The sequence below is a fragment of the Anguilla anguilla genome, chromosome 17 (genome assembly GCF_013347855.1).
Source record: "Anguilla anguilla isolate fAngAng1 chromosome 17, fAngAng1.pri, whole genome shotgun sequence".
In the NCBI taxonomy this organism is placed as follows: Eukaryota; Metazoa; Chordata; class Actinopteri; order Anguilliformes; family Anguillidae; genus Anguilla; species Anguilla anguilla.
The window spans coordinates 12,715,804-12,839,095 of record NC_049217.1 but is presented as its reverse complement, the minus strand read 5'-3'; the positions used below and the strand labels follow the sequence as shown (position 1 = coordinate 12,839,095).

The 123,292-nt window shown below is 45.6% G+C and overlaps 6 protein-coding genes across 12 annotated transcripts; all 6 read left to right on the top strand.

Annotated features, from left to right (window-relative positions):
- Window positions 1–1,618: 1,618 nt before the first annotated feature.
- Window positions 1,619–5,549, top strand: mgp (matrix Gla protein). 2 transcript variants are annotated; one of them, XM_035397300.1, is made up of 5 exons: window positions 1,619–1,766; window positions 3,435–3,503; window positions 3,629–3,658; window positions 4,322–4,400; window positions 4,955–5,549. In XM_035397300.1, exons 2-5 carry the CDS (start codon window positions 3,443–3,445, stop codon window positions 5,085–5,087), a joined length of 303 nt encoding a protein of 100 aa, XP_035253191.1. In that variant the 5' UTR covers window positions 1,619–1,766; window positions 3,435–3,442; the 3' UTR covers window positions 5,088–5,549. The 2 variants fall into 2 exon arrangements, with proteins under 2 accessions (XP_035253191.1, XP_035253190.1); XM_035397299.1 differs by lacking the exon at window positions 1,619–1,766 and adding an exon at window positions 2,698–2,740.
- A 4,278-nt stretch (window positions 5,550–9,827) lies between these two features.
- bglap (bone gamma-carboxyglutamate (gla) protein) lies at window positions 9,828–13,215 on the top strand. Its single transcript, XM_035399028.1, has 4 exons — window positions 9,828–9,970; window positions 10,260–10,295; window positions 11,108–11,213; window positions 12,473–13,215. The coding sequence occupies exons 1-4, from the start codon at window positions 9,907–9,909 to the stop codon at window positions 12,573–12,575; spliced, it is 309 nt and encodes a 102-aa protein (XP_035254919.1). The 5' UTR covers window positions 9,828–9,906; the 3' UTR covers window positions 12,576–13,215.
- Window positions 13,216–14,724: 1,509 nt separating this feature from the next.
- LOC118215955 (WW domain-binding protein 11) lies at window positions 14,725–22,335 on the top strand. Its single transcript, XM_035396940.1, has 12 exons — window positions 14,725–14,940; window positions 15,476–15,562; window positions 15,689–15,720; window positions 16,078–16,171; window positions 16,565–16,761; window positions 16,945–17,078; window positions 17,551–17,717; window positions 18,053–18,289; window positions 18,636–18,761; window positions 19,928–20,218; window positions 20,505–20,690; window positions 21,179–22,335. The coding sequence occupies exons 2-12, from the start codon at window positions 15,499–15,501 to the stop codon at window positions 21,805–21,807; spliced, it is 2,157 nt and encodes a 718-aa protein (XP_035252831.1). The 5' UTR covers window positions 14,725–14,940; window positions 15,476–15,498; the 3' UTR covers window positions 21,808–22,335.
- A 776-nt stretch (window positions 22,336–23,111) lies between these two features.
- ddx47 (DEAD (Asp-Glu-Ala-Asp) box polypeptide 47) lies at window positions 23,112–29,427 on the top strand. Its single transcript, XM_035397194.1, has 12 exons — window positions 23,112–23,268; window positions 23,766–23,859; window positions 24,746–24,934; window positions 25,184–25,255; window positions 25,649–25,767; window positions 25,978–26,049; window positions 26,276–26,392; window positions 26,488–26,634; window positions 26,914–27,051; window positions 27,418–27,488; window positions 28,218–28,347; window positions 29,127–29,427. The coding sequence occupies exons 1-12, from the start codon at window positions 23,131–23,133 to the stop codon at window positions 29,319–29,321; spliced, it is 1,482 nt and encodes a 493-aa protein (XP_035253085.1). The 5' UTR covers window positions 23,112–23,130; the 3' UTR covers window positions 29,322–29,427.
- A 1,551-nt stretch (window positions 29,428–30,978) lies between these two features.
- tom1 (target of myb1 membrane trafficking protein) lies at window positions 30,979–44,463 on the top strand. 6 transcript variants are annotated; one of them, XM_035398897.1, is made up of 16 exons: window positions 30,979–31,294; window positions 33,901–33,985; window positions 34,133–34,211; window positions 34,503–34,652; window positions 35,186–35,316; window positions 35,492–35,597; window positions 36,402–36,518; window positions 36,936–37,069; window positions 37,606–37,645; window positions 37,880–38,030; window positions 38,519–38,591; window positions 38,971–39,043; window positions 39,181–39,249; window positions 40,693–40,752; window positions 41,177–41,210; window positions 42,172–44,463. In XM_035398897.1, exons 1-16 carry the CDS (start codon window positions 31,243–31,245, stop codon window positions 42,312–42,314), a joined length of 1,497 nt encoding a protein of 498 aa, XP_035254788.1. In that variant the 5' UTR covers window positions 30,979–31,242; the 3' UTR covers window positions 42,315–44,463. The 6 variants fall into 6 exon arrangements, with proteins under 6 accessions (XP_035254788.1, XP_035254790.1, XP_035254789.1 ...); XM_035398899.1 differs by having other exon boundaries at window positions 35,186–35,317; window positions 35,499–35,597; XM_035398898.1 differs by having other exon boundaries at window positions 30,980–31,294; window positions 35,492–35,591.
- Window positions 44,464–63,978: 19,515 nt separating this feature from the next.
- On the top strand, window positions 63,979–92,025 carry LOC118216039 (xylosyltransferase 1-like). The gene is made up of 11 exons (XM_035397044.1): window positions 63,979–64,500; window positions 73,083–73,569; window positions 74,521–74,693; window positions 76,172–76,374; window positions 78,604–78,684; window positions 79,671–79,887; window positions 80,413–80,589; window positions 83,036–83,301; window positions 85,057–85,252; window positions 85,379–85,712; window positions 88,191–92,025. Exons 1-11 carry the CDS (start codon window positions 64,225–64,227, stop codon window positions 88,511–88,513), a joined length of 2,733 nt encoding a protein of 910 aa, XP_035252935.1. The 5' UTR covers window positions 63,979–64,224; the 3' UTR covers window positions 88,514–92,025.
- Window positions 92,026–123,292: the final 31,267 nt, after the last annotated feature.

Below are 123,292 nucleotides of genomic sequence, written 5' to 3'. Positions count from 1 at the left end.
CAATCTGCATTTAGGGTGAAGATTCATGTTCTAACAGGACAACAAATCAAAGCACGTGGCAAAAACTACAAAGGAATGGCTTAAAACAAAAAGATCAGTATTATGGAGTGGGCAAAGCATAGACTTAAATCCCATTTAAAATTAGTGGTATTTTTTCCAATACATTGAAATGATATGGTACACTGGACCGAAATAGAAAAAAGGTCAGGTGTTTCTTTGGTTTGTGTTGGGTTTGTGGGTTTCTAGTAACAGGCTGTGTTGTGACAGCTTCAAGACTGATAAGAGAACAATGTTACCCTGAACTAATGAAGAAATCAAGCTGCATTTTAAAAGTCAAGTAGAAGTCTCTCCCGCCTCCTGTTTCGCTGCTCTGTTAGTGGCATCCATATCAAGGAGAACATCTTGGGACCGCAGAAAAAATTACTGAATGCCAAAGCAATTATTATAGCTAAACAACATTTAACACGCAATGGGAATAACAAGCACATGCCAATTCTCTCTCTCCCTTCCTCCCTCCTTTCTTTAATTTCGGGAAGAAAACTTTCAATAATTTGCATTAGCCAGCGACGCCTGGACCACAGGTTTTCAGCATTTGTACCCCGAAATGACCACGTCTTCACCTCAGTCTGGCTCACAGAGCGGACTGTTGGGGTGTGTGACAGCTTGTTTCCCGATTTAATTTTTTCACCTCTCTAAATAACCGTCTCTCTCCATGAATATCTTCTTTTCTGGCCTCAGGACTAGCAGTGGTTCTCTCTGTTTTTGGTCTGTCTGGATCCTCTGTAATTTGTCCATTTCTGTTTGTTTCTGTTGTCAGGTGTTGCTCAGAGTTTGTTATTCTGAGGATTTTCCAATCTTATCTCAGAACGAATGGTCCCCTGGGCTGCAATGGAGCCGTGCAGAGACCAATGCTGTTTTACGCAGTCATGGAGGGCCAGCGTGCTAATGCAGCTCGTGTGCATTGCTGTGGCTCCAGTGCAGGGGTGGGCAGTTCCGGTACTGGAGGGCCGGGGTGTGTGCTGGTTTTTATTTCCAACAATTACCCAGGCTAAATGAGGTCAATGCTTCATATGGGGCTCAGGGACACAAGAATAGTCCTTGGCTATCATTCGTGTGCTTATTGAGAAAAGTAGCTAAAATGTCAGATCCAAGAAATGTTAGGTATTTATGTAATTAAGGCCAGAAGTTGACATGAAAACCAGAAACAGATGTGGCCCTCGTTGCCGATCTCTGCTCCAGGGCGTTAATGCAGTGTCAGAGTGCTAACACAGTTTCAGTGCATTAGTTCAGCAGCAGCAGTTTGTTAACATACTTCCAGTGCGTTAGTGCAACTGCAGTGTGTTAACGCTGCTCCAGTGCATTAGTGTAACTGCAGTGTGTTAACACAGCTTCGGTGCATGATCGTGGGCGCCAGACTGTTATCACAGGTCAGAGAAGTGGGGCCCTCCCTTTCTGTGTTTACTTTGCCTGCTCCCCCCGTTCCCCTCCCTCCTGTCTCTAGCGACTCGGGGAGGGAGAACGCCAGAGACTTAATTGCTCCGTCTGATGGAGTAGGTGGAAAGGGGTGAAAGAGGAAGGGAGGAGAGAGGAAAAGGAGAGATACGAGAGCAGGGGAGAGAGGAGGGTGGAGGGGGCAGGGGGAGGTAGGTATAAAAACTTGGGCAGTTGGATTAAAATTGATTCACTGTGATAGGCAGAGAAAGAAAGGAAAGAGGTGAGAAGAACACATCCGTGAAAACTATAAAACATCAGCTCTATCCCTTTGGGTGAGTACGGCAGACTCATCTGGTTATTGGCTGGGTTTGTGATGCCTTCAGAATGCACAGGGCATGTATGATGTGAATTTTGATAGCTTATGAAACTGACAAGCTGGTGGTGGCTTGCTTTGAGTGCTATTGGGAGTTTGACTGAGATGAGGAGGGTACAGTATTAGTATACTATGTTTATTGTATTGTGCATTAGTATTGGTATAGTGTAGCATGGCATTCATGAAATACGTGTTTTAGGTAGCATCTCCGTTTTAGCGGAGTACAGCATAGTTTTAATACAGTACTTAAGGTAGTGTGCTATCATTAAGTGCTATCATTAAGAGTGAGGTAGTGTGTCATTAGTAGTGTGTGGCAGTAGCATATTGTCAGTGTTGTGGTCATTGGGTAATGTGTAAGTGTTAGCGTAGTGTGACCTTAGTGTAGTGTGTTTTCGTTAGCAGACTGTAGCATAGGGTTAGTGTAGTGAGTGTGTAAGGTACTGTGTTAGCATGGTGGTGTGTATCATAACATTTGTGTAGTGTGTGTATTAGCACTGGTTTCCTGCTTATGGATTTCTCACCAATAACACCCCAGATAACAATTATCTCTAAAGAGAGCCTCTAGGGTTGTTTTGCTGATTTTATACTTACGACTTTGAAATCTGAGAACAGGAGCCTCAGGGAAGGTTTTAAGGTGGACACCATGCAAACTTCATGGCCATTACAAGGCTGTCCAACCAAAAGCTTTCCATGGGTTGACTTTCCCCAGGATAACTGCCCTGTGCTTTATTTACAAACCACACCCTCCAGCTGGACTAATGGTATTGCTCCTGCTGACTGTGTGTGTAGGCTCGCTGGTGTGTTTATGAATGATAGCGGTTATTTCATGCCCCAGAAAGGGGTTTATGTTTCATTTTATGCATTATTGCTTCCCATGTTTTGCTTCTTGTTTGCTGTCAAGGATCATGCATGCGTCTGGTGATATTTTTAGAGGTGGGCACATAAATTGCCTTCTCTTTCTCTCTCCCTCTCTCTAGCCCCTCGCCCTCTCAGTCTCATTTTTGGTATTTCCGTCTCTCTCCCCTTTCCTTTCCTTGGCAGTTGTCTTGTTTTAAGGCAATGTTTACTTCAAACACATTCCCTCTTGTCACGGCATTGGTAGCAGGACAGGGTTGCCAGATGTGCGGAATTTACTTCCCCACAGTCCCTCAGATGGAAGTGACCTCAATACGATTTTTTTTTTACAGAAATTGCCATGTAACTTCTATTAAAACCCTGTATCTACCATTGACTAACAGTCATTTTAACTCAATGTATTCCCCACATTTGGGTAGAAAATACCCCACTCTGACAAGGCTCAGTGGGACAGGTCACATGGTCTCATCTGTGAAGGTGCAGGGGACAACGAGAATCAAATGTCTCTCCAATTTCTCTTACCTTCTCCTTAGCAACCAGACAATACATCCGCTGAGAAATTAAAAGATTTAATTAATCTTAATTAATTATTTAAATTAATTTAATTAATCGTTCTCTCTCTATCAGTCTCTCTTTCACTCTCTTTCTCGTTCTCTCTCTCCCCCCCAAATTTGCTCTGCTGTTTTGTGTTTTTGTTTTTCATGTGGTACATTTGACTGTAGCAGTTTAGCCAGTGGTGAGTATTGATCTCTATCTCCTACTCTCTCTACAGATAGTAAGATGAAGGTCTCTCTGCTGTGTGTGATGCTGGGTGCTCTTGTCGCTCTGGGCCTGTGTTACGGTGTGTATCTCCCAGTTCAGTGTTTACTGCTAAATTCTCTCAAAATCTTATTGTTCTTGTTCTCTGATGTGAAGATCAGTAAACAGTCTGACATAAACTCATCCTTTTTTTTTTTTTTTTTACAGATTCCTCTGAGAGTAATGAATCATCTGAGGGTAAATAGGTTTATAGTGTTATGAATTTTGTATGTTGTGATGACTGAATGATTCTGGGGGTTTTTCTATGAGACTGATAACCCAGGAAAGGTGACTGGTTGGCTGTACTGAGTGTGCGTAGAGTAAGCGTGTAGAAATAGATCATGTACAGGCCAAGAAAGTTAAGGTCATGAAGTTGAGTCCCTGGAACATCAATTAAAACATTTTTTCTGAGGTTCATTGCAAAATCCATTCAGAATTTTTGCCAGAAAAAACCTCAAATTTGTCTCCAGATCCTAAAGATACACATATTAAATTCAGTTTACATGTGTTCATTTGGTGGTTCTGCCCAAAATGCTCATTAGCGAATGACACTAAATGCAAATAATCATGATAGCTACAAGTGCCAGAATAGAGCAGAGACTTAACACCAACTGCAAAGCTTCAATAATAGAATTAAAGGAAACCACTGATTTTGACTTTAAATTTGTTCATTAAATTTTCATAGAATAAAGCTTTGCTTTTTAAATGTTAAACCACACCATAACGCCTAAATAATATGACAGTCATGTGCTATGATGAATAGCTGGCCTTTTTGGGAGTCAGTTACAAGGAGCCTTTTCAGACTGCTTTGTCTCTGCTCATAATTTCCTGAATTTATTTTTATCGGTATCAAAATTGCAGCCGTGTTTATGAATCCGCGGCAAGCCAGCGCCTTCATCAAACGCCCAAGAGTGGACAACTACAACAACAACTATAGGAGGTACTGTCACTCTGTGCACCGTTGCATACACATACACACACACACACACACACACACACACGTGAACATCCACACACATGCAGGCATACATACTCACACATGCCCACAAACCCACTTTCTCAAACATGTGTATTCACACACTCATGCACAGAAGATTCACACAGACTCACATGCACAAATTTACACACACACACACACACACACACACACACACACAGACACACACACCCACTTTTTCATGCATGTGCATTCACACATTATGCACAAAACATTCACACACACTCACACACACATACATACACACACACTCTCTCTCACACACAGAACATTCACACACACTCACACACAAATTCACACATTCACACACACAAACACACACATTAACTTGATAAACTTGTGTCAACCATTATCCTATCTTCTGTCCACTTCTCTCTCTCTTCCTGGCTCCCTCCCTGTCTCTCCCCTACTCGTCCTCTCCCTCTTTCCCTCCCTCCCTCTCTCCCTGTCTGTCTCCCTCTGCCTTCTTGCCCTCTTTCCCTCCCTCTCTCTCTCAGGATGAGGAAGTCACCTGCAGAACAACGCGCAGAGCTTTGTGAAGATCACTATGCCTGCCGCAGCTATGCACATCGCTATGGCTCGCAGTCGGCCTATCAGAGATACTTTGCAGCGCGGAATCGGAGAACCTGAACCATGCAAGAATCGATTAGACGCAGAGCATGTTGGTCAACCGATGCATCGATACCGGCACCCTTTCAAATATAGCATTCTATCTGAGACCCATTCACTTACAAGTGGTACCCTATACATTACCATGGAAATAACACTGTGCTCTTTGGCATAACAGCTGTGATTGTGAAGCTACTTTTGCACACAAGGCTCATATTGTACATGTCACTGAGAGTCTGTACTTCATATAGCATTATATACCCAGTTGCCTCTCTCTCCTTCTCACACTGTGAAACCATTTCAGCATGAAAACAGTGCTTAGGGAGACCAAGCAGTCAAAACATTAGTCACCATAGGTGTTATTCGCTATTCTGTTTTTATCACACTACATACTTCCTTTATCATTCATCTCACAATTGACATGTCTGCTGTTTTCTGTCCATGCATTTTGAAAAATTAAAATAGGTTTTTAAAAAACGAAAACGCACAGGAGTCGGAAGTGCAGTTCTTTGACGGGGCGCGTTCGAAGGGCGGCGCTCTGGATGATCTCGGATAAACACACCACACTCACGTTTACCAAACATCTTATCATTTAGCACACATTTTGTCATTTGACATGCCTGTAATGTGTTAGTCAAATTAGAAGGAGCTAAACAAACATTCGTCACGAGTTATTTACTTCTCAGCAGATGTGAGCGGAGCTCGCTTAGGCCGAAGATAAATCCATCTTTGGGCCCTCTGTAATTTTAATATTGACACTGGAGCGAGATGTGAAGAGCTAAACACATGCTGGCTCAGCGGCGGCCCTCGTGAGTCTGGCAGTCGCCGGGACAGCGTGGCATAGTTGCTTATGGTGCTCGGCTCCGCACCGGGAGGTTGCTGGGTTAAGTCCCATGCCGGGTGCCCTTGCCGTACTTGCGTAGGAGGGTGTGAGCAAGCAACCAGCTGTGTAAACTGAGGTGTGTGTACCTGGCTAACTCCCAGGGTAAGGGTACCTGGCAGGCAGGCAGGCATGCAGAATCGCACTCTAGCGAGTCTAGCAAGACACTCCGCCAACATTTATGTTTACACTATGAACCTCCTGTGGCTCCTATTACAGAGACATCTTTTTAATATGATGGTCAGCGTTATACGGAGTGATTTAGAGTGATTTAGAGCTATAGAGTTATACAGAGTGATAGAAATATACAGAATGGTTCACAGTGGAAGTTATACATGTGCTGAATGCTTCTCCACAAACCCTTTGGAGCCCGGGAGATCCATCTACAAAACAAAAGCCCTGTAAAAACTGAACAAGCTGTGTGTGTGTGTGTGTGTGTAAAAGTGTATATGTAATATACTGAAAGGATTTCTGTTAATTACCATTTTATACCTGGAATATCATCCATGCATTATAAATATGTTATAAAGGTTAAATCCTGAACAATGTAAAAAAAATCTTCTGCAACACACACACAAAATTGCATACATTTTTGACAGTGCAAATTCTTTGCTATGCCATATGTTTTGACATAAATTACTTTTAAAATAAGATGCATAATCACAGTGCTGTGCATAATATGGTATTTATGTACAGTGGAGGAGTTTGTGTAGGAATATATAGGTCAGAGTCTGGCTCTGACCGACTTTAACCACAGACCCTGGCACCGCATGCTACTCAGCGTACTGTATTTATATGTTTGATTGCACCTGGCTGTGCATATACTTGCAATAGGAAGTTAGATGTGGTCAAAAGGGATGAATCCATCTGTTATCCTTTCTTGAACCTCAGCAGAGGCCCCGGTGCGAATGGATTCCTATGTGTTCCCCAAGTGGTAACACATAAACGACACAGACGCTGAACCAGAGTAATTATAGCCCATTCCACCAAGGCAACATAAATAAGGGAGAGAGTGAGTGAGTCAGAGAGAGAAAGAGAGAGAGAGAGAGAGAGAGAGAGAGAGAGAGAGAGAGAGAGAGAGAGAGAGAGAGAGAGAGAGAGAGAGAGAGAGAGAGAGAGAGAGAGAGAGAGAGAGTTTTGGGGAATACATTTATTTTTGAATTCACAAGTTATCTACAGTGTGAATGTGTATTACATATAAAATACTTTAAATGCATTTATATACCTGCATATACACGCACATGTGTGCTTTGAATATATCTGTGTAATAAATAAATGAACAAATGAATAAATAAAATTAAATGCCCACGTGTATGCACAGAAATACATAGAGCACTTGAACCGATCAGGAACGTATCCGGCATTGTTCCGAATCTCATTTCCTAATATAGGCAAGGGTTGCGGTTCACTGGAAAATCTTTCATTAAAACTCTGGCGCATGCCTGGCGGTGCTTGCTTGCTTTATCGGTAACACATGGCCTTCTGTTCTGTCCTCGGCTTGTGGTCCGCATAGGCAAAGCTCACTGGCTGAGAAATCCTCACACCTCAAGCCAGATTCAAGTAAATACATGTTATGTCCCTCGGGGGAAATATGGAAAGATATTTTAGTTTATTTCTTAACTTTTACTGATGTCTAATTACATCTCTTATGGTGCTGCTCAGATCTTGGAATTTCTGACAGATGTCAGTTTTAAATAGTTTCATTTTGGAAAAATACATTTTCAATGGTCTTAATTTTATGTCCTCCATTTATGTCTGCAAACACATACACATTGCAAGGATTGTTTTTATAATACTTGGGAAGTTTTAGGGTAGTTGACTTTGTTCGTGTTTTGATGACATGTTGTGTTGACAGGTCATCAAAAATACCTAATATAGAGTGCACGTTAACAATGGTCAGTTTCAGGACATTCGAGGAATTGTAGTCTAAAGTCAGAAAATACATATTAAGCATTTCCTAAGCAGCTAGAAACTATAACATTATGTCTCCAGGGGTTGTACAGTGCAGTCCCCTATGTATCTGGACAGTGACACAATTTTGTTGTTTTGGTTCTTTACTCCAGAACATTGGATTTCAAATGAAACAATGAATATGAGGTTAAAGTGCAGACTGCCAGCTTTAATTTGTGCTTTAATTTGCATCATGAGCAGTTCATTTATTTCTCCACTATTTTCTCATACCATCTCTTTGGTACAGGTTAGTACTTAATCTCATCTCCATAAGAGTTTGTTCCATAACTTTTTTTTAATATATCAAACTCTAACCTGGCTGTTCCCAAGGCTTACCTGAGGTTTGCATCTTGTGGTGAACCCTCTGAGGTTATACTGGTATAGTCTTCTCTTTATGGTAGTCCTTGACACATCTATGCCTACGTCCTGGACGGTGTTCCTGATCTGTTTGACAGTTAAAAAGGGGTTTAACTTCAGAAGTGAAAGTATTCTTTGGTCATCCACTACAGTGACCTTTTGTGGTCTACCAGTTTGTTTTGTCTACCAAAGAGTTGATTTTGGCACACTGACACTTCTTTGGTTCTCATCTGGAGGGACAACAGCAATAGACTCCAAATGCAGATACACTTTGACTCTTGGCCTTTTGTTAGCTTTCTTGTGCATGACCTAATGATGCAACAACACACAGCTGGCTAAAAAACAGCTGAGGAGCCAATTGTCCAATTATTTTATGTATTTTACAGGGGGACATTGTTTCATTTCTGTGCTGGAGTACAGAGCCAAAACAAAAAAAAACATTGTGCCAAATTCGTACAGACTACACTTCATGTGCATATACATATTACTATACTGAACAAAAATATAAATGCATCATATATAAATATAAACGTATATAAATAATACCTCAAAGATTTGTTCTATGTGCACAAATATCTTATTTATCTCAAATTTTACCCACAAATTTGTTTATATCACTGTTAGCTAGCATTTCTCCTTTGTCAAGATAATCCATCTCATGCACAGGTGTGGCATATCAAAATGCTGATTAAAAGCCATGATCACTACACAGGTGTTCATTACGATGGGGTCAATAAAAGGCCACCCTAAAATATTGAGTTTTTTGTTGTTCAACACCATGTCACAGGTGCCTCAAGAGTTAAGAGATCATGCAATTGGCATGCTGACTGCAGGAATGTCCTATAGAGCTGTTGCCATATTAATGGGTGTTCATTTCTCCACCATAAGCCGCCTCCAGCGTCATTTCAGAGATTTTGGAAGTTCGTCCAACAGGCCTCACAACCGCAGACCACGTGTAACCACACCAGCCCAGGATTGCCACATCCCACTTCTTCACCTTCGGGATCGTCTGAGGCCAGCCACACGGACAGTTAATGAAACAGTTGGTTTACACAACCGTAGAATTTCTGCACAAACTGTCAGAAATCGCCTCAGGGAAGCTCATCTGCATGCTCAACGTCCTCACCAGGGTCTTTATTTGTTGGCAGTTCGTCGTCACAATAGACGTGTGTGAGCAAGACCTCACCTTCGATGGCCACTGGCATGTTGGAGAATGGTCCTCTTCACTGATATGAAAAAATCTAATAGTAATGAAAGTACATTAAAGAAAAATGATCTGTATTACTGTTTGTCATCTAAAATTAACCAAATAAATCATGTACACCAATATTCTGTATTTGTATGTGTTTACTTGTATTGGTGTGTGTTTGTGTGTGTACATGCATATGTAGGATGCATATGTACGTGTTTATAGGTGCATGTGTAAGTCTGTGTGCATATGTGTCTATGGGCATGTACTGTATATGTGTCTGTATTGATATGTCTGCATGTGAGTGTGTGTGGGTGTATGTCATATGATTCCCTAACCAATCACACACTCAAGGCATTGTTGGGGTAGAACTATAAACTCAGTGTGTGTGCGGGAGTGACAGAGAAGATCAGTGGTCAGACTTGTTTCATCATACAGAGAGAGAGAGAGAGAAGACAGAAGAAATGATGAAGACTTTTGCTCTCCTTGTTCTTTGTGCTGTGGTGTCCATCTGTCTGTCTGCTGAAGGTAAGGGGTGAACTGGTGCATGGCTTTGTATGTTTCTGTGTGTGTGTGTGTGGGACTTTACCAGGTGAGTTCATCTCTTTTTGTGGTGATGGGGATTGTGGTGAGGGCAAGATGTATGAATCTGTCTAAGTAACCAAATGGACTAATAAAATATATTAATGTGATCTGACTAACGGTAATTGTGAGAATTAAGTATGTCAGTATTAATGTGAAAGTGATGTAGGAATTAATTAATCAGGGTTTATTAAATATGAGAATAAATTTCTCTGTATTTCACTTCTGTGTACAGGGCCATCCTCCAAATCTGACACCGCAAATAATGAGGGTAAGGTACCTCCATATTTACTCAGATATGAAATTGTGTGTATGTGTATGTGTATGTGTGTTCAGTGTGATTTAACCACAGATTTTTTACACTCACCAGATGCTCAGCGCCTGTGTTCTTTATATCTATTCTGCTTAGCTACAGGAGGTTACAGTTGGTAACAGGAGTTCACTGTGCTGTGTTCAAGCATAGAATAGATATGGTCACAATATTGCACTTGGCCATGCCTATTCATGAATGTGGCAAATCCATTTGGAATGTTTTCGGCTCAATGCAAGCCAGGACTTTTAGTTTTAAGAATATGGACCTTAGTGTCTGGATGATTGATAGAAACTGTGATTAAACCATTTAATCTGGTTGATTGATAGAAACTGTGATTAAACCATTTAATCTGGTTGATAAATATGAAGTGCTGAATATTGGAAGGGTGCTGTAGAATATGTGAAACTTTTCAGTAACAATCTGCTTGGGGATGCATGTGTCTTGTGTGCACATGGTGTGTATCTGCGTGTGTGTATTGTGCATGTTTGTCTGTGTGTATACTGTGTGTTTGTGTGTGTGTTTATGTATGTGTGTGTGCGCTTGTTTGTATACATTGTGTGTGCTTGTATGTTCTGTGTATATATATGCTGTGTGTGTCTATGTATAACTTCTGTTTCTGTGTCTGTGTACACTGTGTGTGTATGGTGTGTGTGTGTGTGTGTGTGTGTGTGTGTGTGTGTATGTGTGTTGTATGCCCTGTGTGTATGATGTGTGTGTGTGTGTTGTGTGTGTGTGTGTGTGTGTGTGTGTGTGCACGCTGTGTGTTTCAGTGTTTGTGGAGAAGGAGCTGGCCTCAGGGCTCATGAAGCAGAGGCAGAAAAGAGCCCTTGGCATCACCCCTGTTGACGCTGACCTGACCCTCACCCAGCTGGAGAGGTACAGACCACACCCATCCTGCACAGGCCTCGCCCAGTCTATTACAGACCACACCCATCCTGCACAGGCCTCGCCCAGTCTATTACAGACCACACCCATCCTGCACAGGCCTCGCCCAGTCTATTACAGACCACACCCATCCTGCACAGGCCTCGCCCCGTCTATTACAGACCACACCCATCCTGCACAGGCCTCGCCCCGTCTATTACAGACCACACCCATCCTACACAGGCCTCGCCCAGTCTATTACAGAGCACGCCTGTCCCATATAGACCACACCCATCCATAACAGGCCATTACATTCATTACATTACATTCAGTAATACAACGGTCTTATCAAGAGCAACTTACAGTGTCAGAGACATAAGTGCATTCACCTAATTAATAAAAGCAATACTACCAGACCTGGCTGGCAGAATTCCCAGGCTAGCAAGTATTAATACAAAGTCACTAGTGCAAATGAATATGCTAACCTGAAAACATGCAGGTTACATCCGTAACAAACTGTATGTGACCACATTAGAAGGAAATAGCCAGTTGATGCTAGGTTATGGAAAAAAGAGTTCTGGTTGGGGTGTGTGGTTTAAAGGTCGATTGGAGGTATGGTCAGGTTGCTCCATTCACTGCCTTGTTGGCTAGTACAAAGGTTGTAATCTGAAACAGCTATATTTTAAGAAGTTTGGGTAATTAAAAGATAATAGGTTACATAATGCCATTGCTGCTGTTAAAGATTCAATGAAACAAGTTCAATTGGTAAACCAGTAAAATTAGTTAAATTGCCAAAAATTGACTTATATTATGACTCTCGGTTGGCATGAGTTGCTTTTTAGTGCTTTCTTCATATTGCACTTAGCAAGAGAGATGAGGCCATTATGTGGCTTTTTAAAGTTTTTTAAATTTCTCTCAGACCTGCTTTTGGTACTCAAAGCTTATTTAGTGTGTTGCTTTTGAAATGCTGATGACTATGCACATAAGCACAAACTGGTCTGGGGTGTCAAACCCTATTTTGGTTGGGTAATGCAAAATATTTTTGCGTTGAGATGTTTACTGTTTCAGATATAAGTTTATTTAAGACAACTACACCAATGATACACAATCACTGCACACCTGCGCATGTACAATGTTCTAATGTATTTTTAAGCACGCTGTGTCCTATGGGTGTGTGCAAATTCTAACTGTAAATCATATTCCTCTTTCTCCCCCTTGCTCTCTCTCTTCTTTCGCTCCTCTTACTATCTCCCGCTCCTGCTCATGCTCAGTCTGAGAGAGGTGTGCGAGGTGGACCTGGCTTGTGAACACATGGCAGAGACGGCCGGGATTGTGGCAGCCTACACAGCCCATTATGGTCCACTGCCCTTCTAAAGCCCACAACCTTCAACCAATCACCTTCAGCTTCACCCTGCTTGACCAATCACCTTCACCATCTCCCTGCTCAGGAGTTCCAAAAGGAATCCTTTCCAAAAGGGAAATACACCACCCTCCCCTCACCCAAAACATAGTATTTTATCAAAAGCATTCCTTTTTACTTTTCCCATCTTTCTTTTTTCCATTTTGTTCAATTCTATTAATCAATAAGTAAGCTAAATCTCTTCAACTTGTGATATGACTTAATAAATGTAATAGCAGTCACAACTGAAATCAGTTTTTGTCATCTTAAAGCATGGAATCAAGAACATGGCTACAGCAGAAGAAAAGTATTTTCACAGAGAGAAGAAGAGAGAGGGAGGGAGAGTGAGATAGATTGGTTGGTAGATAGAGATTGAGAGAAAGAGCACTAGAAAGAAAAAGACAAAAGGCAAAAGAGAGCATTGAAAACTCATAAAATGTAATTTGTTCAGAATTTTGGGATTTCCATACATTTCTTTTGCTTTTACATTTTTGGTGGATGCTTTTCCCTCTCTGAGTAAATTTAGTTTGTAGTAGATTTTAATATTGCATATTTTGTATCCTTAATCCTTAGTTTAGCATCAGTAGGGCAATAAAGTTCCCATCATTCACAACATTGTGTCTCATGTTTCTGCCTGGTGTCTGTGTTACTGTCCCTGGTATGATTACCCCTTACTGTTAGAATGCCATTTAAAACAATGCAAAGTATATCTTTTAAAAAATGCACACCATCCACATTTCCTTGCATTTCCACAGCCGAAATGTACTGAATTGTGGACCCATGACCTGGCACACATTCAAACCTTAACGAATGCTGTTTAGCACAGAATTGAAAATGGACATTTGCACAATAGATGAGTGATAAGTGCCCATGTTCTCTCTAAGGTCACTGCTGAAATGGTATGAAATAGGGGGCCTGTTCATAAACCTTTATTTTCCACGGTGCGAAAGAGGGAGGAAATTGGAAATATTGTGCCATGGGCATCGAGACATTTTTGGGCGGAAATTCTCTGCATTTCTTCCGATTTGCACAGATGGTGGCAGGAAAAGGAGGAAAAGGAGGGTCAGGAATGATCGTGCCTTTTGTGAAGCAATAGTATTTAAGGGGCTGTCAGATTTGTCTGTCTACACAGCGGAAATAGTGGGCATCATTTTAGCATTACAGTGGGTCAGAGAGGTTGGGCTGGACCAGGTGGTAATAGATTGAGACTCTATTTGTTCACTGCGACACCATGCAGAGAGGACCTGCTCACTGAGGTCCATGCAGCACTGTACCGACTTCACTTGATTGGTATAATACTTAAGTTTTGTCAGGTATCAGCAACACGTGGGGTGTAGGGCAATGAAATGGCCGATGTTTTAACAAAATGGACATTGAAGGTAGAGAGGGTGATTTGTAAATAGCCTTAGGGTAAGACCAAGGCCAAAGCTCTCAAAAGAGCAGTAGTCACTTTAGGGTGGTGGAAGTGTCGGGAGGGGAAACACTATTGTACAGTCATCAATTGTGGCGAGGGCAATCAGGGCCGCGCATAAAAGTGGATAGGGGGAGTGTGGGGTTGGCAACTGAGACACTATGTCCTGGGTGCGGGCCCAAGGGGGGCCCAGGATAAGGGGTGTAACTATTTGTAATTAGTTCCCAGGCCTGAGAATTCATAGTTACGGCCCAGAGGGCAATCAAAGGGAAATGCAGATGGGATGAGGTAATAATGAGATAAGGATAAGATTAGGTCGCTTGAGGCTTAACTATTTCTTATTCGAGATAGGGAAACAAGAGACGGGCAATTGTGCACACTGTGTGGTGTCAGGAACAGCAGAAGTACTGATGTACTGTATGCATTATGTGAGGGAAAGAGAGGACATGTAGGACAATATGAGATTTGTATTAATGAATGATGATTACTTTTACACTGTGGGCTGTTATATAACAATAGCGGGGTATGGAACTGCAAAATTTTAATTTTAAAATTTGTATACTCACCAGTTTGGAAAGAGGGATGTGACTTCCTCGCATCAGCCTAGCACTTGTCCTAGACATGAACCCTCCGCACTCCGTTGCAGTAGGTGGCGGTATGCACCTATGAAGCTATACTATACCCACCCCATCAAATCAACCGAAGAAGAAGAAAGTGTAGCCCATTTTCGGATGTGATGTAAAATATGGCGGACAGCATCGGACTGTAGCGTTTTTTGGATTAACCTCGTTATCACTAAACCTTAGAAAAGGTTGAGACCTACTGTATTAGAGCAGTAAGATTAGCTAAAAACTGTAGAGAGGAGGTTAAATGAGAAGCTCAGAAATAGGCCGCTAACGACATTACTAACGACTTTCTTCTGGAGAAAGGTAAACGATTGCTAGCCAACGCATAGCTAGCATGATTTATTTCAAGTAGCTTACGTTAATGTTAGTTAAGTATATGCACTCGCATTTGTTGTGGATTGCTGTAACCAGTTAGCCTTTTATTTATCTTGAAGCAACGTTTTAGCTGGTTACATAGTTAGCTCATTAACGTGTCTGCTGCAATGTTAGCTGCAATTTTAGTTTGTGGGTGAGTATAAGAGAGCGGCCGAAGCAGAGAGATGCGTGGTCCAGGTAGCTTACCATGTTTATAGCGCTTAATTGTTTCGCTTTTGGGTGGAAAATTACATTTGTAAGCTTGTGTTTTGTGTATAGAATGTGTTGTATGTTTGCAGAAAAACGTCAGACTTAGTATTTAATTCAAGTTTGTTTCCTAGGAAACGTGCAGCAACCTGTAAGGAAGCTTGCACTACGCAATCAGACAGTACAGTGGGTCGTAGTGTGTTCTATGTCAGTGTTATTGTGATTTAGTTTGGCTGTTTCAGAGCTCTATGGTAATGACCGCTACCTTTCCCCTCAGGGTGACACAAACTCGGCGCAACCATGGGGAGGCGCTCCACCTCTTCCACCAAGAGTGGGAAGTTCATGAACCCCACAGACCAGGCCAGTGAGTCACGCGCTGCTAATTATGATGACGGAGATCCGTGACAGTAAACTAGAATTACAGTTCGACTTATTACGGTTTTATGTGAACCAATCTGATTCACCCAACTCTGTCTTTCTGCTTCTCCAGGGAAAGAGGCTCGTAAGAGGGAGCTTAAGAAGGTAAGAGTTGCCGCCACCATGGCTGGCCTTGAGAAGTGCATGACACATCCGCACCATTCTGACCTATACCACATCACGGCTTAGGTCACCGCTGGCGTGTCTTGTGATTGGCAGCATAACACACCGGTGTGGTTGTGCTTTCCATTTAACCCTTTAAGGTGTAAGATCGCAAATATGTGATTAGGATGTTCTTCACTGAACGTTCTAATGCTGATGTAACAATCACTGCTGGTAATCTAAAGCAATGGAGTTCTAGATCTCTGACTTAGAATTTTGAAGAAAAAAAGACTCCAGAAAGATCTACTCTTCTGAGAACTAACGTGGTGGCATGGCTGTGATTGGCCGTTTAACCCTCAGAACAAGAAGCAGCGGATGATGGTGCGCACGGCAGTGCTCAAGATGAAGGACCCCCGGCAGATCATCCGCGACATGGAGAAGCTGGACGAGATGGGTGAGAATGAAAGCCCAGTTCTTAGTCTGGGTTTAATTTGGGTTTGGTCTAGGTTTAGCTCAGGCTTAACTGTTATTTGTAAGTGATGTCATGGATGAACCAGCAGGTTGTTTCAGCAGCGTTCAAGCTAGACACAAATGTTGAATGTCCTGGCTGTGTAGTTAGTTGGGCAAATTAAGCCAGAAAGATTCGACAGAAACTAAAGGTCTCGTCCTGCTTGTATTGTTATTTTTGTTATTGTTATTATGGTAATTATTATGGGGACAGTAATACTGGTAGTGAAAAGATTTGCATGCCGCACATGTTGAGTGCGTATATATGTGCACGCTCGCGCATGTGCACGTGTGTCTGTATGTGTACGTGTGCTGACCCGGCTCCGCCCCTCGGGGTCAGAGTTCAACCCGGTGCAGGTGCCGCTGCTGAACGAGAAGGTCCTGCGCGACAAGCGCAAGAAGCTGCGGGAGACGTTTGAGCGAATCGTGCGGCTGTACGAGCGGGAGAACCCCGAAATGTACAAGGAGCTGCGCAAACTGGAGCTGGACTACGAGAGCAAGCGCGGCCAGCTGGCGCTCTACTTCAACTCCGTCAAGGTGAGTGGAACCTGTCACTGACGCTCTACTTCCACTCTCTCATGGTGAGTTTACCTGTCTCTGACGCTTTACTCTCACTCTGTAAAAGTGACTTAAGCTCATCCGTTTCACCCACTTCAGGCTTGTTTTGACTGCAGCATATTCACACTCTCCCCCCCTCTCTCTCTCTGTTCTCTCTGCCAGAATGCTGAGCTGGTGGAAGTGGACAGTATCCCCCTCCCTGAAATGCCTCATGCTCCCTCCAGCATCCTCATTCAGGACATCCCCCTGCCTGGAGCCCAGCCCCCATCCATTCTGAAGAAGACCAGCGCGTTTGGGTCAGTAATTACACTATACCAAAGAGTAGTGTGTTTGGGTCAGTAATTACACTCTGCTGAAGAGCAGTGTGTTTGGATCAGTAATTACACTCTGCTGAAGAGTAGTGTGTTTGGGTCAGTAATTACACTCTGTCAAAAGAACAGCGTGTTTGGATCAGTAATTGTACTATGCCAAAGAGCAGTGTGTCTGGTATTACACTCTGCTGAAGAGCAGGGCGTTTGGGTGAGTTATTACACTCTGTCGAAAGAGCAGTGTGTTTGTGTCAGTAATTACACTCTGCTGAAGAACAGTGTGTTTGGGTCAGTAATTACACTCTGCTGAAGAGCAGTGTGTTTGGGTCAGTAATTACGCTCTGCTGAAGAGCAGTGTGTTTGGGTCAGTAATTACGCTCTGCTGAAGAGCAGTGCGTTTGTGTCAGTGCTGTCAGAGGGCTTGTGCTGTGGTCTGTAAGCTCCTGTTTCTCTTCCACAGGAAGGGCTCCTTTATTTCGCCTTCCGTGCCCACAGCAGCAGATGTGGCGGGGGTTCCCCGGTTACCCCCAGGCAAAAAGCCCCCCGGACCCCCCCCAGGACCCCCACCCCCCCAGGTCCTGCAGCTGTACGGGTCCCGCAGAATCCAGCACTACAGCACAGACACAGGTACAGCTCACGTGTTCACTGAGCCAGTTCAGTACGGAGCAGCTGCCTCTTTGAATGAGGGTATGAGGGTGCGTGCTAACCCAGTTAGCCTTGTCATTGGAAGAGTGTATAAGGTGCGTGTGACCCCAGTTAGCCACATCTTTGGATGAGTTTATAAGGGTGCATGTTTGCTCATTTAGCCATAATATTAGATTATTGTATTAGAGCACATGCTAACCCAGTTAGTACATTGTTGGATGAGTGTATTAGAGCACATGCTAACCCAGTTAGCCACATCATTGTATGAGTGTATAAGGGTGCATGCTAATCAGTTTAGCCATCTTTTGTTCCTCCAGGCCTGGCGGACACTGCTGACCTCACTGCGGACATTGACACCCCAATGGAGATGAGAGACAGCGGGAGCGAGAGCGAGGGAGAAGGGGAGGAGGGAGAGGACGATGACACTGACTCTGAGGACGACAGCGATGGAGAGAGGGAGGAGGGCGGAGAGGAAGAGAGGAGGAGAGACCGAGCAGAGGAACGAGGGAGAGAGAGGGAGGAAGAGAGGGACATGCAATTGGACAAACCCATCGGTGAGAATGAGAGGGCCAGAAATCTCATAGCGTGTCAATAAATCCCATAGTGTGTTAATCAACCTCTTAGTATGTTCATCCATTGTGTTTATAAACAAAGGCCTCAACCTTTTTAAACACAAATAATAATAAAGTCAGTCTTGAAACTGGAACCGAATAAGATATTCTTAAATGATCTTTCTCTGATTTTCGGTCTGTTTTTTCTAGCTGGAGTTCCCTTGATGATTTAAAAAGTATTTGATGTAATACTAATACGGTCATTCCTAATAATAACAGATATGAACTGAGCACACAGTGTTATTCTCATGTATGAAATACAAATGTCTGCACATACTCACTGTTTCAGGAGCAGGGCGCAGTGTGCGCTTTGCTGATATGGCGCCCCCTCCGGCCAGAGAGAGGAGGAAGAAGAGGGTGGTGAAGAAGACCAAAGCCATCACACCGCTGCAGGCCATGATGCTGAGGATGGCAGGTAAATACTGGCTGCTACACCAGAAATATCCCACTTACCATTAGGTCTTGTATACTGTTGCACTATGGAAGCGCTACAGAGCTGAAAACTGTGCATTCATATACACCATTACAACTTACACACCATCACAACAACATAAACTCGTACACACCATTACAACTTACATTCGTACACACCATTACAACTTACACTCGTACACACCATTACAACTTACACTCATATGCACCATTACAACTTACATTCGTACACACCATTACAACTTACACTCATATACACCATTACAACTTACATTCGTACACACCATTACAACTTACATTCGTACACACCATTACAACATAAACTCGTACACACCATTACAACTTACATTCGTACACACCATTACAACTTACATTCGTACACACCATTACAACATAAACTCGTACACACCATTACAACTTACATTCGTACACACCATTACAACTTACACTCGTACACACCATTACAACTTACACTCGTACACACCATTACAACTTACACTCGTACACACCATTACAACTTACACTCATATGCACCATTACAACTTACACTCGTACACACCATTACAACTTACACTCGTACACACCATTACAACTTACACTCATATGCACCATTACAACTTACACTCGTACACACCATTACAACTTACACTCATATGCACCATTACAACTTACATTCGTACACACCATTACAACTTACACTCATATACACCATTACAACTTACACTCATATGCACCATTACAACTTACACTCATATGCACCATTACAACTTACACTCATATGCACCATTACAATTTACACTCATATACACCATTACAACTTACACACCATCACAACAACATAAACTCGTACACACCATTACAACTTACATTCGTACACACCATTACAACATAAACTCGTACACACCATTACAACTTACATTCGTACACACCATTACAACTTACACTCATACACACCATTACAACTTACATTCGTACACACCATTACAACTTACACTCATACACACCATTACAACTTACATTCGTACACACCATTACAACTTACACTCGTACACACCATTACAGCATCACAACACTTGACTGCAGCATGTCTGGCATTTTAACAGCAGGAGGATGAACTGTCATTTTGATCCCCCCTCTCTCTCTTCAAAGGCCAGTCTGTGCCGGAAGAGGAGGAGGAGGAAGAAGAGGAGGAGGAGGAAGAGTACACGGACGCCTCGGATGAGTCGGACTCCGACGACAAGCCGCCTGCCGAGAGCCAGCCTCCCCCCGCAGTGGCCAGCGCCCGCCTGCTTCCTCAGATTCCGCCAATGGGAACGCAGCAGCCCGCCGCTCACATGCAAGCTCCACCAATCACAGGCCCCCCTCCGTTAGGACCACCTCCAGGTCCTCCAATGAGGCCGCCGGGCCCACCCTCAGGCCTACCCCCTGGACCCCCTCCTGGTCAGTTCCAGAGAGAGAGAGAGACACAAAAGCGTCATAACTCGTATATACTGCAGATTTATTTGTCTGCATGCAGTGTGTGATATTTAGTGACAGTTTTTCTCTGTTCCCTTACATTACAGTTTGATTGCATTGGTATTAGAATGTGCCTCATACTCTATGGAGTTACATTCTGCTGTTAGTTACTGGACCTTATGAACCTTTAAAAGCTGCATTATACATATGAGAGTGTGTAAGGTCTGCTGGAGCTGTAGAAAAGCTGTGCTATTTCCTGTTTGGCCCCCAGGAGCCCCGCCATTCCTGAGGCCCATGGGTATCCCGGCAGGCCTGCGGGGGCCCCTGCCCCGCCTGCTTCCCCCCGGACCCCCCCCAGGGCGCCCCCCTGGCCCACCGCCCGGCCCTCCCCCCGGCCTACCTCCCGGGCCCCCGCCCAGGGGCCCCCCACCACGCCTACCCCCTCCAGCTCCCCCAGGTAAGGCCTCACCCCCCCGAGCCCTCTCTCTAACTGCACTCATGACACCTCAGCACCGCCATTTTAACTGGGCTCACGGAACATTCCAGAAGCTCATGACAGTTTATACTATTTATTACACAGGACATTAATTACATTACAGGTCTGTTAACTGAAACTAAAGGTCTTGCAGGGAAGTGGGAAGTGTGTGTGGGAGATATTCTATTTTTCTCTGTCAGTGTGTGTCAGGGTCACAATGATTTGTTGGATAGCTGGATGACTCTTCTTGGTGTTAAGTCATGTTGGCTACACTGACAGTGAGTTATGTTAGGTTTTCTGGATGAGAAACAAGGAACTACTATCAGAAATTAAAATTATGAATTACTCGCCACAGCAAAACACAATGAAACACAAATTGGTTCACATCAGTCAGCATATGATGGCTGCTCCCATTTTGGATTTTGAGAGGGCCTATTGGCTGAAATCTGTCTCATTCTCTCTCTTTGCAGGCATCCCACCCCCACCCCCCCGTGCCGGCCCCCCACGGCCCCTGGCCCCGCCTCTCTCCATCTTCCCCCCACCGCTGAACCCCAACGTGCTGAGTGCGCCCCCCAGCATCGTCCCCCGCCAGAAACCGGTGGGCCCCTCGGAAGGCCTGCAGAACCCCCCCGGCACCTCTACCATTCTGGCTCCGCCCTCCCTCCCCCTCCCCATGCGTCCCCCCCCGCCTCCGGGGACCGGCCCCGCCGCCAACCCCCCCGCCCTCCACCACGCCCCCACCATCGAGAAACGCGCCAACATCACCTCCGTCGCCGGGGGCAACCCCGCGGCCGGCCCGGCCACAGGCGGGGCCACCATCTCGGCCAAGCCCCAGATCATAAACCCCAAAACCGAGGTGACCCGCTTCGTCCCCACCGCCCTGAGGGTGCGCCGCGAGCGGGGGGGGGGCGCCGGGGCCGAGAGGGGGGGCCGAAGGGGGGGGGATGAAGGGCCGGGGCAGAAGCAGCAGGCCCTGGGCGTGTCCATCTCCGCGGCTAACCCCGCCCACGTGGGCGTGGCCTCCACGCCGCAGCCCAGCATGAAGACCAAGGACCAGATGTACGAGGCCTTCATGCGCGAGATGGAGGGCCTGCTTTGAGAGCAGGGGCGGAGCCACGCTGGAGAAACATTCATTAAGCAGGGCTGGGTGGGGAAAAGCAGGAAGTGAGGGGTGGGAGAAACAGGAAGTGGGGGGAGGGGGGAGATATGGCTTTGGGAGAGGGATTTTTGTGCAAGTGATCTGTCCACACACTTTTAGGGATGTATAGAGGAAGAACGATATTCAGTTAATGAGATATGCTAAGCCCTGAAATAACAGGGGACTTTCACACCCAAAATTAAAATGATAGCAAAGTTATGAGGATAGACCCAGAAAGAGCTGTAGTATTTCCCCCTGCTGGGACAAGCTTTTTATTACAGGTGTAGCTGTCAAGCCTGCTTATTCCTGAAGAGTGTGATACAGTGCACATTTGTTTGTCCTCTTATTTAATCGCTGAAGTGAGAAAAATGGGGAGAGGAGTTTTCTTTCGTGTTTTTTTAAGAGAATAAGATTGGAAAGGAAATCTGTGAAAACAGTGTTTGTTTGTGTAAAAAAGTTTTGATCCTTCAAATAAATCATTTGAAACCAGCTGGGTATACTGTTTTTCTCCCAAGAGAGATTGGGGTCTGAGTTCAATCAAAATATTTTCTGAACTATGACATAAATGCAAGTGTTGCATTGTTTTTTTTCCCTGACTTGCTGTTTGGCAACTTCAGGGATCACTTCAATTAGTGTTTATGAAGTAAAACTATTGATTGAATTGAATCCAGGCAGGAGAGCAGGTCCTAAGAGTGTATGAATGGTAGCAGAAGTCTGAACAGGTTACACCGTGTAAATGATTTTGTGGTCTACCTGTGCACCTGTCTGTGACAACACCCACTTTCACCCATCCATTATCTAACCTGCTTATCCTGGTCAGGGTCGCGGGGCGTGCTGGAGCCTATCCCTATCCCAGCATGCATTGGGTGAGAGGCAGGAATACACACTGGACAGGTTGCAAGTCCATCGCCGGGCAGGTGTTTGGTGATTATAATGGAGCTGACACTACTTAGAGAGATGGACGAGAGAAACATACACATTTGGATAATGCTGTAGCACCATCCAAGATGGGACTGGAAATAACAGGGAAAAAATGATGTTAGGATTAATTCCAGCAGTTGCATATATTCCTGATTAAATATTTAAGTGGATCTATTTGAATATATGTACTCGATTTCCTATATGTATATAAAGCACTGTACTCCTTGTTAAAGGTTTTTAAAAATACTGTAAGTATTTGACCTGATGCCTAGGCTCAGACGGAAAACAACAACACCCAGAAGGAATTGCAGGTTCCATTAATCCACTTCCGTACATGCGCTTTACTCACGTAGTCACACGTTGATGATAACCAGCATGGCGGACGAGCAGGACAGGAATGGTGATGGTGAAACAAACACAGAGAAAACAGTCGCCACTGACAGTGGAGGAGAAGATGCTGGGGAAATTGAGAAGGAGATCCCAAAGAGCTTCAAGGATTTGGTGAGTGAGAAAAACAAAAAAGTCACAAAGAAGGGGGAGAGAATTTTTGCGTCTTCGACCATCAACAAACTCGCATCACATGAAGCTTGCTATTAGCTACCGGTAGCTAGTAGCTATCTACCAGCTGAACTGTATTCGTTACCGACTTTCACTTTTCTAACTTCGATGAACGATACAGCAATAGACAGGCTTAATGAAAAGACATCGTAACATTAATGTTTCCTGACCATCTAGCAAATAAGTGGGTAGCCTTTAAAATCAGTACAATTAGTGTCAGCAAGGTAGGTACAGTTGTGACTGGGAAACTCTGGTTTCACAAACAAGCACACACTCTCCTTATCCGTAGAGAACGAAAGAATATCTGTTACTGTATTTGTCAAGTTAGGCGATGGTTCATTTTAGCAGTCTTATTAGAATAGATATCAAACAGCTAGGACGTTTCGTTAACCCACTCTTCCTAAATCTGCGCTTTACCGGCCTGTTTGTGGCGTTTTCAGGGGGTAACGGAGGTGCTGTGCGAGGCCTGTGAGCAGCTGGGGTGGAAAACCCCCACCAAGATCCAGGTGGAGGCCATACCTGTGGCCCTGCAAGGTTAGTGTGGAGGGATGGCGGATGGAGGGATGCAGCTGGCCTCCTAATGTGTGTGCAGTGCAGCCTGTACTCTTCAGCTGCGTGTTTTAAATCTCATAACTCTTTCCTTGAATGCTTCAGGGCAGAGGAGTGATTAGACCAATAGATGTTATGGTGACCCTGGGATATTCATTACCTCTCTTAATGCCATTGCATTATGTTTAATGATAATGTTTATTAAAGTATGTTTGATTGACTGTGTCATTGCCCACACATTTTTATGAAAACGTTTTAATCTGGCAATTTGAAATTTTTGTTTTTTTGTATTTTTAGATTATATGACAGCATATGCTAGGCTTTTTCAGCTTTGGTTACATTGCTTGTTGACAGCTCACACAAATGGCTGTTGTTGCTAGGGGTGATGTTGTAACAGGCAGGGGAGGCAGGAGGGCATAGCAATGACAAAGCTAACCTGCTAGCCTGTTAAGGTCAGTTGACCTATCAACTGAGTGCAGACACATGATCACATATTGTTCCTAATGTAAGGATTGGTTCTGGTAGTCTGAGGCTGCCTGGTTCCTGCTAAGGTTGAGCCCTTTATTGTGTGTCTGCAGTCTGTCTCTGGCAGCTGCAAATGAAATGTTCTCCTTCAACATACTGACTGCACAGCTCAGCTGGAAGAGTGTGTGTCTGGGCTTGAGCTCTCCTGAATTTACTGAGGAAACTGCAGGCATGACAGCTGTGAGAACAGTATAGAGATGCATGTGCACACACAGGCATATGCATACATCCACATTTACAAACACACACAGAAATATACCTACATATCTATTTGCATGCACAGATCTATAAAGCAGGTCATTTTTGGTCAGGTGGTGGATCTCAGGTGTGTCCCGTTTCCCCTCAGGGCGTGATGTCATCGGCCTGGCAGAGACGGGTTCGGGGAAGACGGGAGCCTTTGCCCTCCCCATCCTGCAGTCTCTCCTGTCTTCCGCCCAGCGGCTGCACACCCTCGTTCTCACCCCCACCCGTGAGCTGGCCTTCCAGATCGCGGAGCAGTTCGACGCCTTGGGGTCCAGCATTGGCGTCAAAACAGGTCAGTCCAGGAGGTATGGAAGTAAATGCTCCTGATGGACAGTGGATTGAGCCAGTCCTGGTTTTACGAGGAGCCGGTTGATGCACTGAGTGGAAATTGTCTGTTGATGGCAGGAATTGGACTGGCTCTAAGCGCTACGTGTTAGGAGTGCTGTTAACATTTCTGTCATTAAGCAGAGCTGGAGGGCTGAAAGAATCTGTTTTTTCTTCCTCTCTCTCCCTCCCTCTATCTTTCTCCCTCTCTCTTCAGCTGTGATAGTTGGGGGGATTGACATGATGTCTCAGTCCCTGGCCCTGGCCAAGAAGCCCCACATTGTCATCGGTGAGTCTCTAATGAAGGACAATCCACAGGACCCTATGTCTCCTGTGTGTGTGTGTGTGTACCATATAGTGCTTTTGACACTAGCTTACTGCTGGGTTTCTTCATGTTTATCCAATCAGAGCCTGAATTTTTCCAGGGGAGACTAATTGAGATAAAACATTGCTCTCACAGGATGAGTTGAGGTGGGTGTACCCTACTAGAGGTCTCGTTGAGGTGCTAATTAATAGAGTCGGGTATGCCAAATTAGGATTGAATTAAAAACCTACAGGAAGGTCGATCTCCAGGAACAGGGCTGGGCAGCCCTGGTGTCGGGACTGTGTGCAGGGTTGACTGAGCAGATGCAGGCTATGGGTTTTTTCCCTGTTTATGATGTGGCACCGCTCCTGTGTGCAGCCACGCCCGGCAGGTTAATCGATCACCTGGAGAACACCAAGGGCTTCACGCTCCGCGCTCTGCGTTTCCTGGTGATGGACGAAGCCGACAGGATCCTCAACATGGACTTTGAGACCGAGGTGTGCTCACGTGCCCGCACGCACACACGCGCACACACACACACACACACACACACACACACACACACACACACATATGCACCCCCAATCTCTGGGACTGCCTCATGGCCTTACATTATGCATTTGCTCAGCATTTACCTTTGATTTCATTGAGTAAACACCCTGTCTCTCTCTCTCTCCCTTCCCCTTCCCCTTCCCCCTCCCTCCCAGGTGGATAAGATTCTGAAAGTGATCCCCAGAGACAGGCGAACATTCCTCTTCTCTGCCACCATGACCAAGAAGGTACTTTCTGAGCACAAGTTAACCAGGGGTTGGGTTAGAGCAGGGGCGGAGTGAGAGTAGGGTATAAACGGGTGCAGGGTATGAGTAGGGTATAAACGGGTGCAGGATGTGAGCAGGTACAGGGTATGAGTAGGGTACAAACAGGTGCAGGGTATGAGTAGGGTATAAACAGGTGCAGGATGTGAGCAGGGACAGGGTCTTAGCTATCTTGTTGATGCTGTTACAGGTTCAGAAACTGCAGAGGGCTGCTCTGAAGGACCCGGTGAAATGCGCCGTTTCAACCAAGTACTCCACCGTGGACAAACTGCAACAGTACTACATCTTCATCCCCTCTAAATACAAGGTACTGCTGGGCCTGCTGTCCGTGTGTCTGTCTGCCTGCCAGGACTGCTCCCTGGTCTCCATTATGAACCAGCTGTCTGTTTGTCTGTCTGGTAGGACTGCTACCTGGTGTCCATCCTGAATGAGCTGGCTGGGAACTCGTTCATGATTTTCTGCAGCACCTGTAATAACGCACAGAGAGTAGCGCTACTGCTGAGGAACCTGGGAATCACAGCCATCCCCCTGCATGGCCAGATGAGTCAGGTAAACACAAATGCAAATGCACACACATGCACACATTCAGTACACATACAGTACACACATACTGTACATGCTCACACACATAGTATACACGTACTGTACACACACACACACGTACAGTATGCACGCACACACATACTGTACACGCGCACTCACACATACATACAGTACGCATACACACTGTATGCGCACATAGACGCACGCACACAGCAAGGTGTGTCATTTCTCCGGAACCCTCCAGAACCTGCTGAACTGTGACGCGTGCGTTCCCGTCCCTTTCAGAACAAGCGGCTCGGCGCGCTCAACAAGTTCAAGTCGAAGTCTCGCTCCGTGCTCCTGGCGACGGACGTGGCGTCCCGAGGTTTGGACATTCCGCACGTCGACTGCGTCATCAACTACGACATCCCCACCCACTCCAAGGTACGCCCCCCCCCCCCCCCCCCCCCCCCCCCAGGTACCCCTCCACCTCCGCAGGTTCCCATGGAGATATCGGACCCGACGATTTCCATAGGAACGCATGCATGTCATAGAGGAGTAGATTTAAAGACAGAGAAAATACACACTATATACTGTTTTGGTCACAGAGAGATGTACCGTCCCAGAAATGGTTATCCTCTGTGCTCTTCCACAATAGACAAAATACTAGAATTTGCTTTAAGAATAAAAAAGTGTGAGATTAGTCATGTCGGACAGACTTTCACCTTACCGTGTATGTGCGAATCTATGCCATGAAGGCTGCTAACCTGTCTGTAATCATGGTAACCCTCTATACCTGTCGTCTCTCAGGACTACATCCACAGGGTGGGCCGAACAGCGAGAGCAGGGCGCTCTGGGAAATCCATCACTTTCGTCACGCAGTAAGTGTCACTCTTTCTCTCTGACTCCCTCTTTCTCTTTCCATCACTCTCCCACCACCCCCCCCTGCCAGCAGCTATACCTGCCTGTACCGGTCTGCTGCCAAAATACCGCAACTAAGCAGGTGTAGACTTGGATAGTTCATGGATGGGAGGACTGAATGGCTGCTGGAAGATGTGTTAGGGGACCAGTAGGGGGCACTCTTCCCCTGGATTTCTGTGGGCCAAATACAAATTCAATGCTCGAACACAATGACGTGGACACTGTTGTAGAAGGTGCTGTCTTTTGGATGAGAAGATAAACTGAGGACGTGGCTCACTGTTGTCCTAAAGACTTGGGTTTTTATCCTGATGTGTCCATATTCCCACAGAAACTAGCCCTCAGCATCTGGCTACATCCCCTGTGTCTGATTGGCCACACAGTCCCTTGTGTTCCCTGCCAACTTCGATTCCCCTGGTTGTTGCTGCAGTAGAGAATTGATTTCTGAGTTGACCTGGTTTTTTAAATTTTTTTATTCCTGTGACTCTGCAACACTTTAGGGGAGCACATAGAGCTTTAATAATCTCCCTTGGTATCAGTCTACCTGCTGGAGAACCTGATGTGGGCATCTTGGATTAGACAGAATCTCTGACAGCACGCTGTCCCCATCACTGCAGCAGGGCATTGAGTTTCCGTTTGGCAGCTGCCTAACAGTCACATTGGCTGACAGGTTTGTTTGCCCCCGCCCCCAGGTATGACGTGGAGCTGTTCCAGCGAATTGAAAGCCTGATAGGGAAGAAGCTGCCCGCCTTCCCCATGCAGGAGGAGGAGGTGATGATGTTGGTGGAGAGGGTCAGTGAGGCGCAGAGGTTCGCCAGGATCGTGAGTTTTACCACGTGCACCGTCTCACCTAAGCACAGTGTACACTCGCTTAAGTACAGTGTGTACTGTCTCAGCACAGTGTACACTCGCATAAGTACAGTGTGTACTGTCTCAGCACAGTGTACACTCGCATAAGTACAGTGTGTACTGTCTCAGCACAGTGTACACTCGCATAAGTACAGTGTGTACTGTCTCAGCACAGTGTACACTCGCATAAGTACAGTGTGTACTGTCTCAGCACAGTGTACACTCGCATAAGTACAGTGTGTACTGTCTCAGCACAGTGTACACTCGCATAAGTACAGTGTGTACTGTCTCAGCACAGTGTACACTCGCATAAGTACAGTGTGTACTGTCTCAGCACAGTGTACACCATCATGTTAGTGTAAACACCTGAACACAACCTATGCCATCTCACCAAGTCACAATGTGTGCGCTCTGACTGTGTACATACGTAAATGCAATGGACACTGACACCTAAACATAATGTACATGGTCTCACCTGAGTGTTTATACACCTGAGCACTATGGACACATCTCCCCTAAGTTTGTACACACCTGAACACTGTGTAAACCGTCTTGCAGCAGTACTGTGCCTTTTTATAGTTGATGCGTCTGAACACATCTGCCCATCTTTACCTTCCTTACAGCATTTCACCAGAACGCTGTGTTCTTTTAGAATACAGCACACTGACTCTGCCGCTTATGTCATTTTACCACCTGACCAGTGAATTGCCATAGTAACCCCCTTCCCGTCCCTCTTTCCCAATCTCTCTCAGGAAATGAAAGAACAAGGAGAGTATAAGAAAAGACCCAGAGGAGGAGAGGGAGAGGGAGAAGGGGACGACACAGAGCAGTCCAGTGGTGTGCGGAAGAAAGTGAAGGGAGGGGGTGGGCGGGGCGGAGGAAGTTGGCGGGGTGGAGGAAGAGGACGGGGCGAAGGAAGAGGACGTGGTGGGGGGAGGGGACGCTAGCCCCGCCTCACCCCCCCTCCCCGGTGATGGTGTTGTACAGCTGTAACAGACGTGATCAATAATGTTTCAATCCTTTGTAATAAAATATACTGCTCCTTTGAAATAAGAGAACTTTCTGTGTTAAGCTGCCACTGACAGACGCTTCTGTTCTCAGTTTCCTGTTCGTTTGGACTGAAATGTACAGCATCTTGGTGTGGTATTGAGCCTAGACCATGCCTGTGCCAGTTATGGCTGCAGTCCCTGCAGGGCGATGCACAGATTGGCTATGGTGTCACCCAGGAGTGGACAGGTTTCAGTTGCTGTCATTACAAACCAGGAAGTGCGCTTGTTGAGCAGCACACCACACGTCTTCCTTCAGGAGATGGCTGTCCATGCCGGCGGCCACGCTAGCTGCAGTGTGGTAAGAAGAGGTGGCTGGAATCAGGTATGTGGAAGAGAGCACGGACATGCATGTGCTCTCTCAGATAGACAGCAGAGGTTACAGCCAGGAGTGCTGATGAAGCTGAGTGAGAAAACATGTGGGAGGGGGAGAAAGAGGAAACTGGGACTGATCTCAGAACTGTCTGGTGGCTGTTTTTGCATACAGATGGGCAGTGGACAGAAGAGCAGGAACCTCCTCAAACACGAAAGCCATCTCATAGCACCAGAACAAATATGAAGGCCATTTTGCCTGTCTGCACTCATGATGTACCAGCAGTATTGTGCAGGGATGTCCAAACTATGACCGAGGAAACTCAATCCACATAAAGGGTGGCAATTAAAAAAGGGTGGCAATTAAAATGTGATGCGAATGAGGAACAGACTAGCTCAAATGACCAGACTAGAGTGTATCCAGCACTGCATGGAGTATGGTCAAATGGAGGATCTGAAAGTCATTTTAGGAGAAGAGCCAGATCAATCAGTGCTGGAGGGGAGGGGCTGGGGCCTTGTTATTTTCTTCTTCTCTTCCTCTTTTTTTCTCCACTTTCATGCCGCTGTTCCTCCCCTGTATCCCCATGTGCCCCTCTGTGGGTCTCGTAAGGTTATAATCATTCTCTGTCGGTGTAGTCGTGTGTTTTCAATTTCTTTATTGAAGCCTTAAACCCGTTCAAATATTATTTTTCTTTCGTAATTCAGCTCAGCTGTTCTCAATTCGCAGCAGATGGTTGTTTCATTTGATAGTAATATTTAAGTGAGTTGTTTAAAATAAAAATAAAAACTTTACAGGTAGCCTAATATGGCCTAAATGTAGCGTTCACGTTTAGACCCAGTTTCTTCCCACGGAACCAATCCCTTTGATTTGCCCTTTCCAACTCAAACCCCCTGGCTCAGAAGAATTACAGTAACGTGACTGAGTGCTTGGAAAAGTCGCCCCCATTAGTCACAATTCAAATTTAAGATTTAAAGTAGGTTATTCGAATCCATTTACTCGGCAAGTCCAAAGGAAAGGTCCAATTGCTTCTGTTGCAACTGCAATACTAATTGCCAGTTATCTGGAAGGCTGGCGTAGATAAAGATAAAAAGCTTATTTAAAAAGTGATCTGTTTGTGTTTATTTAAGCCTCCCAGATAAAATGTAAATTCACTTTTGTACTGACCAGTTAAATTCTACATTGGAATTTGCATGTGTTGACACAAGAGATAAAATGTTTTTCAGCTTTTTCAGTATACACAACGGGCATGGTATCAGTGACAAGGACACTCTCTGTAAAAGCTTACAGTTCAAGAAATATCTAGTCTGCGTACGGTAGCCTACTCCTCTCCAGTTCGCTGTCCGGTCCCGATCTCCTGCTTTTAACGTGGGCGCGCATCCAAAGGGACTAAAGTGCGCGCTCTACATCGCGGTCCTTGTGTGAGCACGGAGAGGGCGTAGGGGTGTGCAACGTTAAGTTTAAGAAAGAAAAAGAGGAGAAGGAAAAAAGAAAGACCGAAAAGAACGAACGATGGATTTTCTAATAGGAAGCCCATTCGCTACCCCGGTTGGACAACGAATAGGTAAATTGTCGGACTAAAACTTAAAGGATATTTCTAGCTATCAGGTTGGCTAGCTATCTAGCTCGCTCCACTTTCTTTATGGGACTAAGCTAGCTTTCCTTGGCTAAGTTGGTCAGTCATTGCGGCTTAGTGTGTATCAGTGGCGAATATAATTTTGTCCGTTAGCTTCTAAGAAATACAACAAGAAAACGCACAATTAGCAAACTGGAGAGAATGGAGATATTATCAAGGAACTGAGATAAAGGACATATTGGTTGAATTGAGATAGCAAAATTGTTTGGTTGGTAGGTTACTAGGTAATGATTAACTGTGTACGGAAGATATTTTCTGATCGACGGCTCGGATGTACAATACGATAATAGGGTGTGCTCACGTTGCCATAATCCTGCACTTTATTGGTGGAGCTGTGTAACGCGTCCGGCCTCATGTCCAGTACTGGGACGAAGGCGTGGTTTGGAAAAGTTACCGTTCATTTAATCTTTTAGGAAACGGTAAATGACCCAATATGTAAAAAGTGTTTTTCACAATGGAAATATCGAAATCCTCGCAATGTACGTGGTTTTTAATCTAACTGCCCCAATTCACCAGGTTGTCAACATGGCGGGACTTCCAGAATGCTGATTCTCGATTATTTTCTAGCAGGCAGGCCAGCGAAGAGCAATTAACTATTGTATGTACGACACAGTCAATTAGTTTTTAAGAAGGATTCGTTCTCGCTTCTGACCACAAAATCAGGTCAGCTGGACGGCACTGAATTTTAATTGTGGAGAAACTTCCACAAGACCTAGGCTAAATATTGCTTAATGGAGACTTAAATTAATTCTCCGTGGAAAATCTCTCATTTCATATGATCTTATTGCGCGTAGTTTTGCATAGTATTGCAGCAGACTGCATAATAAAGATTACTGTCAGGTAGTTGACTGTCACGTGGATTAGGGCTGCAGCTAGTCCTTATCAGGAGAGAATAATTTGTGCACACGGGAGCTTCAGCGCTGGAGCACTAGTGCGATAAGGTGACATAAGGGTCGATTAGGTAAAAAAATATATCGAAAAAAGTCACATTACAATGAATCAGTTGAGATTGGCAGTCTACAAATAGCCTGTTAATATTCACAAATAGGCTAGTCTACTCGATTATGATTGGATTTTAGGTCGAAGTAAATAATTAAAAACCATAGCTAGGCTAGGCCTACGTGCGCAATTAACAATGGGAAGAATACGAACGCTTCTTATACATGTCCAGCTCGTAGTTTTAAGTGAGGAACGAGAACATCTCTCTCACAACGGAGACACTTGTCACAACGGCGAACGGCACTCAACTGCATCTAAGTTACTGACGTATTCCAGTAGGCTCCTTCTGTATTACTCCTAATTTTAACATTCATATGGATTGTGCATCGCTCGCATTTTAAATCTTTGTACAGAATAGCCTTCCCGTAATGCGTTTCTGTTTACCCATGCCTGGGTAAACAGAATCGCACGATGACGGTGATTGTGCGTATAGCCTACTTGTGACAACAGAGCCCTGGGGAGTGTAATGACCTCTAGCTGCGTGTCAGACTTTACACCTCAGGATGAAGGTGAATGAAGTAAGAAGAGGGCTCTAAGCCAAGGGGGAAATATCCTGGCAGATGCGGCTGAACCTGTTCCTGCAGGGACTTTGACCGCTGCTATTTGCACAGAGCTTTCCTGTCCCACAGCATTGGACCAGCACACACAGAAAATCTGTCATCCTCTCAACGCTGCAGTTTCTGTATAATATGCAGACAGTTCTGCCCTTTACACTTTTTAGTATAAATGTTGCATGGGGTCACCTGCACAAGTGCCACTTTGACAGGGTGTCTGCATGCTGACTTTCCACTGGTTGACTTGACTTGGGTTAGTAGTATTGCTTACCAGTTGTTTCTTGCCCCATATTTGTTTTCAGAAATGTCATATTTATTAATATTGCTTTCATATTGATTTATATACCACAATATTCCCAGATAATACATAGTACTGGGCATATTGTGTCTTAGCTGACTGGGGAGATTATGAATAGTGTATTGAAGGCTGTGTGTAAATATTGAGCATTGAAATGGGTGATGTATTTTTGTATGCTGTGCATAACTTTGTTTAAACATTTGGATGTGAATCTACTGACCAGCTAAAAGGAAGTTCAATAAAATATAAAGTACAATCAAAAATAATCTGTCTAATTGACATAAAGGGTTCACTAAACAGTGCCTATTGATCTATTGTATTTATATTTGCGTAAATAAGGTGAAATGTGGTAGTATTGCAATGCTAAGGCACAGGCATAGTGTGGATTACACAGAAATGCAGTGCTGCAGTCATTTTATAGTGCCATTTTGGTATAGAATGTTCTGCTGTGTTCTTGCAGATGTGGTGATGAGCGTCATATTGTCGATGTGACAGTGTAGGTAGTGCTGTAAATATGATGGTGTTGGTTGTTTTGTGTTGTTGCAGATACAACTATATAGGTTATGATTTAGATGTAACAGTGTAGGTTGTATTGCTGTAGATGTGATAGTGTAGGCTGTGTTGTAGATGTGCTGGTGTAGCTCTTCATAGCTTTGCTTAACTCTCTTCTCTCTGTCTGGTAGAACGTGCCACAAGCTCCTCCCTCCAATCAGAGGACTGGGGTCTCAACATGGAGATCTGTGACATCATCAATGAGACAGAAGAGGGGTATGACATCTTCCTGTTAAGTTGCATTAATTTAAAACTACAGATGCCATTGTTTGTTGTTTTTCTTTAACTACTCAAGTCAGCAGTAAAGGGAGTTTTTATCACATTCTTTCCCTGCTACCTTTCATTTTGCTGCTCTGATTTTAGGCCAAAAGATGCAGCCAGAGCCATAAAGAAAAGGATCGCAGGAAACAAGAACTTCAGAGAGGTCATGCTGGCTCTGACGGTGAGTGCATTCCTGCCTGTCTGTCTGTCTATCTGTCTGTCCTTAACGCTCATGCCCTCTTACCCTTCCTCTCTTTCTCTTTTCCTGTCCTCCCTCTCTCTCCCTCCTTTCCCTCCTGCCTTTTTTCTCTCTGCTCTGTCCCTCCACTTTTCTCTTCCCCCCTGCATTTCTCTTTGTCTCAAAATCCTCCTCTCATCCTCCCCCTCTCTCCTGTAGAGTATTAATATGATGTGATATCCTGCTGTTTATTTGTTGTAATTAAAGACCCAGTCCCCTTGTCTTGGGTCTCAGGTTCTGGAGACGTGTGTAAAGAACTGTGGCCACAGGTTCCACGTTCTGGTGTCGACCCGCGGGTTCGTGGAGGGAGTTCTGGTCCGAGCCATCATGCCCAAAAACAACCCGCCCATGGTGCTCCAGGACAGGGTTCTGAGTCTGATACAGGTGGGCGGGGCTGTCCTTCGCTCTGTCTGTCCCAGTCCCTCTGCTGTCCCAGTGTTGCTGTCTTTCCCCATCCCTCTATTGACCTTGTCTGTCTGTCTGTCCGTCCTTCCATCCATCCCATTTCTCTGTCTATGTCTGTTTTTCTTTTGTGTCCTTCCTGTGTTTATATGTGTTTGGGTGTGTGCTGTGCTGCATACAGTAGGTGTGTGTTTGATGTATGTAGACTCAGGTGCATAGTCGTGAGTCGCATTGTTAAAATGAATTTAGTTGCCATAGTTAGTTTGCATAGTTAACAGTTTATTTGCATTGGAACTGAGTGATATTATCACTGTATCATAAGCAATCATCATCCATTGTTAGCCAGGTCAGGCAGCACTGTGCCTATAAATCAGGTGAAGGCACTAACGTATTCCAGATGAAATTGCTCTGCATAAGCACGTATGCTAAATGAGTGTAATAATTGCATTGAATGTGATGAGTGTTTTGGATGTGTAGGTGTGTGCATAAGTGTGCTAATCTCTCACCTTCCGTAGGCATGGGCTGATGCATTCCGTAGCTCTCCGTCGCTAACAGGGGTGGTGTCTGTGTACGAGAACCTGAGGAAGAGGGGCCTGGTGTTTCCCACGGCAACAGATACGGTCTCCCCCATTCACACGCCACACAAGGTATCTCTCTCTGACTCTCTCTCTCTCTGTGAAAAGCTGCATATGCATTTGCTGCTCTTCCTCATTTTTAAAAAACACCATCTAGATAAATATATAAGATACAAGAGAAATTATTCAAAATGTATTTGCACTTGAATTTGAATTTGGATCTGCTCTCATCCCTCTCGCCTCTTCGGTGGAGGACGTCAGATCAGCCGTCGCCGTCTCCGCCTCGCCCCAACACCCTGCGGCCGCGCCCAACCACGGGGGTGTGCTCACCACCTCTCCTGATCGGGTGACCGTGAGACTCCGCCCAGCTCTGCACAGTATAGTACAGGAATAGGGCTTTAAAGTGATATGTCAACTCCATTTTAATTTCCACTGACACACCATACTCTCTGTTTCTGTTGTAAATGCATTATAATAATAGTAATACATATTTTTTCTTTTTATTATAGTGAAAAATGGGTAACTACCCCCTAGAGCATACATCTCCCTCTTTAATATTATCTACTTGTGCTTACGTGAGCATTAGTGAATTCATTCTGCCTTTTAGCTTATCATAAATATGGCTACAGCAAACAGGGCCCTGTGTCACAGAGCAGCATTACTGAGATAGCTGGATAAGTGCACTGAGTAAAACCCGAGTGTAAAAAAAAAAAAAAAAAAAAGAAAAATATTTAGATTGGGAGAGTTCCAGATTTTGCTCTGTAGAGTTATCCAGCGAACTCAGTTATCCTGCTTTGTAATACGAACCCTTGGTCTCTTTACTTCATGTCATAATAATACAAGCTGCATCATCGTTATTGTTGGTCATGAGCTTGGCAGGCCCTGGCTGTCAGTCGGCTGTGTTTCTGAAAATGTTTCAAATAGACTGTTCAGGTACAGGCAAACGCAGCCCCCCGTATTACGAGCTCACCTGGGAATCTTAGCAACAACCAATGGGCTGCACACATTCGCCAGAACCAGAGCCTGATTGGACAAGCTCACAGTGACGTGTGGTCATAATTCTGATTGTTTGTTTTTATTACATTTGCAATCCTAATTTGCTGAGTTTGTAATGCTGATTGGCTGTGTGCGTGGGTGTTCATTTCATTAACCTCAGGTGGGGAAGCTGCGGTCTGACCTGGACGTGGTTCGGGGGAACATGACTGTAATGTCAGAGATGATGAACGAATTGGAACCGGGTCAGGCCCAGCAGTCTGACATTGAGCTTCTGCAGGTTCGAATCCCCTATATTGCGCTGTTTCAGTATGGGAATGTAATATATAAATAATACAAAACACAACAAGCAAGTATTATTCTAAACTATGGTGACTTTCATATATTCTTTATTTTTTGTTACATGCCTAATTGACATGTTTGAAAGCGCTAATTGATTATAATTGTGACAATTAAGCAACTTGGTAAAAATGATTGTGTCCCTTATCTGTGTGTATGTGTGTGTGTGTGTGGGTGGGTGGGTGCGTGTGTGTGTACACGTGTGCGTGTGTGTCTACAGTATATCGTCCTGGAATTTCAGGTTAAAGTTTACACACATTTATCCAGAAGAGTACACAATGTATGAACATCCATGACTCCGTTCCGCCTTCTCTCTCTCTCTCTCTCTCTCTCTCTCTCTCTCTCTCTCTCTGAGTAGCAGCTGTACACAGTCTGTAAGTGCATGCAGGACAGGGTGGTGGAGCTTATCCCCAGGCTCAGTGAGGAGGGTTTGATAGAGGAGCTGCTGGTCATCAACGACGAGTTCAACACTATCTTCACCCGCTACCACAGGTACACAACCGCTGAAGCGGGTACACAACAGCTGATGCAGGTACGCAGCTGCAACACAACCACCACCACAGGTACAGTTCTTGCAGGTACTTGACCTTTACCCAAACGCTACCACTGTTAAAACAGCTGCACAGCTGCAGCACAACCGCACATGAAGGTATGCAATTGCAACAGAGTTGCTATCATAGAAGCACACCCGCTACCACTGGCACACAGCCGCTAATGCCGGACGAACACAACCACTTACACAAGTACACAACACCACCTTCACCCACTAGCGCAGGTAATCTGTGAGCTGCAGGTTGCAGGTTTGAATCCTGAGGAATGCTGCCCACCCAGACTGCTCCAGTAAGAGGTACAGTGATAAAGGCACTTATCTGGGTGCAACAGAATCTAAATTGTTCTGGAAACAGGGATGTGCGTACACACAGCACTATCTCTCTCCCTCCCTCTCTCAAACACTTTCCACTCCCTCTTTCACTCTCCCTCCTCCCCTCTCTCACACCCTCTCCCCCTCTCTTCTCTCTCTCCTCCAGTTTTGAGGAGCACTGCGGTGGACAGGACCCTCCTGAACAGGTGCAGATTTATTTGCAGTCGTTCCCATCCCAGCCTGTGCATGCTCATAAACGTTAAATATGCAGAGCAGATGTAAATGCGTCTGTTTATGAGGAAAATAATGGTCTGTGTTATTTCGATAATAAAGCCAGCAGAAACATCAATCCAATACTCCAGACCGCCTGGTGATTCGGTAATGAGTTTTTATCTCTATGGTGGTGTAGTTTATGCTCTGTGTCTGTTTTTGGCTCTCAGTCCCAGGCTGCAGCCCCTACCTGCGTTAACCTGATCGACCTATCCCCCGACACCCCTACTGTCAGTCAGCCTGTCCTCCCTGCTGAACCCGCCCAGCAGCCCCTCAGCCAATCACCTGTTAACACTCTGTCCAATCAGATGGCTGACCTCAGTAAGTTTTTCTCCTTTTCAGTGTAGGGTGTGGTGCTGTTTACTCTCATTTCACCGCTTGTGTAGTATTCCCAACACCTATTGTGTTCATGAGTCGCTGGTTTTAAGCAATTGTGTGGATTCACTGTCGAGAGAAAAGCCATGATTGGTTAATATGAGTAACTGATTGACAGCACATATTACAGGATGACCCTCCTTTCCATCACAAATAGTGTCTATGACTGTTCCTGATTCACTAATAACTGTGACTAACGGATCTCTTCCTGGTTCAGTGTTAACTGTGACTTACCGATCTCTTCCTGATTCGGTTGATAACTGTGACTGACAGATCTCATCCTGGTTCAGTAATAACTGTGACTGACAGATCTCTTCCTGGTTCAGTAATAACTGTAACTGATGGATCTCTTCCTGGTTCAGTAATAACTGTGACTGACAGATCTGTTCCTGGTTCAGTAATAACTGTGACTGATGGATCTCTTCCTGGCTCAGGCACGGGGGAAGATGACGAGTTTGACATGTTTGCTCTGTCGAGGAGCAGAGTGATGGCCCAACAGGGAAATGGGTAGCGTACCACACGCACACACACACATTAATGCACACGCATACATACACGCTCAAGCTGCTCTCACACACACACACTAATGCACACACACAGACAAACATACTCACAAATGCATGCACTCACACACATGCACTCTGTTTTTCAGGATCAGCACTTTTATAAGGCTTAGATATATCACTGTGCAACTCCCTTTTCTCTATATCCCCAACACATTTTAAGTGCACTTGTTATACCTGTGCGCATGTGCGCATGTGTGTGTATGCATGAGCGTGTGTGTGTTTGTGTGTTCATGCATGCGCGTGTATGTGAACGTGTATGTGTGTGTGTATATGCGTATGCGTGTGCTTATGTGCATGTGTGTGTAATCTGTGTGTTTCAGTGTGCCGTGTGTAGAGCAGAGCTCAGAGCCAGATCAGTCTGTGGCTGTGGATGACAAACAGAACTCTGCAGAGGTCAGTATTCACTGTATTTCCTCACTATGCAGCATGTGTACATATGCCTCACTGTCTGTCTGTTTGTCTATGTTACCATGTGTCCATTTGCCTGTCAGTAAACTCTGTGCCAATCTGTCTTATCTATCTGTGCAAAGGACGAAAGCCCAGACTCCACCCCCCTCGGCACCTCGCCTCACTCTGATTGGATGATAGCAAAGGGAATGGTGGGTCTGATTGGCTGGTTTGGCGGTGTTGTTGGGAGTAACTACAGCATTGGCCATGCAATGGCCTCCGTTTTGTGCCGTGTCCTTATTTTCCATGCTGCTTTGCTGTAGAGTAACCCTTTGCTGTGGTGTGAACGCTAATCCCGAGGGCGGGCCCTTGTGTGCGGAGATGCCAGTGGTGCGGCACATTGTACGAACCTAAATAACCCTTCCTGCCGTGTCTCCTGTGTCTGCGTGCACATGCATGTATTTATAGTGCTGTGGATGCTTCCTGTTCATTAACACCATATTCATTCCAGTAAAAGAGTCACACTCCTTTACCTCTGCTAAAATGCTACCATTGGGTCTTCCCTCATCTTCGCTCCACAGACCAACAGGAGCCCCTGTTTCCACATCCTGTGGGGGTTAACTTAACCCACCACCTGACACTGTTTCTAACAGTAATCTGAGATGTTCCTCAGCACACTGTGAGCTTAACTCTCCCCCTTCCTCATGAGGGCACACATAGTAAGGTCACATAGCATGATGGGAGTTGAGTGACATTGCACTTTTGTGCAGATTGGTACCATTGGCCATATTTGGTACTGCCACAGTGCAGTCTTATGTATAATAGATTTTACACTCTATGAAGTGGTAAGAGGGCTTTTTATTTGTTTGTGTGATTGTGAGAAGATGTCCTGTCTGTTGGTGAGGTGTTCAGAGGAATGCTTGGGTCCTTCCAATGGCTTATTTTTGCCTTTCCTCATGTCCTTTCCTAGCTCCTTAGCTCCCCATGACGGGGGACGTAAGGAAAGGACACAAGGACGGAGAACTCGAGGAGCCATGTCTTAGGCATGTGGAACATCCTTGCTCTTTCAAGTGTCAGTTTGCAGTCACGTCAATTACAGACAAGGCAGATTAGGAGAGGTGGATCCACAGGTCAATAATTTATAGGTCCCGCATTCTGAAAAAATAATTCCACAAAGGATGCACTTGTGTTTCCTTGCTCAGTCATCCTTAATCCTTTCGGAGCCTCCTAGCTCCTCGTGCCTTGACAGAGCATTTACCGGGTTGGACTGTCCTTAAAGATGGCGGACCTTGATTGATTTCTGGGTCAGTCGGGAATGGAGGAGGCAAGGATGGATAAAATAAGCGATTGGAATGAGCCCATGGTCTGTGTGCGAGGTGGGGAGAAGACTTCCTGTCTGTATTTGAGGTGGTGAGAGGAATTCCTGTCTTTATGTGAGCTGGTGAGAGGACTTCCTGTCTTTATATGAGGTGGCGAAAGGACTTCCTGTCTGTATGTGAAGTGAGCCGAAACAAAATGAAGGACACACACCATGCGGCCCCCCTACAGCTTCCCCTGGCTCAGCACTGCCCTGTGTGATGGGAGCTCTTGGAAGGCTGGTGCTAAATAACCACTGGCTACTGCTGACTTGACTGATTTATTTTTATCTCTCTCAGATCCCTGTCAGTCAAGCCAACGTGATGGATGACATTGAGAAGTGGCTTTCTATCGATGTGGTAAGTTTCTATACAATGGTGACCTGAACACTATGCATACTCGGTACTGTATCACAATCCAGAATGGATTCAATCATCTTTTTCAATAATCTCATCCGATAATTTGAATCCATAAACTTGTTGGTACTAAACTACCCACCTGGCCTAGTGTAAACCTTTCGGCCATAGCCAGATAGTTTTTGTGTTTTATGAAGAATTAGAGAATTTTTTGAAAATCAGCTGGCTTTCAAATGGCTGGTATTGGGGCATTCGGGAGTTTGTGGTCTAAAGAAAGTACACTTCAAATAATTGTAAAACAGCTTATACAGCAACGTCATGCCTCCAGAGGTTGTTATGCAGTTTATGTTATGTTGTATTTATAAGGGACCTATTATACAATGAGCTATACTATAATGAGCTCTGGGGGGTGGGGCTTGTGTTGCAGGAGGATGATCCGAACGATGGCGTGACCAGTGAGGGTAAGTTTTCCTCATAACTGTCACATTTCAAACCTGGAACCAGTATGGCTGTCCTGTTTTATATTGTTCCCACAACTTCTAGAACCTTTCTGTAGTTTAGCCCAAAACTGCACGCAGTACCCATCATGTGGCCTGTGAAAGGCATTGCATAGTATCAGTATTTCCTTCTTTCATTCATACTCACCATATCTAACATAAACACCCACTTCCAGTTTATTTTTTGTTGCTTTGGCTCAGTGCCTGGATCCCGGGTCAGCTTTTGCATGCTGTATCTGACCCCCGTCTCTCCAAATGTGAAAGTAAATGCATTATTAAGCCACTCGTCTGGCAGACGCTTCTGGTCAAACAGGGACAGTATTGTGAGCAGAAGCAAGAGAAAGTAACCAGAACTACTAGCAGCAGAAAGGAGAAGCGAAAGTGGAGACTGAGTAAACACATCAGATGTTAAGTGCAAGGTGATCAGACGTAGCCATTACCTACGTAGGCGAAATGAGATATGGAGTGCAGGACCTCACAGAATGCTCTCAGCGCGAACTGACGTAAGAGTGTCCCTTTCAGTCAGCCAGTGAGTTTAAATGCAGTGTTTAAGTGCCCCAGTAGAGGTTATGGTAGCAAATCAAAATCATGTTTTTATTTTTGAGCTTGGTGGTAATGCAGTGTAGCAGAAAGAGCTGGTTAGATTTAAAAAAATCAAAGAGATGATGATCATGAGGTGAATTTGTGCTGTTATTTTTGAGCAATTTCTGAGCTAAGATGTCATTTTCAGTAATGGTGGGAGAGTGAAGCTTCCAGACCCTGAAATGGGTGGAGCAACCAGGAGTTCTGAACAAACTATAGCGCTTTTTTTCTGTGTAAAAGATCCTTGATTGGGTCATACAAGTCAGTGATTGGCCCTTTTAGCTCCACCCACTATGGGGTTCATGATGCCTCACCCTCCCGTCACTCTTTTTTTCTCTTTCAGAGTTTGACAAGTTTCTGGAGCTGAGAGCACAGGCGGCAGAACGCCTACCCTCGATCAGTGCTGCTTCCCCTTCCACAGCCAGCCCCCAGGCCCAGTCCGCCCGGCAACAGAGCCAGTCACCTGACCAGATGTCTGCTTTCTGAAAGGGTGGTGGCGAAAAAAGGAATCCGTGATTGGCTGACTAACATTCTGAAAATTTTCATCAATTGAATGTATGATGCACACACACACGTGGAGTGAAACCCTTATATTACATAGCACATACATTAATGTGCCCTGATAGAGCTTGGTGGGGAGGGTCACATGACTGGGGGAGGAGCCACATGCTTGAGGATGCTGATCCTAATTGGGGGAGACTCATTTACTTGAGGTGAGAGGGCGGAAACTGAGTGTGGCATCATGAAGAGGGTGGAGCTTTCATCGTGTCATTGGTGGATAAGTTATTAGTGAGTAACTATTGGTTTAATTGTTTCGGCCATTGACAGGCTTGTAACCCCATCCATTATTGGGCTCATGAAGTCACACTCCCACTGCTGCTTGCTAAAAAATAATTACTCTCAGCATGTTTTGGGCTGTGCTGCATTGGTTGCTAGTCTAAATAAGAATCTCATCAAGGCATCATTGGCTAGTTTTGTACGCATAATTTCACCTTCCACCATCTTTCCTCACTTTTGTGCCCTCCACCCCAAAATGGCAATTAATTATAATTATAATAACCATAATTATGACTGTTCGGATTAAGGTGCGCGAGTGATTTCCTGTCTCGTCCTTATAATGAGAATGAGTGAATAAGTAAATGTTAACTCGTGTCTGTCTCTTGGATATAATAAATGTTATTTAATTTTAAGTGTGTACATACATCTCTCAGGGAAGTACTGACTCTTGATTAGTCCTTAATTCCAAATTTAATTGGACATGGAGCTGCGGTGAGGCCTATTGCGTTAAGTGATCATTCTAGTGTCGAATCCAGACTACACCAGTAATTGCCGCTAGTCGCCCAGGGAGGAGCCGGTCCAGAGTCAGCCAGTATGACAGTGTCTCATCACACACTACTGCCCCTACTGGCTAATCGGGTGCCTGCAGGCTACCTGTGGAGATGCACGTGTCTTCCCCTGACTCATGTCTGTGGGAGGCTGACTTTTCAGTGATGATATGAAAAGAATCAGCAGCTGACCATGCATGCTTCAGAGGACGGAAGATACTTGTCTACGCTCTCCCAAATCTATAACAAAAGCTGCAGCAGTGAGTGCTGATGAACATGATTGGCAGTTCTAAAACTGAAGAGAAAAAAGGGAAAATGCCTTACAAATGCAGCTCAGGTTGAAAGCCCCCACTACAAGTGTATCTGGTCTTCAAACAGAAATTTACCAATTGTTATTTTTTTGGGAGGGCTCTTATAAGACATTGTTCCCTACAGAGAGTGATACTACTGGTCCATGTGGTACTGGAATATTATAAGTGCTGTTTAGCCTAGGTTTACTCTCTGTAGGGCACTGTGTGTCCTCATTTCAGGCCCAGATTGGCCCAGTGATTTCATTTGATGCTGTTTGGACTACTGCGGGAGTACTGATATGAAGGCTTTTCCAGGTCGTCATTTAATGCAAAGCCTGATTAGCTCTGATTAACTGAGCTCAGTCGGAACTAACACCAGTGCGTACGGCTATCCACCAGCACCAGGATTGGGAAAGGCACACACAGTCGTTTTCTCAGCTGTTGTTCCATGCATAACCACAGGAGGGCAGAGATGGACTGAAATGGCTCCTTCGCATTAAAGGCACAGTTCACTTGCTTGAATTTGTATTTCAGTTTTAATGTATTTTTGATTGCCCAAGACAGTTTTTGTGTGGTGTGAATGATAGTTTAGATACGTACAGAAGTAAGTATCTGAAATACCATTTTTCTTGTTTTGAACCTCAAACCAGTCAATGTGATGCAAGCCATTTTGAAGCCAACAGGTCAAGAGAAACTTCTGTAAGTATCTATCCTTTCTTTCACACAAAACCTGTCTGGCCCTGTAAAAACACACTAAAACTGAAGTAATATTTCAAAATTCTAGAAAGTGAATTGTCTCTTTAAAGCAATGATACGGTATTCCATTTTGTAGGAGAATTGTTAGCAATTAGCTTATATATTTATGTGTATATGTATTTCATGTGCATTTTGTTAAAATTAGAGAAAGCTGAGCAGCAGGGAATGTAGATATTGCCATCTTTCTGTTTTAATGTGAGGGGCATCCTTTTTATTATGGGTTGTCATTACTGCTGTGGTGAAATATAAACCATTTAAATGTTAGCAAGAAATTTGTGATTTTTTTCCTGTTTGGAAGAGGGAATGATAAGTCTCTCTTCTTTCTCTTTCTCTCTCTCTCACTCTCTTCCTCTCTCTGTCTCTCTTGGTCTCCTTTGCTCTCACGCTCTCTTTCTTTGGTCAGTTTGTTCAGGAAGCTGGAATTTAGTACTATTTTCATCGATGTGGCTTGCCATAGAAATGGGTGTTTGGTGCCATGTACTGTCCATAAAATAAATTCTGGCACGCGTATCTTCCAGGATGCAGCTTAACGTTTCCATGGTGACTGATGACGTTAATTTGGAATTCTTTTATGTTCCATTCCAAGGCGAATATTCACCCAAAAGTTCACCATTTTCCAAAAGGGTGGCTCAGCGCTAAATCTTACTTGTACCACAAAAGGAAAAGATGAATTACCCATTTCCAGCACTCCTCTACGGGCAGTAAGGTTACCTTGAGAATACAGCAAAGGCCACATAAGCAAATGAACAGTTCTTGTAATACCCGGCGTCCAGCACAGAAATGGAAGAATCAGGTGCAATGTCACGGAAGTGCTTTAAGGCTGCGGCAGCCTACCTTCTGCTAGCTGGCTAGACCTCAGTGACAATTCATGGGCTGCCTAGGTTCTGCAGGCTTACTTGGCTTATTTCAGCAGTCCCTTGTCCTACGTCACAGGCTAAGATCTTAAAAAGCTTTTTGAAGGGGACGTGGCTTGAGACCTCAATTTTTCTATAATTCTGCCCTTGCCCAATATACAGTATTGTATATGCTACAACAACATAATTCCTCAGTGAAAACAATTTACTGCACACTTGCCAAGCAATATTATTTCTGTGTTATATAATGACAGGCACTTTCCATTGCCCCTGAGACAACAGCAATTTGCTAGGGTTGTTACCTTTGAAGACATAGTCTAAAATCACTGTGACGACGTTTGTAGTTCTCACACATTCATTTGAATTGGAGTGTAAATTTTTGTATATAATTTTTGTTGTCGATTAGTGTTTTATAATTGGGCTATTTAGCTGTTTTCCTTGCTCGGTAGGTTTACCGCAAGTTTGTACACGATACATTGTATTCAGGGTAAAATGCATTGTTACAGATTCTGCAGACTCACTAGATACTCCACTTCTGTGTTCCCTCAGCTTCTCCTCCCTCCAGTGCTTCTAAACTCTGGAGATTCCCGCTGGTGGCAGGAGTTTTTCGGTGCTGTGTTCCGTAGTAGTCTGAAAAAATAGGAATTTTCTGAAGATGCATCAGATTGGAATGTTTTGGCTTCAACAAAACGAGACAGAATTTTCTGAGAGCTTTCAGTATGAACTTTGGGTCTACACAGTCTGTTGCTGCATACGTTTTAGCACGTGGCTATATAGAGAAATAGTATCACGCCTATTGTAACTCTAAAGTGTCAGTCCATGTAACACCACTCATAGACCTTATATTACGTGGTTGGTATGGTTTGAACAGCTAGTTTACATTTGGCCTTTTCCATTAGCCAAGGTGTAAATACTAACAATCAGATATTACAATGGGTTGTCCACATGCTCCTGGCTCAACGTGGTTTTGACAGTGGATCAAAGTATCTTTACTAATGTGTTTTATAGGGATAAGGCTATATTTAATGTAACTCCTATATGAGGATGTGGCATAAAACGGTCTAACCTGCTTAAGAGCCTGAAGCCTGTAGTAACATGTAGTATCTTTGGAAAATGTACTTAAATGTACTCTCTGTAGACAAAGCATATAATGATCCTGGTCCAGCTCTACAATGTAAAAATATTATCATGCTGTAACCTGAAGGGTTAAAAGTAAAACCATGAGAAGAGAAAATGTATTACTGGAATGAAAGCCCGTTACTACGGAGCAAAATTCCTAGTGTTAAATCAATGGTGTTTATGCAAGTCCAGCGGGGATGATATGTACTCCATTAGAGTTGATTTTACACTGAAAAAGCAGCTGTGCTGATAAATGTCTAATGGAGCAAATCCTCCCTACAATCACTGGATCCTGAACATTTTCCATCTTTCAAGTGAGACTTTCAAAATAATATATATTTTTTCTGAGAAGAGTTTTAATGTGCTTTTAAGTTCCTTTTCCCCAAATTCTCTCTCTCTCTCTCTCTCTCTCTCTCTCTATGGCGACTCTGGCTGGTTTAAATGGGAGAATCCACTTTGCTGTTTTGATGAATGTGTGCTGATTTACATCTTGCAGATGGCGGCCACATCCTGGAGCACAACAGCAGTTTTTGTAACACCACTCATAGACCTTATATTACGTGGTTGGTATGGTTTGAACAGCTAGTTTACATTTGGCCTTTTCCATTAGCCAAGGTGTAAATACTAACAATCAGATATTACAATGGGTTGTCCACATGCTCCTGGCTCAACGTGGTTTTGACAGTGGATCAAAGTATCTTTACTAATGTGTTTTATAGGGATAAGGCTATATTTAATGTAACTCCTATATGAGGATGTGGCATAAAACGGTCTAACCTGCTTAAGAGCCTGAAGCCTGTAGTAACATGTAGTATCTTTGGAAAATGTACTTAAATGTACTCTCTGTAGACAAAGCATATAATGATCCTGGTCCAGCTCTACAGTGTAAAAATATTATCATGCTGTAACCTGAAGGGTTAAAAGTAAAACCATGAGAAGAGAAAATGTATTACTGGAATGAAAGCCCGTTACTACGGAGCAAAATTCCTAGTGTTAAATCAGTGGTGTTTATGCAAGTCCAGCGGGGATGATATGTACTCCATTAGAGTTGATTTTACACTGAAAAAGCAGCTGTGCTGATAAATGTCTAATGGAGCAAATCCTCCCTACAATCACTGGATCCTGAACATTTTCCATCTTTCAAGTGAGACTTTCAAAATAATATATATTTTTTCTGAGAAGAGTTTTAATGTGCTTTTAAGTTCCTTTTCCCCAAATTCTCTCTCTCTCTCTCTCTCTCTCTCTCTCTCTCTATGGCGACTCTGGCTGGTTTAAATGGGAGAATCCACTTTGCTGTTTTGATGAATGTGTGCTGATTTACATCTTGCAGATGGCGGCCACATCCTGGAGCACAACAGCAGTTTTTGTCCTGGCTGTCTCCCAACGCAAATATGATTCTATAAATTAGCTTTGGGATTGCAGCCAGGCTGAGCATGACCTAGCTGATCTCCCTTCACAGGGTTGTGTGTTGTGGTGCTGAAAGATTGATATATTTGTGGAAGAACGTCCACCCTGACCTGATGTGCCAGGAGGATGATGCCTGCAGGTTTTGCTAGATGAAAAAAAAAATGTTTTTTTGGGGGGGATTTGGCCTTTGCTGTTAGTTACGGAATTTGTTCCTCTGTCTCGAAGAGCACTAGCTATAGATGCTTTGGGCATCGTGCTGGATCTGATGCGGTGATGTTTTGTACCGTGCGGAGAGTGTTTAAATCAAAAGCAGAGGACCCCGCGCGTATCTCATTTCCACGGTTCAGGGTCAGAGCCGTTCGCGATATATTGACGTTCTCTGTGAATAATTCATCTTCGTAATCGCAGCAGCACGACAGCCTGATTCCGCCTGCTTTATGACATCATGGTCGAGTCCGTCGCCGGCAGTCCCGCCCTCTCATCAGCGAGGACATAATGGCGGCTGAGGGGGAGATGTGTGTTGGCGGTACGTTTTAACCAGCAGTCTTACCTTTAATGTTTGAGAAATGTATAATCTGTTTCCTGAGGCAGACTAGGAGTTGGCCTATATGAGGCACAATCTCAGATGTCTGGTGCAAAGACTTTACCGCAGATGTGCTCTGAGTGATTCATATTTGAGAGAGAGGAAGGCATCTGAGGTCTATGTGGGGTTTCGGTTGGCATATTTGCATGTGCTATTTTGTATCACTTTTTGCACAGTGTTTTGTCCGTTTTTTAAGAGAATTTGGATACAGCCCTGTCCAGGATCCCCTCAGGAGTAGCTTAAATCACCCCATTAGTGGATTATTCATCCCTCTTACATTGCATGTTCCAAAGTGTGTTTTCTGTTAGTTTTTTTCCCTTGTCTCTGTTTTTGTCGTTGCCTTCTTCGTGTAGGCCTAATTATATTTCAGCCTCGGGCGAGAAAAGGCTTTTATTGAGGGGGTTTAAATAAGGTTCTCACTGAAATATTAACTCTGCTTCAGCTCAACTCCAAACATAAAAAAGGTTTAAATGGTCTTCTTTCAGTCACCCAGCATCTTATTCTTTTGAAATAAGAAAAAGCCCAAGAACATTTTGAGGTTATGATGAGATGTTGGCAGATTTATTTTCAATTGGAAATTTGCAAAATCCCATTTTCATATGCCATCACACTGTGGAAGGCTGACAGTTTGTGTGGGGTTCTGCATTGCACTTGGTGACCATGCGGATCTGACCGCATTTAATTCGCTGTGGGAGTGCTAAATATCCTCGCCTTTTTGTATTCACCTTCTGCAAGAGTCACCGTTGGCTCGACGTGTGCACTGATAGCTAACAACGTGATTGACAGTTGGGAATTAATGTATGAATCAACAGTCGTGGATATTTTTTCACATTGACTTAAAAAGCACGTTTACAAGTTCACCAGGCATATCTCATTGCTTCAGGTTTTATGTGATGATGTCTACAGGTACTGCACCTAGATCGTATGTTTTAATGTTAAATGGCTGAATGGAGGCAACTGTGAGGCAGAATTAGACTTCTTTGGTTGAAGTATTTCATTTTCTGCAGAGGATAATTGTGACCACATTGGAGCTTCTGGTTTTTAAATTAACGTTGTCTCACCTGAGGCAAGACCCTGAGGTCTAGTGAAAACCCTCGGAACTGTCTCCATTTCATCTCTCGCAGCCCGATCCCTACCATGTCATCTCACATATTTGATGGAAAAAGAAAAGGACTGGTTTCTATGGAGATTGGGTGAGGGAGGTTGTCATGGGAACGGGGAAAGCCAGCTGTGGCTCCCGGGAGTTAGATGTGGAAAAGGGATTGTTGCGCTGGACTGCGAAAAATAATGCTGAAGTGGTTGCGATGAAATGATGTGATTGTGTTTTTGGTATACTGCCTTACCTCTGGCCTGTTACACCTGTGATGTTTATACATTGCTTTTAAGGCATGGAACTGTACAGTACTGCAATAGCCTCAACAAATAGTGTGATGTTTAGAATACATTAGATGAAGATATTAGATATGGGCACACTGAAGCTCACACATGTCTGAGCATACCTTTTTTTCTGTTGTTAAAACATTAACCAAAAATATGGGAATGCATATTTAGGAACTTATTTTATAAAATGCACCGTATAATGCATCAGTACAATGTTTTCCAAAACTGTAAGAATTTATGACTAGGTTGAATGACTACGGAGGGGATATCCTGTTCCATTAGCTACCATGTAGGCTAATATCAAGGTTTTGAACAGTTGGTGCAAGAAGTTACAGACAACCAATGATGAAAGATGAGGAGGAGGGTAATATGAACATGCTTGGGTGGATTGGAGACTAAACGCACACCAAGAGCACATCTGTGAGTACTGGTTTTCCGTGTGTGCCTTTGCTAAAGGTTTATAGAATAGCTTAGACCATTTTGCACATTTACACTAAATCCCATTAGTCTGGTCCAGCAACACAGAGTCATGTACCCTGAGCTTCATTATGTATTGATAAGCCCACATCTCAGAATAACTGCTCTCATTGCCTGCCCCAATCTGATGAAATGGTCAATTGTACAGCATTAAATCCATTGACTGTCTCATGACCTAGTATAGATTGTATACTGTATCTTCAGATTGTGGCATAACTGTGACATTGTCAGTTGTTTGTTGGAAGACCAACTTGTGTCTATGGGCACTGCCAGGCACCATTCTGTGCCTTAGAAATGGGCATGTATTCATCAATATTGATTAGACCTTGTTTCCCCTCTTCTTTAATGAGTGTATATTGACAGACCCAGAGGCCATGAGCAAGTGTTTTTGGTTAGCCAGGGACACTGCGACTGAAATGTAACACCCCAGAGAGCCCTCAGAGTTCAGTAAAACACTCATCCCATAGAGAACCAGCAGAGTTCAGTAAAACACTCATCCCACAGAGAACAAGCAGAGTTCAGTAAAACACTCATCCCACAGAGACGGCAGAGTTCAGTAAAACACTCACCACACAGTGAAAAACAAAATAAAGTTTTAAAATAACAATATAAAATCCACTTAATAGTATGATTGGGGGGGCACAATGTGTGGACAGAATGACCTGTATGCCCCATTGCACACAGTCTACCAGAATCTGGAATTCTGCAGAAGGAATATAACACCACGCATCTATGAAAGTCAGTAAACATGCGCTGAGATGATGCAACTGGAAAACAATGTGTCAGACGTCATTCCAGAATATCTCATATCTCATAAATGCTTGATTGGGTTCAAATCTGCTGACTGAGAGCTGTGAAATACGGATAACACCCATGTGTTACTTCTCAATGTCTGGAAACGAGGGCATTGTATTGGAAAAACACCCCTGACTGCCAGAAACAAATGCTTTAACATGGGGTGAATGTGATCTCGTCATACCATTGAGTATCAATTGACAATTGGCATTAACCTTCTCCTCTGAGGGTGCACCTAAACCATGCCAGGAAAATGTACCCCTCGCTGGTTACCTAACCGCCAGATCACTTCACTGATGCAATAACAGACTGATTGTGTTTACATTGTTTCACTTCCTCTACAAAACCTGGAAAATGGGATTAGGGTTAGGTTAAGGCAACCCGGGTGTAAGGTTACAGACCGCCTCGGGGTGTCCTGGATGACTAAACTTTGGGCTTCTCCAAGTGTTGGAAAAGGACGCTTCCTAGGAACTTTGAACCACCACCGAGAACCACGGATTTGCAGCCGTCAGCACGTCTCCGAGAGATTACCGCTCTCAAAACAGCCGCGGCGTGAGATCAACGGCGAATGTGGCAGGTGAGTCACACGCCCAACCGTCCCACAACAGCACAGAACCGCCAGCTAAGCCTCCGTTAAGCTGCTAATGGGGCTCGTTTGTTCACTGAGAGCGATTCTCAACCACGGTCATGTAAAGTCACTATATAATAAGATTTCAATAAGATTGCTGCCATGCCCTTGGAATGGAGGTCAGTAGGCAAGCTATATATAATCCCTGTCTTTCTGAGAAATGAGAGAAATAATTTTTCTTCTGTACTGCATTAACTTAACAGGTAATCAGCTGTATTATATTTTCAGAAATATGAAAATAGTATTCTTTAATATTAATGCAATTGCTTAGAGAAAAGTGTTTTACCGAGCAATAATTGGGATGGCAGGTATGCCATCTTGGCAAGTTACGGCTTGAAAATGATTTCCACCCTCTGTATTCAGTACTTTGTCCACTCACCCTTCAGAAGGATAACACTAATGAAATCCACAGTTTGATGTGTATATTTGGTGGGATTTTTTTTAACAATTCCTTGATACAGAATCCTTCAAGATCCTTGTCTGCACTCATTGACTGATTTTACCAATCCAAACCATTATTTTTTTTATTGACTATTCATGCGCAATTGATTAGAAGCACCTGGTTTTAATTACCCTCTTAATTGATATGGAAGCACTTAGCAGTAAGGGTCCACTTATGGCTTCTGTATGTTGACTTATTTTTGGTTGAATAGCCAAGTAATATTTGTGTGTTATGAGTCACATTGCTTTAGATTTATCTACAGTTAGGACTTCTCAAGGAATAGATTAGGGTTAAGTCATGTCTTAATATGAAAAACCATAGAACTGAAATATGGTGTACATTCGTTTTTTTTTTTAATCACTGTATTCTGTTTATTGTATATAGCCTTTTTCACTTATCGTTGTTACGGATGACAGTCATCTTGGAGGGCTTTGTATGTACTACATATACAGATAAATATGTGCCCTTGTAAAGTAAAGTGTTTGAGATACTGGCTGCCGGTCAGGCTGAGTGTGGTTGTTTCCATGGAAATCTGGGTGACAAACGGCCTAAGCTTTAGCACTGCTTGGGGACTCAGTGTAATGGGGCCTGTCTGTGAAGGTTACACCTCACTCTCACAGCTGTGTGTAACAGTTTTCTCCTGCTAGCCTCTAAAAGGTCCAAATACCTGCCCTGCTTGCCTTCAGTAACTTACAGCGAGAGTGCACCTAGGGCCATCCTGGGGGACATCAGGAAGTACTGCTCCTGCTGGCTAACTTCCTGTTAAAAGGCACTTAGCTGAATTATTCAGTCACTTAAAGTGCAGATACAGGCACTTTTTTTATTTATTCATGTGTGTTTCAGTCACATTTTTAAAATAAGTGACTGGGACACTCATAAGAAAACAGATTCAAATTTTAAACAGGTTTACAAAAATGATAAAGCTGTACAGCTTATCCCCAATAACAAAAATAACAGCACCCATGTGATAGAGAATCCCAGTATTTGTCCAGCTGCTAGCAGTTGTGTTACCTGGTGAGCACACCTGCCCTGTGCACTCAGGTGAAGCATCAAATTAACTTTTCCAGCTAAATACCAGGTGCTCAGATCTAAAGTTTAAAAGCAGTGTGAATAGAACATATTTTGGGTTGTGTTAACAGCTCTGGGTGTCAGTGTAGTGGGATTTTTGTCAGACCAAACCCCTCATTCTCTGTGTGACCCCCCCCCCCCCTTATTAGCAAGGAGCTGCAGAACTCCTGGAAAGATCTACAGTCAAGGCTCGGCCATAAACACCATTCCAGGGGGCGGAATGTCTGCCTTCGAGGTCAAGACTAACTGCCATCTTCTATAATGACTTAATAGGCCTCACAGATCACATTACTGTTAGCAGTGGGAGGGTCCTGCCATTCACAGGGCATGGTCTCCTCTGGCTACGGGCAGTTAGATCTGGTTTGGTAGACAGTGGGAGGGATGCCCTGGATCCTATAGGGCAGGGGGCAACCAACCCTGTTCCTGGATATCTACCATCCTGTATGTTTTCATTTCAACAAGATCTCTGAACTGTTGAGCAAGGTGTGCTTTTTCAGGGTTGGAGTGAAAACCTACAGGATGGTAGATCTCCAGGAACAGGATTGGTTACCATTGCTGTATGGCATTGGGGCCAGAGAGGGAGAGGTCAGATCTGCTTATTCTGAGAAGTTGTGTGCTTTTCTTGTGTCTGCAGTTGCGTCAGGCAGATACAAGTGGGCAGCTGATTGTGGGTATGCTTGCAGGTATTATTCTGGGTTATTCTGGTCTTTCCCGTGACCGGCCCTGCATGGTCATTTACTCGCTAAAGCTGGGAATGCCAAACAGAAAATCCCTCTTTCGTTTTTTTTTTTTTAAGAGGTGAGCTTTTTTTGAAGCACTCTGAAGCGTTTAGTTTATGCTCACTACGCAGTCACAGGGCGGGTACAGAACCCTTATTCTTTCACTGACGCTGCAGTTCAAATGGTACTTTCTCAGTCAGCAGTAGCAATGCTCAGGGGTTTATTATTGTTCCTGTTATAGTAAGCAGTAGGCTGCTCTATTTTGCTGTGACTGTCAAAGTGGGGACATTTACTCTTACAAAGACATGCTGTTGGACATTACAGTTTTAATTAGGAACCAAGAGGAGTCAGATTGGAATGTATTTGTCTGGTGGGACATGCTGACTAGCTTGCATTCTCTCAGACAGACTCAAACAGTGCAGTATCCTACTCTTTAGAAGAAATTTTTCAAAGACTTTTGAAACGCATCTTAACTTTAAATATCTTCCCTTCACCAGGCCTCTCCTTGGCAGCACCTGTGGAACTCAGTTGTAATTACGACCATTCCATAATAGTACTTTAGTAAATTAACCAGCAATTATGGCAAACTCAATCACAAGGTACAATTTACTGTTCTGGAGGTCTGTTAGAAAATTTTAACACTCATTTCTTGCTCTCTTGCTTTCTCACTCTCTCGCTCATTTGCTCTCTCTGACACGAGTTTCCTCACTACACCTGCTTTAGAGAGTGCAATCAGATGAGTTTGACGGGTTAGTCCCTTTAGGAAAGGTACTGGTTGGGTTTGTCCTTTTAGCAGGGGTGCTGGTGGAGGTTTTTTCTTTAGGAGAGGTGCCAGTGGTGGCACTTTATCTCTTTAGCACAGCTGCTGGTGGGGTTGGTCCTTTTAGGAGAGGTCACAGCTGGGCTTGTCCCTTTAGCAGAGGTGGCTATGGGGCTTAGAACAGTGGTTCCTTAACCTCTTCTCAGGTATCCCCAGCTGGATCCTGGTATTTGACGTTCCACCTTAAGCACACCTGATACAACTAATCAAGCCCTTCATTAGTTGCCTCTGGTGTGCTTCAGATGGAACACATAAAATATCTGGATCTGGCTTCGGAACCACTGCTTTAGAAGAGTTTGGAGCTTGTCCCGTTAGGAGAGGTGGCATGGGGGCTTGTCCCTTAGAGGATATTCTGGTGGGGTTAGTCCATGTTTTTGCTCCGCTCAAATTTGCCGGGGCATAGGCTATTTGATCACATCTAGTTTGAATTTAGTACCAAACTGTCTCTGGTACCACACTGGTGTTGTCCATAAGCTAGAAAGCTGCGGTTTATGATATTAATCAATGGCATGAGAAATTGATTCCTGTTACCAAGGTGATGTATGTTTCCCTACCTGACTATTAAAAGAGACTGGCTTTTCTTAGAGACTCACTGTGTAATAAAGTTTGAAAGAGGGATATAAAACTCTTGAAGGGTCAGTGTGAAAATGCTGCTCATGCTGCTGCAGTGTCTGCATGGGTAGGGGGGCCCTCAGGAAGGTTTGGCCAATCTATAGTGTGTGTTGATACTGGTATGAAAATTACAGGGGGAGTGAGGAAGTTTCGAAATGTTGGGCGTGGCCCAGTGGGAGGGGCTATCGGGGGGGGCTTGATCTCGCCAGCGGTTTGAGCTCATCCTGGCGTCTCGAACCCGCCTGTTTGAGAGAGGCTGCAAGATTTCGGGCCTCCCTAATTACAGCCCCAGCAGCTGGAGCCCCTGGCCCGGAACATTCCGTGTGCGTGTGGCTGGGGGCTGTCAAGCACCGGTTATTTGTGAAGTGTCCTCTTTTTGGGAATGTTTGGCCCTTGTTGGTTTTTGGGACAAAGCAGCTCAGGAATAACAATATGTACAGTGCCGGGAGAAATCATTCAGCCTTTAAAGATGTTATTGTCTCTTCAGAGAAGCAGCCTGGTACTGTTGGGACTGGGTGCTGCTTCCATATCACAGCAATGCCTGACGCCTCAGCTGGTACAGAGTGCACCTCCACCCAGCAATTTAACATGCTGCCCTTGGCTGCCTCTTCAGACTGCCAGCCCAATAAGCCAATCAGAGGAAGTTCTTAGACATTGTTTCCTATAATGTTCACTGTTTTTCGTGTTTTAATGTTACTTCTTGTCCAGCTGAAACTGCGCCTGGCCTCAGAACAGGCTGCATGTGTCTGTGTTTTTCTGGAAGGTTCACACAGACTCTCAAGCTATACGTGGCTTGAGCATTAAGCATTCTGGGAAAAAATGGGAATTCTGTGCAGCTCAGATTCACACTAGTGAGACCCTGTCCACAGAGGCCTAAACCATCCATGACCATTTACTCCTCACTCAGACTGGCTAAAGGAAAGGAACTACATTTTTTAGGACAGACTTAAAATCACAACTGCAATGTTATTCTGGGGTTCTTGTGCACACTAAAAACATTGCACACATGAACGCATGCACATACACACACACACACAGAAACACACACAAACACATACACACACACAAATACAAATATACACTTAATTACAGTAGTATTTTTCGTCCTGAAGCTAATTTTCCAGCCCTAATCTGCAGTCCCACACTCACTGAAGTGTTGCCGGTGGACTCTGCATTGAGATGGATTCTGCGCTGCTGTAGGTTACTAGGTTACGAGTAATGGGTCAGCGGAAAAGCAAAGGCAGCTTTTGTATCCTGCGCGTTTCAATATGGCTGCCACCTGAGAATGTCGCAGTGTGTTTAGGGATCAAATGCGAACTTGCCCAGAACGGAATATTTCCGGGGTTGGAAGGCTGCCATGAATCACTGGTGGGTATCGGGCGACCACACTCAGGGAAGAGCTTCAGCACTGTTCACATGGCAAACCCATGCGCTTCACAAGCAGAGAGGCAGTGACACCACCGAGGGAGAGGCGCAGACTGTTGATGTGGGTATCAAACGAGAAGCATTTCAACCAATCATTTTCACATCAGATTTAGCTGAAAGAGAAACTCTCCAAAGTGCCATTCAGAAAGCACCTCGAAAATGAAGATATGCCCAGGTTAATACAGGTAAATACTGCAAGAGGTGTGCTGCTTGGTTACATGGATGTGCTGTGAGCTGTAATGCTGAGATCGAAAGACAGACAGACAGATAGAAAGAGGCACAATGCACATCTTCACCTGGCTGTCTTCACAGGGAATTATGACTTTCCTTCAACTGTTATGAATGGGACTTAGTGGCCATCAACATAGCCTGCATTTCACACATTGTTGGTACATTCAGGGTGTGTTACTGCCGGAAACTGTGCCCCACCTGGGATATGAGTCTTCTGCAGGGCTAGGAAGGGCAAGCTTAAATCAGGCCTGTGTAGGCTGAATTCCAGCAGTCCTTCCTGCAAACCCACGAGCAACCAAGGCCTGAGACCAGGAAAGGGAAAAAACCTTCCAAATGCCTTGTCTTTGTAATCATGCAGAATCATAACCACCCTGGGAGTGAACTACACAGAAGGCCATTACTAAATAATGTCCTCCCATTATTATATAACTGTGACAGCCCTACAGCCCTGTTGGGGGTGCCGGAAAATGAGGCTCCATGAATGTGAAATAAAACTCAGCAGAGCATTTTCATTGCACACAGGAGACTGCACTGTACTTTATGCGCATCTGTACTGTAATACACTTGGTGCAGTAATTCAAAAAACTGATTTGTAATCAGTTTTACATGTTCAGTTCTGATTCTGCTTAACCTCAGCTCTGTGTTTGGCACTGATGACCACCGTAGTCTCCCATCTTCTCTACAGTGGGGATCTTTGGCGTGGCCTTGGCCTGGTTTACATCCTACTGCATGGGGCATTCCTTCCAAGTCACTTGGGGTGGCACAACATCAACGCTTCATAGCCTTTTTACAGGCGTACCCCAGGGCTCTGTCCTTGCCTCCCCTTCTCTTTCTACACCAAATGCCTTGGCCCTGTTGTAACTGCTCACAGACTGCCATATTTTTTCTCTGGCAATGACACATCACTCTGTCTTTCCTCAGCACTATCTGCCCAACAGGGACCCATAGGCATGTTAACAATGTCTGAATGAAATCTTAAACTGGACTGAAAATCACCACCTAAAGCTCAGCTGGCAAAGACTGAGATGCTCTGCATCTCTTCTCTCACCCTGGGCCACACCACTGTGTTGGCTTCTTCTAGCATCAAAAGTAGTGCTGGACCACAAATTTAACATGGCCACGAATATAGTGATGGTTAGCCGGCCATGCCAATTCTTTCTCTACAACATGGCTGCCCGTTTCTCACCATTATTATTATCATTATCATTATCATTACTATTAGCAGCAGCGTGATGTGGACTCATGATTTGTGACTGGTGGGTGGTGGTAATAGTCTTGGGAGCTCTGCTGGGAGGTGTCCGTTAATTCATTGCTGCTTCTTCCAAACCCCAGGGACACAAACCCTTCTCTGTGAATATCGGCCGGCTATATCATCTGTCACAAAAGAGAGAGAGAGAGGGAGAGCGAGCGAGAGAGAGATGCAGAATAAGTCTTATTTTACCTTATTCAGGCTCCATGACGGCCCAGCTATAAAGTAATGGAAGGGTGATCAAGCGCATCAGTGTTAGGCTTAACGTTCATTGGTGTGGGGCTTGAGCTCACAGCTGTAATGTGTGAGAGACCCTAGCTGGGGCTGAGGCTTCTCTTGTCTGTTCTCTTATGAGGTGATAGTGTTTACCTGCTGTGTGGAACCTGGATGTGCTGCACGAGCATATCCTCCATCACGCTCTCCCCTGCGCGTAACTTGCACGTAACCCTGCTGTAATGATGCTTAATAACAGTGAACTTTGACGTATACGCTACATTCATTAGCGTCTTGCATATTCACGCACCTTATCGGTGTTGTTATTATTATAACTGTTCAGCGTTTTCTGCCCTGACAGATGGCATTGTGTGCTGACATTCAGACGGAACGGTTCGAGGTTTCGGGGGTTCGGGTGCGGCAGCTGTGAACGCGAGCAAACGCCTCCCAGCGGCGCTCCCAAGGCTCCGTCGCTACTGTCCAGAAGCAATAAAATTTAATTAAAAAGTGAATACTCGGGCGGCCGGATGGCTTATTGGGTTAAGGCACCCCGCCGGGGCGCATGGGCAGGCCTCACAGCCAGTGGGGTTCACTCATGTATGTGGCTGCGGTTGCAGAAGATTGGCCGTTCCAAAATATTTCATTTAATTTTATTTACTTAATTTGCTAATTAAATACATTCAGGTGTTTACCCACTAGCAATATTTTACTTGTAAGGCGCTCACTGCGAGGGGAAGGTATGTAGGCTAACTTACCACATATAAAACAACACATAAAAAATGACATTGTCTCAATTTTCAAATGTGCAAAACTGAAAATAAATAGCCAAGATATTGTTGTAAAACAAATAAGAAATGAATATGCTCTAGGATGGGTTATTAGAGATTTCTCATTAATTGTTGCAGTCTATGTTTGTTTGAGCCCCATGCTTTTTCAGTTGTGAAAATTAACTTTCATACGAGATTTAACTAGTTTGTGATTCAAATTCTCAGGATGCCAAACAGTTCTAGGATTCCAACTGTTTCAGCACTTCAGCTAGCTGGCTGTTTTGAAAGTGCATTTTTTCCCTTGTAGCAAGCACCATTATTCAAGCGATACTCTGTGTGGATTTCATGTATTTCAGTGTACCTATGGGGGAGAAGTAACCTATTGCCATTATGCCTGGTGATTGTAGTTCTAAACCCAGTTCAGATCAAATATGCAAAACGTGGAGACAAGACAGTAATGTTTCATCAGAAAACTACTTTAGAGTTGTTTTATTTTTATTTCAGAAGGTCTTCTGTTGGCATCTTTGCATCATTGGAATTTTAAGTCCCAGGATTTTTCCTCATTCGCTGTTTAAAGGTGAACAGCCATAGCCGTGATGCATTATTAATTTCACCTTAATCTGGGAGCAGCGGCTTTACCTCATGCACCTGCAGTAGCCCCTTTCTCCTGGAGGAGTCCAGGTAAAGCACCTCTTATGACTGCCGGGCTGCTCACGCTGTGCATTATTCAGCATGCTATGTATGATTAATGTGCTACCTCAGGTGCCTCATTATACAGCACTGTACCTCATTTAAGGGTACAGTCCGCCTCTACTCAAACTGGGAATCGTGTATACAGCATGCAAACCCACTGTACCCGCACAAACTACTACAGACTTTGTGTGCCAGTGTAAACTCACCTTACCAGCACATAGTTGTCTTGCTCCTTATCCACCGGCTTTGTCTAACTGGGACAGGAAGTGAACAGTGTTTAGACAAACAGGGAGAAATTGGAACCTTCAGTCCAGCCATCTTAAAGATTTTTAAAATTTTACTTTGATGACCACTTTTGTCCTTTTGGCTTCATTGGCAAAAGGACAATGAAGCCGCGCTGAATGAAAACATGGAATTAAACCGCTGATGATTCTCTGGGAAACCCCCAGTCTGCTCTTTAGATGCTGTGTGTCTGAGTTGAGCAACAGTAGAAGTAGCAGAATTAGTCAACACATAGATAACCAGCCATATGACAGCAACGGGAAACCCACATGGGGTCAAGTATCAAAGGTCACCCAAGGGCCATTTCACACTGTGACTATAATTCTGTTCTAAATGGAAAATCTCCCTTCCAAAGGCTCCTTAAAGCCTTAAATTTGAGGTTCCAGGCAGACTTTGGCTTAAACCCCTTATCTCTTTCTCTTGCTTTATTGGAGAACTTTTCTAAAAAAAAAAAACGGCTCATGTCCTTTCTCATCAGGTGAGAAAACCCAGATCTTTTCCATCACACATGCCGCTTCCGTATCTACTTGTGTATTTCACAAGGCAGCAGGCGGCTTGTGTGGGTTGGGATTTTTGGCATTGGAATAGAGAGACTGAAGTGAACGGTCAGATGGGAAAATCATGGGAAGTTGAGGGATTAGTGCCTAAAGTAGCTGCGTGGAGGTGACCCCTGCAGAACTACAAAGGTCAGACCTCAGTGGGGGAAAGGGAGAACCAGGGAATGGGGGAGTGGGGGGTAGAGGGACAGAGAGAGAGAGAGGTCATCTCCAAGTCATTTATTTTTCCCCAGGCCTGCATCTCATTATGAAGGATAGCTGGTGCACAGAATTATGGGATTGCCCCTGAACACAAGTCACCGTGGGTTACTGTGCTGGGATTACCTTCTAATACCAGCCCCAGATCTGTCAGTGCCATTACTCCTGTCTTAACCAATCAGGCTGGGGGGAATTCCCTACTTGGGGGTAGACCACATTAACCCTAAAGAGGCATTTCAGGAGAGGAAGGCAGTTTTGTTTTTAGCATTAAGGAAACTGAATTTGACCCCGTGTGTGTTGGGCTGCGCGTGTCCACTGGCTATCATTCATGCTTAGTGTATGCTAGGTTGCATGTTACAGAATCTTGGAGTATGCTGAGTTCCACGTGTTCACTGGCTGTCAAACCTTAGCATGTACTGGGTGGCTGGTATTATTGAACTTTAGCATGTGTCAGGTTGTATGTATCCACTGGTTATCAAACCTTAATGTGTGTTGGGAAGAATGTTATTGAGTCATAATGTGAGCTGGGTTGCATATATCCGCCAGCTGTCAAGCCTTATTGTGTTCTTGGTAGCATGCACTTGGAAGTATATGCTATTGAACCTTAGCGTCCACTGAGTTGCATGTGTCAACTGGCTCTTATACCTTAGGATATGCTGGGTAGGATGTGCTGGCTAGCATGTTCTGGGTGACATATGCCCTGTTAAACACTTTCCATTAGGTTCTTTTTCAAACGTGTTGTTTACTGGCTATTGTGGTCTGAGCATTACAGGGCATTTTAAACGAACACTTCTTTAAAAATGGGATAATCAGTAAACATGCAGACACATGACATTTGGCTTTGTACAAGAGTGCAGATTTTCTTTCAATGACCCAAGGAATCCATACTGCATTTTGGTTAACTTCACCAACTTCATCTCGCATCCTTTATTTGTGCACACGCGTGAGTCCTGCAGCAGTTATTGAACTCCAGAGATGACGTTCTTGGAGGGATGACTTTAGTTGTGATCATATATGGTCATTAGACCCATTAAGCTGCATGGAGATGAGCTGTCAATTGCAGCAATAGAGGATATCTGCGCACAATGCTTTCTGAAATTATTATCACATTTACTTACTTTTTGTAATCCTTTTGCCATTTTTTAACCTCAAGCATAGGCTATAGTTATCGCATTTAAATGTATTTTATTTTCCAGATGATTCAGTCTTCAAATAAGATGTGAAAAGAGTATATGCTGTGTTTTTACACCTGCAGAATATACACTCTGCTCTGCTTCACAATATAAGAGCTTAAGATGATGATCAACCAAACAATAAGAATGGGTGTGATCTCAGCGACTTTGACCGTGGTATGATCGTTGGTGCCAGATGTGGTGGTTCCAGCATCTCAGAAACAACTGCCCTCCTGGGATTTTCATGCACTACAATATATAGAGTTTTCAGAGAATGGTGTGATAAACAAAAAGCATCCAGTGAGAGGCATTTCTGTGGGTGAAGGGGGGAGGGGGTTCATCACATGAATGAGTGGCGAAAAATCTGAAGGAACTGTGTTATGCTATGAAGTCAGCATGGAAAAAAAATCCCTGAAGATTGTTTTCAGCACCTTGTTAAATTCATGGCGTGAAGAATTCAGGCTGTTCTGGAGGGGGTTCCCACCAGGTAATAGATAGATAAATAAATTGGCCTGTGTGTGTGTGTGTGTGTGTAGATGTATATACATAAATATAGACACTATATAAATATATGTGTGTAGATGTAAATATCTTTGGAATGTCTTGGGCAGTTGAAGTGTTTAGGATAGAAATAGAGAGGCATTCTTCCCTCAGAGCACTCCGCCTTGGCGAGCCCCCAATTTGGACCTGGAGGATGTTCGAAAATACGCCTGTCTGTTTGCTCACAGCAGTATCGGCTTGCCGCACAAACTGCTGCAAAGTCGAACGTGATGCGCCGCGAAATGTTCCCGGTGCAAGGCTTTGTGTGGGTTCCTAAGAATCCTACGCGGAGTGGAGGCTGCACGAAGGCTTGTCAAACGAACTACATGTTTTCTGCGCCGCAGATGCAAAAGGATCTAAGTCAGGAGAGTCAACACTTCTGAGAGACATCCTCTGTGCAGGAGCGAGTGGTGCATGCCAGAAAAATGACTTGATTAATTAAGTCCTTGTCTTTAATGCCCCCACGTGGGTCCATACGTTAGTTAGTTACTTAACAAAATCAACGTGCCTTTTTCTTATTTAACACATATTACATTCAGTGTTTTGAGACCTACATATTATTTTTCTGCCGCATAAGGACTTTGTAATATGTTTTACAATGTAGCCCACTCGTTAGTCTAATTTAGACTTATAAGACTAATGGGTCTGGGACGAAGTGTCCCTACTGTCCCCCCATCTGCGGCCCTAATACGCATATATCCAGTGCAGACAGTAAACAATGACAGTAAACCAGGCAGCGTTAATATTTTATGAGGAAGGCGTTCTCAGTTTCAGCGCCTGTGTTTTATAGCATGAACAATTTAAACGGATAAAAATGTTCCCCCGGTTCCCCTGGTTTCAATGGAATTCAATATTTGGCAAGACCAAGAGATGATTACAGCGACCATCTGTAGCCTAAATGTATAGGCTACGCTTAGAAGTGCCTATACACTTTTAAAGTACGAACACACTAGAGAAAAGAGAAAACAATGATTTGTTCTTCGTGTCTTTTTTAAGGAAAATAAAGTATGAACAGATTTTAGTTTTGGACTTGAAAATGTTTAGGCCTGCTGGGACTTATGTCATTATTGTAACATTATGTTTTTATTGCCATACTGGTGTCAGACTGACTCGCACTGAAGCAGTCGGAGGAGTGGAGAGTAGCAGCAGCGGAAACCGGGTGCACGCTTAAACATTGCAATGGAAAGGAAACGTAACGAGGAAAGAAAACATGGTCATTTATGACCCAAGCCTCACTTTCAAGGTCGGCATGCGGCCGAGGAGGGGCTCGGTGTGGGTTTACAGACACAGCGCAAACTAGGGACTCGTGAGACAGAAACCTCTTCTTGAAAAGGATGCAGTTAAGGATATGAAGCACATTGTAACATTGTTAGCGAGAGAACCTTATTTGTCAGAGCATTTTATTTTGGGTGGTGGCTGTTTTATGCCACTAAATCCTGATGACTCCACTTGTTATATGCCACCAATATGGCTGAAAGAAGGCACGGCATCTGGCTCTCGTGGTTTTTATATCCCAACACTGATTGGAACAATACTTTCTCAGTGCGCCTGAAAACGCGAAATTGGATGCATCACCTCTGGTCTATTGCGTCTATCCTAAAACTTTGATATCGCAGTTCACGGCTGTCATTCGCAGTCTATCACCAGAAGGGGGCGCTGTTCCCTACTCTAGCCTCTCGATGCGCTCTCGCTTGTGCCTGCTCTCTGCAGCCACCCCTTCCCAACGACACGCTCTTAATGCAAGCAGAGCCGCTGAAACCGCTCGGCAGTGACACAGTAGCTGTAGCGTGAAAGATGGTCGGCGGTCCTTGCGGCCGCAAGCTGGCCCGCCGCTCACGGTCCACCTTGATAGCAGCACTCACGGTCTTGCTTGTGCAGACGCTCATCGTGTGGAACTTCAGCAGCTTGGACACGGGGGAGGAGAGAGGGAGCGTCGGCTCAAACGCCAGAGAAAAGAGAGACAGGGTCGGGTTCCACAAAGCAGACACCGGGTACCCGAAAAGTGGGCAGCGGAGGCAGCATCACCAGCCTCCGCTTGGAAAGGGGGCGTTTAAACAGAAACAGCAGTCGGTAAGATTTGTAGGCTATAGCTGTCATCTATGCTCTTCGGTTTACGGGCTTCTTTATCACACCAATACAGGGGCTACAGGTAAAGACGTACATTAGTTGTTGTTTCCACTGAGTTATTTTCATGCTCGTGTTTAGATAATTTATACCATATTGGATCCAAGCTATAGGCTTCGGTGATTCGACTGATCGATGGGAGCGCGCCCCCCTGTCTTATCTCACCAACAAAACTCCGTGTGCGTTCGGTTCGGCATACATGTAACAGTTTCTCACTTAACTGCGCGTCTGAGGATTAACGATGCCGTAGTTGTATATGATACCGTCCTGCAGTAAGTTCAAGCATCACGGACTCGTTTTCCCGATGACATCGCGGGAAGCACGTTTCTGTATTACTATACATCATTCTGTGCGTTTGATTTGTCTTGGATGATATGCGCTAGTGAACTTTGTATACTATAAGCATATGATACGAACACGAATGGCTGCGCTTTTATTTCAGCCTGGGGCTTTGAAAACATCTGCCAGGACTGAAGAAATGGTCCACGAAAGTCAAGAATGCAGAAGTGACATGTCATGTATGTTTGGCTTAAGTAGCCAAGCCTGCATGGTTTTATGACAGTAGGCTTGCGTGCGGTCTTAGCTACTTTTAAATTGAAGGCACAGTACAAATTAAACGTGTAGGTGACGATTTTTGGTGAAAACGGCTCAATTTCCATTTAGAGAAGAATATTCTTCTTACAGGTGTATGTTTATGAAATGTTTACACTTTAGAAACTGCTCTGCGCTCTGAAATATCACCGGTTATCAGTCCTGCAATTTAAACCGTTGCGGCTTTAATAAGAGACTAAGGGAGAACACGCTAAATAATTTTTGGTACAACAAAAAATGTTGTTAGACTACAATAACAAATATTTAATTCTAAAAGTTTTCTATGCGTCCACGTGGTATCAAATGTAGGCTACTCTATCAAAGTTGATTTAACGCCGTCATGTCACTTCACGTTAGGCTACTTTGAGGTAAACTCTCAAAACAATAACAACGTAAAAACATGAAAAAAATTACTTTCCTCAGCATTAGTAAATATTAATGTTTTGACGTGGTGAACGGTGCTGTGGTTGGCTGAAGTCACACCAGCCAACATTAACACCCAATATTTTGGCACTTACTGAAACAAACAAAATGTGGATGGTTCCAACAACCAATGAGGGGGCACATGCGATTGCGCACCGGGGGTGGGGGCTACCCGGCCCTACTAAGTTTCAGCGAGCAGGACGCCACTGGCTATGAGCAGTGCGTGGTAGATCTACCGATTTGGAAATCCTCACGCGCCTCGGCTTTGGGCATTGGCTCTGCTTTAAGTTCAGGTAGAATTAGGCTTGATATCGCCGACATGACGTTACATATGACACATTCACGTTGTCGAATTATTACATCTGTTAATGGTGTACTGTACAGTGAACTGCGTTAGCTGAAGGTGATTGTCTGTGTTGTACGCGCTATGGTTAGAGCATTCTCATGCTCGTGCTGGATGTCCTCGCGCAAGCTGCTCTGCTTCCTCATCTGCCTCCACAAATTTGCTGTCTTTGTGGGTCGTTGCCATGGTGAACAGGGGTGACAACGTATCAAAACGACCCTGCAGCTATGTGGTTATCCCCCCTCTCTCCCCATCTTTTGCTCTCTTGCTCCCCTCTCTGCCTCTTTCTCTCTCCTTTCTTTCCTTTCCCCCTCTTTCCCTCTATCTGCTGCTATGACTGATGTGTGTGGGTGTGAACAGGGGCCCTTGAGTGCACACACTCACACAGCACTACACACTGCCATTATATCTCTCCTTCTCTTCCCTCTGTCACTCTCTCTCTCCCTCTATAGCTCTCCACATTTATCTCTACTCCCATCTCACTTCTTCCATTTCTCACCTTCCTATCACTCCATATCTTTCTCTCTACAGTACTGAGAATCCCAGGAGTCCAAGACCTAATGTAGAAAGTAGCAGTGGTGCATTGTGGTGTTGTATGGTGTGGCATGGTGTGGGACACTGGTTAAAGATTTGTTTGTAATTGAAGGTTGCAGGTTTGATAATCTGGGTGGGGCTTGAGTTCTGGCAAAAACCGAACTGCGTAATGGGGAATCTTGACCATGTCAGCCTGTGTAATGATGGCATCTGCAAAACAGCACAAATACATGAACACATTACTAAGTTCCTCTGGGTGTGGCTACCTGCTTCCTGAAGTTTCTCTGATTGGTTATGCTCAGAACAGCTTCATGCTCATCTGCATTCCATATGGTCCAATGGTTGATGCAATTAGGTAATTAAAGGAAATTCCAGAAATGAACTCTGGAGCCCCCCCTGCTGCCTGGGCTGAGACTGACCGCTCTTAAGTGGCTGGTTTCTTTAGAAGAGAGAATGAGTCAGGTTATGAGTGTGGAAAAGAACATATGGAGGGTGCTGAAAGGTGGAGGTGTTTACTGATAAGACAAATGCGCACAGTGAGGGAACTGAAGCCGGGCTGTATAAACTGTAGCTTAACTGCCACATGACCCAAAAGTTTAAAGGAGAAATGTCTTTGAAGTTTAACCTCAGCATGTCAGCACAAGTTGCTTTTTCTGATGTTGGAAAATTGGGCCCAGATTCAGACCTGTGTGACATAACTTTGCTCTGAACTTCAAACAGTATGTGCTTATGTACACTTTTAGCCTTCCACGGGACCTGGTAGAGGTGTTCATGTGAAAACCGTGATCATGAAAGATGTATACCGGTATTTAATTCAAAATAAATCAGGTTTGATGAATCAATCTTTAAAAGTGCTGTACTTCTCAGTGGATGTGTTAGTGCAGGGTTCTGTGTTTTTATACAGCAAAAAGGGCCAACATGCAGGGAAAAAATACACTGTGTTCTATAAATGCCAATATTCTGAAGTCTTTTTTAAAGATTGTAATAGGCGATGACCCAGATCTGAACCACAACAAAATTATTACTCCTGATTCTTTGAGCTAATCGTCTTTCAGTCTCTGACATTTGTGTTGTCACGCTCTAGCTGGCTTGTTCAACATGAGTAAATTAGAACAGAAATCGCTCTTAGGGTTTTGAAATATTATTAGCCTGTGTGGCAAAACTTTGCTTCGATCAGAACGCCAAAAAAGAATTTTCCGCTTATTTTATCCTGCTAATCCCACTTTTTCTTCCAGCTTAAGGTGTCATAATAAAATGATGAATGACCTACATTTATTGTGCTATTACTGTAAGTTGGCATGTTATGGCAAAATAGTTTCGATAAATAGTATCAGAGCACAAGTGAATTAGTGTAAAACACAGATTTTGAAATGTCCTGCGTTCCAAAGACGCAGCATTCCGTGGGCTAGCGCGACCACTGGTTCTGGTGTCGATAGTTTGTGGTTTCAGGTTCTTCAGTTCGTAGCATGCTGTCAGGCTAGCGTCTAGTGGAGCACTACACGCCATCTGAACGTCTGACGCATGTGCCTGTGTGATGTGCAGGGTGGGGTCTCGTGGGCTCTAGGACCTGCTGATGGGAGAGCAAGGCCTCATGACACCCTGAACGGGCTGAGTTAATATATGATATTGGTGATTCACTGATCTGAGCCAGTTGTTGCAAGTCTGTGGTGAGCGAATCCCTTCCGTTGGTTCAAAAGAGTATGTGATTGACTGGTCATTGCATCCCCGCCCACTGTGTGGTTCTCACAACATAGGTCTCCCATCTGTACTGGAACCTCGTAGGACCGTCCCCCCCGTCCCCCCCGTCCCCCTTCCCCCCTGTCGTGCATCCTGTCATCGCTGCAGGCAGAGGGCTGGGAATGCAGTACGTATCTGGAGCGTAACCTCCCCCCCCCCCCCCCCCATTTCAGCCCCTCGTCCCCCCCTCTGAGCCAGTAGCGTGCGTCTGTGTGAGGAAGACCCATCCGCATGTCAGGATGAGGTCCATACACATGGCTGCCGCCTTCATGTTTGCAGTTTTACACATACATTTGTAGAGTATGTTTTGTACCCGAGGTCATTTCACACGTGCTGGGCGGTGCCCCCTGCTGATGTGTAGATGTATAGTCTCTCCCTCTCTTTGCTCTCGCTCTGCTGCCGTGACTGATACATGTATGTGAACATACTGCCAGCATTCCTCTTTTCATGCCCTCTGCCCCTTCCATCAATCTCTCTCTCCCTCTCTCTCCATCTCTTTCTCTCTCCCCCTCTCTCCCTCTCTCTCTTTCTCTCGCTCTCTCACTCTCTTTCTCTCTCCCTCCCTCTCTCTTTCTCTCTCTCTCTCTTTCTCTCCCTCCCTCTCTCTTTCTCTCTCTCTCTCCCCCTCACTCTCCCTCTCTCCTCCTCTCTCCTCCTCTCTGTATCTCTCTTTGTCTCTCTGACTGATGCGCTACCCTGCTGAGTCACTGCAGGCTGTGTGCAGTCTGTTGATTTTGTGTCAGATGTGAGGTGTGTTTGCTTATTTTGTGAGGGGCATGGTCTTGGTGAGGGATATTGGGAGGAGCATGGTTGTGTGTGTGTGTGTGTGTTTGTGTGTGTGGAAGTGTATGAGAGTGTGTGTGTGTGTGTGCATGTGAGTGAATGTATGGGTGAGTATGAGCAAGCGTGTGTGTATGAGTGATTGTATGAGTGTGTTTTGTGTGTGTGTATGAGTGTGTGCATGAGCGTGTTTGTGAGCATGTGTTTGTATGAGTGAGCATGTTTTTGTGTGTATGAGTGAGTGCATGGGTGTGTGTGTAAGCATGTGTATATGCATGAGCGTGTGTATGTATGAGTGAGTACATAGGTGTGTATGAGTGATCGCTTGTGTGTTTCAGTGTTTATATGGGTGTGTGAGCATGTGTGTTTGAGTGAGTGGATGGGTGCGTACAGTGCTGTGAAAAAGTATTTGTCCCCTTCCCGATTTCCTCTATTATTGCATGTTTGTCTCACTGAATGGTTTCAGATATTTAGAGAAAATGTAATATTAGACAAAGGCAACCTGAGTAAACACAAAACAGAACTGTGACATCCATATAAGTTGCACTTTTGACTCATCTGTTCATAGTATATTATCCCAAAAGGCTTGGAGATCATCCAGGTGCTTTTTTTGCAAATGTGAGATGTTTCTCACATTTGTGTTTCTCTTGGTTAGCAGTGGTTGACACCTTGCTACTCTCCCAATGAATCCCATTTTTGCCCAGTCTCTTTCTTATTGTGGAGTTATGAACAGCTGACCTTAGCTGAGGCTAGAGGTTTGTAGTTCGATGGTTGTTATTCTTGGATCTTTTTGTATCTTCGTTGTGCCCTTGGAGAAATTTTGGCAGGCCGACCACTCCTGGGAAGATTTACCGCTGTTCCAAGTGTTCTCCATTTAGAGATAATGGCTCTCAATATGGTTTGTTGGAGTCCCAGGGCCTTAGAAATGGCTTTGTAACCCATTTGAGACGAATATATTTCAACAACATTTTTTCTAATCTCTTCTGAAATTTCCTTTGCTCGTGGCATAGGGCACTTGTAGAAACTTTGTGGCACTGGTGACTACTTCACTCTGATGGTATGGTTCAATATGAGTGAGGTTTAAATTCAACAGGACTGGCTCCAATCAAGCCTGACTGTGTTCAATCAGCTGAATATAATTATCAATTAAATTTGTTTAATTGGTTGAGTTACTAGGTTACTTTTTCATGTGGGTGATATGGGTGTTTGATTACTTTTTTTCATGAAATAAATGAAGTAATAATTAAAAAATGTGTTTGTGTTCACTCAGTTTCCCGTTGTCTAATATTACATTTTGTCTAAAGATCTGAAACCGTTCAGTGTGACAAATATGCAATAATAGAGGAAATCAGGAAGGGGGCAAATTATTTTTTCACGGCACTGTAAGAGAGAGCGTATGGGTGTGTGGATGTTTGTGCTGGTCTGGGTCTGAGCCTGAGCCCGGGGGTTGTTGTATAACGGAAAGGCTCCTATTGATCTTTTTCTCTGTGGTGTGGGAGGAAGGATCACTCCCAGCATGCAGTGCACAGTCTGCTTTGGGATCCTTTCCATGATGCCAGACCAAAGCTCAGGGTGTTTATATAACTCTGAGGGGAGCAGGGCTAGTATTTGACCTTTGACCCTGTGTCGAGCTTGTGTATGTGTGCTGGAGTGTGTGTGAGATGGGCAGAGAGAGTGTGTGGGTAGTGTGTGAGCGTCGAGTGTGTCGGTGTGAAAGAGATTGGGTACGAGAGATGGTGTGTGTGCATTTCCTGTTTACACATGCTTTACACACACTGTGTGCATCAATTTATTGCCTTCGCCTTGCTGGGGAATCACACACGCGTGCCTATGCCCTACCTTACTGTGTGTGCTGGCGTAAAGCTCATGTGTAAACACTGGAGTGTATTCGTATTTCTGAATGTAACTGAATGTAAGGGTAAACACACTGGGACGTGTGCGGTGGGCTTGGTCTTTCAATCACACTGTGCAAGCATCTGTGGGGCTCCTCTTAAAGCTCGTAGAGTCCTGTGTGTGTGTGTGTGTGTATGTGTGTGTGTGTGTGTGTGTATGCGTGTGTGTGTGTGTGTGTGTGTGTGTGTGTGTGTATGCATGTTTGTGTGTGTGTGTGTGTGTGTGTGTGTGTATGCATATGTGTGTATGTTGGGGCGGTGAGAGAGAGCATGCCTGTAGCAAACGTAGCACAGGGAGAGCGGACCCCATTTCCTGTCCTCGGGCCAGTCAGAAATGTCAAACACAAATAACCTCACTCCAGGCATCCAATCACGGAGTTGAAACTGCAGCGGGCATGGGAGACTGGGGTCAGAGCTGGGTTTCCAGTCACAGACTGGGGTCAAAGCTGGGTCGCCAATCACAGGCTGGGGCTATAGCTGTGTGTCCAATCACAGGCCTGCGATTAGCTGGACCTCGTTAAAGGTCTGAAATACAGGTTTTGAACCTCCTCCCTGCCTTCAACACGTTACTGTAACCACATGCAGAAAGGAATCATTACACTGTTGTTCTGCGCAAAGCACATTTTAAAATGCTAAACCCCTGTTGACTGTGGCTGGCAGTTCCATATGGTGTTGCACAGTTGGTGATTGCATCGCCCAGGCTATGGGAGGGTTCAGTCGTTTTGGGGTCTGTGTTTCGTTGCTCTCCACTGACCCCCACTGGTTGACCGGGCTCCCTTGCACTGCATGTCAAAGCCGTGTATGAAAGGTCTTCCTCCGGCTCTACTGTGTGAGCTTGGCTGTGGCCCACGGTGTGAAAAGGAGCAGCTGGCGAAACACGCGTGCTTCGGAGGAGAACCGCAGATGTCTACAGTCTTCCGAATCGGCACTGGGGTTCACACATGAACCGGGCTGAGGTTGCTGATAATTGGATTTTCCAAATTAGGGTGGGAATTGGACCTGCCCCACGTTGGACATCAAATTTAAAAAAATAAAAAAATAAATACGAAAATAAATAAATAAAACCCAGACCCCTGGAACTGCAGTGGTGCGAGAACAGTCTGAGGAAAGGGTCTGTGCTGCAGCAGGAAGAATGGTCAGTGTTTCAGCAATGGGCTGCTGTTTACTCTGTTCCTCTTTATCTCTCTCCAAAGCCCCCCTCTTTCTTTCTCCTGGTGTATATTTGGGGTGTGAGAGAACGGGTGTCCGGGTGAAAGCCAGGGCAATGTTACCACGCAGGTTGGGAAGGGGAGTGTATCTGTGCTCTTGAGTTTAATTGGCCAGTCAGCCCAGTGGATTGGGGCATATAATCTTATACCCATATTCAGAGTCATATGAGACTGTATTCAGTTAAAGGTCACGCTCACTGTGTGTGTGTGTGTGTGTGTGTGTGTGCGCGTGTGTGCATGTGAGCGTGCGTGTGTGTGCGTGCGTGCATGTGTGTGTTTGTGTGTCTAGCATTACGTGCCCACTAGCAGTGCCCTCCCAAGGGCTGGCAGAGTCCAGGTTGCTGTAACCATGGCACCCAAGTTAAAGGGCTCTCGCTGCTATCACGCACCGCATGTGGAAACCTGCATCTCACAGACCCATCACAACTCCCTGCAAACCAGCGCTCATCTACACATCCTCCACCAACACACCAAACAACAGAGTCACGGTGTCCCCAGGGGGCTGCTCCTTCTTGCCGACAAACAACTTTATGGAAGAGAGACACTCTGCCTCATACACATGCACATGCGCTCCCCACCACATACACACACATATACTTTCATACACGCACTCACATACACACACACACACACACACACGCATACTTTCTCACACACACACACACACACACTCACCTACACACACACACACACACACACTCCCACACTCACATACACACACACACATACTTTCATACACACACACACACACATACTTTCATACACACACTCACGTACACACACACACACACACTCACCTACACACACACACACACACACACTCCCACCTTCACATACACTCACATACTCACAGACACAGTCATTAGCCCTTATGTTGCTCTGTAAGGTGTTCAAGTCTGAATATCTGTAAAGCTGCTTCGAGCCGTTTGTAAAAAGCACTATGCAAATGAAATTGAACTGAACTGAAGTGTGAGGCCAAGCAGACTCTTTGACAGGGCCTTGTTTCCTCTCTCTCTGAAGGACAGCTTCCAGTCCCAGCGCTCGAGGGAGAAACCGCGCACCGACAGCAACAACAACGAGAACTCCGTGCCCAAAGACTTCGACGCCATCGACAACAGCAACTTCGGGGCGCGCTCTCAGCCCCCCAGGGCCACGCCCAGGGGCGGGGTCCCGGAGAACCCGCCAATCCTGAGCAAGAGCTCCAACGAGGTCATCCAGTACGGCCGCGCCAAGGCGCACACGGCGAGGCTAAACCGCACCCACCGCGGGGCGGAGCTGACCCCGCTGCGCCCCCAGCAGCCCCGGAGGCCCCGCCCCCAGCCCACCGCCGCCCCCGTGCCGCCGTACGAGCAGCCGCCGCGGTGCGAGATCAGCGGTAAGGAGGCGATCTCCGCGCTCTCCCGCGCCAGGACCAGCGAGTGCCGGCAGCACATCGCCCACACGTACTGCCAGCACAAGGACCGCACGCTGACGCCCGAGAGAGTCGCCCGCTACTGCCCCCTGGAGGGTGAGACTGCCGCTGCGTCTGGGGGAAGCTTCCTCTTTCACGCGCACAGTTTATAACCGCTCTGTAACACTTCGCTCTTACACTTCAGCTCTGGTGAAACCACATTAAGATGCTGCTGAGCTGTGGAATGCATGCAGTGGCAATGCTAAAATCAGGTATTGCATTCTGGGAAAATGAGGCAGTGAGGAAGATAAATAATGGATTACTCTTTGTCTGCTGTAAAATTGAATGGATCCATTGTTGCCGTTGCAATGCACGGGTGGATCATTCACTCATGGCGCAAGACCCCGTCTTGCAACCAACGACGCGTATTTTTAAAATAGAATGCAAATTGCAGCTCTTCATGTATTTTAATATATCTTCCCCGACTCACTTTCCCAGATCATATCATTACTGAAAAACACACGGTTTCAAAATCAGAACAGGAGCTAGGCTGCCTGGAAACTGTGCCTAAGGGGAGATGGTCAGAACATAAAAGTGTAACTCTTGGGGTGAAGTTGGCCTTTTAAAATGAAATGACCCTCCTTGCCAGTGACACGGTTTGATTTGCACCTCATTGGAAAGCTTTTCATGGGCGTGCAGGCGCTCGGGTGGCCATTTGGATAAGTGCGTAAATACGTGCTCGCGCGTGTATTTATACACACACATATTTAGCGAGCCACAAACGGTTCCACTGGAGCCCTCGCTTCCTCCAACTGTGGCCTGTTTGGTTTGGGATCGCTGTTGGCCTGGGGAACGTGGGCCCTGGGGTGTTTTCAGGGGTTGGAAGCTGAGGCCGTCCCCCACAGAGGACAGGGTGGAGCTATTACGGAAAAGTCCTGTCAGCATTTTTTGAGTTTTTTTTTCACATTTCATCACACATATAAAACCTAATGTAGAAAAGTAATAAATAGCATGAGCATTTTATATTTAATCCTTGCCCCAGTGTGATGTTTCCCTGTCTGTTCCCAGGGAAGGCCAATGTGAATATCCAGTGGGGGGAGGATTCTGCAGAGAGCCCCCCGGCCACACCCGTCCGCATCGCCTTTGTGCTGGTGGTCCATGGGCGAGCCGCTCGGCAGGTCCAGCGCCTCTTCAAAGCCATTTACCACTCCTCCCACTTCTACTATATACACGTGGACAAGGTAATCTACCTCTGACTCCTCCCACTTCTACTATATACATGTGGACAAGGTAATCTACCTCTGACTCCTCCCACTTCTACTATATACATGTGGACAAGGTAATCTACCTCTGACTCCTCCCACTTCTACTATATACATGTGGACAAGGTAATCTACCTCTGACTCCTCCCACTTCTACTATATACATGTGGACAAGGTAATCTACCTCTGACTCCTCCCACTTCTACTATATACATGTGGACAAGGTAATCTACCTCTGACTCCTCCCACTTCTACTATATACATGTGGACAAGGTAATCTACCTCTGACTCCTCCCACTTCTACTATATACATGTGGACAAGGTAATCTACCTCTGACTCCTCCCACTTCTACTATATACATGTGGACAAGGTAATCTACCTCTGACTCCTCCCACTTCTACTATATACATGTGGACAAGGTAATCTACCTCTGACTCCTCCCACTTCTACTATATACATGTGGACAAGGTAATCTACCTCTGACTCCTCCCACTTCTACTATATACATGTGGACAAGGTAATCTACCTCTGACTCCTCCCACTTCTACTATATACATGTGGACAAGGTAATCTACCTCTGAGTCCTCCCACTTCTACTATATACATGTGGACAAGGTAATCTACCTCTGACTCCTCCCACTTCTACTATATACATGTGGACAAGGTAATCTACCTCTGACTCCTCCCACTTCTACTATATACATGTGGACAAGGTAATCTACCTCTGACTCCTCCCACTTCTACTATATACATGTGGACAAGGTAATCTACCTCTGACTCCTCCCACTTCTACTATATACATGTGGACAAGGTAATCTACCTCTGACTCCTCCCACTTCTACTATATACATGTGGATAAGGTAATCTACCTCTGACTCCTCCCACTTCTACTATATACATGTGGATAAGGTAATCTACCTCTGACTCCTCCCACTTCTACTATATACACGTGGACAAGGTAATCTACCTCTGACTCCTCCCACTTCTACTATATACATGTAGACAGATCTACCCCTGGCTCTACCCACTTCTACATACACATAGACAAGGTGCACTTTTCCTCCTCAACGCATCGGTCCAAACTCAGAGTGAGGTCAGCCAACCAATCTGCTAGGAAAGTGAGGTCAGACAGCCAGTCACATAAGAGAGTCTTCTCTTGCTGCCTGGAGAATCTTTAAATGGTAGTATGAATGGATTTTGTCTTGAATAGATGTGTGCACTCACACCCCCCCCACACACCCACACACCCACACACACTCCTTTAATTACACTCCCACAGGCATGTGGCGTCTGTGGAAGATGACAGAGCTGTTCAGTAAATGGCACCTTTTACACCCGACTACAGGGAGCATGCAGCCTTTACCACCTTTGAACTTGAACTTTCATTCTCTGGGGATCTGGATCATGACGCCGCCCTCTCACCCCTCCCTCCCCCCTGTCCCTCGCTCCCCTGTAGCGCTCTGACTACCTGCACAGACAGATGGTGGCGCTGGCGAGTCTGTACCCTAACGTGCGTGTGACACCCTGGCGCATGGCCACCATCTGGGGCGGGGCCAGCCTGCTCACCATGTACCTGCGCAGCATGGGCGACCTGTTGGCCATGACCGACTGGAGCTGGGACTTCTTCATAAACCTCAGTGCTGCCGACTACCCAATCAGGTGAGACCCTGGTACAGGTTACCCAATCAGGTGAGACCTGATACAGACTAACCAATAAGGTGAGACCCTGATACAGATTAACCAAACAGGTGAGACCATGATACAGACTAACCAATCGAGTGATGCCCTGAAACTGACTAACCAATCAGGTGAGCCCCTGATACAGACTAACCAATCAGGTGAGCCCCTGATACAGACTAACCAATCAGATGACACCCTGATACAGACTAACCAGTCTGCTCAATCAGATGAGACCTCAGAGCATTAAACTACCCAGTCAGGTGAGGCCCTGACACGGACTAACCAAACAGATAAGAACCTGGACAAGCAGAGGAGGTGATTGAAGGAACAGTTTTAGTGCTGATACTGTGGGAATACCTTTTTTTACACTATCACAGCACAATTTCACATCTCATCCTCCGGTGGGCGAGCGGACAAAACTTCCCTTCTGGGGAAGAGATAAAAGACGTGAGATCAGGAGTCACACAGCAGGTGAAGCAGGGATGACTTGAGCGCATGTGAGACGCTGCAAAGGGAAATCAGTTGCCTCTGCCATTTCCTTTCAGCTAGATTTAAGTGGCTTTTCTCCAACAAACCGTTTTTTGCAGCTTGTGTGGCTGAGTGGGCGTCCCTGCAGGAACTGATCCCTGTGGTACCAGGGGCAGGTTGGCTCACCTTCTCCACAGTGTCACCCTCCAAATTTAGGTTCATAGTTCACATACTTATTTCCACATGCACTACTTTAGGTGAGCAAAGCCAGGCAAATATGCATTGGTAGGTTCCTTAGACATAGTACATAGATATCCTAGGCTAGGTTTGTTGCGCTCCATAGTCCATAGTGTGTAATTGGTGGCTCAGGTATGTGTTGCGTCTGTAACAATAATTTAATTTAATTTCATCTCTGATGAAAGTAGCCTAGTGTCTTTTAGAAAAGCAACAACGCAGGCCCAGAGAAAAGTAGTATGTCCCACGTCAGTGAGGAAGGAGGGTTAAACCCAACTGGCTATTAATGAAAAAATATGGAATAAAATACGGTCCATTTTTATTTTACCCATCACCAAAAATTTCAGCGCTTTGGTGAGTTTGGCTTTCTGTGGTGATGCAGGTTTGTGTCTGTGTATGTAAATGTGTGAGCGTGCGTGTGCGAGTGTGTGCATGTGGTGCAGACACACATTTGTGTGTGGAGGGTGTGGAGTACGTGTATGTGTGTGTGCTTCTCTGTACAGCAGGAAGTTCACTACTGGTTTGTGGCTCTTATCAACGTCATTTGTGTCTGAGACGTGTTGGGGGGAGGAATGAGAGAAGGGTGAATAGAGGAGGAGAGAAAGGGAGAAGTCCTAAGGAGATGGGGTGGCTCTAGTGAATAGAGAGCGATGGGGGGATAGTGGAGGAGAGGAAGGGAGACAGAATGAGAGAGGCAGAGGGAAGAGTGCAGTGTGGATGCTCTCTCCAGCGTGTGCAGGACTGCGGGCCTGAGCATTGTGAAAACGGTTTTACACTCAGACAGGAAGCGTGACAGGAAGTGGGCTTCCACGACAACCGAAGTTCACGCACTCTTTGGATAGTCAGCATTTCACCGCCGTCGCCGAGGTGCCTGCAGTTTAACGTGGGTTTGTCGCCACGGTGACTGTGGGTGACAGCGTGCAGCTTCCTGTCTTGGCAGCGGTGCCAGACAACGTGATGATATTTTACACCATCACCAGTGTTATTGTCACCAGCATGCGGCCTGTAGGTTCCTGCGTGACTGGGCAGTGCCGGTGCCGAGCCGAGTGGTGCAGTGGAAAGGGCTGAGTAAATATATGCAGCTGTGAGGTGAGGAACGCAAGCTGTATGGGAACATCTTGGATTAAGGGAGAATGTGAGGATTGTGTGGGCTTGGGAGGGGGGGGCGGGAGTAGGGGGGGCAAGCTGAACTCATATAGCATATAGCTAACCACCGTAAAGGCACACAAAGGGGATTATTAAAAACGGGCTGAGGGCGATGGATGTTCCTCTCTTTCAGCCTCGCTCTTATCTCCTAATGAGTTTATGTAATGGAGATGAAGGCCTATTTTATTCCTGTGTGTGTGTGTGTGTGTGTGTGTGTGTGTGTGAATGTGTGTGTCTGCTATGCTTATGTGCACTTGTGTGTGTATATGCGTGTGTGTGTGTGTTTGTGTGTCTGTGTCTGTGTGTATTCTGCATGTGCTTCCTCGGACTGACGCTCTGGTCTGTGTCTCTCTCTCTCAGGACCAATGAGCAGCTGGTGTCCTTCCTGTCTCGGCACCAGGGCATGAACTTCATTAAGTCTCACGGCCGGGACAATGCCCGGTGCGCACCCGCCCCTGCACCCCGTTCCAGCCCTCCCCACCCCACCCCACCACACCTACACACCCGCCCCTGCACCCCGTTCCAGCCCTCCCCACCCCACCTCACCACACCTACACACCCCCCCTGCCCACACAACCCCATCCCACCCCCCCCTGCCCACACAACCTCATCCTACCCCACCATGCTCCACCTCACCCCAACCCATCCTACCCTGCCTACACACCCTACCCAACCCCACCTCATTCCACCACACCCTACCCCACCCAACCCCACCCCATGCTACCGCATCCCACCACACCCCATCACACCCCAACCCACCACATCCTACCACACCCCACCACACCCCAATCCACCACACCCCATCACACCCCAACCCACCACATCCTACCACACCCCATCACACCCCACCCAATCCCTTTCCATCATACCCCATCACACCCCACCCTGTATGAGGCCTATTGGATACAGCGTAACATTCAGCTCACTTCATATGCTGAGACTGAAAGTCCTCTTTGTAATTTTTTGTGTGTATGTATGTGTGTTTGTGTGTTTGTATAAATATGTTTTGTGTGTGTGTGCGTGTGCGTGCGGGCATGTGTGCGTGTGTGTGTGTGTGTGTGCGTGTGTGTGTGTGTGTGTGTTTGTGTGTGTGTGTTTGTGTGTTTGTATAAATATGTTTTGTGTGTGTGTGTGTGTGTGTGTGTTTGTGTGCATGTGTGTGTGTGTGTGTGCATGTGTGCGTGTGTGTGTGCATGTGTGCGTGTGTGTGTGCATGTGTGCGTGTGTGTGCGTGTGTGCATGTGTGCGTGTGTGTGTGCGTGTGTGCGTGTGTGCGTGTGTGTGTGCGTGTGTGCGTGTGTGTGTGCGTGTGTGCGTGTGTGTGTGTGTTTGTGCATGTGTGCGTGTGTGTGTGCGTGTGTGCGTGTGTGTGTGCGTGTGTGCGTGTGCGTGCGTGTGTGTGTGTGTGTGTACGCACGCACGTGCAGGTTTATCCGTAAGCAGGGTCTGGATCGGCTCTTCCTGGAGTGTGACACCCACATGTGGCGTCTGGGTGACCGGCGGATTCCGGAGGGCGTGGCCATAGACGGGGGCTCTGATTGGTTCCTGCTTAGCCGCACGTTTGTGGACTATGTGGTCAACTCCCAGGACGACCTGGTCACCAACATGAAACGTTTCTACGCCTACACTCTGCTGCCGGCCGAGGTGAGCCCACCTGGACCGGGTCAGAACCAGAACTGAAACTGCCTCATGTCCCAGAACCAGAACCGAAACTGCCTCACGTCCCAGAACCAGAACCGAAACTGCCTGATGTCCCAGAACCAGAACCAAAACTGCCTGATGTCCCAGAACCAGAACCGAAACTGCCTGATGTCCCAGAATCAGGTCACGGCGCAGAACCAGGTCACTGGTTCAAAAGTAGAAGCAGTAGGGAGAGGAACAGCAGACAGGGGGCGCTGTGCTCTCTGCTAAAGCTGTTTAAAGTTTTGGTGCAGAATGCAGCGTGGAGTATAATCGGGCAGCAGTGTAGCATAATGGGTAAGGAACTGGTCTTGTAACCTGAAGGTCACAGGTTCTCTCCCTCTCCTCCTCTGTCTCTCCCTCCCTCCCTCTCCCTCTCCTCCTCTGTCCATCCCTCCCTCCCTCCCTCTCCCTCTCCTCCCCTGCCTCTCCCTCTCCTCCTCCCTCCCTCCCTCCCTCTCCCTCTCCTCCCCTGCCTCCCTCTCTCAGTCGTTCTTCCACACGGTGCTGGGGAACAGTCCTCTCTGTGAGAAGGCTGTGGACAACAACCTGCGCATCACCAACTGGAACCGCAAGCTGGGCTGCAAGTGCCAGTACAAGCACATCGTGGACTGGTGCGGCTGCTCGCCCAACGACTTCAAACCGGCCGACTTCCCCCGATTCCAGGTGAGCTGCCGGGGCCCCCGCGCGTCGCCTGCCCCCCCCCCCCCCCCCAGGGCGCGGTTCGGTCTGGAGCTTTGGTCAGCTTTGCAGAAAGGCCATGTTTGCTAATGCAGATTGAAATGTAGAGCCAATAAAATGTTAATCCAACAGATCGGGATCTACTATTCGTGATTCCAGTCGCGGGCAGACAGAGGTGAAATGAGGTTGAACCGTGTTCGCGTTTGCATTACGTTTGCGTCTGTTTTGTGATGCGTTTGTGTTGCGTTGCGTTTGCGTTGCGTTTGCATTGCGTTTGCGTTGCTTTTGTGTTCGCAGCGCGTCATTACGGATGGCCTCTTGCCTGCCTTCGGTCATAAGTGGTCAAACACGCCCACGTGACTCATCGCTAAAACGAACGCACCCGATCCCAAAACGGGACGCCCTAAAACGGGATCCCGACGAGTTGGGGGGTAGTTGGCGTCATTCCCAATTATTTCGCTGGCCTGGCTCATCGCATAGCCAGTGGTTCGTTCCAGCTGTCCATGCAGCAGTCGTCCCCAGAATAGGCTTCTGCGCACAGCACTGGAGCGCTCGGCCAGCATTAGAAGCATAGAAAAATGACATCAAGAAATATAAAAAGCAGGCTTAGCGTTCCCTCGTAGACCTCGCGGGTGAATGTGCCCTATGCACAGGGCTGTCATTATATGTACGGTGCAAATAAATATATGTCTACACTGGGTTCATGTTTCATCCCTTACTGTAAGTCCTGTTTTCCTCAAAAACTGCTTTCATGTTCGTAAATCACCCACGAGATCTGTGAGGTTCTGTCCTGACGTGAGCGTCGCATCAAACCTTTTTGGATTTCGTTAGTAACCTGAACTCATAAACGCAGCCTACGTTCTAAAAATGTCTTTTTGGGGAATTTGACGGATCGAGCGTCGCCGACAGCGACCGGCGGCTCTTCGGCACCACGGGGGTCCGCTCGGCCTGTAGCGCCCAGCCGGGGGCTTTCCCTGGCGCTCGGTCATGTGCAGAGGGAACCTCAGCGCGCGTGAGGGCGCGCGTTTGGCACAAGGGATCACTGTGACCGTTTCCCCCGCCCTGAAAGAGCGCGTCTGTGAGCGACAGCGCACGAGGACGCTGTGCTTCTGCTGGGCAGCGGCTGCACAGGTCTGTGTTGTCCTTCACGTCAGGGACCCGTGGAACGCTGTTCCCGTAAAATAACTCCGCTAAATTATGCTAAATGCCCGTCCCGCCCCGGCTGCATAAGAGGGGTGCTGTTTGTGTACCGGCTGACGGAGGCTAACAGACGCTCTGTTCAGCTGCTGCTTGCTGACTTGCGGCTGTACTGAAAAACACGCAGGACAGAAACTGCCTTATCCTTACCTACCCCCCACTTTCCGCACACACACACACCCACACACCCTCACACACACACATACAAACACACACACACACACACCCTCACACACACATACAAACAAATAGGGGATGAGGTGAGAAAGCTCAGCTTTTGATTCTCTCTCTGCGTCTGCCCTGTACTTTTCCGCAGGCTTTTTGAAGAGCCGAATCACAGGAACTGACATTAATCCTCTGTTGTTTTGAGCATTTTTGATCTCCGGGCTGTTTCACCGCCAACTATTTATGTTTATGGAGCTAATTTTGAGAAGGAAGCTTGTCTAGCCCTGGATGAATCGGCTCGGCGACCACAGATAACACCCTCTCCTATTTCAGCCTGCTTACTGATGCCAGGTACCCAGAGAGAGAGAGAGAGGCAGTAGAGGGACAGGGTGGGTGTGAGAGAGACAGAGACAGAGACAGAGAGAGAGAGAGAAAGAGAGAGGGACGAATGGTAAATGGACTGCATTTATATAGCTCTTTTATCCAAAGTGCTTTACAATTGATGCCTGTCATTCGCCAGAGCAGTTGGGGGTTAGGTGCCTTGCTTAAGGACACTTCGACACGCCCAGGGCGGGGTTTGAACCGGCAACCCTCCGACTGCCAGACAATCGGTCTTACCTCCTGAGCTATGTCGCCCCAAGGACAAGGGTGTGTGTGAGAGAGAGACAGTGAGAGAGAGCCATGACTGAGCCTAAATGCTTGCCCTGCTATGTATCCGGGTTGGCACAACTGTAGGGTGGGACTCAAAGCAGTGTTGCATATAAAGGGAGTAAAGATCTCTTTATCACATCTACAGACTGACCTCCCTCCTCTCCCTAAACACACCCCCGCATCGCTTTCTTTCAGTTGCCCTCTGTGTCTTTCAAAGGATCCGGGTTATTTCATATTTCTGGAGGATTTTTCGGCCATAAAACAGATGTTTATTACTGCCAAGTATCTCCCTCCTCTTCCTTTTAGAAAAATAGGAAAAATTAAAATTTTGAAAAAGAAAAATGAATAGAATTTTTTTATTCTCTCCCCAAACCCCCCTCCCCACCCACCCCCCCCCCCCCCCCCCCCCCCCCTTTAGCAAGCTGCCCGGCCCACGTTTTTTGGCAGGAAGTTCGAGGCGGCGATCAGTCAGGAGGTGATAAACCAGCTGGACGGTTTCCTGTTTGGAGGCCTGCCGGCGGACACGCCGGGCTTGTCGGCGTACTGGGAGAACGTGTACGACGAGCCGGACGGCGTGCTCAGCCTGACGGACACCCGGCTCACCCACTACCACGCCTTCGCCCGGCTGGGCCTGTCCCACGCAGCCAGCATGCCCGCCCCCAACCCCAACGCCAGCAGCTGCAGGTCAGTGACCCTGCGTGTCACCGTGTTCCTTCCACTGAAGGCATCCTGTGGCGCTGTTTACATTCGGCTTGAGCACGTTCACTCAGGTCTTCAGCACCCAACCCGGCTTCACCTGATCTATGCCAGAGGCGCACAATCCGTTTCGGGATTTTGTGCCGACTTCTGCTCTTAATTATTTAACTAGCTCGATCATATCTTGACCTGAGATTTGTATAAGCGCTAGGTTCAGCTCCAGACTGCATCCAGAAGTGTATCCTACAGATTTTACTGTGGAATGATCCCAACGATCCCAGGAGTGAACTACCAAACCACAGAGTTTACAGAGCTGTCAGACAACTAAAACTTAGGTAACTGCTTGGAACAAAAACCAGCAAAATCCACGAAGCCGATAAGCCCTCCAGGAGCGGAGTTGTGTGCCCCTGGTCTGCCTACATACTGATGTAGCGCTCCCACTCCGGTTATATACCTGCAGTCAGGCACAGGTACCTGAGTGGCCAGGGATTGCTGGGCAGAAGGCACAGGAAAGTCTAGATTGAGTCATATTGGCCAAACCAGCACACCCAAACCACAGCAACCCTGTTACCTCAGCTTCTACTATTGAGCACTGAAGAGAGAGGCTGTGTAATTATTTGTGGAGGGGCAGGTATAGGGGTGGGGATGTTTTCTGTGTGTTTTGGGAGCGTAGGGGGAACAGGCACGTATGTGTGTTTTGTAGACCGTTACTTTTAGGAGGGGGTTGGGGGTGAATGGTGACTCTGTATGCTTCCCCAGAGTAATGCTGGGCGTGGGAGGGTAAATATTTGCTGTTAGGTGATGGCCTGAATGGTCTAATGGTGCCTGACCTCAGCGTCTGTCTGTACATCTGTCTGTCCTCCATGCAAACTTGCTGGGGCCTGCAGCCAGCCAACACACTGTGGGCCGGTCCCTACAGGGCAGGAAATGTGCGTCTGCTTGTGTGTGTGTGTGTGTGTGTGTGTGTGTGTGTGTGTATGTGCATGTGTACGCGTGTCTCTGTGCGTGTGTCTGTGCATACGTGTTGGTTTGTCTGAGCTTGCGTGTGTATTGGCAGCTGGCTCTATTAGCATGTGAGCCTCCTCTGAATAATGAAGCAGAAATGAATGTAATGGTGGATGAAACGGACTGACTCACGGAGATGCGGTAACATTCCTATGTACAGTCTGTTCACAGATGGCCAGCAAGCAGATTCATCTAAATGGCACCAAATTTGGATCAGTGAGAACATAAAATTTGGGGACATTGTTTGATTGGACAAAAGATTTATTGAAAATGAGTGCTATTGGAAGGATTTGTTATCAGGTAGAAATGACTGACGCTACTAGGCGATGGCATCCCACCATTGCTTCTGTAGGGCATACTGGTTTATACGTGTTTAACTGGTTTTTAGACTGGATGGGAGCGTTTCATCAAGTCTCATTTACGTCTCTGCTGGTCAGTTGGGTGATAAACAGTGTGCATTGGGATGGCAGTGCTCACGGTTCCTGTACTAGCAGGGTGATTAGGGCACTTTAAATTAGCATTGCAGTGGTCACTGTTCCTGTGATAGGTTACTGTTGAAGAGCCTCATGGATATGAGAGGCTTTACACAACTCTGGTGTTTGCCCTGCCTCACTGTTCCTGCATGCACATCATTTCCACTCTTTTCTAAATCGCCATCACTTCAAGCCAGTCTGAACTCTAATATCTGACAGTGCCCTGCATATAAACGAATGGTTTCTCTCCGTTTGCCTCCTGCAGGTACATTCCCATTGGCCAGCCCGTGGCGGTGCATCTGTACTTCCTGTCAGACGTATTCCAGGGTTACCTGGTGAAACACCATGCCACCAATCTGGCAACCGGCCAGCAGGAGACGCTGGAGACGTGGGCCGCACCCAAAACCTCCTTCAGGCTGGCTGACCCGCCCAACAGATTCAGTCGGCTGGAATTTTCTGAGGTGATTCAGCACCTGCCACTACTGCCCTGCATAAGTAACGTCTCAGATGTTTATGAATGTCCTCCCACAAAATATTTGTCTGAATCCCCATTGGTGTGGGCTTTCCCTCTCCCCGCTCTCCCTCAGATTGGGACGGACTGGGACGGTAAGGAGCGGATCTTCCGGAACTTCGGGAGCCTGCTGGGCCCGATGGACGAGCCGGTGGCCATGCAGAGGTGGGGCAAAGGGTCCAACGTCACCATGACGGTGGTGTGGGTCGACCCCACCAACGTGATCGCCGCCACCTACGACATCCTGATCGAGGGCAACGCCGAGTTCACGCATTACCGGCCGCCGCTGAAGCTGCCGCTGCGGCCGGGCGTCTGGACCGTGCGCACGCTCTACCACTGGAGCCAGGTGGCCGAGACGCGCTTCCTCGTCACGCCGCTCGCCTACAGCCAGCGCGAGCCGCTGCGACAGGGTGAGCCGCGCACGGCAGTCTGCACACAACGTACACCATGCACCAATATACACAAACTACACATTCTGTGCACCAAAGTACATGCAATATGCACTTTACACAACAATCTACACAAACTACACACTACATACCAAAGCACTCACAATACACACTTTACACAGCAGTCCACACTAACTACACACTACATACTACAGTACACACAATACATAAACTACACATTCTGTGTACCAAAGTACACACAATAAAAACTTTACACGCCAATGTACGCAAACTACACACTACATACCAAAGCACTCACAATACACAGTACACGATAATCTACACAAACTACACATTCTGTGTACCGAAGTACACTCCACCTACAAAAGCATGCACGCTACAGATTCTACATGTCAATATACGCATTCCCCATGTTAAAGCACGTTACACACCACAACCCAAACTGCACACACTACATGCTTCACGCCAAACTACACATGCTACACAATAAACTATACATGGTGCCCGCCTACAGCCAGTGCCGGCCTCCCTGCAGGCTAAGCCATTCACACATTTGTGCGTACTCCTTTAGCAATGTAAGGCCTGTAGGGTCTAAAATAGCTCATGGGTCAGCAGAACGCTTGTGTTTAGTTGCAGCGCCCACTGCAGGTAACAGTGCGGTAACGCAACAGAAATGTTGGAGATTCCTCAGATAGTGGGGTGGGGGGGGGGGGGGGGGGGGGGGGGGGCGGTAGGCTTTTGATCCGCCAGCAGCTGTGGGTTGTTTCACAAGCAGTAAAAAAACAAAAAAAAGTATCAAATTAAACATGAAGCTAACGATCCTGCAGTTACTAAACCGCTTTGACAAGGCCATCGCGCCCGCGCCGCGGGCGGCTTCCTCTGCATTAGCAAACGCACGCGCAAGCTTCTGTTCCTGTAGACTGGGTGCGCACCCCCCCCCCCCCAACGAGGCTCGGGTGCAATTACAGGGAGCAGTGTCAAATGTCTGTGGCCACCACAAAACGGCCCCCTCAATAAATCTCCCCGCCTGCGACCGCCACGTCACAGACAGCTACTGTTCCGACCGCAGACGGCGCTTCCGGAACGTTCTGCGCCCTCGGCCTGCTGTTTAATTACATCGGCGGTGAAATGCTTTCACGCTCATGAATTTCATGAGGATGGTAATGCGACATTTCTCGGCGTGTGGTGCGTTATCCAGGCGCTCGTCGGTATTTTAAGTTCGCTTTGATAGCAGCCGTCGCTGGTGAAATTAACAGTAGGCAGGGGGTCTGGGTGACTCATCCAGCGAAAGGATGTTTGATTCGTTGTTTTCGTTACGGCTGAGCTCCTCAGCTGGTGTCGCGGCTCTCCGTCACTCAGGCGCTCACAGGCTGAGCGGGCGGGGCAGAGAGCATGCTGGGAGCATGCTCAGGGCACGAGGGTAAAGGTGTGGATTCCTCTGCAGGCCCCACACCTCCCCTCTCACCTTCCCTCCATCTCCTCTCCCTCGTTTCTCTGTCCCCCTTCGGACATTAGATCCGTAAGCACTGTGCGTGAACTGTTTTAAACTGCGCTTAAAAACTTTTTATATAGACATCATTATGTCGTTTTTTAAAATTTGTTTGTGTGTCGTAATGTGTTTATGGTAATTGTTTTTAAGGATCCGTGAAGCACTTTGTAACATTTGGCCTGGAGCGGTGCTATGAAAATAAATAAAATTATTATTCATTATTAATTATTAAATCTCGCCACACACATGGCTCCGCCCCTGACACTCGGTTCTGGCCACTGCATGTCGGGGACAGGTCAGATCAGCCGGTCCCTCTTCTCTGAAATCATGTGATCTTACGTGATGAATATTCGTACTTACTGCATAATGCTGTGTTATATTAATACATCACTAGTCAAGCAGAAAATTATTTTTGCATGTAGAAAATGGCCTACGTGCTGACTCCAGCACTGGCCGTGCGGCCTGTCCGCATGCTTGCATGAACACTCTCCGCTCGCATGCGAGAGCTCTCCCCACGCTCATTTCAGCCTCTGCCGGTGCTGGGGGGCACTGGTTGGTCTCTCTGAGTTTCTCTGCATACTCCCACATTTTAGCTGCAATGTTATTGCCAAAACTGTTGCCAATTATAATGTAATGTGCTATCTTGTATGTATTATGTAATGTAAATGTTTTTTGTGAAATGTTGTGTTCATGTTGTTGAATTGTTCTTTGTGTTTGTTATGCTGTGCTAATATTGTGTAAGGATTGTTTATGAGATGTTAACACATGAATGTTGTGAATGTGTGATGTTTTGTTTATGTTGTATATGTGGCTGTCTAATGTTTGATGTTGTGTAATGATTGTTTGTGCCATGTGTTGATGTTATGTAGTGATTGTTTGTGTAATGTTATGTTGTTGTTTATTGATTGCGGGATGTTTTGCTAATACTGTGTAATGTTTTATTTATGCTCTGTGAATGGTTTGTGTAAAGCTTGTTTTGGGTGTTGCAGAGGATTCGGTGAGACTGCACAGCGGCCCGGCTAAGAACAGCTACATGGAACAGAGCTTCCACGGCCTCAACCCCCTCCTGAAGATCCCGGTGCACCTGGCCCAGGTGGAGGAGGCCGAGCGCAACGCCCGGCTGACGGGGGCCGAGCTGGAGGCCTGGGTGGACGGCCTGGTGGGAGAGATGTGGGCGGGGTCAGGGGTGTGTGTCGCGGGGACCAGCGCCTGCCCCGCGCTGCCGCACTGCAAAGACACCCCCTGGAGCTCCCTCAGCCCCGACCCCAAGTCCCAGCTGGGCCCGCCCACGGCACAGGGCCGAATCAGGTAGCACCTCCGCTGGCCTGGACCGCCTGCCGCGACCCCGTTGCTGTTATAGTACAGTAATTTATACAATAATTTATTCAACCTTCCGTCACCACCTCAAAGGAAAATGAAGAAAGGCTCCAAATATTTTCCCTTTCTTCTTTAACGTAAGCAAACCTGTTTCAAAGAACTACAGTAAGACCCAGGTAGCCCTGTGTCTGCTGGACTTCCTGTCTCTGCTGGACTTCCTGCCTGCGCTGGACTTCCTGTCTCTGCTGGACTTCCTGTCTGCGCTGGACTTCCTGTCTGTACTGGAATACCTGCTGGCTTGTCTGGTTTGCTCCAGGCATGCTCAGTCAATCCTTGATCAGCAGCCTGATAGAGAGCCAGCATTTCTGGGCATCATTCCACCAAACTGTGTGAGCAGCAGGACCGGAGCGTTTTGTGGCAGGTGTAGGACAGGGGGACTGGGGTACAGGGGTACGGGGTCCGTACCCTACGGCTTCTTTAATCTCACCCCAAATCTCTAACATGCTGTTACCAGCCCCACCTTTCAACAGGTGCTCTATGCATTGGGAACACAGTTTCACTGCAGAAATACCCATTCTTTTATAAAACGTGTTTCATTGATAAAGAAGAATTATTTAAGGAAGACTTGCAAAATTGTTATTTGGTTAGAGAAGGAGAAGTGGCGCAAAGGATTCTGGGTTTTCTGTGAGATGAAATGATGAAAGTGTTTCTAATCCTCCCATTGTTTGTTCCTGAAACAAATGGAGACCTTCAGCGGTATAGATAAAGTAAAGGTTGGGGATGACAAGTTACAGTTTTGATTTTTAGCTACGCTGAGCGCAATCTGCTCCAAATATGAAGTGAGCTGAAACGAACAAATCCTTGAGTCTTTCTTATGAACAGTATACAGAGAGTCATAGGTTGGAAGTTAAAGCTATTTGGTGGAAGTTATTTATTTATTATAAGATTATAAATCTGTAGATATTTTAGTCAATGACTAAAGGATGCATGCTGCTTTTGCAGCTGGTGAATCTTTTATATGTGTGAAAGAGCTGCCTTTATTTACAAAGGCCATCACCCCAGACCTGTACCTTTCATTACAGCACCAACCAACCAGCTCTGATGTCCTTCAGCAACAGTAACACTCTAAATCCTTAAATACTTTAAATAATAAATATATTTTTATTATTATTGGCTTTGGCTAAAAAGGAAATGAGTAGGGAACCCACAGGTGGGTGGCAGTTGTCACTCCAGCTCGAAGGCGTGGCCAGTGTCCACAGCTGTGTCCAGCATGGTCCACAACTGGGGAGTAATGAGTCCATTTAACCTAGATCTGGACTTCACCTCCCATCACCCCCTGTGGCAGACATCCTGAACTGTTTCTCACCTGTGTTCTGTGGAGACTAATTTGTCTAGACCACGGATCTCATAGTCAGTTCCTCGAGAGCTGCTGTGTCTGCTGGTTTTCGATGTGTTTCCTGCACTTAAGTGCTTAATTTGAGTCTTTGATTGGCTAAAGAGTCTGCACACCTTGTTCTCAAAGCCTAAATTGACCGCTGATCGAAAGGAAATGACGAAAACCAGCAGAGTTTAAGAGCAGTGCTGTTAAACCCATGCCATTTATAAAGGCATCAGAGTGGGCTAGCTCCCTTTCAGGAGCACTCAGGCCTGCCACACAGAGCTGGAACCTCTGGCTGGGTGTAGAATCATGCAATCACTTTGCTGTAGAATCACATAGAATCACTTTGCCGTAGACAAAGAAGCATTTTCAGTTTGGAGTAATACCCTTGTGTCATTTTTGTGTCGGCAGAATACATGTGTATATGTTTCCATAGCAACCAATCTGTAGGCTGTCACATTGGCCCTTTGGGAGAGGGGAAGAGTATGGGAACACTTGTCACATGCCGCTGAAGCTTTCATCTCAACTGATTTTACATGAAGCGCAGAGGAGACCTGCATATTTATGAGCCTGCACACATTTTTTAGGCCTTTGGTAGATGCACTTATCCAGAGCGATTTATACCTTCCATAGCATCCATTCATGCGGCTGGATACACTGAAGGAATACCTGAGAATTGAACTTGCGACCTCAAGAGTTACAGTATAGGCCCAATTCCTTAACCATCATGCCACACTGCTACGCACCTGACTATATAGCAGAATTCATTACAGAGATCAGATGTGTGACAATCTGAGCGCAGCTATTTGCTGTTTCCCCAGAGGTGCTGGTGATGGCAGGAAAGCAGATCTTATAATCCGATGAAGAGTTGTCCACCGCACGCAAGAAGAAGCAGAAATGAGTTATTCTTTTTTTGATCTTTATTATAATGTACAAAAAAGAGCAAACAAAGCATCTTGCCGAAGCTCCATTAGTTTGGCTGATGCATATAAAGTGAACCTGATGCCATTTTGGCTAAACATGTTGGTCACTCTGTCTTTTGTACATTATAATGAAGGTGAACCGACAGAAGAGTAATTCATTTATGCTTCTTGCGTGCGGTGGACAACTCTACATTTGAATATAATGAATAGTATTTATATTTAGCCCAGTCCATTGATCTGTCTGTGTTCTCTCTGTAGGTGTAACACACCTTCTTTTGTTCATGTATTATGTTTATTTAAACGAAACAGTGTAAAATGCTTCACTGTGTTTTTCAGAAGTCATATATAGAAGCAGATTCCAAAATGTTATATATATTGAATATATACACAGATATGATATATAATGCAAACCATATCAGCTTTTGCCATTTTCGTGTCAGCTAGTGCAAATTCTGTAAAATGTATGGTATGTGTAAATTTAAAAAAACATGAAATAGGGTCTAATTGATATGTTTTGTAATACTGGCTGCATATTTTGACATGTTTTGTAAGTGAAATAACTATTTTGTTACAAATAACATGTACATGAGTATTTTGTAATGAATGTTTTTTTTAAACATTGTAAATATTAAATTATAAGTAAAGTGGAATGGAGGTAGGACTGGAAACACTGGGTTGCTAATTGCTGGAACAATGAACGGCAGGTGTGTTGTTGACAGGTGCGTTAGGAACAGGTGCGTGAGGAAGCTGCACCTGCGTGAATAATCATGAGCTGCTCTTAGCCACCACCCCCCCACTGTCAGCTGCTATTTGATTTATAGCGAGTCAGATAATTATTTCCTGAATCACCATTAATGTCAGATTACAGCAGTGAAAGCAAATTACGAAGGGCCAGTGAAACCTGAGTCTGTAACAACGGCGAAGCAGCGACAGGCAGGGGCTGAGGTGCGGTCCCCGGTTTGAATGATCGTCTGCAGATCCTTTCAGGGGTTTGTGGTGATGGAGCGCTGCTCTCTGCTGGAATGCGTTGCCGGGCGACCGTCGCCAGGCTCTCCGAATCCCGCCTTTCAAAGGGCAGGTCTGTGCCTTAATGTGTTCCCTCACGAGCACAACTTAGTTCTGTCTGTCTGTGAACAAAGCAGTGTACGTTTTTTGAGATCTATTATTTTTTGTGTGTGACTGTTGTATTTTTAAATTAAAAAATGTACATTTAGAACTGTGTCCTACTTTTACTGAAACGACCTTAAAGTTGTATTACATGAAGCACAGCACTCAATATTGCTTTTATCACAGGAATACCTCGTGCCTGAATGACATTTAAAAAATATATCAACGTGGGATTATTTGTACAGCAGAAAGCCAGTAAACTATCATCATGTCTGTTATCTTACCAACACTGAGATCTGAGTAGCATTGTCTTTAGTATACACTTCAAAGGTTTTAAAGGCCTAAAATGCACAGGTTCTAAGTACAGATATTGTTTTTCATTTGTTTGAGCCTCTTGTCTGTGGTGTCCTTGAATCGTAGCCTAATCTGGTGGGTGCCTCTGCAATGACAGTCTGGTGTAAATGTTTCTGCACATTTTTTTCCTGAACCTTCCACTGATTACAGACATCCTGCTTCGTGGTCAAATGTTCATTCAAATAAAAGTGCATAAGTGCACCAGCCACTAAAGAGCTGCCCACTAATTCCCCCTTTTAGTTCCATGGTTTGGCCTGGAATAGAATGTGGCCCCTTTAATTGACTAACCAATGAGAAACTTGCGATTAAGCTCATCAGATAACGGTGAGCCAACCCTAACCAATGGGTGGCTAGCAGGTTCTGAAAGACAAATACCCATTCTGTTTGGAACCTGAACATCAATGACGCTGGACAGGGTTCAATAGCAAACCAGCTTGTCTCATGCGAGTAAATCGAGTTATCCTAGATGACTAACTCAAAGATGAACTTGATGTAACTTTTATAATAAAAACACAAAATAGCACCAGTCCTCTCTCTGTGGCCCAAGGAGAGTAGACTACTAATGTTGACTACTAATCCCTGACAGGGGCCCTCAAAATCTTTGCTGTAATTGTGCACAATTGTGTACCAAGGATGGGTACACTTAGCACCTACTACTACTACTGTAATTACTGTGTAATATACGCTGGGTAGTATGAACTAAGTGGTATGGGCCGTGTAGTACATACTAACTAGCAGGTACTAAGTAGTATACCCTATGTAGTGTGTACACACTCTTTGTTTAGACATATCACACAGACTTTCACACACACTCTCTTTCTCTCTCTCTCTCACACACACACACACACATGCACACACATACAGTTCACTTGGCTGATGTCCCCTCAGCCTGTTTCCCTTTGGAGTGTTTGTAACCCAAACTGTCGCTAGGGGAACGTTTCTTGGGGAAAGTATGAATCTTTACATGTCTGTGAGACAAAGGACCTGTAGCCGTGTTTTTCCCTCAGGGTCGCACACAAACGAGGGGCCTGGAGGAAAAACACGATGCTGAAATTTCAGCCTGTAAAACACGGTAACAGAGCAGAACATTAGTCACCTCACAGAGCCTTTTCACAACTCCATATCAACAAATACGACTGACCCCTGATCTCTGATCTACGCAGCCATGCAACTACACGAACGGCTGGAAAAGTCTGAATATGTCAGGGTAGTTGGCTAATGACTGCTGAGTCGAGTCTAGCGTTTCTCACATGGCTAATGACTCTTAAATACGTCTGTTATCCTTCTTTATTCAGCAGCTGCACTTTGAGTCCTGTGTTAAAGTGCTTACGTGCTTCGTCTTGTAAATCACACGGGATAAGTGCGTTCGCTTAATGGCTGTAAAGTAATGCGACGTACGATTTTAGACTTTTAGCGCAGCGGCGCGGCTAATGCAAACGGCCTGCCGTGTCTCGCCGTCAGTGGGCGGGGCTTGCAGCGGGATGCCGTCGGTGGAATGCGCAGGTACGGAATACACGCACTCTGTTCCACAAACCTCCGGAAAACTCACGAGAGTGAAACGGAAGGGAAACGACTCAGCGGCGAGCTAGCAGCACGTAGCAGGAGGCACATTCGCTAACCTGAGGACCTCACTGGAGGGAGGTGGGGAGAGAATATCCTCATATCACACTGGTTTGACTAACTCTGAAGGCTGGGGCCTCACATAATTTTGAGACAGGAATGACAGACAGGTGTCAAGGACTGTCTCTATGGGAATAGCTCAGTGGGGGCTGGGGGGGGGGGGGGGGGGGGTGAGTAGGAAATAAAGAAGAGGTATTTGTTCTGTGTATTAACCCCTGGAAGGCAGACAAAATAGAGTGAGTGCCACAACCCTGCAGGAAGTCTCACACACACACACACACACACACACACACAAACGCACACACTTAGACCCTTGCACACATGGGCACACGCTTACACATGCTTATGTGCACTCTTTCACGTGTGCACACTTTCACACATAGTGTAAAGGCAGGTACACACACTCAAACACATGCATGCACACTCATGCTGCAAGAACTGAAATTCACACCCTTGAAGTATAATAATATTAAGTGACATGAAGAAAGTACATTCTCTTTCAGTTCTATGGTTTCATGTATTAGGGAATAACTAATCCATATCTATTCCTTACCAAGTCATAACAGTAGATAAATCTTACATAAGAAGACAAATAGCACTTGACCGAATTAAAAATAATAATGATAATTTCGTAAAATATATAATGCCCCTTTCTTCTGTTCATGAATTTTCTCAGTGTATGGTTATTATAGTGATTCCATAAGCTCAATATCTTATTAGATCAACAGAAGACTCACCTCATTAATATTATAGTATTTAGCTTTATGTTCATATGGTCATTTTCAATTCATTATCTTTATTTCCGAGTTTTAGAGAGAGATTTCATTTATGTAAAAATCCTCTCTCACCAAAGCTTCAGAGCCTCGGTCCACCGTTTCCACAATATTAATTCTGTTTCACTCGAGAGCAGCATCTTCACCGTTACCTAGGAAATGAACAAAGGGCTGAGTCATCTCCAGAATAAGATGAATCAGGAACATTTGTCTGGAGTCATTTTAATATAGCCAAAGCAACAACAAAGGCTTTCACGTCAATTCCCACTGTAATAAAATAGTTTTCCTTAATTGCCAGCATTTATGATACTTACATAATTTTAACCCAGTTAATTTACAGCTCTCTGGATCAAGCACATTTTAAGGTTTACAAAATAAATTTAAGAGTAAAATCAAACCCAGGGAATTTGTTTTTGTTGGACCACCCAGACCCTAACATGGCCTTCAGGAAGCTTCACATTTCCCTGATGGAAGGGACCGGTAATGGCTAATTCATTAGCCATTTAGGAACATCAGAACTCCAGTATGTGTATTTTTGAACTGAATAACAAAACATACAAAGGCACCACAGATATTAGTATTAGCGACATTGTGTTAGTTTGAAAATCCTCTCCTTAGTGGAAGCACATCCACAAACTCCATCTTTTCAGAAATTCTTATTATCAGTTTCTCTCCTCTCACCCCATCCACAGACCTACGTCAGGGATTTGCTGAAAGGTCAGCTCACACAATTTGTTTTCATGCGGCTGCATCACATCCCAGGCACAGAACTAATACCTGCCTGGCTTTAGCCATAGCAGCCCCTGCTATTTACATATTGCAGATAACGATGTTTGAAGCCCATTGGAGAAAAAAAAAGACTCTCGTGCAGTGATTGTGTGCTTGTGTGCTTGTGTCTTTGTGGTTGAGGTTTTTCAATGGGAAATCTGATGATCCCAGAGAACTGTTGTAATTATTATTATTATTATTTTTTAAACTCAACCAATCTTGTCTCAGTATTAATTACCAATTGTCTGAGATTCATTCTAATTCCCCGCTTAAGGTTTGTCTGGCAGAAGATAGAGAGAAGCTTTTGATGTCCCCAGGTTTTTCGGACAGCTGCAAAAGCCTCTGCTGCCCTCAAGTGCTCAAAATAGATATTGCAGTCCATTCACATTCTGGCAATGTGGGGTGTGTCATTGCATCCCCGACAAAACGGTTAAAAACCGGTGGAACGTATCTGCTTAGTTTGTGCTTTTCCCCATCACAGCGTAGGCCTCCGCTCCCCGTTGCGCAGGACGGCCTGAAGGGCACGCCCGAGCGACTCCTCTCGCCCCGCGTGATGCCAGGCCGCCGGGCAGACCCCCGTGGTTACAGAGCCCCGATGAGCGCCACACGGCTGCTCCTCTCTCCTGCTCTGTAGCGGGATCACCGCCACCCTCCGGGGGGCGCTGCGATCTCAGCTCAGGCATTCATCTGAAATGGTCCAGTGAAAAACACATCTGTACAAACACATAATGCGGGCGTTACTCACTCTGGAGCAACAGTGCATCAGTGTTATGTATACACACAAAAACACAAACACACAGTAATGCATCTGCGGAGTGTATATACCCTAAACACACACATACACAGTAATGCATCTGCGGAGTGTATATACACTTACACTAACCGCGATGCATCTGTGGAGTGTGTATACACTAAACACAAACAGCAATGCATCTGTGGAGTGTATATACACTAAACACAAACAGCAATGCATCTGTGGAGTGTATATACACTAAAAACAAACAGCAATGCATCTGTGCAGTGTATATACACTAAAAACAAACAGCAATGCATCTGTGGAGTGTGTATACACTAAACACAAACAGAAATGCATCTGTGGAGTGTATATACACTTACACACACACAGAGTAATGCATCTGTGGAGTGTATATACCCTAAACACACACACACACAGTAATGCATCTGTGGAGTGTATATACACTAAAAACAAACAGCAATGCATCTGTGGAGTGTATATACACTTACACACACACACAGTAATGCATCTGTGGAGTGTATATACCCTAAACACACACACACACAGTAATGCATCTGTGGAGTGTATATACACTAAAAACAAACAGCAATGCATCTGTGCAGTGTATATACCCTAAACACACACACACACAGTAATGCATCTGTGGAGTGTATATACACTAAACACACACACACACACACAGTAATGCATCTGTGGAGTGTATATACACTTACACACACACACACACACACGCACAGTAATGCATCTGGTGAGTGTATTTACACTAAACACAACCACATAGTAATGCATCTGTGGAGTATATTTACAGTGCATTAAACACAAACACACTAATACATTTGTTGAGTGTATACTAAACACAAACATGCACACACATACATTGATGGATAGTGCTAAAGCACACAGTAATGATTCATACTGATGCACAGGAGCCTTCAGAACCAGGCAGCACTAAAATGTACAGGACTCTGAACTTATTTCTTGATGATTTTCAGTTATATGTGCTACAGAAATGACATTTTTTTCTCTGTTGTCCTTATTGCAATTATTTATCGTCCATCTAAATAAGGGTAATAATAACTACTATAGAAAATATCTGTTTCATTCAAAATCACTAGCAAACCCATGTACTAACCGTTCTTCAAGCTGCTGAACACAGCAGTGAACTCACCTTAAGCACCAGACAAATCGTCTTCCAAACCCTAACCCTAACTTAACCCTTGTTTGAGCCCTTAACCCTAATTGAAGCCATAGATAACCCTTTGCAAACTTCAGAAAACCCATTTGAAAATGGATGAAAAACAAGGTAAATACAATGAATAAAAATAATACAAATGCAAAATAATATGTTTTGAGGTCATAAAATTGTTTTTTTAAAGTTTTTCCTGAGAAAATATGTACTTATTGCACATTTTTCAATGGCCATAAGTACACATGCTCCTATATAAAATATCTGGTTCATTCAAAATCATTACCAAACTCATGGACTAAGCTTTTTTCAAGCTGCTGAACACAGCCGTGAACTCGCCATAATCCCCAGACTTACTGTTTTCTTAACCCCAACCCGAGTTTTAGCCCTTAACCCTAATTGAAGCAATAGATAACTTGGAAAACTACAGAAACATTAAAAGGGATGGAAAACAAGGTAAATGTTGTGAAAAAAAGAAAAACTGAAAATAATGTTTGAGGCCATTAAAAACATTTTTAAAAGAAAAAAATTCCCTGAAAAAATATGCATTTTAATTATATTTTACAAGGGCCATAGGTACAAATGCTACTATGGAAAATATTTTGCTCATAAAAAATCATTATGAGAACCATATAGTAACTTTTTGTAGAACTGCAGAAAATAGCCATAAACTCGCCTTCATCCTCAGACTTGTTGATTTCAAGTATCAACTATCCCAATCCCTAGCCCTAACTGTGACCCTAACCCGAACTGTAATGCTAAGCCTAAACATAACCCTAGGCCTAACTCTAACCGTAAACCTAACCCTAACCCTAGCTGTAACCCTAACCCTAACCATAGCTGCAACCCTCACCCTAACCCACGCTCTAACCCTAGCTGTAACCCTAACCCTAACCCAAGCTCTAACCCTAACCCTAACCCTTGCTGTAACCGTAACCCTTATGCTAGCTATAATCCTAACCCTTACACAAACCCTAGGTGTAACCCTAACCCTAACCTTAACCTGAGCTGTAACCCTAACCCTAACTTTAACCCTAGCTGTAACCCTAACCCTAACCCTAACCCAAACCCTAGCTGTAACCCTAACCCTAACCCAAACCCTAGCTGTAACCATTTCCCTAACCCTAGCTGTAACCGTCACCCTAACCCTAGCCATAATCCTAACCCTAACTCTAGCCGTAACCCTAACCCTAACCGTTACCCTAACCTTAACCTTAACCCTCCTGTTCTGTTCATTTTTTAGGTACAGCAAAAATGTTCCCGGGTCAATCCCCATACAGGGGGGGTTTGCAAATACATGAAATGAACCATTTTCATTTAAAATGTTGATTACACTAATTAAGGCCAGTAGAAGAAGTTTCATACTGAAAAAATAATTTTAAGTATTTTTCCTAGATTTTCAAACTTTAAAAAGGGTCAATTTGACCCGCAACATAACAGGAGGGTTAACCCTAGCGGTAACCCTAACCTTCACCCTGGCCCTGGAGGAGACCAAATCCCTAAAAGCACTCAAAAACAACAACAACAACAAAAAAGCAATCAAACCAGCAGACAAGGGGAGTGCTGTTGTCATTATGCACAGGGAATAATATCTTAGGAAATGGACCCTATACTGTGGGACACCCAATATTATCTAACTAGATGCAACAATGTGATGCACAATATTTTTGATCAATTGGTCAAAGTAAAATTGTTTTACAAAAAACCTAAAAACAAAGCACTGGAGTAGAACCTTTTCCTATAAAAATTGAAGGTCTGCACTGCTGTCTAGCACCCATACTCGCCAGCTTATCCTGGAAAGATGGGAGTGTCTGGTCTGGATAGCTTGGTAACACTGATAATACTTCCTTTCATGTTTGCTCTCCCAACACTGCTGTGGCTCTACAAATAAGAGAAAGAGGGGTGAAGGATTATAACTGCTGTGCCAAATACCTTTTACTCTTGTAAGAGGTAACAGACAATAAGGTTTTCGTGCTTAATACAGATAAAGTTTGAATCCTGGGCTGTTCCTGTTCAGGCAATGAATACCTAGATCGACTAGCTGTGCAGACTGATGATTTATTAAGACTGCATAAGCAGAAGAATCACAATGGACCAGGATCAGGAACTTTTTTTCAGTCACCATTTACATACATTCTTGTTGTGTATGTTATACTTTTTACAGAAATATCATGTGGGGCAATTGGGGCTTCAGACTTGAAACTAAATGCAGGGACCAACTCCTCAACCTTCTTGTAGTCATGACCATAAAATTAAATTCCCTAATCTCCCTGAACGGGAGGTGGAAAGAAACAGCCAACACTTAAATATGCTTAATGGAGTTGGTGTCTCTCCCACATAAGTTCATAATGTTGTAAAAAAAAAAAAATGTTAACATGCCATTTGAAGGACATGAGTACTTTCAAACCTCATCATTGACAGAGGAATGAAGGTCCCAAAGTAAATAATAAGCTCAGAGTAATGGCATAGATAATGGTGCTTCAAGAGATTTTGAGGAAAACTCTCAATTCTGAAATGGAAGAACTCTTGAGGACTTTGAGATATGCCGCCTGTTCCGCAGTAATTGTTAGTGCATAAATATATCCAACTTTTTGTCTGAGGAGCAGAAACAATGGCCATACAACATTAGCAAATTGTTCTGTCCCCCATTAAGAGGGGCAGCATTCTCTTTCTGACAGTGTCCACTTACCTGATCACTGTCTGGGCTGATCTTAGGGGCTTTTCATCTGTGTCATTCCTAAGGAATTGAAATGGGATGGTGCATCTATTTAGTTCTAAATGCGTTAAATGTTTCTGGCGATTCACCAAAAGATAAATAAACAGGGCAATATCAAGAGAGAAAATGCCCTAGAGCAGGTCATGAAGGATGCATGGAGACAATCGAGGCTGACAAGCATAAAAATATAAAATCTGGCTGAATATACAAGTCAAATTTAACATTGCATGCATTGTCACTAGCTTTCATGTCCTGTACATTTTGTTCTTTTTGAATTAGTTGCCACTGGACTAGACTGAAAGATCTGCCTGTCAAAGTTACAATATTGACAGAACTATGTGCTCCTAATCAACTTTACCACAAAGCCTCTGAGATCAAAAGCACCTCTCAAAACTTGTCCATCCCCTATAACACCATTGTCTTCAAGCCATTTATTAACGGGTTCAGAACTAATTCCTGTCTAAAATATTAAAAATCTTGTTTTTTGCACAGAAGTGCCAGTTGTGTGATGAATATTTGATCGCTCATCTTTTTGTTTCTTTCTTTCTCCATTAACCCTGTGGCATGTGGCAAAATGTTAAATACAGAAAAGATAACAAGTATTATCTTCTGGAGAAAATGTCTTGTATGAAATTACTGCAGTCTGTCACACTGCCATCTAACACTGTACCTCTGTGGTCAAAGAAATCACAGTAAACATTGTTGTGCAGTTGTTTCCTGCAAAGAACTAAGTGACTGAATGCACATTTTTATGTCACGGAAAGTAAACAGAACACTTGGAGGTTAATAGGGAGTTTTAGCTTACGTAAGTGCTATAAAGTTGCTGCTAAACATTTTACGAGCCACAGCTCTGAGCTGTTTTATAAAATTACCTGAGAGAACTAGAAACTTCCAAGCCCTCTGCCCTACAGGACCACAAGCTGAGGCCAAAAATCACAGCCGGTACACAACCCACCCCACCTTCTGTTCTTATTGTCTTCACATACTGGGCAACATTCTCTCATCTTCTGGTGTCAGTCTTCCTAGCTTTCCCACTTAGTTATTAATGGATTAATGTGTACAAAGCCTGCGCAAAGATGCACACCATATTCCAGTGTATCGCTAAGGACTCATTGTTAGGGGGCTGAACTGGGCTTGTAGCCAGAAAGTTGTGAGTTTGAATCTAGGTCGGGATGCAGCCGTTACAGCCTTGAGGAAGAAAATAAACCCGAGTGCATCAATATATACCCACGCGCATCATTTCTGAAAAGATATCTTAGCGAATAAGGAATAAGCAATACACAAAGCATGACAATCTGTTTACGCAATCTGAATTCCATTATGGTTTGCACACTGTACATTTAGGCCTGAGCAAACAAAGGCCACGCATATCGAAGAGAACCAACAGACTGCAAGCAAAAATCGGCAAGTGCCAGCTAGCAAAACGCAGATCCGAAGTATATGGGGGAAACCATACTGTGCGCTCAGGGCGAAGGGTTTCAAACGGGTCGTGGTTTCACTCCGGGAGACAAGCGCGCGTGACGAGTCGACGTGAATCGCCGGGCGTGTTCCGCCGTTTCCTCGCGTCGTCACGTGCGCAGCCAGGGCTCGCGAAGTGCATCCCCACAGTCCCACGCGCGTACGCCTCCATCCTCGGAGGTGTCAGCCTTAATCACTGGACAGAATTAGCGCGCGAGCTGGTCGTCGCGGGTGGAGGAGGCTGGCTCCCGTCGACGAATCGTGCGCCAAAATCCCATCTCTGAAACGGCGAATGTGCGAAAGTGATTCAGAGCGTTCCTGGCATTTCCCGGCCCTTTAATTTCTCAGCCATGAGATTGGGGCGTCCGCGTGTCAGAATTTTCTGGCAAAGGGACCATCACATGGGGAAAGGCAGGTAAACCTGTGAAACTTCTGAAAATGTGCGAAGCGTTTGTGTGTTTATAGCTGCATGGAATTCAAAGACAATAGAACTTGGAATACCCCATATTTTCTCGACGCAGTTATGGCGATGTTCGAATGCATCATTTGCTCCACTCTGTTAACTATTACTGATCATTGTATAATCGTGATCAGTATGGTCCCACTTAAAAAACAGGTCACAACAAAAGATAGCTACATTTAAGGAGAGGACAGTGTATTTGCGCTGCAAGGCAATTATCATGTTTTACCTCCTTGAGCTCAAATACAAGCATACCAAGCTGAGTTGTCTTCCAACCTGAAGCCTTTTTGATGAAAATGTATTTCCTACAATAGACACTAAGGGGCAGTAGAACCTTGTTTTCCGAGCCTGTTTGGTACAGAAAGACGCAATCATGAATTTATCTGGGTCAACATAAACCGATGTGATGTGTTATTCAATTAAATTCCTGAAAACATAATGCTATCTTTATATTAAATATGACCATTAATGATTCCACACTGTAGGTGTGTTCACTCAGGTGGGCAATTTGTTCAGTATTTGGTGCACAGCAGGAGTCGGTGAACACTTTGCTGTCAGTCGCTCTCAAGTAATGCGAATATAATCATTATGGCCAAGGTGCAGGTGACTTGTCAATATATATATATATATTTTTACAAATTTGTAGTTCCTCTGTGAGAACATTACTTTCCTCAAAAGTCCAATGAAGTATTAACGACAAAAACACTCGGGTTTTAGCCTTTCAGATATTTTGGTCACGTCTTCGCAAATGCTGTTCAAGTGGACATTAGGTGATCACTTAAAGGTTGCATTGAATAAAAGATGAGGGATTTCAGATGTGTTCAAATTATTTTCTTCATTCAAGGACGTGTTTTTTGAGCTTCTGAATGGACCAGGCAATGGGCCAGTCTATCAAATTATATTTAATGACCATCCCATGGTGTTTATATTTGTCTTTTGCATCACTGTCACAGCACTAGCAATTATACAGAGTACAAAATATATTTTAAATATCTTTTTTTTTTTTAAGTCGAATTAACCATAATTGGCTAGGTCAGGCAGGCACATGTAGTTTGAGTGTGTGGATATGACCTAGAGCCACAAGACACATTTCACACAGATCCGGAAATTATGAACAGATGAAGCACATGTGCAGCTTGGGTTCATAGCCATGCACAGGGATATGAACAGGGATTCACACTCGCAATCCCTCCAAAATATTACAGATATTTTCATGTGTATGTTCACTCTTCATCCTCAACTGGCTCAATTCAGAGTGAGGCTGAATGGTTCGTGGCTACAGTTGATGTCAGTCATTACGTGCGGGTACTGAGTGATCATCTTCATCGCACTCTTTCAAGATGGTGATGCCATCATCCACAGAGCACGAGCAGCCGCCCAGTGAAAAGGGAAGCATGAAGCTGGTATTATCGGTGTGTCACGGCCCTCCCGGTCTCCACATCTCAACCAGATCAAGCATTTATGTCGTTATCTGGAACCACGCTTCAGTTTTCCACTTCTATCAGCAAAGCGAGAGTCAGCTGACTTCTTCACGGAAGAGCGGTGTTGTATTCCCCCTGCTGAGTTCTAGACGCTGGTAGACTGTCACAGCTGCAGCCGGTCGGGTGTTCCCAGGAGGAGGGAGCTAGGCCTCGAGTCAACAAAGGGAATGCTTTGTAGAGGTCTGGAGTGGTAAACAGGTACATAAATGTCTTCTATTTCATCCTATGTATTCCCTTGTGTATTCTGCCCATCTGGTAGCCTTAGATTAACCTCACCCCCTGGTCTGGTGGCTGGAGGAGACAGTCTTGCTATTATTCTTTTCTTTTATTATTCTCCATCCTATGACCAATTGCGCAGCCAGGCGCAGCCACTTCAAGGCCAGATGAGGTAATCAGCGGAGAGCTGTGTTTTGAAGATCACAGCGGTGAGAAGTAATTGGTGGATACATTCTATGGGCATGCCCAACGTGTGGGGATTCTGATTACTGCCAATATAAGATTGATGTGTCAGACAGTTCTCCATAGTTCCCTTGGGCTGCCCATGAGAAGCTCTCACATTGGTCAATAAATGTCACCGATTGAACCTGTCTTTGCTGTCACATCCTTGGGGTTTCCTGCGTCTCTTCCTGGGGAGCTGGTCATCACATCAGTTTTTCCTTTTTCATTTTTTTCATCCACTCTCTGCCAGCACATGCACAGACTGACACCAGCATATGGAGAAGCATATGCCCCCTGCCCTTTGGCTGCTGTGATCTTATTGAAACACAGGTGACCTTCGCGATCGCAATTTCTCCGTACCCTCTCAGTCCGCAATCGCAATCCCTCCTGTCCCCCCTATCCCCACCCCCCCTTCCCGCATTTATGTAATCTGTGCACGTCCCAAACTACCTGCGTAACGTTTAACATAAATGTCATCGTTTGATGTATTGTACTAGATCTAGCGGAGGCAAAACTTCACCTGCGGTTCCTTGGCAGGTTACCGTAATAAACGCGGTGTGATAATAATCATACCGGATAAATGAGGCTTCGCCGAGGCCGAGTAGCGGCTAGCCGCAGCCTTCACCCGACAGCGCGGGCGCGTCCGTGGCGTAGAACGCACGTCCATCTGGCCGAGCTCGGCCGCTTTTCGGGGGGGGGGGGGGGGAGGCCTTCCGTGTCATGTGACCGGGAGCCCTGGAACCTCACAGCGCGAGATGGAGTGAGTCATCCGTCCCTTTTTTTTCGACGAGTAATAACCGCAAAATAATAATCACGGCAAAACGAGGAAGAACTCGCTGACTTTAAGCGCAATAATGATTTAATGGCTGTCATCGTGGTGCGCCCATTTACCGGGACGAATCACAAACTTGTTTGCACCCAATTTTCTTCGCTCGAATCAGCAGATTTCTGTGCGCGATGGCAGGCTGTAATGAGTGAGGTCAGTGTTAACAGCTGTTTCGCTGCCTCTCTTTTTGAAAAGCAGCCAATTAAATCTCGTGTGTTTTCTCTGCCTGTACACAGTGCTTAAACCATGGGTGTAATTATTCAATTTTGTAGCGAGATGTGGAAAAGTTCAGTATTGGCCTGCACCAAAATAAAAACAAAGACAGGACGCACTGGGCCCCTAATGAGCCGGCTGAGGCTGAGGCGCGGCTATATAAACGCACTAAAGAAGAAAACGCTTTTTGTAAATAAACGGTTGCGCACCCACCCCAGTCCGTTCAGAGTTCTGGTCCCTGGGCTAACTGACTGGAAAAAGAGATGGAGGGACCACCATATGGAGAAAGACAGGCAAACCTGTGAATCTTCTGAAAACGTGCGAAGGTTAGCGCGTTTATAATTCCACGGAATTCCAGGACAGTAGAACTCGGAATACCCCACATTTTCTCTACGCGGTAACGGCGGCGTTGGAATGTGTCATTCACCTTTTGCGACCCCCCCCCCCCCCCAAAGCACAGACGCTGACCGCAGAGTTATTCGCCTTCTCTGTTAGACACATAGACGCATGCTCGTTCTGAAGAGCTGGAGGTATGATAATTAAGCTCTGAAGTATCAGGTCCGAGGTTCTGATCAGGCTCTCTTTTGCTCTGATTCTTCGGCTGTCGAGATTCATTCATCACAAACGAGCAGCAATAAAAGCAGGACATAAGAGGGAGAGGGAGACACGTAACCTTATATATTTCATTTATATTTATACCCCATCCTTATTGGAAAGCCAATTACATGAGAATAAATCAAACAGACGGCTGAGGCTGGTGATTGAAGTGTAATCCTGACATAAGGCTATTTATATCCTAAAAAAACTGAGGTATTCACATTGGTAAAACCCTTACTTGAGGGAAACATATACTGTATGCCACACATGTTATGTAGAGCCTGTTTATTCATCCAGATTTACTAGAGACAAGGGCTGAGCACCATGCACGAGGGTGAAAAAGCTATGAAACCACAAAGGGTTTCTGTTTTCTGTTATCTGGACTAATTCCCCGTGTTGGCTCTTTCAGGCATCGAGCCGTGTCAGTGCGAAACACGATAACACAGAGAATGCAATCTGGACACACACGCTCTTCTGAGAAAGGCCTGTTCGGAAAGGTGGGAGACACGCTATGTGACAGGAATGAGATCTCTTCTCCGAAGAGCTCAGATCTCGTTTGATCCGAGATCCAAGCCTAAAGCGCAGCGGTGCGTGCTGCCGTCAAGTGAACACAAGCGCACAGACTGTAGACTGTGGGAGTGTGTGACACACTCTCTGTCGTGCACCGACCGGCATCGGCGTTCCAAGTTTTTTTTACACGATTTATTTTTTTCATAAATAATAAAACTCGATCAAAGGCTAATGGCGTGTGATGTCATTACAGCAGGTCTATATATAGGTATAATGTGCTCATCACATGTGACAAATGATGTGCTACAATTTACTCACGTTTCCTGTGATCCATTAAAGCTGTGGTACAGCGAATGAGAGGCATGGTGTGTTTAAAATAATGAGCAGTCCGGTTTCTTAAAGCCCTAAACCCAACATTACATAGGAAATGTACACACAGAATGGGGAGAGCTGATTGCGGGGCGGCACAGCACATGCAATGCTGGAGAAATGCCTTGGGACCAAAGTGGTTGTTTGCCATCTGTGTGCAGCTGTGTGATGTCATATCTGAGCGAGAGGGAGCAGGGAGTGCAGAAATGGCATTTGCAACCAGAGCCAGAGAAAACAAACTGCACTTCAATGATTGGCTGTCATCTCACTCCCATCGCGGCCGGGAATACATTCCAATCCTGTCCACGGCTACTTGTGAGAACCTTTACAAAACAGAGGCAAAAAGAGTGTGATGGTGGCAGGGTTGGGGGAGGAGCCACCCTCACAGCTCCTCCCCCAACCCTGCCACCATCACACTCTTTTAACCTCCTTTTGGTAAAGGGTCTCACTCTCTTCGTACTGATGTCACAGCTTTCTGCTCTCTCCCGAAGCCTGGGGGCCACGGACAGCAGCCCCAGCTAGAGGCAGCACAGCTGAGGCTGATCCGACAGACTTTAGAGCCAAAAGTGATTGGCTGTCAGCCTTAGCATAGCTCATTGCTCATTTTTGCTGCTCCGGTCTTCATAGACACAGCTGTTACATGATTTGACTCTTTCAGAAGAAGAAGCAGAAGAAGGAAAAAAAACAAAAACAATAAAGCGTTCAGCAAGCAAAAAGCACTATGATAGTTTTTTCTGTTTGTTTTGCAAATTCCTAGTTTTTTTAACCATTTTGTTTTTCTTTTCCCCTGTCTGGTATATCGTATAGATTTAGTCCGTGTACCTGCTCCATCACCTCCCTGTGCAGGTTGCTCTTAGCCTTAGTTTTAAAAGGCTATGAAAAACACTGAGTCACAGGCAAAAAAAAACAAGAGGAAAGCCTGCTTCATATTGTCCTAAATTGGGCACATGGGCTAATGGAGCTCTTGATTCTCTGCTTGTCCGGCGAATCTTGGCACGCTGATGTATTAGGGCGGAAGTGGACTGATAGTCACGCGCTCGTAGGCATTAGTCATCTTGTCGCCAGGAAACATTACCTGTTTGCTCAGCGCACGGCAGTTAACGGGGTGTTTGTCATATATATTTGGCAGCCAATTTATACGGCTCCTTCTTATCGTTTGTTTTACGGAAGCAATTGAGGTAAGACGTGTGGCTCAAGGGTAACCAAGTCAAACCGGCAGGCCCCCCAGGCCCTAGCGCATGACCCCCCCCCACGCTACATTGCCGCTTCACCCTCCGCTCCCCCCCCCCCCCCCCCCGGCTCATCCGGTCTCTCGGGAGGAGCGCTGACGCTCTCTGGCACCGCGGCCCCTCTCGGGACTGGCCTTCATTTCCACCGCCCCCGAACCGTAGTGGCGTGCGGACGAGCAGCGGACGAGCAACCGACGATGAGCGATGAGTAGGGCCTTTCCCAGCCGGCGAGAGCCGCTGATCGGCAGACGAAAACGAGCACCTGCAGCCGCCGTCTTCGTTCGATTTTTTTCCCCGGCGCGTAATAAATTAAAAAAAAAAGAAAAAAGCCTGACGACCTGGAAAACGAGCAAGCGAGGAGCACGTGATCGCGGGGAAGCTTCCGGGAGCCTGACGCGGGGAACGCAACGCCATGAACGCGAGCGTTCGACCATGAAGCCCCAGCGAGAACTTCCAAAAGCCTTTTTTTTACAAACGGGGAAGTTTTAATGAGACGAGTTCCCCTCCAGCTATGATGAATGGGCGCGAGTGCAGCATGACCTGGCTGTGCTGTTAATTTACCATCGGCCTGCCCCAGCTGGGCCAGAGCAGGAGCATCCCACAGCACCCCAGGGTTTCCACATCTACACCCCACAAGAGCTGTTCTGCAGTTAATAACAGAGTCAATTTCATTATTTGTTTATACCTGAATGTGGATGGTGGGAAAAAATTGTTGTTGCTTGTTTTCGCATTCAATGAACGTAGGCCATCGAGGTAGCAGCTGCTGTTTTGGGGGGTAAGAGGGATGGGTATACCAAATGCACAGGTCTGTCACTAATGTTACTGAGTCTCAAAAGGCTGAAAATGAAGCAACATGCACAAATCAGGAGCATCTGTCTTTGCTGAACATGCCAGTCTCACCCCATCTCACCCTTTGGAGACGTCGCCCGAGTAGGGAAAGTCTTCATTGATCACAATCCTGGCTGTCCTGCACTCCCTCTGCTCCTTTCTTTGAATAACTGGACTGATGGCTTTCCTCTGTTTTGTTCTGTTTCACATTCACTGTATTTCAAATTACATTCTTCTGTGCACTTTTTCTTACAACAGAAGGTATCAGTATCAAAAGGCTGTTCAATTGTTTTTAATAATTATGGCACACGGTATGAGTCAGAACTGAAATTTACCTCATCCAGTCGGTGTGAGCAGGCACTGAAATCTGAGGTTTAAACAGACTATATTTGCTTTCCTTTCAAAGCAAAATATATATATATAGAAAGAGACACCGTTGGTCTTCGTCATTTATCCCTGTTTGTCGGGTTTTTGTTTTCTTTGTTTCCATTTTTTTTCCATTTCTCACTTTGAAGAGAGAGGAGGAGAATTGGGAGGTCGGTGTAAACACCTGCTTCCACACGGTCGCTCGTGCCCGTCACTGCCTCGAAAACCGAACGACAGGAAGAAACGGAGAGGGTAATGTTTCTCGTGAATTAAATGAACAGCCGCGGAACACCGCTCCGGATGGCCTTGCGCCTTTGCGGGGGAATTATGCTAACTGTCTGAACGTCTGAGAAAGAACAGTGTGCCCTTTAAAGGGCATATCGCATAAACGCTGTGAATTTAACATCGCCGCAGTGTGCCGTACACCAGCGCCCTGACAACGAAGGCCTGATAACAACGTGCACTCACGACCGCAGCGCCGGTATGTCACTATGCGAGCAGGCTAATTCGGCATCTCGGCGCCCTGCTCCCGACTCAGAACGCGAGCAGGCGTTCCAAACGCGGACATTTGTTCAATCGTTAAATGGCTGGTCGCCGGGCCTGAGTGCATCGCCTCAGCTGATCAGCTGCAGAAGCGCACATTAAAATCTCACTGCTCCTTATTCTTTAGTAAAGCATCCTTGATAAGTCAAAGGCATAAAAGGAGACCCAATGCACTCAGCTGATCTTTATGTGCCATTATGTGCTCAGCCACTTTTGTCTCCAGCGGTGGAATTTGGATTTATATCTGCTTCAGTGTGATTAGCAATGTGCTATCTGGCACGCCCAGCTCTGCTCTGTTCTGGGAACTGAAGTGCAACGGGACTGTAGTGTGATGGAGAAATTAGCTAAATAATAATGACTTTTTCATTGGTGAAGACGTGTAGAGCGGGCGCGTGGGAAGCTGGGGTTGGACAGGCCACGGCAGGGCAGGGCAGGGCAGGGCAGGGCAGACTAAAATAGCAGGGTTTTTTCATAGGAGGACCAGCATTAGCATGTGCTCAAGAAGACTTTATGAAATCACTGAAAAAGTCTTGTGTGTCAAATGATATTGAGAGCTAGCCATTGTGCTGCAGCGGTAAAATGGGTGATTTTTTTAGTGGGGAAAAGTGTGGGATTTATAGCCTAAAATATTAATCAAAGGAGGTTAAACAAAACATTCATCAGACCATGGTTAAGGTAGGTTGTGCAGTTCTACGCACTAAAGTGTAAGAAAGCTATAGAGAGTCTGAAAAAGTATATAGAGGAACAACTAAAATGGTTCCTGATATAAAATGTAAACAATACGAGGAAAGATTTAAGACTAAATCCCTTGAGAAAGGGGACACAAAAGTATTAACAAAACTACCTGCAAAAGATTTGGTTGAATTCTGTCAGTAGAACAACGGTGACACAGGTGGTCCTTTGCAGAGGTGAGTTCTGCACTGACATAAATACCGATATCAAGTCTTTTTTATCCACAAAGAGACTTGTCAACGTGTGGAACAGCTTGTCAGGTCATGTAATAGAGGCACGGACCCTCAAGATCTTCATGTGGAGGTTTGACACAGTGCGGGGTACTCTCTAATTTAAAGATCAATGAAAAGTCTGGATGGGCTGAATGGCCTGTTCTCCTCACGGCGCCCTCATATTCTTTTGCGGGGAATTGCATGGCTTCACTGAGCTGTGAAGAATGAACATTACAGCGCAGTGTTAAAGGTGAGCGGAGTTCAAGGCACAGCCAGCTGTGCCCTCTGAAAGACTGATGGGAATTTGGACTTATTTCAGCGGATTCATAAATCAGGCATTCATTCATAACTCACACCTGAGAGAGAGAGAGAGAGAGAGGGAGGGAGAGAGAGAGGGAGAGAGAGAGAGAGAAAGAGACAGAGAGAGACAGAGACAGAGAGAGAGACACAAAGAGACAGAGAGACAGAGAGAGAGAGAGAGAGAGAGAGAGAGAGAGGTGGGGTGGCATCACACACCGCCATCAACGCCAGGAAACAAGAAAAAAAAACTGGCAAAATGGAGGTGGAGATTTCTCATTTGTGAAGCGTTTTCAATATGCATGCCTGAGACAGTGTGATATAATCACATCACATGGTGTCTTTTTTAGAGATGAAAAAACCCTTTAAATGCTGGTCACGTGACACTTCCATTCTGAATCAGGGCACCGCCCCCACCACCCGCTTCTCGCCCCCCACACGCACACAGAGACAGCACCCGGTTCTCCAGAGAAAAGGAAACAATATCATTTTCACCACTTTGCCTTTCAGAACATGAAGAGACTAAAAACAGAAGTCCAGTCTGTTGCCTGTGACAACAGGATCAGTACTGATGACGGGGAGGTGTAGCTGGGCATTTCAGGGGAGCGAGGGAGTGGTGGAGAGGTAGAGAGGGGAGGGGGAGGGAGAGGGAGAGAGGGAGGAAGAGAAGCTGTGCTGAAATAGTTCACAGGTTAACGGGACGTGCGATGTTTCCGATACAGAGGAATAAGTCGTTCCTGTGAATCGGGGCTGCATTAGCCTTTTCGCCCCTTTCTTTCTCCGCGCTCAAACCAGAGAAAAAAGCTACGGTTCGGCAAACGGGTCATGTGACTCAGGTGAACCCTGGTGGCAGGTGGAATAGTGTGACCTGCTGGAAAATGATGGGCATGAACCTGTCTGTCAAACATGCAAATTTAAAATACCAACAGGTGGCTCTATGGCTCATTTTGGTAGTGCTATCTCTTCCCTCTGGCACACACAGACACAGACACACATACGCGCACACACACACACACAGTGAATCTACGGACACTGACAGCTCGTCATGTTCATCTTGAGGGAAACAGTCTCTGCTTTCTCTCTGTGAGCATAACTTACCCTTTTACACATTATTTAAATTTACATATTGCCCATTATCACTTATCACCGAAAACCAGCGTATCTCTGCATGCTCCTCCGTTACAGATGAGAATCTGTTTCACACCATCCAGACGAAACCATGCTTTAAAAAAAAAAAAACAGTTTTTTTTTTTTTTTAGATTTTAGTCTCGGCTATGAAATATTAATTTGTAGACTGCTACATTAACACATTCACATACACACACATGCGTGCGTGCACACACACACACACACACACACACACACACACACACACTTCTGGCAGGAGCTGTATGCCAGGCGGGTGGAATGGAGGAATTGGTAAGGCCCCAGATGGTTCTCCTTCATTCTACCTCTATCATCGATTTCCCATCGATTTTTGCCTCTCTGTTACTCTCTTTCTTTTTCTCTCTCCACACTTCATCCCTCCCTTCATGCGCTGAGCAGCAGCATGATTTCAACTCCTCTAAAAGAACAAGAACCTGAAAGATCATTTTGCCCTCTACTTCCTCCTGTCCAGTCCTCTACTTCCTCCTGTGTAACCCCCCCACCTTCCCCTGTCCAGCCCTCTACTTCCAACTGTCCAGTCCTCTGCTTCCTCTTGTCCAGCGCTCTACTTCCTAAATCTGTGCCAGCCAAGTGTTGGTGTTTGCATCACTCCCGCATGAAAGTCTGTATAAATAATTCATAAGCATTTAATATGAGTTTGTCAGAAGACTGACCTTAAGTATATCATGTATCGTGCCACATTCAAGAATGTCATTTTTACAAAACATGTGTTACATAATAGCTAATGAAGTATTGCCTTTTATATATATTTATGCATTTGTAATTAATTCTATATAAATGCATAATAAAGCCTTTAGGACAGTAGCAAGCAACATGTTTTGAATTTGCAACAGACAGATTCATTGGTGTTTCTCAAACATCTTCCCTCACTATTCTTGTGTCAAAGCTACACAATCTGGCAGCCAGTCTTGATCTGAAAATCCTTCGTACTCAACCTGGCTTTTCTCCCTGTGATAGCAAGCCTTGCACTCCAAAAGAGATTACCTGTACTCTGTGCTTGAGAGAGTGTGTGTGTGTGTGTGTGTGCGTGTGCGTGCGCGCGGGTGTGCGTGTGTGTGTGTGTGTGTGTGTGTTGAATGTGCCTTTGTCTGTGAGTATGTGTGTTTTTGTGTCTCTGTCTGTCTGCTTGTGTCTGTGTGTGTGTATGTGTGTGTAGTCCTTCTGGTACAGCAGTGTTGCCTAGTTTAGGATTAAACCCCATAACCCTTTGGTTACAGGCTCACCAGTCTCCTCACCTGTGGGGCAGCTCTGGTTACCGCGCGTGCTCCTCCCTCCTCTCCGTGCTATAGTCTGTCCACAGATTTCAGTCCTCCAGACTGGAACCATCAGGGAGCTCTTATCCCTGTTTGCTTGTGGGAGAAAGCAGAAACACAGAGATATCCAGCGTCCTTGTAGAGATGATTCATGTACGGTATGACAAAAAAGAATCCCAACCCCGACCCCCACCCCTGCCCCCAGAGAATACCAGCTGAGCCAAGTCGCTAGCACAGCTCTCTCCCTTCCACACACCGTTCAAATTATTACCGCCGATATTCATCTCTGTCTCCTCTCTCCCTGTGAAATCGCTCGTTTGAGGAGAAACGCACCCAGGGGAGCAGACGGAAGAGAAGGGGCGGGGGCGGGGGGGCACTGATTTTGCCTGAAAAATTTGGGTCAATTTTTAAAACTGTTTTGGCTTCACCAAAACTTCTTGAAGAATACTCTGGTAAAATACATACGTACAAGTGAACCAGGGAGGGTGAATTTCGGTCCGTACAGTGTCCACCACCTCGTTGCTCAGTAGTGACTCCCTCTGGCTGGCCACGGACCAGCAGCCTGCTTGTGCAAGATGTTTTAATTAAGATGAAAAATGAATCCAATGAGGAAAAGAAAAAAACATCCTCTTACGTGGAACAAGATGGAACAAGAGGCAGGTGTTTTTAAAATGTCTCTCGCAGGCCGGGACGCGTGACACGCTTGCCTGCAGGTGCAGACGCAATTATAACTGTGACACGTGCGCGCTTCTAAGTACCCTGCAACCACAGCGTCAAGGCTCCAGCACACAAACATGCACACATATAACCCGACCGGCTCCGTCGTACAGTGAATCGCCTGCGGCTCCACAAGAGAAATGTAAGTTGTTTTAGTGTCTTTCCCATTGTGAACAATAAGCAAGAGCTGCTAGAGGGTAGCGAGGGGTTCGTTTACAGACCGTGGAAGGCCTTAGTTTCAGGGGTGTTTGCTGAGGGTTAGAGGCAGTGAGAACACATCTGCTCAGAGGCCGCACGGAGAGCATGAGACTGTGACAGATCCTCACCGGCCCTCGCTTTCCCTAAACATCGCCTTACCCTTTCTTTTAGTTTCACCAACACGGAATGCTGAGAGTAGTCATTGGCAAAACAGTGTCCTTCTCGCCTCGCTGGTCTCTCTCTCTCCCTCACTCACACACACGCACATGCGCGTGGTCTGCGCTCTACGGTGAAACACACAACCCCGTGTCCGCTCAGCGCGAGCGGAAACACACCCAGCTCCGTTCGAGCGCGTCTCTGTAAACAGCCCTAACCCAATGAAACAAACAGGAAGTAGGAAGCAGACCGTTGACGTGTCAGAGCAGGAGGTAGCTGAGGAAGGGGATCCCGTCCGCTGTGGCCTTCTGGGAGTGCCGGTTGTGCCCAGCAGGCCTGGGCGAAGCTGCTGATAGGCTATTGGACGTCACAGCGCATCGGCTTTACCCGCCCAGATCGCCTCGGACTTCCAGAACGTTCCTGAAGCAGCCCCGCTGAGCACCGCATACACGGTTCTGAAACGTACGCATGACTCACGCATGACGCTCTCGCGTCTCCTGCGGTCCGTACGCACCCCTAGCGCTCTTGTTTCAGTGCAGCAGATGTGTTTAGGGTGGTCAGGGTCACCTCCGCTGTAGACGCACAAAAGGAAATTTAAAAAAAGTTTATTTCTGCATATCTCAACAGCGGAAGAGCGCATGCAGAACACTAGCGCTTGACAACAATAACAGAAACAACAACAAAGTCGAGACAACTGACTCCCGGCTAAGTGCTACAGTATGACACACTGGCAGCTGCTCCCAGACACACCGAAGCTTTTATGCTGGTTTTTTTTTTTTGCATTGCAGACAGGAGTTTTCATTTACCTTGGCAGGGGCATGTAATGCAATGAACAATCGCAGAACCCCCCCCCCCCCCCCCCCCCCCCCAAGCCTTTCTCCTTACATCACCTCATCTGCCAGTTAACCACAGCCAGTGGGCTTTCATCATCTTTCAAGGCTACCTGCAGAAAAATCCTTCCTCCAGGGAACATCACAGGGTCATTATAGGCACCTGTGTGTGTGTGTGTGTTTACTGAATGTGGTTGTGGATGTGTGCATGTGCACTTTCATATATGTGTGTGTATACGTGTGCATGTGCACATTTGCATGTGTGTGTCCATGTGTGTGCATGTGCATATGTGCATGTGTATGTGTGCATGTGTGTATATATACTTGTTTGGTTTCGTGCGTGTCTGTGAGAGACAGACAGAGTGCGTGCTGCATGTGCGTGAGAAAAAGAAATCAAGGCTTTCCATTTTGTTCTCGCACCATGTAGAAAGCGTTTAATTTTGAATGATGAGACTTGTAATCAAACCCCTGAACATTACGTGCGAAAATAAATTATCTAGAAATACCTTTTGATGGCTTGCAGGAGAAAAAAAAAACCTGTGAAAACACATTGTTAAATTGACATTTCCCTCCCTCCCAGTTTACAGATACATTTACGCTGAATCCATAAGCACTCACACTGAATCCTTTTTATTCAGGTGCAAATATCACGATTTTGTAAATGAATGCATGGCGGACGTGTGCATGGCAGAAGTAGGCACAGCACACATGGGTAAAAATAAAAGTTTCTGTAGTGCAGGGAAATCACTCAGTGTGTATGAGTGTCCCTGACCTCAGAACCTCTGTCATTTGACCTGCCCCAGTCAGTCCGTGTGAGGCATTGGGCGAGTTAGATATTTAAGCACGGGGGTAGAGGGAGGGGGGCATTGCGGACCAGGGGGGACACGTTGTGGGCGTACCAGATTGCGATCGCAAGCCTAGGGGGAGGGGGTGGGGGTTGAGATCATGGAACGACGTGTACCCACCCCACCCCGGCCCCCCTTAATGGTGCCGATGACGTGAGCAGCTTCGCGGTCTCAGTACGACAGAGCCTGTGTGAGGCGCGTGTTGCGTGAGACACTGAGCTGGGGTACGACTGCAGCGCGACTGAGAATCACGCCAAACTCCCGGCAAACCAGATACTTCTAATTAAGAAAGTAAATCCGGTGCTAAAATTGTGACAGACGTGTGTGGCATTAAGGCAGAGTGCTATTCAAGCAGAAATAACAAGCACTCAGAGATAAATGAGTCAAGTAGCCCTTCTCGCCTTTAAAGTCACACCATTTTTAATTAGCATCAGATCAACTCGGGAAAGTTTGTGTGATTTTCACATGATGCTTTCTTGTTAGATGACCTACGGGTTGATGGAACCCCAGGGGTAAATGATGTTATTGAGGGCTTTGAGTCAAGCCATTGTGCTGCTCATCAAGCACATTCGAAATGACCAGGTGCAATCCTCATCCCACTCTGGCTTTAAACACATCAGCATGCTGACCTTGACACCTCTACTCAAATTAAATAACTCTGGGAAGCGCCTGTCATTATCTGACAATCGATTTAATGAAGTCAAAGGAGAGAAAGACAAGGGCCAAAATGGCATGAACTGCTAGGCAACTGTAGCGGTCTGATTTGTTGAGAAGAGCACTATTAAGCCCTTGAATTCCCTGTGTGGTGATTAGCAGACCCTTTGCTCTCTAATGGCTCCCTTTAACCGAACAGGGAAGGGATGCAAGATTCCTGCTCGGGGATTGATTTATCAGGCCTGGGCAGGGATGTAAGAGCTATGCTCTAGGATCAGTTTCTCAGGTCTGAGCAGGGATGTAAGGTTCCTGCTCTGGGATCGATTGCTCTGCCTGACCAGCGTGACACTAGTAATGAATCTGCTTTGTGCAGCAGGAAGTCCTTGAGGCTGAGGGTCCTCAGCCCATGTCCCCCGCGCAGGCTGAGGGCCCACACAGGCATCCGGAACGTTCCATTCAGGCTCCTCCCACTGCTCTCCCAGCGCTGCTGTGAAACATTGTTTTATAATTGGCTTTATAAGGGAGCTGAGATGCAGGTCTCCTGTCCTGCAGAGTGGTTTCTCCTGTCCTGTGATTGAGTACGCCATTTATACTGTCCTCCCACCATTTATACATAGTGCCAATTGGTCCATGGGTTGAGAAAATCACTACAGTCGGGGCATATTGGTTGAATTTACCCCAGAATTTCTATGAAGAATTTTTTTTAAACGCCTATATTTGAAAAAAATAAAGCCATTGTGACAGAGATGGATTGAGGCTTAAGACCTGAGTGTTGCAAGTTCAAATCCAGAAAAGATCAGCACTGCTGTGCCCCTAAGCGAGGGGCTATAGCTTAGCATTCCTCCGGTGCAGGTTGGCTGTATTCACGGTCAAAATATTAACACGCTTTACTGCTCTGGAAACAGGCATCTGGTCACATAATTCACCTGAAGCTTGACGGCTCGAGAGCTGCCAAGAAATCTGAGAGAATAAATCCACCAGGGCAGAGAGAGTGTTAATTATCAGAGTGATTTGCATGGCGGGTAGGCGAGAGGATGAAACACTGTGGGACTGTTTCACCCATCACGCAGTATATGCGAGAGTGTGACTGCAACTCTTCTCCTAAACTTTGAGTGACAAATTTTCAGTCTTTACAGTAATTTCGATTTCCATTTATTACACAACATCGCAGGCTCAACATTTGGCAAAGATAATGCAAATTCTTGCACAAGAAATAATCAGTTGTACTCAACAGTTGGTGCTCAAAGGGGAAATGCATGCATTTCGCTACGAGACTGAATTAGAGCCCCAGGAAGGAGACGCAAAAAGCCAGTCGGTGAATGGAAAACTGAGGGTATATTAGCGCTCAGTAGCAAGGCTTCTGAGAAAGCGTGGTTGGTGTGACTTCAGAACTGGCTTTGGCAGACAGTAAGATAACTTTTGGCAGTTGTGAGCTAAATGAAAGGGCTAGCAGTGAAACGGAGGCGTGGCGACGGGGGAACGGGAGGATGACGCGCGTGGGACAGCGGGAGGCGCTACAGTCGCCCGTGCCGCGAAAAAAACGTGTAACGCGGAGAACGGCAAGAAAAAAAACTTTGAGTAGATATTCGAGCTGAAGCAGAATCTGCTTCTCACTCCCCCTCAAGCTGCTACCCTGTGTCCCCAGGGATCCATGGATCCCCAGGGAACAGACTGATAAAAAACAGAGAGAGAGGGAGAGAGAGAGAGAGAAAGAGAGAGAAAAATATAACACACACATTGTTGCTGTTATATTTGAGGACAGTTTGTTTGTTTTGTGCTGATATTAACAATCAGCTTATTTTGTGACTATATTTATTTTCTACTCCCATCCACTATATTTTCTACTATTTACTGTAGTATGTTTTCTAATTAATGTTTAGCTTTTCAATGTTTAAACGCTTGCTTTGGCAATATGTACAGTGTTACGTCATGCCAATAAAGCCATTTGAATTGAGAGAGAGGGAGGGAGAGAGATGTGGAGATGGTAGACCCGGTGACTCTATGAGTATGGGGCTGTCACGTGCCACTACAGGTACTCCCAAAAGAAACTGGCGTGTTATAGAACGGGTTTCACGGAAACGAAGGTTGGAGAGGATACACCTGGTCTAATGATATGCGACACATTTTCCCAATGATCAATCTGTCACCTTCTTAGAGATTTACCTTAATGTCATTTAATATGCAAATACGGCACTCTCTACGGATATTCATTAAAGGCTGCCTGAGCATAATGATGCTTCACACACGCATTTCACTTTGGCTGTGGTTTGTGATTTGTTATCGTTCAGATATGAACATTGTGAGGGAAGATGGCAGCTGTGCTAAACCTGCACAGAGAATCAGACAGACACCCTGTAGTCCATGAAGGGAAGGGGGGGGGGGGGGGCTGAGAGCCATATGGAAACAGCTTTCGAACCCTGCTGGTGTTAATCCGGATCCAGATTCCACCACCGCGTAATGGCCTTTAATTACAGCGTGTCTGCCGTACAGGAGGAAAAACATCTGAGAGCGTTTTCACCGAGCGCATTTTCAAAATGAATGCGCCGCCATACCGTCGGGCCAATTACGCTGTTTTTTCCCTCCTAATGTTCCGGCGAAGGCTTCGATTACGGCGACGGCGAGCTGTTGTTCTCGCCATTAAAAGCTCCCGTGTCTTATTTTCCCATCGAGAGCCGTGGCCGCGATGGCGAGAAATGTCTCGCCTGAGGGCGGAGCACGACGCTGACGCCCGAGCAGCAGACTTAGCAAAGCTTTCAGTTCAACCCCAGCGCCAACCCTGCTTTTCCGGAGCATTCCCACCGAAACCGCCTCCCTCTCTACATTTCGGCGTGTGACCGTCCGATTGATGACGCAATTCCCGTTGTAACGATAACGTGAGCTCTCGGACTAGCCGCCCGGCGAAAGGAATGTCAAATAAAATCAGCGGGTCGCGGGTTTGAAATCCTGAGCAGGCTGCGGCTATGACACCGCTGAGCCAGGTGCTTAACCTGAAAGGTTTCCGCAAATGCGGAGCCGTGCAATCAGAGACATTTAAAGACTATAATCTGTAAGTTGGCCTGCGTAAGATCATGGCCAGAAATTATGATAATAGGCATTGAAACAACTGCTCTTTCGGGAAAAAAAAAATGTTTTATTCCACTCGAAGAGCTGTACCCACGGTGCATGAGTAATGCTGTGGTGAAGGACTTACTTCAGATGAGTGTTTATTCTCTGTAATAAAAAAGTCTTACCATACGAATTTTTGGATGTGTGTCAGTGCACAGTGACGCAAGTAGTTTTTTATTTTTTTGTGATACACGTTAAATGGATTTAAAGTTCAATGAAGCGATGGCGCTCTAGACCCAATTTTCCAAAAGAGGCAGCTGGCGAAACGACAAACACAAAAACAATGCGAATAATGGGCTGACATCAGTGCAAAAGGAGAAATTAGCACCGTTACCAGCTGACCAATAACCTGCCTCATCAAGGTCCATCAGAATGCTTTCACAAAAAGGCAACATGCTGCTTTAGCTTAGCAATTACAGGGAGCACTTAGCTGCATTAGCAAACACCACACATCACTCCATACAGGCTTCACACGCAGGTTACTGGAGCAACGTATAAGCGCATTGAAAAACTACTGCATACGATAAAAACAAATGTGCTGTATGTCTCTGTAGAGAAAGCTGAAACAGTAGATACGATAAATGGGACGGCAAACTGAAATGCTGGAAGGCTGTTGCCTCTGCTGGAGCGTGTGCCCCAACTGTACAGCTTGTCTTCAAGGCCTAAATTTGCCGTTCATCAAAAGGAAATGACAAAAACCGGCAGAGACTACGGCCCTCCAGGTCTGGAGCTTGAGACCCCTGCAGTAGGTTGTATTAAATGTGTCTTGACGTCTAGGGGGGAAATGGTGCATTGCTGGGCAAATGTCCTTTCTCTGTGAAAGGATTTGATCTCTATGAAAGTGTCAGCATGGACCTGTCAGGAGAGGCTCCCAGTGTGAACTGGGGGGGGGGGGGGCTTGTAGGGGGGAGGCAGTGTTCATCAGGTACATACCAATGGGAATAAAACGGGAGCTGTTTCTTACAAACACCACTGTGCAAAAACCAGAGAGCGCAACATGTTAGATCAAAAGACTAACTTGCGGGGGATCTGCTTTCGTTCTGCGCTGTGGAACTGAAACGGTTCGGTTCAGATATTTATAAATTCTACATTTCATGAGAAAACCATAAACCATGAAAGGCTTTCAGCTTCCAAAAAGAACCAAGCGGAGGGGGCGGAAGACACGTCAGAGGGGAAGGGGTGGGGGGGGGGGCGGGGGTTTGCCGTTTAGGTTAAAAATAAAAATTCTGTATATTCTCAGGTATGCTGTATCGTACAAGGTGAAGAACGATATCCTGTCATAAATGACTAAGGGGATGGGACAGAGCAATAATGATTCCATATGAAAGCGATTCCCACTGCCTCGTGAAATAATGGAGCGCTGCCAGGCGGAGGGTCCCGCGGGCTTACAGGGGGCCAAGCAGCGCACTACAGCACCTACAGCCCAGCCAAACTCACACAAAACACTCCGTCCATCACAGCCAAGTGCACAAATGATTGCTCCAATGGCAGCCCAGCTCACATAAAGCGCCGCTCCAATCAGTCAAGCTCACAGAAAATGCCCCTCCAGTTACAGCCAGGCTCGTAAAAACGCTTCTCCGATCGGAGCCTTTGATTTGTGCCTGTCTGTATTACAGCCGAAGGCTCCGATTGAGCAGGAGAATGAGTTTCACAATTATCCTTTCATTACACCCTTGCTCCACATCTGAATATTTCAATACTTCACATAGACCAGAAGGGAGAGGTGGAGAGAAAGGGTGAGAGAGGGAAAGTGAGTGAGAGAGAGACAGAAGAAGTGAGACAGGGACAGGGAGAGAAGGAGAGGGAAGGAAAGAAAGAGGGAGGGCGAGGGAGAAAGGGCGTGTCCAGGGCGATGCTTCATCCTGACCCCAGGGCAAGGCCACCAGCCCCGCCTTGAGCGGCAGGCGGCGGTGACTCCAGGTCTTCCTGCGGCAGCACAGATCAACCACAGAGGAAATGCATCAGTGTGCCCAACCTCTCCCCTGGCCCCTCCCACCGCCCCATACCCCGGCCCCTCCCACCGCCCATACCCCGGCCCCTCCCACCCCCCCATACCCCGGCCCCTCCCACCGCCCATACCCCGGCCCGAGCATCTGGACCAGGCCAGCCTGCAGCCCCTGTGGGGGCAGTCTGGAAAAGGTCAACTGATGTGAGCGGTGGGCCAGAGGGGAGCAGAGGTGGATGTAAGAGGGTTTTTAGACGTGTGGAAAAGGATAGCGATTCTACAAGGTTAAAACGCAACGGGGAGGACAAAAGAAAAGCGTCAGAAAGAGAGAGTAAGAAACCAGGTGTGAATGACACAGGAAATGTGGCAGAACTCATTTTTAGTGGAGGAGGAAAGACTCGATCGACCTGCTGTGCAGAGCTGAGGTTCAGACCTTAGGAGAGCAGAGCTCTGACCGTTCAGAATTAGTGCCTGAGCCGACTACCGCCAAGCCCCTGACACGCACGCACACACACACGCATGCACACGCACGCACGCGCACACACACGCATGCACACGCACGCACGCGCACACATGCGCACGTACACATGCACACGCACGGCGCACATGCACACACGCGCACACACATACACACACACACACATGCACATGCACACGCACGCGTACATGCACATGCACACGCACACGCACACACACACACACACACACACACACGGCACATGCACACAGGCAAGCACACACATACACACGCACACTCGCTCACACACACAGTCCTCCTGACCCGGGCCAGGTCGTTATAACTCAAATTTCTGAACAAGCAGAGCTCACATTATTCCAATGATAAAAATGGCACAATGTCACCAGCTGAGTGGAGTCTACAGCGGCGGGCCACAATAGGCTTTTTCCTGCCAGGGGTCGAGTGGATTTATGTCAGCCAGAGCTCCTCTGGTTTTGTGAGAGACCCTCCAGAAACCATATCATGAAAAATGTTCAATTTCAAAATGAACGCAGTAACACCATTGAGACATAAAATAAATCAGATTGGAGAAGGGATGTCATAGATAGATTACTCCAAGATTTCAAAAAAAAAAAAAAAAAAAAAAAAAAAACAGAAGTGAAAAATTGTACTTTTTTAGAAACAGTGAGTCCCGTTTCAAAATTGGCCTGGCTGATACAAATGGCAGTGCAATTTTGAATCATGGTAATAACAGCTTCCGTTTGGCTTCTGATTTGACAGGCAAGGTGGTGCCAAATTGCATACTGCAGGGTTCTGCCTCTTCTGGGGGAAAGGTGGCGGAAATGAGAAATGGCGGAAATGTCTGTGGCAGAGGAGACAAAACCTAGCGGAGGGATGGAGGAGGTGATGCACACGCACGCACATGCATGCACATGCACACTGATGTGAGAAAAAACGCAAATGCACGCATGGATACGTTCACATATTAACACATGCATGCAGATATGCATGTACACTCAAAGTGTCCATGCACTTAAGCGCAAATGCACTCAAACTAATGTACACGCAATCAGCTGCATAGAAAGGCATGCATGCAGACTTGCATTAACGCACAAACCCCGCCAACAAATTCACACACAAGCATGCGTACACCCGAAAGACACAAATGCACAGGTGTGTAAACGCATGAACGCACAAACTCACAGACAAATTCACACCCAAGCATGCATACATGCACAAAGACACAAATACACACGTGTGTGAACACATTAACGCATTCACACACAAGCATACATACATGCGCAAA

What these genes read in the sequence shown, in the direction of transcription:
- tom1 (XM_035398897.1), top strand. Translation starts at nt 31,243, where the DNA reads ATGGATTTTCTAATAGGAAGCCCATTCGCTACCCCGGTTGGACAACGA. An exon ending in ATGGCCCAACAGGGAAATGG is followed by an intron (nt 38,592 to 38,970) that starts GTAGCGTACCAC and finishes TGTGTGTTTCAG; the next exon opens with TGTGCCGTGTGTAGAGCAGA. An exon ending in ACAAACAGAACTCTGCAGAG is followed by an intron (nt 39,044 to 39,180) that starts GTCAGTATTCAC and finishes ATCTGTGCAAAG; the next exon opens with GACGAAAGCCCAGACTCCAC.
- LOC118216039 (XM_035397044.1), top strand. Translation starts at nt 64,225, where the DNA reads ATGGTCGGCGGTCCTTGCGGCCGCAAGCTGGCCCGCCGCTCACGGTCC. An exon ending in TTAAACAGAAACAGCAGTCG is followed by an intron (nt 64,501 to 73,082) that starts GTAAGATTTGTA and finishes CTCTCTCTGAAG; the next exon opens with GACAGCTTCCAGTCCCAGCG. An exon ending in CACGGCCGGGACAATGCCCG is followed by an intron (nt 78,685 to 79,670) that starts GTGCGCACCCGC and finishes ACGCACGTGCAG; the next exon opens with GTTTATCCGTAAGCAGGGTC.
- bglap (XM_035399028.1), top strand. Translation starts at nt 9,907, where the DNA reads ATGATGAAGACTTTTGCTCTCCTTGTTCTTTGTGCTGTGGTGTCCATC. An exon ending in CATCTGTCTGTCTGCTGAAG is followed by an intron (nt 9,971 to 10,259) that starts GTAAGGGGTGAA and finishes TTCTGTGTACAG; the next exon opens with GGCCATCCTCCAAATCTGAC. An exon ending in ACCCTCACCCAGCTGGAGAG is followed by an intron (nt 11,214 to 12,472) that starts GTACAGACCACA and finishes GCTCATGCTCAG; the next exon opens with TCTGAGAGAGGTGTGCGAGG.
- mgp (XM_035397299.1), top strand. Translation starts at nt 2,713, where the DNA reads ATGCATGCGTCTGGTGATATTTTTAGAG. An exon ending in CGCTCTGGGCCTGTGTTACG is followed by an intron (nt 3,504 to 3,628) that starts GTGTGTATCTCC and finishes TTTTTTTTACAG; the next exon opens with ATTCCTCTGAGAGTAATGAA. An exon ending in TACAACAACAACTATAGGAG is followed by an intron (nt 4,401 to 4,954) that starts GTACTGTCACTC and finishes TCTCTCTCTCAG; the next exon opens with GATGAGGAAGTCACCTGCAG.
- ddx47 (XM_035397194.1), top strand. Translation starts at nt 23,131, where the DNA reads ATGATAACCAGCATGGCGGACGAGCAGGACAGGAATGGTGATGGTGAA. An exon ending in TCCATCACTTTCGTCACGCA is followed by an intron (nt 27,489 to 28,217) that starts GTAAGTGTCACT and finishes CCCCGCCCCCAG; the next exon opens with GTATGACGTGGAGCTGTTCC. An exon ending in CGCAGAGGTTCGCCAGGATC is followed by an intron (nt 28,348 to 29,126) that starts GTGAGTTTTACC and finishes AATCTCTCTCAG; the next exon opens with GAAATGAAAGAACAAGGAGA.
- LOC118215955 (XM_035396940.1), top strand. Translation starts at nt 15,499, where the DNA reads ATGGGGAGGCGCTCCACCTCTTCCACCAAGAGTGGGAAGTTCATGAAC. An exon ending in GGAGAAGCTGGACGAGATGG is followed by an intron (nt 16,172 to 16,564) that starts GTGAGAATGAAA and finishes CCTCGGGGTCAG; the next exon opens with AGTTCAACCCGGTGCAGGTG. An exon ending in TCTACTTCAACTCCGTCAAG is followed by an intron (nt 16,762 to 16,944) that starts GTGAGTGGAACC and finishes TCTCTCTGCCAG; the next exon opens with AATGCTGAGCTGGTGGAAGT.